The 124,017-nt window shown below is 40.9% G+C and overlaps 1 long non-coding RNA gene across 2 annotated transcripts; it reads left to right on the forward strand.

The window, feature by feature from the left end:
- Window positions 1–49,651: 49,651 nt before the first annotated feature.
- Window positions 49,652–114,591, forward strand: LOC132534764 (uncharacterized). 2 transcript variants are annotated; one of them, XR_009546477.1, is made up of 3 exons: window positions 49,652–49,751; window positions 62,709–62,840; window positions 114,002–114,591. It is a non-coding gene; the product is annotated as an uncharacterized LOC132534764 (long non-coding RNA). The 2 variants fall into 2 exon arrangements; XR_009546478.1 differs by lacking the exon at window positions 114,002–114,591 and adding an exon at window positions 82,216–83,299.
- The last annotated feature ends 9,426 nt before the right edge of the window (window positions 114,592–124,017 follow it).

The following is a 124,017-nucleotide window of genomic DNA, read 5'->3' on the forward strand; positions in this document are numbered from 1 at the left end:
TTAAGAGGTGACTGTAAATTATGGGGAAAATCTGAAAGTCAACAGACCTTTCCTGGCCTGAAGAGCCCAGGAAAAGAAAATAGACAGGCATTCCATAGATCACACCTTTCCTTTACAATCTTCTTTTTCTTCTTCCTTTTTTTTTTTGCCTCCAGGGTTATTGCTGGGTCTCAGTGCCTGCACTACAAATCCATTGCTCCTGGAGGCTACTTTTCCCATTTTGTTGCCCTTGTTGTTATGCTTGTTGTAGTTGTTATTGTTGCCCTAGCTGTTGTTGTTGTTGGATAGGACAGAGAGAAATGGAGGGTGGGGGGAGACAGAGAGGAGGAGAGAAAGATAGACACCTGCAGACCTGCTTCACCACCCGTGAAGTGACCTCCTGCAGGTGGGGAGCCGGGGGCTCGAACCGGGATCCTTACGCTGGCCCTTGTGCTTTGTGCCAAGTACGCTTAACCCGCTGTGCTACCACCCGACTCCCTCCTTTACAATCTTCTAATGTGAATATTTGTCTCTTTCTACTGTAAAGAGTCAGGCTTGAGAAAACTGTTCATATTCCTGAATCAGACCCTGGCACCCTATTTCGGAATCCATGGCTCAGACAGCCCTAGAACCAGCCTGTTTATCTCTTAGGGAACAGAGTGCCTTCTCCAGGCCATTAGACCCAGGCAGCCTATCAATATCTCAAGATATAGCCGTAGAAAGATAAGCTAATCTTGAGAAAACAATCAATAAACATGCCTGAATTCAAAAGGCTTCACCTGGCTGGCATGTTGCCTTTTCCCACAGTCAAGAGAGTAATCTGTTTTGCCACTCCTAAGTGACCTGTTCATATATTTTGTTTCCTTTTCTGGCCAAGCTGGGACCTCACATGTGTATAATCCCACCTCTCTAGGGCTGACTTTTTCAATTCAGGTAGAGCGAGGGACACACAGCAAGAGGGAGAGAAACCACACCATGGGGGGGGGGGGTTCTCCCATGACCTGGGCACTGCCGATAGGGCGCAGTTTCCTGACCCAGGGCCCATGGGTGTGACAAGGCACATGTCTGGATGAGCTAGCTCTCAACCTCTGTACATGTGTTTATTTATTAGATAGACACAGAGAGAACTAAGAAGGGAAGGAGAGACAGAGAGGAAGAGAGACAGAGAGACACGTGCAGCCAGTTTCATCACTCCTGAAGCGTAACCCCTGCAGGTGGGGGCCAGGCGCTAGAGCCCAGGTCCTTGTGCGCTGTGATGTGTGCACTCAACCAGGTGTGCCACTGCCTGGCCATCATTTGTTTTTTTTTAATGAGACACTATAAATACATTTTTTTTTCTCATTTAACTCTAAAGCCTTTTAAGTTTTTTTAGGATAGGATTTGAGAGCCCACCCCTTTAGTCTGGAAGATGATTTTACAGATGCTTTGGAAATTAGAGCATTTCACTGACTATAAAAGATGGTGGTAAGTGACAGAGTGACTTCTGGAAGAGGAAAGAAAATTCTAGACGGAGACATCCATTTTTAAATCTCAGCAAAGATATGAATAACAGGGACAACAGGGGCTCAGCTCAATGATGGAACATATATTTTCTCAAGTATGAGGCCCAGCATATAACACTTAGCAACCCAACCCTATTTCAAAGCAAAATAAATCAAGTTTCAGAAGGACACAATTCTGAACACTGATCATACAAACATGTCAATGATAAGAGAATGTGTTGATATTCCCCTCTAGTTATTCTTTTTGGTAAAAATTACTTTTTAATTCTATTTATTTATTGGATAGAGACAGCCAGACATTGAGAGGGAAGGAGGAGACAGAGACACCTGCAGCCCTGCTTCACCACTTGCAAAGCTTTCCCCCTACCATTGGGGGTCGGGGGCTAGAACGTGGGTCTTTGTGCACTGTAACATGTGTGCTCCACCAGTTCCGTTCAGAATCCCCCACCCCCACCCCGTAAGGTGTGTAAGCTACAAGATGCAAGGAAGATAAAACTTCAATGCTTTGGCGCAGCTCTGTGCAAACAAAAACAGCCCATGCGATCCAGCTTCCACACTCATTTCTTTCCATCACACCCCAGGGCAATGAATAAAGAGTTTAGCCACTCACAGGAAGATTTCTGCACAGGCCTTGGCAAAAGTCAAGCCAATTAAAGTTCAGAGATGATGTGCATTTTTCAGCTTTTAGAAAGCACTAGTGTTCGAAGTCTCAAAACCTGCAGCTGGTCCTATTCTGCAAATGTGTGTTTCTGCTGAGACTTGGCTCCGCGCCAAGAACATGCGTAGATAAAACCAAAGGCCTGGGCACCGTCATCTCTTCAAATCAGTTCAAAGGCCTGAAGGGACATCTAATTTGTGCTGTATTTATGTTGAGTTAAAATGACCTGGTCTAAAGGGCCCTGTGGCTTCCTCGCAGGAGACACTTTGCAAGGATTAATAAGTCAAAAATAAATAAATACAAACTAAAAAAAATATAGCTCTCTCCTTTTTGTGCTTTGTTTCAAATTGAATTTTCAGCAGATAAATAACAGAGGTTTGCGGGATCACTGTCTTCAAGACAAAGAGAAGTGCTGGTAAGGGAAGGCAGAAGATAGGCTGCATTTATGAATCCCATTCCCCCAAGCCTAAAGACATGCTTTTGTTAGTGTTGTCACCAGGGCTTTCCTAGTCTGCATCAATTGTTTTTGAGGCAGAAAAAGACAGCTTGAGAGAAGAAAAGACACCACAGCGTTGAAGCTTCTTGACTTGAACATGGGACAAAGCCACAGCACTTTGCCCAAGTTAAAAGCATTAAGAACAAAAGAAAAGTTGATGGAGTTAATAAAACTCTTGTGGCCTTAGAAGACCTGAGTATTTGTGTTAGCAGATCAGTTGACATAAATAACTTGAACCAAGTTTCCTTGAGAGTAAGCTTGAGAGGAGCCAGGTGGTGGCGCACCTGGTTGAGCACACATGTTATAATGCTCAAGGACCCCAATTCAAGCCCTGGTCCCCACCTGCAAGGGGAAAGCTTTGCAAGTTGTGAAGCACTGTTGCAGATGTCTCTCTGTCTTTCTTCCTCCCTATTGCCCTGTTCACTCTCAATTTCTAGTTGTCTCTGTCCAATAAATAAAAGGAATAAAATATTAAAGAGAGAGAGAATAAGCTGGAGACTCAATGCTAGACTGTCTAGGAGTGAGTGATGTCTAGTTCTGTCCCTAATGTTTAGAAGACCTTGACCTAGATATTCTACCTCTCTTTCTCAAAGCCATCCCTGGCCAACCAGGACCCTGTAGGACCTGCTTGAATTCCATAATCTATAGATTCAAGGTGCAGTCTGAGAGGAATCACTCAGCCAAAGTTGGCTCTTCATGGTTACAAAGACAAGTTCATTCTCAGTAACGTCAGAATCTTAAACCACATTCTTATTTATTTATCATTTGATTGAGGAGATGCTGTCTTCTAAGACCATGTTGTGTCTGGGGCAATGTTTTATATCTCTTCAAACTATACACCGGCATACCTGCCCCTCTGAATGTGTCCAGTGTGTGCGTTCTCCACTTCAGCCCGGCCCGCCTCTCTGCCTCCCTTAGTCACTCACCCTGTGTTCATAGCCCAGGGCTTACCTCTGAGTCACCCCGAATTTCTCCTTGCAGTGTAGGTGAGGAAGCTAAGGCTCCATGTTTGGGAAAAACACAGCAATTAGAGAACTAGCTTGCTCCCTATTATTTGTGTGAGTTCTCTTTCAAAGACACTAATCAGAGAAGGCAAGGTATTCAGGGGAACACATCACCATACTCATAAGCCTTGGAGTCTGGTTTGTCATGATACAGGGAACAGAATTTCAGAATTCTTTGTTTGGGGGTAAGTCACACTCCATGGGACTAGAGGTAGAACTGATGCTGTGGAATCCTTCCCTACCTCTGCGAGAGTGTAACCACACATGTGGGAGGCCTTGATTCCACACCATATTTTTGACTAAACACTGAATCCTTGATTTACAGTCAGTTCAGGGTTTGTTGAGATTTATTTTATTATCTCTTGCTGCTAGTTTTGAATGTACTTTCTTTTTAAAAATTTTTAAAAGGCTTGTTATTTATTTATTGGATAGAGACAGTCAGAAATCAAGAGGAAGGGGGAGTCAAAGAGAAAGAGAAACCAAGAGACACCTGCAGCACTGCCTCATCACCTGCAAAGCTTTCCCACTGCAGGTGAGGGCTAGGGGCTGGAACCCAGGTCTTGCACGTTGTAATGTGTGCTCAACCAGCTGTGCTACCACCCGGCCCCAAATCTTTTTTCTTCATAATGTATAAGTTGATCTTTGAATGTTGTGTGATGTATTTATTAAATGAGAGAGAAAGAGGGTGGGGAGGAAGAGCAAATAAGCATAGCTCAGAGTTTCTTCACATGTGGTGCCAGCATACCTGGTAAGGTACACTTCCTACCTGCAGAGTACCTCCCCATCACTGAGCACTGGATTTCTTTGCAACATCACAGACATGAATGAGGACTCAATGTCATGGGCACAGACTTCTGAAAAACTCTAATCACACTTTATCCTCTTTTACACAAAGTACATTTTTATTGTAAAGATAACTTGATTTTCTCTGATTTGCGTTTAGATCACAAAGGAATTAGCCAAGAAGAAGACAGGCGCCGGCAATACCAGCAGAGAGCATCAGGTTAGTATCTGGATGAGAGAGATGGAGAGAGACAGAAGCACTGCCCATCTCTGATTGATGGTAGTGCTGAGTAGTAGGATAATTCTTCACAGACTGGGTGCCGGTAGCCAACCCCCTCTTGTCTCCCATCCTCCCGTATCTCCAAACTCAGTGGCAGTCACCTAACTCAAGTTGGACGTGCTAAGATCGACCCAGTCTGGAAAAGAGAAATTTCCCATGAGTGGTCATCCCACTTCCGGTTATTTTGTCCATCTCCAAAACTCTCTCCCTTTACACTGTCTGAACTGGAAGACACTTTGAAGAGGGTTAAACCGGGAACAGCTGCTGGCTATGATAACATCACCCCAGAACACATTCTTAACCTGGGCCCCGCGGCAAAGAAGTGGCTCGCTTCATTCCTGTCCCACATCGTGGAATCTGAGTCTATGCCCAAAGTTTGGCATCGTGCGAAGATTATAGCAGTTTTGAAACCAAAGAAAGACCCAACATTGGCCGCCAGCTATAGACCAATTTCTCTCCTCTCTGTGTGTTACAAACTCCTTGAGAGGCTGCTTCTGTCACGTATTTCTCCTCTTACAGAGAAATTCCTATCACCCGCCCAAGCTGGTTTCCGCCCAGGAAGATGTACCTGCGAACAAGCCCTGGCCCTCTCAACTTACATTGAAAATGGATTCCAGAAGAATTTAAAGACGGGTGCTGTCTTTGTTGATCTCACAGCAGCCTATGACACGGTATGGCACCATGGTCTCCTAGTCAAGATCTCAAGATGCCTGCCTCCATGAGTGGCCAACACTATATAATTTCTTCTCCAAAACAGAAGTTTCCAGGTACATCTGGGTGACAAATCTAGCAGATGGAGACTTGTCTCAAGTGGCCTCCCCCAGGGCTCTGTTCTGGCTCCTACGCTATTTAATATTTACATCAATGACCTCCCAGAAACTTCTTCAAGGAAGTTCATCTACGCCGATGACATCTGCTGTGCAACTCAGGCATCCAAGTTTGACATCCTCGAGGAAACACTCACAAAAGACATGTCTCTGATATCTGATGACTGTAAAAAATGGCGACTAATCCCTAGCACTGCAAAAAACGGTATCGTCTGTTTTCCATCTACACCATGCCTCGGCCTCGCGTGAGCTTAATGTGCAGCTTGGCGATACGAGAATCCGGCATGAAGCCCAGCCAGTCTATCTTGGCGTTACTCTCCATCGCACCCTGTCATTTCACGACCATCTCATAAAAACTGCAGCAAAGGTGGGCGCGAGGAATCACATCATTGCAAGACTGGCCAGCTCCTCATGGGGCGCGAGCGCTTCCACACTAGGATCATCCTCTCTGGCATGATGCTATTCCACTGCAGAATACTGTGCCCCAGGATGGTTCCGTAGCCCCCATGTCCACTTGGTCGATTCCAAATCATATTCCTCCATGAGGATCATTTCTGGAACCATCCATTCCACCCCAGTCCCATGGTTGCCAGTCCTTAGCAACATCGCCCCGCCAGATATTCGTCGGGATGCGGCATCATCTAAGTTCATTTCCCATGTCTACGCTCGACCGGACCTGTCAATATACGCGGAGATTTTCGCCCACCCTGTCCAACGCTTGACGTCTCGTCACCCAATCTGGTCCCCTACGCCTACACTGAACTTCTCTGTTCCAGACTCTTGGAACAGAGTTGGCAGTCAGCCGAGATAAAGAACAAACACCTCATCACAGACCCCTGCGAGCGTCAACCCGGCTTTGACCTAGCACATTATGATCGGGCCCTCCTCCATCGCTATCGAACAGGCCATGGCCGGTGCGCCGCTATGTTCCATCGCTGGGGAGCCAGAGACGACCCGAACTGCCCCTGCGGCTCCAGACAGACTGTGACCCACATAGTCAACGACTGCCACCTCTCCAGATTCAAAGGAGGTCTCGAAACTTGACATCAGGCTCAACCTGATGCTGTTGACTGGCTACGGAAGAAGGGCAAAGGCTAGAAGAAGAAGAAGGATAATTCTATTAGAATTAAAGTTGGGGGAAAGGGGCCAGGTGGTAGACACCCGGTTAAGAGCACATGTTATCATGGGCAAGGTCCTGGGTTTGCACCAGTGGTGAAGTAGGTCTGCAGGTGTCTTTCTCTCTACTCCCCCTGCCTTGTCAATTTCTCTCTTCTCACATAAAATTAAAAAATATAAATAAATAAATAAAGGGAAAAAAATGACTCCTAGGAGTAGTGGATTCACACCAAGCCTCAGATACTGCTAGTGGAAAAAAAAATGTAAGAGGTATAAAGATTCATAAAACCTACTAATTTGACTGATTTGATTGGTTCGTAAATCATAATATAAAAAAATAAGATAAGTTATGTAATGTTTCTATATAAGAAGATGGGGTTGGTTCCTCTTCAGCAGTATTCCTTTTAAAGACAGAAGAAATAGAATATTAATTTGAATTCCATCTGTTTATAGGAATATATTGCACATTCATATTGCTATCAGACTTATAAATCTGGAGCTCCAGTGGCGCAATCGGTTAGCGCGCGGTACTTATACAGACTTATAAAGTTACCTGGGTGCCAATGTAGAAAACAGTGAAAAAAATCAACTTTGCTCAATTTATTGTCCTTGCCCTAAAATGCTGAGGATAAACCTGAGAAAAGTTTTGGAGTTGTCTTTATAATTAGTTACTAGCTAATCACCATTGAAAATGGTAGCCTTAGAACTGGAAAAGCAGAAGCAAATGTCAATTCTCAGTAGAAAAGTGATTTGTGGGGAGTGGGGCAGTGGCTCAGCGGGTTAAGTGCACGTGGCGCAAAGCTCAAGGACCGGCAAGAGGATTCCAGTTCGAGCCCCTGGCTCCCCACCTGCAGGGGAGTCGCTTCCCAGGCGGTGAAGCAGGTCTGCAGGTGTCTATCTTTCTCTCCCCCCTCTCTGTCTTCCCCTCCTCTCTCCATTTCTCGCTGTCCTATCCAACAACAACGACATCAATAACCATAACAATGTTAAACAACAAGGACAACAAAAGGGAAAATAAATAAATAAATATAAAAATTTTATTTGTTTCTGTTAATATCATTATCTCTAGCAAGGCTTAAGCAGCCTAAAAACTGAATGCCCTTGTAAATTACTCCGGAGTTCAATGGTGACACACAATTACTATTTAACAAGGACAATATAAGTGTGCAACAAAGAAATAAACAGAAAGAGAAGTAAAGCTGTTGATCACACAAAGATACCATTAGACTGAGAGGCTTAATACCCTGTGCAGCATGGCAGCAAAGTTGATTCCCACAACCTTCTTCAAGGAAAGAACAACCAGTCATAAATAGCTCCTCGACCCGTAGCCAATCAAATACTTTTCCTTGCCTAGTGAGGGACTGGCTGGATACATTCAAAGTTTTGATGGAAAAGCCCCCCACCCAAACTCTGTCCAGTCAGCTTGTCACTCACCTTGGAAGGTCTGATGAGATTCCCACTTAGAGAGCAGTTAAAGGAATCTGCTGCCTTCAAGCAAGAAACATTACTGAGACTTAGACAAGAGGAAAACAGGGGATGATCTAACAGCAGGGAAAACCGTAAGCAAGCCTTTGAACTCAGACTGCAAGGCTGAGGCGACCACGTGGTGTGAGGGCGCTGGGTTGCAGGAAATCCAGTGGACTTTGTTGGAGGGACACTGGTACTCTGGCGGTGGGGGTGATGTAGTAACAGATTGCAATGCGGTATGGAATCGTAGTTCTAAATCTCGCCATCAGGCAGTGGCACACCTTGTAGAGCAATGGGTAAGTACGTGCAGGGGCCTGGGTTCAAATCCCACCCCATTCCAACCTGCAGCAGGAAAGCATCATGAGTGGTGAAGTGCTGTGGGTGTCTCGCTTTCTCTCTCTCCCTCTCTCCTCTTCTCGCTTTCTATTTCTTTCTGTGTCTATCAGAAAAGAAAGAGGGCGGGAGTCGAGCGGTAGCTCAGCGGGTTAAGCGCAGGTGGCACAAAGCTCAAGGACCAGCGTAAGGATCCCGGTTCGAGGCCCCGGCTCCCTACCTGCAGGAGAGTCGCTTCACAGGCGGTGAAGCAGGTCTGCAGGTGTCTGTCTTTCTCTCCTCCTCTCTGTCTTCCCCTCCTCTCTCCATTTCTCTCAGTCCTATCCAACAACAATGACATCAATAACAACAATGATAATAACCACCACAACAATAAAACAAGGGCAACAAAAGGGAATAAATAAATAAATATTTTTTAAAAATTCAAAAAAAGAAAGAGGGGGGAAATGACCACTGGGAGGAGTGGGATCTTTGTACTGGCACCCAGCTCCAGTGATAATCCTAGAATAATCCTAGTGGTAAAATAAATAAATAAATAAATGAATAAATAACCATTTATTGCCTTGGAACTCAGGCTAATGTTACCTCAAAAGCAAATAAAACTTACCTCCCTCTCTTACTTTGATTCTGCTTCTCTAGAATGGCTTTGCACCCGTCCATGGGTTTGCAGAGTGCTCATACCCACTTCTGGACTGATGATGCCTAATTCCTACTTATGTGCACTCAGATGCAATCATCACCTTCTTGGTCTGCCTCAGTTTATGTCTTCATCTGTTGCCGCCAGCGTTCTCTTAATTTTTTTTTTTTTATTTTTTATGGGGCTCAATGCCTGCGCAAGGGCCCACCACTCCAAACAGCCATTTGTTCCTTTTCTTTTTTTTAAGAAACAGAGTGAAGATGAGAGAGAAGGGGGAGACAGAAAGAGACACCTGCAGCCCTGTTTCATTCATCTCGTGATGTTTCCCATGCAGAGGTGAGATGTGGGGCTTAAACCCAGGACCTCACCTATGGAACCTTGAACGTTATCAGGTAGGCCACCACCCAGCCCCCTCAGTGCATCTTAACAGAACCAAAATAAACTCTTGGAACTGTAATGGCAAAGAAATGATATCCATTAGGAGCCCCATGCCCCTGAGTTTAGTGACATTATTTGTTTCCAATCAGTGCTGACACTAGGCTGAACTAGGCAGAATGAATCCTTTCTTCCTGGGCTCCATACTCCTCCCATCCTTCCTTCACCTCCCCAGTTTCTTTCTCTTAGTCAACACGTAGATGTTGGAAAGGGTCAGGGATTTTGGACTTTGCTCAATTTCTTTTTCCCTTACTTCCTCACCTGCATTGGCTAATCTATCTCCTTACATCCAACCACCTCAAGTCTGATCCATGGTTTCCCCTGGGTTCTTTATAAACCCAAACCTGTTCAGAACCCTTCTCAAAGCGCTGGGATGCTTATTACTACTCTTGGAAACAGGAAATAGTTCTTAAAGGGTCTCAAAGACTTCTTACTAGCTGGTTTTCCCTCTAGGATCCTTTTTGTTGTTGTTGCTCCTTCTTTGGCCTAGCGGTGAAGTATCATGTGTCTCCCTTACTTTGATTGCTTAAGCTCACTCCTTGCCGCAAGGCCTTGGAACACTATTGTCCTTGACCAGAATAATCTCCCATACATTTTCAGTATATTATTTCTCTGTTTATTATTCAGATACCAGTTGATACAGCACATCCTCAGGGAAGATTTGTCCCCACCCTAAATTATTTAAGACTCCTCCTACCTTATTTTTCTCTCAGTATACTTAAGACTTGACATGCACTATTTATGTAAGCATGTTCATTTACCTCTTTCTTTCTTTAGACTTGATTATTTTATTTTTTTTATTTACTGGATAGAAACAGACAGAAATTGAGAGAGGAGAGGGAGTGAGAGAGGGCGAGAAACAGAGAGACACATACAACTCTAGGTCACCACTCGTGAAGCTTTCCCCTTCAGGTGAGGGCCAGTGGCTTGAACCCAGGTCCTAGTGCACTGTAATGTGTACACTCAACCAGCTGGGCCACCACCTGGCCCCCTGCCTCTCTCTTTCTACACTAAGATCATTGCTTAACCATTTCACAGTCTCCCTCACTGATATGAATTAAGACCTTCACAGGTGAGAAAGATATAACTGTTAAATGGAGATTGGCTAACTGAATAGAGGGGATAATAAACTTCTATCTTGGGGGTCGGGTGGTGGTGCAGTGGGTTAAGCGCATGTGGCGCAAAGCTCAAGGACTGGCGTAAGGATCCTGGTTCGAGCCCCCAGCTCCCCACCTGCAGGGGAGTCGCTTCACAGGTGGTAAAGCAGGTATGCAGGTGTCTATCTTTCTCTCCCCCTCTCTATCTTCCCCTCCTCTCTCCATTTCTCTCTGTCCTATCCAACAACGAACAACATCAACAATGGCAATAATAGTAACCACAACAGGCTACAACAACAAGGGTAACAAAAGGGGGAAAAATGGCCTCCAGGAGCGGTGGATTCATGGTGCAGGCACTGAGCCCAGCAATAACCCTGGAGGAAAAATAAATAAATAAATAAATAATCTTTAAATCACACAATAACTATTCAGGAAAAAAAATAAATTCTTCTCCTTCTTCCTTTTTTTTTTTTTTTTCCAGAGCACTGATCAGCTCTGGTTTATGGTGGTGCAAGGGACTAAATCTGGGATTTTGGAGCCTCAGGCATAAGCATGCTATTTCTCCCCACAAAATAAATAAACTCTTTATTTTTATTTTCCCCTGACAAACTTATGTAACTGGCCTGTGTAGAAGATTTGTCTTTGATCACAAGGAGTCATGTGGAACTGACTGTGGAACTGTGCCTGTAACCACCACACTTCTGTACGCGGCCTGTTCCTGGGCCAGCATCTCTGTAGGGTTTCAGCAGGGGTAATGAAGAAACTGGATCATTTTCATGTTAAGATAATCTTGCTCTGGGGATCCAAGTTAGAGGCTCTAGGGCTCAAGAGAGCTGATCCTAAATTTGATGGGGGATGGAGGGGTGCGAAGGAGGAGGCTCTGTTGGTTGATGACGCCCATCACCATGCCCAGGGATGCTGGGACATGAGCACCTCCTGCACATTTGACTTGGAAGTTAGTCAATGGCCCCTTCTCAGCAGAGCTTTGCTTTGGCTTACCTGAAAATCTACTTTTCTTGCCTTGCCCCAATTGCTTCAGAATTATTGTTAGATTGTTTTAGATAAATGTGAGCACATAGGATAAAACTCAGAGTCTCACCAGACATACAAGGGGGGGGGGACAGTTTTATTATTAATTCCAGCTATAAAAATCTCTCTCAGTAAAATACACATTTTCTTCTCTCTAGAAATGTTATAAAACAGAGTAGAAGGTTGTTTTTTGATGCAAGACAGGAGTTTAGTTATGAATTTTAAATCACTTTTTCATGGCATATAATAAATCTAGGAAGAGAAAAGCAACTGCTTTGAATAAAATATTTGCCATTTCTTCTATTCTTTAATACACTGCTTAATTTTTAGGGCATTTTCATAAATACATAAAACATGTACTTCAAAATGCAAAATTATTGGAGGACCTATTTCTCTTCCCATGATTTATGATGCACCTACAATTAGCTTTATTCAAATACACCATGGCCTCTCCTACCACCTCTCCAGTGCCACTGCTAAGGACAGATCTCATACCTACTGACTTCCTGTTCCTGTGTGTGTGCGTTTTCCTATAGGTCAGTAAGAACTAGCTTGACTAGATTGTGAGTTATTTCCTACTTCAGGAATGAGTGCTTCTCTTTTCCTTTCTCTCTTGTTTATGCTTCTTCTTCAACTTCTTGTCCACATAATATGAGAAACTCCCAGGGAGAAAGTAGTTCCAGAGAGAACGTAGTTACCTGGAAATACTGAGTCGGACACCCTGGGCAATACTGTCTCCTATGTATTTCTCTCCATGGCTATGTCACCCACAGGTAGGAGGCCACTGACATGAATATGGATAGTAGCTAGAGGCCTGTCTGTGCAGAAATGAGTCCTTGAGGGAAGCCTCTCTTCTTCTGGTCTTTAGGAAGGTTTGTGTTTATTTATTTTTACTCTCTCTCTCTCTCATTTGTTTTTTGCTTCTGCTTTTATCTGCTGGGCTTCATTGCTTCAATAAACTTTTTCATCCATGAAGAGAGACTGAGACAGAAAGAAACTCGAATAAGGAACCTTCCTTCACTGCAGTGTGGCTCAGGCCCAAGCCTGGATTGCACCCATCTCAAAGCAGATGCACTACCCAGATGAGCTGTTTGGCCACCCTCAGAAGATGTGTGTTTATTATTTGCATTTCAAATATGTTAAAACTATGACCTATTCCATATATAATAGTTTTACACCTGTAAGCACTGTTTGACTAGATTCATCGCCTATGTATGAATCTCACAGTTATGATACAACACTTTGACTCTTCATTTTAGAATTGCTTTGCCAAATGATAGAAAACCTGGAAATGGTTATTTTAGTCACAAATGAAAATATACGAAAATGTGGGCAGGGCATTAGAAGTAGTGGTGCAAGGCTTGATGGTAGTACGGAAGGCAGAAAAACCCATGGCATATTTTAGATTCAAATATAGGACAAACCAGACCATTCTAATTTGGAGACTAAGTGTGTGCTCTGTTTTGCTGCTATTACTGCAGATAGTTGTCAGAGAAGTGGAATAAAAATTGTGACTACAGGTTGATGAAAAATAATGCAGTCGTTAAAGTTTGAGCTATGTGCTTCATTAAGTTGAAATTTACATGTTTTGTGTTGAAAATGGAACAAGAAATGATTCTGTAGTTTCTAGGGAAAATCTAGCAAAAAAAATGAGGAAAATATGACTAAATAACAAAAAAAAAAGAGATAGTTATAACCCAGAAATTACAACCTATGATGTATCTTAGGAGAATACACTCATTCTTTGTTCTAGCTGGTAGAAATAGGATCAGAGGAGGGAAATGACATGGGAGTGAGGAGTTTATGCATTGGAATTGGTTACCTTAGCAACTCATAAGACCCTGGCCCTGTTTCTGAGCCCTGGTCAGTGACCATTCAGATAAAAGCATGTCTTGTAGTCTTTGATGAGATGGGACATTTGGCTATTTAACAATTCAGTCCATTCCAAATCTAGGGCTGTAATATTTTTCCCAACTTTTTTTTATAGTAGATGAAGAAATTGTGAGGGAAGGAAAAGTTAGGGCGGGGGAGAGAGAGAGAGGGAGAGAGAGATCTGAATATCTGTTTCACAGCCTGTAAAGCAACCCCCCTGCAGGTGGTGAATCGGGACTTGGGATCCTTCCACACATCTTCATGCTTGCTTCTATGTACACTTCTGTTGTATGCTTTACATTGGGTTGTTCTAGCGCTCCCCCGCCAAGAAAATTGGATCAGTCCTGCTAATTTCATGGGCCTGCTTGGCCCTGCCCCAAAGAACCCCAGGAGGGTTCCAGAGTTCCAGAGTTCGAGGGTTGGAAAGTTGCAGAGTGAGAGTGCTTGGCGCCATCGCGGGGGTAAGAGGCAACAGAGTTCTGTTTGGTGATTAGTTTGGTTTAGTTTATGAATCGTTGTTCCTGAATAAAGAAATACAGCTTCCCTGCCCAGCCGTTGTCTCCGCGTCTCTGTTACCCGCCCGTGAAGCCAGCCCGGCCAGCTGGAGCCTCCGAATTTTAACAACACACTTCCATAGAAGTGTGCCATCGCCCAGCCTCTCGGTGATTTCTTCCTGAAGATTCACTCAACATGAGTTAGTGTCGTCATTTTGTTTTATTTTACTTTGTTAAAATATTTTTATTTATTTATTATTGGATAGAGACAGAGAGAAATAGAAAGGGGAGGGGTAGATAGAGAGGGAGAGAGACAGAGAGACACCTGTAGCCCTGCCTCACCATTCGTGAAGCTTTCCTCCTGCAGGTGGAGACTGGCGGCTTGAACCTGGGTCCTTGTGCTCAACCGGGTGTGCCACCGCCTGGCCCCCTGTCAGCATTTTATATGCAGTCCTAATTAACATTCTAGACTGGAAAAAGCTGCCATTGAACCTATGAATGGTAACATATGCTCTGACTTCTCCTTCATAAGGACTAGGAGCCCAGAATCATTGTGGAAAATATAGAGACATGAGTCATTTGAGACAGGCAGAGAGTTGTGTAATAGAAGGTTCCAGAGAGGACTGGGTGGGTCTAGTAACACTGATGAGCAGAAGGCCTCCAAGAAGTTGGATACCATTTCTTAAGACACTACACAAACTAGTAAACACAGAAAATTGGAGACTTCTTTAGTTCTTTCAAACAACCAGAGAATCTAAAATGACAAAGTCTCAAAGTAGAGAGTGAGGAGAGAGGGAGAGGGAGAGGGAGAGGGAGACGGAGAGGGAGAGGGAGAGGGAGAGGGAGAGGGAGAGGGAGAGGGAGAGGAGAGAGGGAGAGGGAGAGGGAGAGGGAGAGGAGAGAGGGAGAGGGAGAGGGAGAGGGAGAGGGAGAGGGAGAGGGAGAGGGAGAGGGGAGGGAGGGGGAGAAGGAGAGGGAGAGGGAGAGGGAGAGGGAGAGAGAGAGGGAGAGGGAGAGGGAGAGGGAGAGGGAGAGGGAGAGGGGAGGGAGGGGGAGGGGAGGGAGAGGGAGAGGGAGAGGGAGAGGGAGAGGAGAGAGGGAGAGGGAGAGGGAGAGGGGAGGGAGGGGGAGGGGAGGGAGAGGGAGAGGGAGAGGGAGAGGGAGAGGAGAGAGGGAGAGGGAGAGGGAGAGGGAGAGGGAGAGGGAGAGGGGAGGGAGGGGGAGAAGGAGAGGGAGAGGGAGAGGGAGAGGGAGAGAGAGAGGGAGAGGGAGAGGGAGAGGGGAGGGAGGGGGAGGGGAGGGAGAGGGAGAGGGAGAGGGAGAGGGAGAGGAGAGAGGGAGAGGGAGAGGGAGAGGGGAGGGAGGGGGAGGGGAGGGAGAGGGAGAGGGAGAGGGAGAGGAGAGAGGGAGAGGGAGAGGGAGAGGGAGAGGGAGAGGGAGAGGGAGAGGGAGAGGGAGAGGGAGAGGGAGAGGGAGAGGGAGAGGGAGAGGGAGAGGGAGAGGGAGAGGAGATGGGAGGGAGAGTACTACTTCCCAGCTCTGACCTATAGTGAGGCAGGGAATCGAACATAGGACCTGAAGGGCTTGAGGCATGCTGGTCTAGTGTGCTACCACTGTTACAGCTCCCTCATCTTGAATTTCTCTTCTTAACTACAGTTAGGAAGGGTCTTTTTTAAAAGAGCATTTATTTTTTTAAACCTTATTTTATTTTGATAGAACACAGAGAAATTGAGATGAGGAAGATAGCGAAGAAAAGAGACAGAGAGACACCTGCAGATCTGTTTTACTGCTCTTGATGCTTTTCCCCTCCAGGTGGAGACTAGGGGCTTGACCCCAGGTACTTGTGCATGATAATACATGCACTTAACCAGGTACACCACCTCCTGGCCCCAAGGGAGAGGCTTTTGCTTAAATATCAAAGGAGAAATGTCAATTCAACATGTGCTTCAGTAGTGAGTGACATTGAACTGCTTGGCCAAAAACTCACCAAAAGGACTTCATGTTTTCAATATCCCAAACCTTTTCCAACTCACACCTCCCTTCCTTTTATGATGATATTCTCAGAAGCTTGGCTTTCTTCAGAAATGATAGGAATAGGCTTGCCTTCTCTTTTAAATGAAGACTTATATTTATACTATTTGCTCTAAGGTATTTGTTTGAATTATTGAAAAGGTCCCCTGTAGAGAGGGGGAAACATTGGAGCATGATTCAGTAGAGCCTGCCCTTTGAGCTAACAAGGGTAGGAGTCTCCTTAACTCGAGTGGGCTGCTCAGACAGAAAAACAAAAGTTCAATTATTCCTGTCTTCTAATTAAAACCAGCTGATTGTGTCTGAATGAAAACTTGATTTCAGAGGAAATGTGTTCCTAATGGATGTTGCCTACGACAACCGTTTCTTTGATGGCGACAAAAGTCTCTTTAGAATCCCAAGTAACCTCTTTGTTGGGTTTGGCGCTCTCAGGTAGATGCTATCTGTCATCTTGAAGGTCCCTAGATAGTTTATTTCATGCCTATTTCAGAGATGGCAGTGCCATCTGACTTTTTGCTAATGATCATTTAGTCATCCTCTGGATGGGAAATACCAGAAAATTACAAAACCAGATCCCATTGCTTAGCAGTGATTTTGCAACTGCGCATTACCCACTAAATTGCCTTTCTTTTCAAAGCTGAACAAAGTGATCTGAAAATTACATTTCGGTGCTTGTCTTTTTTTTTGGTTTTTGTGAGGAGGAAAAGTGTACCCCATATAAGAATTGGCCAACTAGCATTACTTATTGAGTGACAGTCATTCTAAAAAGTGTTTGATTTTAAGTAGGAATATTTTTATTGTTAGTTTCTATTCATTACTCTTTAGATACATTTTCCAAAAGTTTAATTGGGGCGTGCTTTTTTAATACACTAAAATTGAGATTATTTTAATTTCTTGTTCTTAAATCTTAATGTTTATGTATATTTCTAACCATCCCTTAGCTTTTGTGACCTTCTGAATATATTTTCACTTATTACATGTTTTATTTAATTCATAATGTAAAGGGAAAAAGGGAATATACTAAACCACTCAACCCTTTCTCAATTGCAGGGGGGGGGTTTTGTATGTGATTCATTGAAAAGATTGCATATTCTAGTTAATCTGATGAATGAAATAGTGACAACACAATAAAGTTCTCAATCATCCATTTTTCCAGCCCCGTAAATCAATTTACATATAGATTTGCCTCTTATTACATCATGAAAAAAAAGTTCCACTTTAAAGTTTCACCTAGTAAATCCTTTTCTATAGAATATGATTTTGGGCAGTAGCAGGTGGCGCGAAGTGCAAGGACCAGCAGGAGGATCTCTGGTTCGAGCCCCCGGATCCCCACCTGCAGGGGGGTCACTTCACAGGCGGTGAAGCAGGTCTGCAGGTGTCTGTCTTTCTCTCCTTTCTCTGTCTTTCCTTCCTCTCTCCATTTCTCTCTGTCCTACCCAACGCCATCAATAACAACATCAATAATAACTACAACAATAAAACAAGGGCAACAAAAAGTGAATAAATAAATATTTTTAAAAATTAAAAAACCCAAAAGAATGTGAATTTTATTTAATCATAACAATTAAAAGTAAGTTACAAAGAGACAGAAGTATTGGAAAGATTACTGGAATGTTTCTCACTTGTATTAACAAAAAAAGTTAAATAAAGAGAGACCTCTCTGAAGTGTATTAGAATATAGCTTCTTTTCATTCTTAACAAACCCTACAAATGATTATGGAGGGGAAAAGATGAAGCAATAACAGTTCAGGCTACTTTCTACTTGGCAGTCAGTGCTCTAAATGTCTTCTTTTTTTTTTGCCAGGGTTATTGCTGGGGCTCAGTGCTTGCACCATAAATCCACTGCTCCTGGAGGCCATTTTCCCCCTTTGGTTGCCCGTGTTGTTGTAACCTTATGGTTATTATTATTGTTGTTGATGTCATTTGTTGTTGGAGAGGACAGAGAGAAATGGAGAGAGGAGGGGAAGACAGAGAGGGGGAGAGAAAGACAGACACCTGCAGACCTGCCTCACCGCCTATGAAGCGACTCCCCTGCAGGTGGGGACCCAGGCGCTCGAACCAGGATCCTTAAGGTTCTTGTACTTTGCGCCACGTGCGTTTAACCCGCTGCGCTATTGCCCTATTCCCTCTAAATGTCTTCTTCTTTTTTTTTTTAATTATTTATTTAAGAAAGGAGACATTAACAAAATCATAGGATGGGGGGGTACAACTTCACACAATTCCCGCCACCCAATCTCCGTATCCCATCCCCTCCCCAATAGCTTTCCCATTCTCTATCCCTCTGGGAGCATGGACCCAGGGTCATTGTGGATTGCAGAAGGTAGAAGGTCTGGCTTCTGTAACTGCTTCCCCGCTGAACATGGGCATTGACTGGTCGGTCCATACTCCCAGTCTGCCTCTCTCTTTCCCTAGTAGGGTGGCACCATCTCTGGGGAAGCAGAGCTCCAGGACACATTGGTGGGGTCTTCAGTCCAGGGAAGCCTGGCCGGCATCCTGATGGCATCTATACATCAATTCATTTAACCATAGGTCACAGAAGGGGCTTTTACAAGAGATGAACACTTTTATTTTTTAAGATTTTATTTATTTATTACTGAGAAACACATAGGAGGAGAAAGAATTAGACATCACTCTGGTACATGTGCCGCTGGGGATTAAACTCAGGACCTCATGCTTGAGAGTCCAGTGCTTTATCCACTGTGCCACCTCCCGGACCACAAGATGAACTTTTGGCTACTCTGTTTAATAAATTACATCTTTGCATTTATTTAATTGAAATTATCATATTGTGCAAATAAATGAGGGTCATCGTGAAAATAAAAAAGAATGTGATATTGTTCTCAAATAATCTATTGTTCTTGAAAGAATGCATGGTAAGTAAAGAGGTAGTTTAAAATGAAAAATAGTTATTAGGATCAAAGATTTTAAATTGATTTGATGTGTAAATAGATGTTTACTTGTATTGTTTCAATGAAAGATACGAGAAAGATACAGAAACCTGCAAATCCATCTTATAATTACATAGTCCATTATATTTATATATTTATTTCAGATACATCATGAGCAATAGGAAAAGAACAGGAAACTGTATCTAGAAGTTACTCAGATTTTATCTAACTTGAAAACTGAATTTTAAGACACTGTGACTATATTCTGTATATATTTTCTAAACAATTAGCATTTAGTTTTTTTAAAAAAAAATCAGTCAATTTACTTGTGATAGAAGTGAAAGGTATAGAAAATGTCAAATTTGGGGACTGGGCCCTCATTTACTGGGTGTATGGTGATATGTGTGATAAGCACACATATCACCATACACAAGGACCTGGGTTCAAGTCCTCATTCCCCATCTGCAGGGGAAAACTTATAAGCAGTGAAGCACTGCTGCAGATGTCTGTCTTTCTCCCTCTCTATCCCCAGCTATCTCAATTTCTCTCTGTCCTAGTAAATAAAATAAAGGAGAATGAGAGAGAGAAAGAAAGAAAGAAAGAAAGAAAGAAAGAAAGAAAGAAAGAAAGAAAGAAAAGGTCAGGTTTTTTTTTTTTTTTTTTTTTTTTGCCTCCATGGTTATTACTGGGGCTGTGCCAGCACTAGGAATACATTGCTCCTGGTGACCATTTATTCCATTTTATTGGATAGGACAGAAAGAAATTGAGAGGGGAGGGAAGATAGACAGCGAGAGAGAAAGATATCTGCACACCTGTTTCACAGCTGTGAAGCATCCCCCATGCAGGTAGGGAGCCAGGGGTTCGAACCTTGATGCTTGTTTGAGTCCTTGCAAATAGTACTCTGTGCACTTAACTGGGTACACCATTACCTGGCTCCCAAAAGTATCAAATTTTGAATAGATCCTTGCATATGACCTTAAGAAGTGTAAGTATATTTTTAATTAATGTGGTACTATATAATACCATTGGTGAAAAGAAATACAGTGGTAAATGAAAAGTTTCAGGAAAAAGATTTTATTATCTTCTAATAATATATTTATCCCATAGTCCATATTAATAATTAGCATTTGATTATGTATTTCAAATTACCTTGGAATAAAATAAACTCTACTTTAACAAGAACTGAATCTCAAAATGCTATTTTTTAAATCATCTTAAAAGTTTATTGGGGGTAGTTAATTCTTTGGAGAAGAGTTACTTTTTTAAAAATTTCTTTAGTGGGGAATTAATGTTTTACATTCGACAGTAAATACAATAGTTTGTAGATGCATAACATTTCCCAGTTTTCCATATAACAATACAACCCCCACTAGGTCCTCTGAATCCTTCTTGGACCTGTATTCTCTCCCCCCACCCCCAACCCACCCCAGAGTCTTTTAGTTTGGTGCAATACGCCAATTCCAGTTTAGGTTCTGCTTGTATTTTCTCTTCTGACCTTGTTTTTTAACTTCTGCCTGAGAGTGAGATCATCCCATATTCATCCTTCTGTTTCTGACTTATTTCACTCAACAGGAATTTTTCAAGATCTATCCAAGATCGGCTGAAAATGGTGAAGTCACCATTTATTTATAGCTGAGTAGTATTCCATTGTGTATATAGACCACACCTTGCTCAGCCACTCATCTGTTGTTGGGCACCTGGGTTGCTTCCAGGTTTTATGAATTGCAGGATCATAGGTCCATTTCTAGCCTTCTGAGAGTTCTCCAGACTGTTCTCCACAGAGGTTGGACCAATTGACATTCCCACCAGCAGTGCAGGAGGGTTCCTTTGACCCCACAACCTCTCCAGCACTTGCTGCTGTTACCTTTTCTGATGTCTGACATTCTCACAGGAGTGAAGTGGTATCTCACTGTTGTCTTGATTTGCATTTCTCTGACAATCAGAGACTTGGAGCATTTTTTAAATGTGTTTCTCGGCCTTTTGGATCTCTTCTGTGGTGAATATTCTGTCCATGTCCTCTCCCCATTTTTGGATGGGGTTATTTGTTTTCTTGTTGTTGAGTTTGGCAAGCTCTTTATATATTTTGGTTATTAGCCTCTTGTCTGATGTATGGCATGTAAAAATCTTCTCCCATTCTGTAAGGGGTCTCTTGATTTGGGTAGTGTTTTCTTTTGCTGTGCAGAAGCTTTTTAATTTGATGTAGTCACATAGGTTTATGTTTGCCTTAGTCTTCTATGTAATTGGATTCGTTTCTTTGAAGATGTTTTTAAAATTTATGTGGAAAAGAGTTCTGCCAATATTTCCCTCTAAGTATCTGATAGTTTCTGGCCTAACATCCAAGTCCTTGATCCACTTGGAATTTGCTTTTGTATTTGGTGAAATATAATGGTTCAGTTGCATTCTTCTGCAGGTTTCAACTCATTTTTTCTAACACCATTTGTTAAGGAGACTGTGCTTTCCCCATTTAGTAGTCTGGGCCCCTTTGTCAAAGATATCCATAGGTGTGGGGGCTTACTTCTGGGCTCTCAATTCTATTCCACTGCTCAGTGTGTCTGTTCATATTCCAGTACCAAGCAGTTTTGATGACAATGGCCCTATAAGATAACTTGAGATCTGGGAGTGTGATGCCTCCAGTTTTGTTCTTTCTTCTCAAGATTGTTTTGGAAATTCTAGGTCATTTTAGTTCAGCCTCAGTATATTCTAACAACTACCTAAGTCACTTCCGGTCATCATAGTTAAATGAATCCAGTGATGAATAATATTAATTAATCTATTCATAATATAATTTATTATGAATAGATTATCTAAATCTTTTCTCTTGTCTGGAGTGTTCTCCAGTCTAAAGTAGATTCAGTTAATAGGGAACACCCATGCCTATTATATATACATATTATATATACATAACCTTTTTAATGTGTATATCTGTAGGTTCTTTAATGTGTATATCTGACATAAGCCACTGACAAGTGGACTTGTTTCCATTTGATGCACAAGTGTCCAAACTCGTTTCTGCCAGTTTCTAAATACTCTTTCCTTTACCCATATGTTTGCCATTACTTTTCTTTCACAGATCTTACATACAGTGCATTCCTATCAATATTTCACTGTAGCTTCTCACAGGAAGACCTTGCATTCCAGCTCCATTAGCTATATTCTTCTTCAATTTCTCATCAACCAAAATGAACAGGTCATCTCCTTAATTTCCACATGGCTATTACTATCTCAGGCCTTTCCTCTTGGCCTCCAGAATCACACGCTGTCTACTTAGACATTTCAAAACTATTTGGCCAAAGACAAATACAGTCATCTCCCCCTTAAGTCCTTGTGTTTTCTGTTTTCTCTTCAGAGGGTCTGATTTGTACAATTTAGCCCTGGGATGATACAGGTCTTTTTTAAGAAAATACCATTCTTCTAATGGCATACATCAAAAAGGACAGCAGCAACAAATGCTGGAGAGGCTGTGGGGACAGAGGAACCCTTTTGCATTGCTGGTGGGAATGTAAATTGGTACAGCCTCTGTGGAGAGCAGTCTGGAAAACTCTCAGAAGGCTAGACATGGACCTTCCATATGATCCAGTAATTCCTCTCCTGGGGTTATACCCCAAGGACTCCATAACACCCAACCAAAAAGAGGTGTGTACTCCTATGTTCATAGCAGCACAATTCATAATAGCTAAAACCTGGAAGCAAGCCAGGTGTATAACAACAGATGAGTGGCTGAGAAAGCTGTGGTATATATACACAATGGAATACTATGCAGCTATCAAGAACAATGAACCCACCTTCTCTGACCCATTTTGGACAGAGCTAGAAGGAATTATGTTAAGTGAGCTAAGTCAGAAAGATAAAGATGAGTATGGGATGATCCCACTCATCAACAGAAGTTGAGGAAGAAGATCTGAAAGGGAAACTAAAAGCAGGACCTGACCAAATTGTAAGTAGGGCACCAAAGTAAAAACCCAGTGGTGAGGGGTAGACATGCAGCTTCCTGGGACAGTGAGGGGTGGGAGTGGGTGGGAGGGATGGGTCACAGTCTTTTGGTGGTAGGAATGGTGTTTATGTACACTCCTAGTAAAATGTAGTCATATAAATCAGTAGTTAATTAATATGAGAGGGGGAAAATTAATTGTATGTCTCAAAGTTTTTTAAAACACAGACTGAGTCTTTTTAATATATAGGCTGTGTATTTGATATGCAGACTCTCTCAAAAGCCTAGACCAAGTAGATCAGAAGCAACCAATAGCACAGCTATATATAAGATACTGGGTACTGTACAGTAAACCCTAACAAAAGGACTTTTCAAAGTTAACCCAATTACCAAATAATGTGATGATAACATTAACTATCAATTGTCTTTTTGAACCCTAAGACAGCAGGAACCTCACATCTCCACTATAGAGCCTCTACTTCCCCCAGTCCTGGAACCCTTGGATAGGGCCCACTTTCCCATATGCCTCTCCCAATCCATATCAAATAATATCACATCTGCTGATCACAACCTAATCAATGCAACGATTGCCACCCCAACATGCTTCACTTCAGACTGTGTCCAGAGACTTCACGTGTGGAATGACAACCCTTCAGCTTCATTACTCGGGTGAGACCTTTCCTTTCACAGTATACTCTAATTTCATCTCAGGTGGTTCACTTTCTAACGAAGCCCCAAAACCTAGATATACACCAGTTTCTGTGAGAGAGAGCATATGTTCATATGTATCCATAAACTACTGCACAATATATACCTGAAAGCAGAAGTACACTAGAGTTTGCAGTGAGTACCCCCCTAACACTTCCTCTCCACTATTCCAAGCTTTGGGTCCATGATTGCTCAACAATTTGTTTGGCTTTGTATGTTAACTCTCTTTTCAGTCACCAGGTTCCAGATGCCATCAGGATGCCGGCCAGGCTTCCCTGGACTGAAGACCCCACCAATGTGTCCTGGAGCTCCGCTTCCCCAGAAACCCACCCTACTAGGGAAAGAGAGAGGCAGACAGGGAGTATGGATTGACCAGTCAACGTCCATGTTCAGCGGGGAAGCAATTACAGAAGCCAGACCTTCCACCTTCTGCAACCCACAATGCCCCTGGGTCCATACTCCCAGAGGGGTAGAGAATGGGAAAGCTGTCAGGGGAGGGGGTGGGATATGGAGATTAGGTGGTGGGAACTGTGGAGTTGTACTCCTCCTGCCCAATGGTTTTGTTAATTTATCCTTTCTTAAATAAAGAAAGAAAGAAAGAAAAAAAATATTCTTCTTGGAGTTGAATTTTTTTTCTTATTAATTTATTTTGTTGCTAGAGTATCCCTGGGTCTTGGCACCTGCATTATAATTCCATATCATTCCTAGCAGCAACATATGTGTGTGTGTGTGTGTGTGTGTGTGTGTGTGTGTGTGTGTGTGTGTGTGTGTATTGTGAACAAATACTGATAGAGCATGAGAGAGAGTGGAAGGGAGAGAAGGAAAGACAGAGAGAAGGACAGACACCTGCAGCACTGCTCCAGCACTCGTGAAACACCCTCACTATAGTTGGGGACCTGAGGTTTGACCTCAGAGCCTCAAGCATGGGGATATATTCAGTTTACCAGGTATACCAACACCAAGTCCCTGGATTAGAACTTTCTTCTCTTTCTTTCTTTCTTTCTTTCTCCCTCCCTCCCCCCCTTCCTTTTTTTCTTCCACTTTCTCTCTGCCTATATGGTTATTGCTGGGGCTTGATGCCAGCAATGAGAGTCCAGCGTTTCCGGGGTCTTTTTTTAATTCCATGTTATTCTATAGGACAGAGAGGGAGAAGTGGAGAAAGAAAGGGAGAGAGAAAGACAGCTGCAGATATGCTTCACCGCTTGTGAAATGTCTCTCCTGCATATGAGAACCAGGGGATCGAACCTACCTGGCTCTTTGTGCAAATCCTTGCACAAAGCACTAAGTGTGCTCAACTGGGTGTGGTACTGCTGGCCCACTGTTTAGTATTCTTCCTTAAGGATAATCTCTTCTTTCCCATCCCTCCTTCCTTGCTTCCCTCCTTTTCCTCCTCCTTCCCCTCTTATTTTTCATTTTCTTTCACTGGTATAGAAGGTTTGTCTCTTAAGTAGATAAGCAAATTCAAGAAATTAAACCAAGATCAAGACTAGAAAAACAGGAGCTGTGGCATTGTTCCATTCCTCAGCAAGATTGTAATGTATTGAGAGTGGAAGGCAAATTAGGACAACCAACAGAAATGTTAGGAGCATCCTCTGAGGAAAGTCCCCAAGTTTCTGTATGGCAGGATATATTGGGGGAAGTTTCCCAGAGCAGGTATCATTCGGATAAGCTTGTAAGTTAATACAGGTTTTTTTTACAGAAGAAACAGATTTTCCTGATGGAGCTGGTGAGTACAATGGCTTACAGCCCAAGTCTATATCCGTACATGTCATATACACTGCTTTTACGGGCTGACTCAGAATTGTAAATTCTGTCTAAGGGTATGAGTGATGTTTTGATGGACGCTAGTGTTTTAAAAGGATTCACTTGACAGTATTAGCTTAATAGAACCTGAGGATGAGGAGACTAGTCAGAATACTTATATTCAAGGAGATGAGGGTGAAGGATGTCTGTTTTGGGATAAAAGGCCAGAGAGTCAGACTTTTGAACTTGGTCATTATGCAGTATCCATCACAACTCAACTCCCTGAAACAGACACTCACAGTATATCACCAAACAAGCTTGCCTGTGTTCTGACTGTTTTGTTTTACAAACCAACAGGAGGGCTGGATTTTGCTTTGGGCCCTTAGCTAAATGAATGACAATGAAAGTCTACACTGGACTGACAATAGTGACAATAGGAAGGAAGAAGTTTGCCACTAGTGAAAGTAACACAGAAATGGACTTCACAGTCAGTTTCTTCATCAGCTCACCACCTGTAAGCCTTGAAGACAGAAAAGGCAGCAAAGAAGATATGAGCAGTTGAGCCCGGTCACTGAGATAATACTCATAGCAGGCATGACAGAACTGTACGGAACATTGGGAGTGAAGGTAATTCTTGGCTGAGCAGCTAGAAGAGGGTGTGGCAGGACAGCTGGCTAGCTGTATAAGCCATGAAGGACACCCAAAATGCCAAAGTCCTAAAGCACTTGGCAATGAGATTTCATAAATTTGCCCCCATTTTTCGATATTTGCGTCATGAATAATAACGAGGAATCTGAGCTGTCTGAATACTGGGGTTTGCCCACTATGGCTTTCTTAGGTCTCAATATAAAACACATTGCATTTTGCATCCACTCTTATGGGGGGAGGATATCACCCAAAATATGCTTTTAGGAAAAAAAATTAATCTTTATTTGTTGGATAGAAACAGTCAGAGATTGAGAAGGAAGGGGATGATAGAGAGGGAGAGAGACAGAGAGACACCTGCAGCCCTGCTTCACCACTTGTGAAGCTTTCCCCCTGCAGGTTGGGACCAGGGGCTCGAACCTGGGTCCTTGTGCACTGTGACATGTGTGCTCAACCAGGTGCGTCATCACCTGGCCCCATAAAAAATTATTTTTAGTAAGTGTTTACTTCTTGCTATAAATAACTCTACCGTTTTTGCAGTGTCAGGATGCGGCATCATCTAAGTTCATTTCCCACGTCTACGCTCGACCGGACCTGCCAATATACGCGGAGATCTTCGCCCACCCTGTCCAACGCTTGACGTCTCGTCACCCAATCTGGTCCCCTACGCCTACACTGAACTTCTCTGTTCCAGACTCTTGGAAACAGAGTTGGCAGTCAGCTGAGGTCAAGAACAAACGCCTCATCACAGACCCCTGCGAGCGTCAACCCGGCTTTGACCTAGCACGTTATGATCGGGCCCTCCTCCATCGCTATCGAACAGGCCATGGCCAGTGCGCCGCTATGTTCCATCGCCGGGGAGCCAGAGACGACCCGAACTGCCCCTGCGGCTACAGACAGACTATGACCCACATAGTCAACGACTGCCACCTCTCCAGATTCAAAGGAGGTCTCGAAACTTGACATCAGGCTCAACCTGACGCTGTTGACTGGCTATGGAAGAAGGGCAAACGCTAGAAGAAGAAGAAGAACTCTACGATACACATTGTTTGGCAATATGACCTCATTTTTTTTTTCTTTCATCAGACATCAAGAGGATTTAACTTTGATTTTAAGCAGTGAAATTGAAATGAGATTAACTATAAACCCTTTTTCCCCACTTCTTTTCCGGAGCAGGCAAATGGTACTGTGCATTTCTATTAGAGGCAGACTTGTCAGGTGGAAGGAAAGAAAGAATAAAGTAAGCCAGCAATGGAAGGGGACAGGCTTCTTCACCAAGTCTGCTTCTTGGAAAGGAGAAAGAAAAAAAAATCACTGAAGATCTAGGAATGAATTATTCAAGACCAGACTGAAACTAGTCAGTGACATTGAAATAGAGCTCAATACACACAAAGTCTGTTTGGGGGATTTTAACTTCTACTTCTTGGATTTCTGTAAAATGTCCTTGTTAAAAATGAGAACCAGAAAGTCTTTGCTTTTAAAATACCACTTTATTAAAAGGAGTTAGCAAACACTGCTATAATTTTTTTTTCCTGCTAGTTGGAAAAGTTCCTACAGTCACAGACTTTGCTTCTAACTAGAGCATCTCACACCTGAGACTCAGGTGCTCAGGACAGTCCAACATTCCCCATGTCTTACCTTCCTCTACCACTATTTGATTCCATTTCTAGTACCATTTCCCAAAGATCTGTTTGGACTCTGGAAATAATACAGGTGTCCTCTCTGAATAGTTCTTTTATCTTAAGTGTGAGGTAACTAACCCCTTCAGACAGGTCTATTTTAAACAACCTATGGAAATGTGTTCTCTCTGGGTTATTATTACTATTACCATGTATTTATTGTTGGATAGAGATTGAGAGGGGAGGAGATAGATAAATAGATAGGTAGGTAGGTAGATGCCTATAGCCCTGCTTCACTACTCATGAAGCTTTCTCCTGCAGGTGAAGGGACCAGGGCTTGAATCCATGTCCTTGCACACTGTAATATGTGTGTGCTTAACCAGGGGCACCACCACCTGGCTCCTGGATTATTATTATTTTTTTAAAGAAAAAGTGTCAAAAAACTATTAACTGTGTATCTAAAAAATCTTCCCCTAGAGGCTAGAAATGGACCTACCCTATGACCCTGCAATTCCTCTCCTGGGGATATATCCTAAGGAACCCAACACATCCATCCAAAAAGATCTGTGTACACATATGTTCTTAGCAGCACAATTTGTAATAGCCAAAACCTGGAAACAACCCAGGTGTCCAACAACAGATGAGTGGCTGAGCAAGTTGTGGTCTATATACAGAATGGAATACTACTCAGCTGTAAAAAATGGTGACTTCACCGTTTTCAGCCGATCTTGGATGGACCTTGAAAAAATCATGTTGAGTGAAATAAGTCAGAAACAGAAGGATGAATATGGGATGATCTCACTCTCAGGCAGAAGTTGAAAAACAAGATCAGAAATGAAAACGCAAGTAGAACTTGAAATGGAATTGGCGTATTGCACCAAAGTAAAAGACTCTGGGGTGGGTGGGTGGGGAGAATACAGGTCCATGAAGGATGATAAATGACATAGTGGGGGTTGTATTGTTAAATGGGAAACTGGGGAATGTTATGCATGTACAAACTATTGTATTTACTGTTGAATGTAAAGCATTAATTCCTCAATAAGGAAATAAATTTTTAAAAAAATCTTCCCCTAGGCCTAACCCACCATTTTAATCATGCCTACCTCTTCTGTTGCTTTGTTTTACTACAGAAAATAAAATTAATCACTTGTCAAATGTGGTGTGTTGGTAGATTATAACTTGATTGGTTCTATAAACAGATCTAGGTGCATCTGATTCATACTAATTTCACTAAGAAAAACTGTAAAATGGAGAAAGTTATCACTGGAGATGATGCCCTGTGAGCCAGCAACAGAAAGATGGGCATTCTAGTCTACCAGGCTTTTCATATAAGTGACTGAAATCTCTTCTCTGTTGTACTAAACTTTGATGACATTTTTTTAGGATATTTGAATTGCCTTTTCTTAAATTTTTTCAGTACCATCTTGTCTGTTCACATCATCTGAGAAGGCATCCAGATATGACAGGCATAAAGGAAATTTATGATGGTAAACATCTGTGAAGGTTAAAGGCAGAGGACTCATGACTGGTGGAAAGACGCTTTGTAACGTCCTCCCTAGGGAAGAAGAGAGGAGAGAAATGACGGCACTGGGGAGACTTCATGTTGTAGAGGAGCTTTGAGAAGCGGGACGGAGTGCCGCTGGGAATGGCTGTTCATTAAATGAAGAGCTGTACCGGGCAGCCCACCATCAGTACCCTCGAGATGCTTAGTCTTTCACAGCACCCTGGAGGAAGGATAGCCTTATCCTGGGTGCCCTGGGCAATCTGAATGTGCCCCATTTGGAGACTTGCTAAAACAGTGGATCCTCCTCCTCCGGAAGAAAGAGCAGAGTAGGGTAGCCTCAAACAGGACTCTCACAACCAGGTGATTAGATCAGACATACATATGTCCCTGGATTCATCTATGGCCTGGGGGGAGGGAGTGTTGTTCCATAGGCAGAAGGGGCTGAAGAAGACAAAGAAAATAAGAAAGCTAGACATTCAAACCTGGTAGGAAATAAGCACAAAAGATACAAATCACAAAAATCATACGCTGGGTGCAATGTAGAGATGCACTCTAGAATATTTCCTGTTTCAAAGAGAAATTTGAAGATGAAAAACAGAATTGCATTGCAAGTATACGTTCATGTTTCTAAAAGACTGGGTAGGAATAGTCACTCTACAGAGTGGGAAATAATAGTGTGAAACGTGTATTAGGTTGATGTTTTTGTCCCTTCATGCCATTCCACAGTGTGTCTGACCTTTATTATTATTATTATTATTATTATTATTATTATTATTATTTTGTCTTTCTTCCCACCCAGGTTTTAGCTGGGGGTCAGTTTCTGCATGATAATTCCATGGCTCCTGTAGCAGTTTGTTATTTATTCGCTTATGTACTTATTTATTTCTAGTAATGATAGAAGTAGGGAGAGAACAGAGACGCTTGCAGGGGGGGCCAGGAGCCTGCACTCAGGCCCTAGAGCATGGCACTGTGCTCCTGCTACTGACCCCAGGTCTCCTTCCTTAAGCCTTATCAAGAATTATGCCTCATGGGGCAGCTCTTCAGAATGAAAGAATGCAGCTTATCGTGAAAATTAACAAGACATAAAGAATCGAATGATTAGAAAGAGCAAGAAAGTGTAAAAGTGAAAAAGATTTTGAGTACTTTACATGGAAAAAACTATATACATATTGGGAGCAAATATTGCACCCAAACTAAACTTTTAGATCTAAATGACTTTTCCTACAATAAGCTAAAATAGGATACAGTGGACTGAATGCTCATCACAGGAAAGCCAAGAGAGAAATCAAAGTAGCTCTGGGAAGATCTTTGGGGAATGGAGCACACCTCCACTGAGCTACCCCCAGCCCCCTTGTGGGTAGTGCTTGTAAACACTGCTGAGCAATGACAGTGGGTAGACAGGGAGTAAGATCCAGACTGAAAATACCTGGCCTAGGTTACATCATCATTGTATTTTCAGAGAACCTCTCATTATATCTAAAGTAACTGCACCCTTGGTGGCAGTAAATACTTGAGTAGCAGTGGTGGCCAGAGAGAGAGTGGTGGTAATATCTCTAGGAGAGTGTTTGTGGATACCCAGACTGTGAAGGACGCCCTTGCCAACCTTAGTGGAAAAGACACATCCTAGAGGTCCCCACTGTGCATTGCTGAGCCTGGATAGGACACCCTCCTTCACACACACACACCGCCGCCCCCCTCCCCCCCCCAGCAAGGATGGAGCCATTTGTTTCTCTATTCAGAGGTGGAATTACAACCACAGGAGCAAGGACAGTAATGGTGAAGAGTCAGAGGTGGAATCGCCATTCCCTGGCACCATCTTGAGGTCTGGCCAGGCCTGAGCCTTGTAGGTCCAGTGGTACAACAGCAACTCAAGACATAGGCTGGCCAGGTGTGTGGACAGTGAAATCTCACCCAGCACTCATAGGAATCCTGGGAAGACAGGCATTCTTTATCAGGCACTGGGCTTGGTGGAGCTATATAAGTGGTGGAATTCATAGAATTTATAGACTCCATGGTGGAGATGAAAGGCTAGTTTGATCTGTTGTAAAAGAGACCAATTGTTTAGTACAAAAAATTCTGTAAACTGTTATCATCTAGAGAGCTGCCTGTGGCGCTAGTTTTTCGTTCTTTAAGTTCAGGAAATATTTGCTTGTTAATCCTCCAACTGAGACCCTCCAAATCCCTTCTCTTCGGCCCAAGGGTGGAGAAGAGTAAGTCATTTTGCAAAAGGACAAACACCTTGCTTCAGCTCCTTCTCTTTTCCTTTGATGATGAACCTTAGTTGGACATTATCTATACCATCTGCAAACTCGCAGACTGGCGAGGCCTGTGATATAAAGCTCTGAACCTCTGCTTTATTTGCAGAAACTTTACTGTGCTTATTACATTTGTAGAAGAGAATCAAGTCCTCCTAGGCAGGAGACAGCATGCTAGTTTTGCAAAAATTCCATGTCTGAGGCTCACAGGTTTTAAATTCAATCCTCAACAATAGCACAAGCCAGAGGTGCATGGCACTTTGGTTAAAATAAAAATAAATAAGATTTTTAAAAGAAACCTATGTCTCTAGGAGCAATTCCCAAATATCATGATGTTAGTTATTAACATTGAAGTGTAAGAACTCAAATGAGGATTTTTGGTTAAGAGAGGTTTTTTTTTTTTTAGAAACAAGATTATTTTTAACGTTATTAGATTTTTAAAGTTTATTTTATTAGTTAATTAATAATGACCAACAAGATGTGGGATAAGAGGGGTACAATTCCATATATTTTCCACCACCAGAGATCTATATCGCCTCCCCTCCATTAGAAGTTTCCCTATTCTTTTTTTAAATATTTATTTATTTATTCCATTTTGTTACCCTTGTTTTTTTTATTGTTGAGTTATCGTTGTTGTTATTGATGTCATCATTGTTGGATAGGACAGAGAGAAATGGACAGAGGAGGGGAAGACAGAGGGAGACCTGCTTCACCGCTTGTGAAGGGATTCCCAGGCAGGTGGGGAGCCGGGGGCTGGAACCTGGATCCTTATGCCGGTCCTTGCGCTTTGCGCCACCTGTGCTTAACCCGCTGCACTACCGCCTGACTCCAGAAGTTTCCCTATTCTTTAAGCCTCTGGGAATATGAGCCAAAGACAGGCGAGAGGTCTGACACATGCCTTTTTGATCTGCCTTAACCCACAGTTGGGCTATAGCCCAACTCCCCTGTTAAAAGTTTTAAACCCGGAGTGTTTCTTACTACTTAGAGGAAAACAAGGTTCAGTTTCCAAGAACATAGAAGAAAGCTAGTTTTAAAATTAGCAGTTTCCTAGTTGAGAGCTTAATTTTGTTTGCTTTTTTTTTTTATTAAAAAGTTTATTTATTTATTTATTTATTTATTGGCTAGAGACACCCAGAAATTGAGAGGGAAGGAAAAATGACAAGGAAGAGAGACAGAGAGAGACACCTGCAGACCTGCTTTGTCACTTGTGAAGCTTTCTCCCTGCGGGTGGGAACCAGGGACTTGAACCTGGATCCTTGAGTATTGTAACATGTGCACCCAACCAGGCATGCCACCACTGGTCCATAAGAACTTCGTTTTTAAGAAGAGTGGAAAGAAAGTCTTAAGAAGGGAGGGAGGAAGGTCAGAGCCAGGGGCAAGTGAGAATATATGAACAAAAAAGGAAACAGAAACTAACTACCACGAAGTTTGAAGTTTTATCAGTGCTTGAATGAATGAGTGGAAGGTAAGAAGAGAGAAGAACCCTGGGAGTAGAACATCCTAGGTGTCCAGGTAACCACATCAAGTCTTTGTGTGTTTCTCAAGCATTTCCCTGTTTTTGAAGTTCAACTTTCTGTTCATTGAATATATATGCCCTGTGATTTCTAAAGTCTGTATACTATATTAGTACAACTTTTCCACCTATGTTGGCTGTGAGTCTTAATTTGCAAGACACAATATGACATTAGAATATAATTACAAGTGCAAAGAATCAATGAATTCAAGAGAAAAAGTCTGTCTATAGTTTCTAAACATTCGGTGCACCTAGTTGTGTCCTTTGGTTGTCAGTACAGTCTTCTAGTATTGTATTACCTAAGAGCTAAAGTTCTTGTGATTTTTAGAAACACTGGTTATATTTCTTGAAACTATTACAATTAAAATGAAAGCATTACTGAATAAAATAAAACAAAGAGCACAAAAAATAAAAAAAAAAACCAAAGACATGTTAAGCATCACTCTCTGAAATCATCACGATTAAAAGAATGCTGTTCAAAACAGTGAAATGGTCATAGGGGTGGGATTATATTCAAGCCTTGTTCACTACTCAGTTCTCTCTCTCTCTCTCTCTCACACACACACACACACACACATTTTTTATTCTTCAGTACAGCTCAAAGTCTTCTCATTTTTGTAATAGTGAAGCTATATTGTTATGTAAGGGGGGTGAGAAAAGCAAGCACATTCATTGAACAAGATAGTACATTTACATTTTCAGCAGACTTTAGTTGAGGCATTTTTCTCTCCTTTTGCCCCTTCTTATTCTGAGAATACCATCCATTGTTCATTGCCAAGACAGAGAACACCACAAAATACTTAAAACTGAAATTCTTTGTTATATTTTTTTCCTTTCAAAATTTTCCTGAGTTATCTAGCTATCGGTTTCTGTTTAACTTTTTCTGCATGGTATCAAGCTCAAAATGAATGCAAACCAAAGCTCTTGTTATAATGTTTTAATTTAAATTTTGTTAAAATCTCATTAAAATTTTTATATAGACAACCAGCTTCTCGAGAAGTGGCTGCAGTTTTAACCAGCAGTTGTAAAAAAAAAAAAAAAAAAGTTTAAAAATAAAACCATGGCTGCCAGAGGGCTTCACATTTGGGAATTGGACTTTGCCTCAAGGCTCCTGGCATGAGGAGTACAGTTTCCACATTCCTAGCACCATAATGCTAATTCCACATTGCTCCTTCTCACTGGGTCACCACCGTATGTGTATTAAATTGCATCCTCTCTCTGAGTTCCTGTGTGCTTAGACATTTCTCCCTCCCAGAATTCTATATGCATTCCTCATCCAGTATTAGTGTTCATGATCGCAGTCATTTCATGAGGAAAAATTCTCTTTATATTGTTGTTACAGGGAGACCACATGTGCCCCAGCCTATCAGGGGACTCCTGCGTATATTATGAGTATAGCAATCACTAATTCGAGGCCATTACCACTAACGGGCTGCCACGGAACATAACAATGAATAGAATGAAAATAGGGTTTTGTTGCCTTAAATTAGAGACAGTGGAAAACACTCAAGAAAGAAACCTCTGTGATGACTACTTGCCACCCACCTCCAATCACTCTTTCTCCTTCCTGGTCCAGCCTTCTGGTGGCCTCAGCTCAGCTCGCTACAATATTTCCTCCAGTTTTTCCTCCATGCTGTTGCTTCATTCTCAGTCTTTCCCAGTTCTTTTGTTTCCAGGTATTTATGACCCAAAGGCTAAGGTCAGAATCCAGGTCATTTCCTGTCCAATCATGTCCCTTCTTTTGGTGGGTCTTTGTTGCTTGGTGCCAGGAATTCTAGGAAATGTAGCTTTTCTATACCAAGTTATACACCTTAATTCTTGTGTGCTTTTGCTTTGTTATACGAGAACTGCAAAACTCTAGTTTGTGTGGTGCTGGAAACTGAGCCTGGGACCTGGGAGCCTATTTCCACAGCCCCACACCTGAATTCTTTAGGATCATGAAGCAAAAAAGGTTAACAGCCTACCAGCGACCCAAAACACTATTACTTTGCTGACTAGGGAAACCTCAGTCTGACATACTCTAAATGATGTTGGGGCAGATGATTTATTTTTTATTTCTTATCTTTTAATTTTTTGTATTTTCTCTATTTATTGGATAGAGATAGCCAGCAATCGAGAGGAAGGGATGACAGAGAGGCAGAGAGACACCTGCAACACCGCCTCACCACTCAAAAAGCTTTCCCCCTGCAAGTGGGAACTCAAAACCGGGTCCTTTCACAACCAGGTGAGAGACAATTTACAAGACATTCTATGAAAGAAGTCATTAATGTAAAGTACTAGCTGTAAATTAAAGACCACAACATCATATACTGAATTTAGACTTTTCCATAAGTGATTTACAGTGTAAGAGAGTGAATACGTGAGAAGCGACTGAACTTTGACACTAATTCTTTATAGATTAGAGAGCGATTTTTTTTGTGTGATATTGAAGTTTAAACATTCAACAATTTTAATTTGCTTTACATATGTGAAAATAAATGTCTTGACTTAAATGATCTGCCTTTGTTTCTTTTTGTCTCCAGGGTTATTACTGGTGCCTGTACCATAAATCCACCGCTCCTGGAGGCTACTTTTTTCCCTTTGTTGCCCTTGTTGTTTTATCATTGTTGTGGTTATTATTATTGTTGCTATTGATGTTGTTGTTGGATAGGACAGAGAGAAATGGAGAGAGGAGGGGAAGACAGAGAGGGGGAGAGAAAGACAGACACCTGCAGACCTGCTTCACCGCCTGTGAAGTGACCCCCCTGCAGGTGGGGAGCTGCGGGCTGGAACCAGGATCCTTATGCCGGTCTTTGCAGCATTGGACACAGAGGGTGGGGGAGATTGCATAATGATTATGCAAAGGGGCACTTAGGCCTGAGGTTTCAAAATTCGAGATGAATCCCTGACAACACCATAAATCAGAGTTGAGCAGTGCTCTTGTAAAAACAAAAAATAAAAAATAAATAAAAAATAAAGGAAGGAAGGAAGGGAATGGGAAAGAAAAGAAAGCACAGCACCAGTACGTCCCCAGTGTGGCAGGGGCCAGGCTGGAACTGGGTCACATGCACAACAAAGCAGGCCTGATTCTGGGGGAGCTACTGCAACCCCAGGTGACTGATATTGGACAATAAAACAATTATTCAGATTTTGTTAATGTTAATGGACTTTCATTGCTCTGGGTCAATCTTTCAGAAGAGAAGAGAGACTGGAAGACACCTTATCACCCAAGATTCCCCTCCTGTTGTGGGATCTGGGCCAGGGTTCAAACCTGGGTCACAAGCCACCCTTCCATGTGAGTTCTCATAACTTAAGGTCCAGTTCTTCAGAGGCCTTGGGTTTCTCAGCTCTAGTCTGTGGTGGTGCTAAGAATTGAACCTATGGCCTCTAGTGCCTCAGGCATGAAAGTCTTTTGCATAACCATTATGTTAACCCCCCCACCCACCAATTATTCAGATTTTTTAAGAATGCTAAAGGCAGGAAAGATAGCATAATGGTTACGCAAAGAGACTCTTTTGCTTGAGGCTCCAAAGTCTCAATACCCGCCCCCCCAACCCCCTCCACCACTATAGACCAGAGGAGGGGAGTAAAGCGGCAGTTTCTGACTGGTCCTCAAGGTGACTCTACAAAGCAAATACTTGCCAACAGTTTGTGCCAGCCAGAAAGCTGAAGCAGAGTAATCATTGCCAGGTAAGATGAAAAACAAGGGTCTTCGCCCTCGAGTATTGGAAACAATTTTTAGATGCTCTCTACTCCTGTGTTTCTTATTTGTTTTAGATCAACGTCATGGAGGAAGTATTGATTTACAAGACTCCTGTCACCTCTCAGCACCTTGTCATCTTCCTCTCACATAGGAGGCTGGACCCTACTCCCTCTCAGCCCTCTATGGCATCCCCCATTTAGACTCCTTGGATGTGATACTGTAGATGAGGACCAGTTAAAGTTGTGCCCTGAGTTTCGCCTTTCATAAAACAAATTCTTTTTTTTTTTTAAACTTTTTAAAAAAAATTTTTAAATTTATTTAGTTTATTTATTCCCTTTTGTTGCCCTTGTTGTTTTATTGTTATAGTTATTATTGTTGTTGTCGTTGTTGGATAGGACAGAGAGAAATGGAGAGAGGAGGGGAAGACAGAGAGGAGGAGAGAAAGACAGACACCTGCAGACCTGCTTCACCACCTGTGAAGCGACTCCCCTGCAGGTGGGGAGCTGGGGTTCGAACCGGGATCCTTACGCCGGTCCTTGTGCTTTGCGCCACCTGCGCTTAACCCGCTGCGCTACAGCCCGACTCCCCATAAAACAAATTCTTTATGAAAGGAAACCACCAGCCTGAAACTTATATACCCACTAGAACTTGCACGTCTCTTTCTCAGCACAATATCTATTTGGCTTACCTACTTTCTGATCTACTAAGTCAGCCAAGTGAAATTCCTCTGGTGTGTGTGTGTGTGTTTATAAAAATTCTCTATGTATACTGCTTACAACTAGCTCAAGTGGAATATATTTTAAGAAATGCTTTTGATGATTATAATGATGAAATAATAATACAAAAGCAATGGAATTAACCTTAATTATGTTTTAGAAAATCAAAATTAGTTTAGATAAAAATAATTGGAGTAATAAAGGCATTTTTAATATTTATTTATTTATTTATTTATTCCCTTTTGTTGCCCTTGTTTTATTATTGTAGTTATTATTATTGTTGTTGTTGATGTCCTCATCGTTGCTGGATAGGGCAGAGAGAAATGGAGAGAGGAGGGGAAGACAGAGAGGGGGAGAGAAAGACAGACACCTGCAGACCTGCTTCACCACCTGTGAAGTGACTTCCCTGCAGGTGGGGAGCTGGGGGCTCAAACCAGGATCCTTAGGCTGGTCGCTGCACTTTGTGTTACCTTTGTTTAACTCGCTGCACTACTGCCGACTCCCTAAGAAAAGCATTTCTAAATACAATGTTTTATAGACTCTTAGATGCACGTTGACATAGGATAAATGAACCCACTTACTTCTCAGAGAATTCCCTATAAAAAATAAAGTATACATTTTCATATACAAATAAAAATAAACAGAAGATGGATGATATCATCTCTATACTACTGCCCAGACTTCTAAACTTATGTGTGTGTGTGGGAGGGGTGTGTAGTAAAAGTCAACATACAAGAATTGTAGGAAGTGAAAAAAAAACTTTCCTCAATATTTAACTCTTCTGAGAATGTATATTACATAGACTGCATGCATCTGTTTATGCACTATTTTGTTTGTTTGCTTATTTATTCTTTGTCATTCTTTTCCTCCATCAGGAGAGGTAGTTTCCAGCTGCATATTCTATTTTGTAACCTGTCTTGAAGCATCAAAATCAGTACTAAGAGGCTCAATATTATTATTATTTTCAATTTAGTCAAACAGCATCCTCTGACCTTCTTCTTCTTCTAGCCTTTGCCCTTCTCCGTAGCCAGTCAACAGCGTCAGATTGAGCCTGATGTCAAGTTTCGAGACCTCCTTTGAATCTGGAGAGGTGGCAGTCGTTGACTATGTGGGTCACAGTCTGTCTGGAGCCGCAGGGGCAGTTCGGGTCGTCTCTGGCTCCCCAGCGATGGAACATAGCGGCGCACCGGCCATGGCCTGTTCGATAGCGATGGAGGAGGGCCCGATCATAACATGCTAGGTCAAAGCCGGGTTGACGCTCGCAGGGGTCTGTGATGAGTGTTTGTTCTTGACCTCAGCTGACTGCCAGCTCTGTTTCCAAGAGTCTGGAACAGAGAAGTTCAGTGTAGGCGTAGGGGACCAGATTGGGTGACGAGACGTCAAGCGTTGGACAGGGTGGGAGAAGATCTCCGCGTATATTGGCAGGTCCGGTCGAGCGTAGACGTGGGAAATGAACTTAGATGATGCCGCATCCCGACGAATATCTGGCGGGGCGACGTTGCTAAGAACTGGCAGCCATGGGACCAGGGTGGAACGGATGGTTCCAGAAATGATCCTCATGGAGGAATATGATTTGGAATCGACCAAGTGGACATGGGGGCTACGGAACCATCCTGGGGCACAGTATTCTGCAGTGGAATAGCATCATGCCAGAGAGGATGATCTTAGTGTGGAAGCGCTTGCACCCCATGAGGAGCTGGCCAGTCTTGCAATGATGTGATTCCTCGCGCCCACCTTTGCTGCAGTTTTTATGAGATGTTCGTGAAATGACAGAGTGCGATCGAGAGTAACGCCAAGATAGACTGGCTGGGCTTCATGCCGGATTCTCGTATCGCCAAGCTGCACATTAAGCTCACGCGAGGCCGAGGCATGGTGTAGATGGAAAACAGACGATACCGTTTTTTGCAGTGCTAGGGATTAGTCGCCATTTTTTACAGTCATCAGATATCAGAGACATGTCTTTCGTGAGTGTTTCCTCGAGGATGTCGAACTTGGATGCCTGAGTTGCACAGCAGATGTCATCGGCGTAGATGAACTTCCTTGAAGAAGTTTCTGGGAGGTCATTGATGCAAATATTAAATAGCGTAGGAGCCAGAACAGAGCCCTGGGGGAGGCCACTTGAGACAAGTCTCCATCTGCTAGACTTGTCACCCAGATGCACCCGGAATCTTCTGCTTTGGAGAAGAAACGATATAGTGTTGGCCACCCATGGAGGCAGGCATCCTGAGATCTTGACCAGAAGACCACGGTGCCAGACCGTGTCATAGGCTGCTGTGAGAGCAACAAAGACAGCACCCGTCTTTAAATTCTTCTGGAATCCATTTTCAATGTAAGTTGAGAGGGCCAGGGCTTGTTCGCAGGTACATCTTCCTGGGCGGAAACCAGCCTGGGCAGGTGATAGGAATTTCTCTGTAAGATGAGAAATACGTGACAGAAGCAGCCTCTCAAGGAGTCTGTAACACACAGAGAGGAGAGAAATTGGTCTATAGCTGGCGGCCAGTGTTGGGTCTTTCTTTGGTTTCAAAACCGCTATAATCTTCGCATGACGCCAAACTTTGGGCATAGACTCAGATTCCAAGATGTGGGACAGGAATGAAGCAAGCCTACTGAAATAGGAATCATCCGAAAGTGAGTTGCACTTCTTTCCTTGGGTGCACTGTCCGGGAGCTTTCTGCGTGATGACGTTTATGCTCCACGTTTTTCTTCCTGATCCTGTACCATGTACTAATGGGCTTCCTCCATGACCATAAAAGCAGTTTTAATGAGGTCAGTTCACCCAGATGGGGCATGTAGAGTGTAAATGGAGGCAATGTAATCCCTGCATTCACAGAGATGTGCAGAGTGATTCAGTAGTAGACATCTGGGAAGGCTCTGAAAATAAGAGTCTCCAGTTGACCTGGGGACCAGGGGGACTACAGTCATCTTCTCAGCCACCTGACTCTTAACTTGTCCACACTGTGTGAGTTAAGGAAATACACAAGCTGGTTTATGTTGACAGGCAGGCAAATGGCACTACTCAGTTTAAGGACACAAAGTGAGTGAGTGAGTGAGTGAGTGAGTGAGTGAGTGAGTGAGTGAGTGAGTGCTAAGGACTTCTCTGAAGAACTGAGAATAATGGAAGTCAACTGCTTACTTTCTTGGCAGAGTTACAGACTTTCTCTGCCACATGAAGTCAGGAGGGACTAATTTAGTTAGCACAGCTTCCCAAAGCCCCACTGTCTGCTGCAGGATGATCTCAACCCTTTAGGGCGTGGGTCTACTCCATTAGAGCAGGGTGCAGGAGAAAACAGACATCAGAGTAGCAGACTCAGGAGGGACTGGCCCAGAGGCAGAAGTCATTGCTCCATAGACTGTGTGGAATTTTCATGTCCTTTAGAGAAGACAGAAACCTTCAGACCTGTGGACTGTATGAGATTAGGTTTTACGAGGCCTGCTGCTAAACTGAAGTGGGCATGTGAAATTCTGCACTTGGCTCAAGGCATATCACTGGAGATTCAATCCACCATGAACCCTCCTTCCTGTACTGAAAACACTTGAAAATTTTACCAGTGTTTTTTTTAAAGTGGGGGTGGGTTGGGGGGTGGGGAGAAGGTGCTAGCGCACCTGGTTAAGTGCTCACATTATAGTGCAGAAGGACCCGGGTTCAAGCCCCTGGCCCCCACCTGCAGCGGGAAAGCTTCACAAGTGGTGAAGCAGGGCTGTAGGTGTCTCTGTCTCTCTCTCTCTTTCTCTCTATCTCCATCCAATAATAAATAAATAAAATATTTAAAAAAATGAAAGCATTCTAAAAACTTTTTTTATTCTTTTTTTTTTCTTGCCTCCAGGGTTTTCTCTGGTGCTCAGTGTTGGCACTACAAATCCACTACTCCTGGAGGCCATTTTTTCCATTGGGTAGGATAGAGAGAAATTGAGAGAGGAGGGGAGGACAGAGAGGGAGAGAGGAAGTTAGTCACCTGCTGATTTGCTTCACTACTTGTGTAGTGACTCCCTGCAGGTGGGGAGCTGGGACTGGAACCGGGATCCTTTAGCGGGTCTTTGCACTCATAGTATGTGTGCTTAACCTGGTAAACTACTGCCCAGCCCCCTGCCACCTCTTTTCTTTCATTACCCATCATACGTCCTAAGACAACATCCGAGCGTTTTATCTGAACGGGTGACAGGCTCAAACCTGCAAGTTCTATCAAAAGCCAAAGATTTTTGAACTGGTGATACTGATTGGGAGTGGTTCATGTGAGGATTTCTCCTGGGTCTCAATCCTGAGGAATAATGAGAAAAGGAGTGATACAGAGACACGTTTTGCTGTGCTATCCTTTGCTACAAACTCAGGCCAATGGGATGTTTCACTCTTAGTGTAGAACTTCCCACACTGTTTTAATGAAAGAACCAGAGATGTAGCCCCATGCACAACGGAGAAGCTATTCTTGTAATGGAATGCCAACTCTTCTCCAGAATGGAACTGGAGGAGACACAGGACAACCTGATCACTGCAGAGTCAGTTGGAGGCAGTACATGCTCGGGAGAGTTATAACTGCCATGAGCTGTAGGATTCCCCTCACTAGAACACTGGCGTATGTAGTGTACGTCGTGCTAGCACACACCTTTACATATTCCTACTTTTTTTTTTTTTTGCCTCTGGGGCTATTGCTGGGGCTTGGTGCCTGCACTATGAATCCATGGCTCCTGGAGGCTATTGTTTTTTCCTTTTGTTGCCCTTGTTGTTTATTCTTGTGGTTGTTGTTAACGCTGTTGTTGTTGGATAGGACAGAGAGAAATCAAGAGAGGAGGAGAAGACAGAGAGGGGGAGAGACAAACAACAGCTGAAGAACTGCTCTACCACTTGTGAAGCGACACCTACAGAAGGGGAGCTGGGTGTTGTCCGGGAAGTGGCAGTGGATAAAGGTTTGGACTCTCAAGCATGAGATCCCAAGTTCAATCCCTGGCAGCACATGTACCAGAGTGATGTCTGTTCTTTCTCTCTCTCCTGTCATTCTCATGAATCAATAAATAAAACTTTACCAAAAAAATAATAAAACCTTTAAAAAAAAAGGAGGGAGTCGGGTGATAGCACAGCAGGTTAATCTCAGGTGGCACAAAGTGCAAGAATCCCCGGTTCGAGCCCCCAGTTCCCCCCCACCTGCAGGGGAGTCGCTTCACAGGCGGTGAAGCAGGTCTGCAGGTGTCTGTCTTTCTCTCCTCCTCTCTGTCTTCCCCTCCCCTCTCCATTTCTCTCTGTCCTATCCAACAACAATGAGTGCAATGACAACAATAATAATAACTACAAGAAAAAAAACAAGGGCAACAAAATCGAATAAATAAATAAATATTAAAAAAAAAGGAGGGGAGCCGGGGGGCTCGGACCAGGATCCTTGGCACTGGTCCTTGTGCTTCACACCGTGTGTGCTTAACCCAGTGCCCTGTTCCCATACTCACACATTCTAAGGCAAGCTCTTTATATTTCATGTTTGTGATAAGTGCACACAAATAAACTATCCATAATGAACTATTACATACATGCCTACCATCTGAATTTAAAAATTAGAAGGATGCTAATCACTTAAAAACAGAGAGTCCCATGTAGGGTCATTTGATAAGATGTGTGGCTTCCTGATGGCTCCCCATGCCCACCAGAATGTTCATCAGGCATAAATGTAGGGCACACAGTCAGGAGCAGGAAGGGCTCTGTGCTCTGAACACTGGAATCTATACTGTCTTCAACCCTCTTTTTTTTTTAAAGATTTTATTTATTTATTCATGAAGATAGGACGAGAGAGAGGAAGAACCAGACATCACTCTGGTACATGTGCTGCCGGGGATTGAATTCAGGACCCCATGCTTGAGAGTCCAATGCTTCATCCACGGCGCCACCTCCCGGACCACAAGTCCTCACCCCTCTTTTTAGTGCACCAACAAAAAGTATTAGCATAAGGGATGTGGGAGACATCCATGTTCTAGCCATGCTTTGGCATGCCTGAAGTGTAGATGTCCCCAGCCTAGCCCCTGGCAGTACCAGCACCATCATATAGAGCTGCACAGTACTGTAACCTCTCTCTCTCTCTCTCTCTCTCTCTCTCTCTCTCTCCATGTCTCCCTCTATCTCTGCCCCTTCCCTCTTCCTCATAGAAAGAAATTAATCTCTACATACTAGAAACAATTAAGGTCTAAACATTTGGAATATATATATATATATATATATTTTTTTTTTTTTGCCTCCAGGGTTATTGCTGGGACTCAGTGCCTACACTATGAATTCACTGCTCCTGTGGCCATTTTTTTTTTTAAATATAAGACAGAAGAAATTGATAGGGGAAGGGAGATAGAGATGGGGAGAGAAAGATAGACACCTGTAGACCTGCTTCACCATTTATGAAGGGACCCCCCCCTGCAGGTGGGGAGCCGAGGGCTTGAACCAGGATCCTTGAGCCTGTCCTTGTGCTTGGCACTATGTATGCTTAACCCAGTGGTGTGCCACTTCCCAGCCCCCTCAAATAATTTCTTATTGATGTACTCAGAGAAAAAGAAGATATTTAAGGCATAAAACAAAATAATTGCTCAGTGTGTTCTGAGGAACTGTTGGGAAAATGTGTTTAAGTTCATCGTAGTGTGTACACATACAAAAACTTATCAAATGATTGAAATGTTGGAAGATAACATCAAAGGAATCACATAGTTAGATAATAGAAAATTTAACAAGAAATATTTGAGAGGTTTTTTTTTTCTTTTCAAAATAGGGGATCATTATTCTGTCATCGGAGAGCAACATTTCTAAAACTGAACATCAGACAAGGAGAAGTGCAAAGGCTCCAAAGCGAAGTCCCCAGCACTGTTGGTGTCTCCTAGGTTCTGGGAATCACCTGGGCCCCGGTATCACCTGCATGAAGAGTATCGCAGTGTCTTACTTGAAAGCTGGCATGAGATAAAGTGTGGACTCTTGAGTTTCCAGGGAGGGAGAAACCATAGGTCACATGAGCAAGGCCAGGAATTAGTGCATCAGAGAGCCCAGTGCCAGCGCAGGCAACACAGAGAAATTAAAACCAACACTCTCAGAGTCCAGAGGAAAATGGCCTCCAAAATGGAATCATCTATTTAATTAAGCTATCAATCAAATATGCAAGCAGGAAAAAAAAGGGGGGGTATTCTTACCAGACATGCATGGTCTCAAAAATGGTCTCATTCCTTCTCTTTTCAGAAGAACTGCTGGTTCATTTAATCTACCTGGGTGAAGAGGTTAAAAAAAAAAATCAAAGTATGAAAGAGGCTACGGGATTCAGTACTGGGAACTTTCAGCAACTCAAGGAAAGAGCCAGTCTTCCTAAAGTGCAAGTTAAGAAAATACCTAATGTGCTCAAAGGCATTAGCGGGAATTGGCACTAACAGAAAAGGCTACAGAGGACACTGGCTTAAATTCTGAGAGAGCTAAACACGTTTAAGAGGATTTTCCTGAAAGCCGGAAGACTGTGTGAAGGGAAACTCCACTAGGAAGCGTAACTGGGGGTAAGCTGTGACCAGCCTTCACACTTACACACAGCCTGCGTGAATCCTGAACATTCAATCAACACAGCCGTCAACCGCAGATGAGAAGAGGCCTGTCTGTGTGCGAGAGTGCAGACACGGATGGTATTCTGTTCTGAAGCATGGGAAGCCAGCTCTCCATTTTCAAAGGAGGAAGTCAACAGATGCTGGCTGAAAAAAATATCATAATAAGATCTCAAAGTCGCAGCATAAGCATTTTATTGATAGATCTGAAGATAAATGCCTGGAGACAGGGGAGAAAGAATGGGATGAAGGCGTGTGGCTGCGATCACTCTTCATAGACTTGATATAGTCATCTGTTGACAGGGTGCTAAAAATAAAAACGGAAGGAAAAGAATGGCTCTTCCTTGCTACTTGGTTTCACTGAACCATAGTAAGTTACGTCCAAGCAATCTTACTTACTGATAAGCCATCCTGTTTAAACAAATGCTTGAACTTTCCAGGAAGTCTACTAACTGCCTATTATTATTATTTAATGCAGTTGCACATCAACAGCAATTTTAGACAACTGTATTTATTTCATATTTGGGTTTTTTTTGTCTTTGGCAGGATATTAAAATGGAAACTAATGTAACGTGGTGTTTGGGGAAATGTGGATGACGGCACTTTGCTTATTGGTAATTGAAAACAACAACTATCTCCACTCCAAATTCACCCCTCAGAAAAGAAATTTTTTTGCTTAAATACATGATTATGCCTTTTCAGAATGTCAGGGAGCTCCATGAAGCCATTTTTATGAAGATTCGGCTTCTCAAGTGCAGGGACTGCTTTGTTTGAATTTGATTGTATGGTTCCAGGCAGGGTCTAATAAGCATTATTGTTGGTTTATAGCTTTTCCTGGTTTGGGATTTTAAAAGAATGTATACCGAAAATATAATAGATTGCAATGCAGTTAAAAAAAAACAAGTAATTTTTTATTTTTTTCTTTTATTTTGGGATTAATGTTTTACAGTCGCCAGTAAATACAATATTTGTACATACATAACATTTCTCGTTTTCCACATAACAGTACAACCCCCACTAGGTCCTCTGTCATCATTTTCCAGGACCTGTACTCTCTCCCATCCCCTACCCACCTCAGTGTCTTTTATTTTGGTGCAACACACCAACCCCAGCAACTGCTCTTAAGAGAATCCATATACAGCTATACTTTCAATGGGTATGTTCCCCATGCTGAGAGATTTCATATTCCAGTAACTGCTCTGATAGCCACCCAACAGCAAGAGTAGCCCAGATGAAGAGAAAAGGTCAGAGCACAGAAGCTAGAGAGTCAAAGCAATCTGATTTCACATTGTTTCACTCTGTAGCCACTAGGTACTGGCTAGAAAAATGGTTTAATCTCCCTCAAACTTCATTTTATTTTCTTATGACTAAGAGATGAAAATGTATTTGGATTCAATGGAAGAATGTTCCTGGCATGGGGTACTCACTACCCAGTGTCAACAAGGTGAAGCAAGCATATGCATCTATGTTTCGGATTAAAAAAAAAACCAAATAAGACAACATGACACAAAACAAACAAACAAAAAGCCACCGGAAGAGAGTGTGATCTGACCAGTAGGACTGCTCATACTGGGATAAAAGGAGCCAGTCCTGAGCGTGAAAGGAGATAAACACTCTTAGCAGCAAGTGTCCATGGGGAGTTCTGGGCAGTGGCTGGGGCAGGAACATTGTCTGACACTTGCTTTATAACCTTTTCCAGTTTTAATGAGGTACAATGGACAAAATCATAAGATGTTTCAAGTGTACATTGTAATGACTTGATATAGGTGAACACAGGAAAAGGAACTCCTTGATTGAGTCAGCTGACACATTACTTCACATACTTATACACACACACACACACACACACACACACACACACACACACTCGCACGCACTTAGTGCATTCAGTTGTACTGTCTTAGCAAATGCATGTTTCACAGTCCAGTAATGTCAACACTATGTGTTGGGTTGCCAGGAATGGAGAGTAGTAAGAAGCGCAGAGTGAACTCTCAGGAACGGCCCACCTAAAGCATGTGGCTGTACGTGACTGGCCCAGGCTGTGCGAGCCTCCCACCTTGGGCACCTCGTAATGATCCTGGGTCCACACTCCCAGAGGGATGAAGACTAGGAAAGTTTCCAGTGGAGGGGATGTGATATGAAACTCTGGTGGTTAAGAAATGCGTGGAATTTTACCCCTTTTAACCTATGTTGTTGATATTCTCTATTTTTTATTTTATAAATATATTAAAAAATTTAAAATAAAGCAAGAGACTTACACTACTTAAAAAAGAAAAAAAGGAAGTCCCAGATGAAGCTTCTGTGTTGAAGGCACCCACAGTGGGTCTTAGTGGCTCAGGGGGTGCAGACAAGATTCTATTTCAATCCTGTCATATGTTTCCCTCAGATTACAGTCCTTTTAGGACCGAGGGTGTGTACCATTTCACCAGCTTATCCCTGTTTACCCCTCACTGCACCCCCAGGCCTTAGAAGCCACTGCTGCTTGCTGTCTTGGGAAAGCTTAAATGGAGGGGAGTGTTCTTGACAGAGGTAGGCCAGGCATTGAAAGAGAAAGGAAGAACTGGCAGAGGACTTGGATGGTGCAGGCTGACTTGTCTAGGTATCCTACACAGAGGTGCTGACATGCTGTGACCAGCATTTAAAGGTGAGAAAGAAGAGGCCCCAGTGACGTACAGTAGCTGCAGAATGGCTTTTCCTGCAGAGAAAACAGGTGCACCCAAGCCACAAACTGAAGTTTGCAGAGAGCTTTAGAGACATTTCAGAGGTAGACCCAGCATCTGTCACACTAGCATCAGGCTCCTGAGGGGAAGAACTTTGAAGAAGGCTTTCAGGTAAAAGATGGGTTGCATTGGATCGACCTTATCGTGGTGCATCCCGTGCGTACCCATTCATTGGGGAAACTGATGATCCTTCCTAGCCGACTGAATCCACATGGATCCCAGTCACTTTCAAAGCCAGCAACAAGCAGCTCCTGACAGCTTTGCTGTTGACTGGCTACGGAAGAAGAGCAAACGCTAGAAGAAGATAAAAGATGGCAGACCAGATGGGAGCACACCCAACTGAGCAAACACATTACCATAGGCAAGGACTTGGGTTCAAGCCCTCTTTCCCTGTCTGAAATGGGGAATGCTTAAGGAGTGGTAAAGTAGTTAGCCTCTCGAGCCAATAAAATAAAGATAAATAAAATATAAGGTAGGAGCTGGAAATACCGGCACTGTATCCTTAGCATGTTGTCTCTGCAGAAGCTCCTGAACTCTGGTCCTCAGGGAGAGCGACTGAATCATCAGGCACTGAGAAAGCTCCCTCCTCTCACCATACAGGGCAGAGGAGCAAAGTAAGCAACTGTCCTCAAACCTTCATCTGGTTGTTAGGTCAATACTTCTTGAGTCATGGAGTTGGCTTTTAGAAACTTGGAGGAAGCAATGGTCAGTGCGGAGAGGTGTGGAGAGATTGGAGTGGAGTAAGAAGAAAGAGGCTCAGGACAATGGGCATGTTACCATGGATAACGTGCATGGAGTCAAGATAACAGAAGAACATGACAAGATCTCAAGTGTGAGGGGAGGGAAGTCATGTGATTTAATTCGCACCAATTAAAAACACATGGTAGCGGGAGACAGGCGATAATGCAGCGGGTTAAGCACAGGTGGCACAAAGCGCAAGGACCAGCATAAGGATCTCAGTTCGAGCCCCCGGCTCCCCACCTGCAGGGGAGTTGCTTCACAGGTGGTGAAGCAGGTCTGCAGGTGTCTAGCTTTCTCTCTCCCTCTCTGTCTTCTCCTCTCTCCATTTCTCTCTGTCCTATCCAACAACAACGATCACAATAATAACTACAACAATAAAAAAGGAAAACAAAAGAATAAATCAATAAATATAAAAAAATAACAAAAAACCACATGGTAGCTAGTGTTTTGGAGTCCTTGCTATGGAGTAGGAGCCATTTCAGATGCTAGAAAAAGGCAAGGAAAAAAATTACCTGAAAACTCAATGAAATACAACTGGGATTTCTTCAGAAACTCCCTAAGGCACAGCCATCAAGTTGCAGATGCTACTATGATTCTATCCTAACTTTCCTGGGCAGAAGACCTCATCAATGTGACCAGAACCTCACCTTTCCAGAGCCCTGCCCCACTACCGAAAGATAAAAACAGGCTGGGGGTGGTGGTGGTGGTTAAGGATCGACCTGCTAACGCCCTTGCCCAGAAATTACGGAAGCCAGAACTCCTTCTTTCTGCACCCCATAAAGATCTTTGGTCCATACTCCCAAAGGAGGAGAAATGTTAAGGAAAGAGGGCTCTGCACCCTAATTCCATCAAGATCCTAAGGGAGAAGAGGGAAATAAAGGAAAGACACTTGGAAGCAGTAAGAGGTGTAGGTTTAATGTAGAAAGGAAGAGAAGGCAGGACTATAGAAAAAATGGGCATAAAACATATATACTTACAGAAATAATAGCCCATGATGGTGATCTTGGGAGAACTGCTATAGTTTCCAATGGAGGGGCAGGGACATGAGCTTCAGTGGTGGGAAAGGTGGAGCATTATACCCCTGGTGTCTTGTAATTTTATAAACCAATATTAAATCACTTAAAAAAAAAAACAACAAGATCACGCTTGGTGTGAGCACCCAGAGGTACACACAGGGAGTCGCTAGGTGAAGCTCTAGCATCTTTAGGTAAATTCACCTTTTCTGTAAAACTAACCAGGAAGGAGCTCAGAGAAAGAGTGAGTTCCATGTGGAAGTGATTTGGCTCTGAATTAATATGGACCAGGTGGCATCACTTTGCCACAGACTAGACTAGGAAATAACCGTAAGAAGTACTGAGGTTGGAAGAATGACTAAGAGTTTTCTGGAGGTGGACTTCCGTAAGCAGGGTTATGGAGCAGCAGCTGTGTTTCTCTTCTCTCCTCTCCCGAGTCAACTAGGAATACCCTGGACTGCAACAAGACAGGACTAGAAAGAATTCAGGAAGCCACCAAATCACTGGTGAGTGCAAACATGTGTGGCTCCTCGTGGACAGAGAGGAGCCTAGGGAGAGATTAAGTGGCTGATAACAGTCCAGCAGTTTACCAGTTGAGACACCATCTCCAGTCTGTTTGACCAACAAAAAGACAACTGAAGGGAGGAGAGGACTCCCCTAAGACTCACCAAATGCAACTGTGAGTCTCCATTGCTACAGCTCTCAGAATCTGGAGCAGCCCTCAGACTCTGGGGTGGGTGGGGCGGGGGGAGAATACAGGTCCAAAAAGGATGACAGAGAGCCAAGTGGGCGTTGCATTGTTATATGGAAAGCTGGGAAATGTTATGCATGTACGAACTACTGTATTTATTGTGGAATGTAAAACATTAATTCCTCAATAAAGAAACTAAACAGAAAAAAGAAGTACTGAGGTTGGTCGATACCAAGAACTGAGGAAATTGTCCATAGAAGATAGTGTTTTGTGGAATGAAGAGATTAACAGTCTAGGCGATGTGACTCAAAGTCTACAGCCAAGAAACTCAAGAACTAAAGGAACTGGGGACAGATAGGATTGTTTCGTTGTCCAGATCAGTCTTGAGTTTTGTTTGTTTTTGACTTGTTTTTATTTTGTGTTTCCAGGCAAGTCCACCACTCTCCATGGCGATTTTCCCCCTTTTTCCTTTGAGAGAGGGTGAGACATAGAGAAAAGGGGAGAGAAAGACAGAGGAAAGGAGAAAGACCTGAGGCATTGCTCCACCACTCATGAATCTTTTCCCCTGTGAGTGAGGACCAAAGGTTTGAACCTAGGGCTCTGGCTTTGGCATGGTAACAGGTACACCCCGCCACTTGTCTGAGGAGACAAGACCCCTGCCCTTCAATCCAAACCAGTTTTTAATCCTGTAATCTACTGACTGAACTGATGTCCAGGTTTCTCAAATGGAGGAACTTGCCACACTGAAGTGTTAATGAGTATGTAGAAATACCTCCAGCTTTGCCACATATTCAGATACTTTGGGAAAAACAATAATCCGACATTTGGAAGATATCGTTAGAGTCTGAGTTGGCACTGATACCTGGAGACGCTAAGTGACACTGTGGACTCTACCTTACTCATGGGAGGTAGGTTCCCAAGTGGAAACCCAGCTTACAGGAAGACACCCTATTCCAGTTGTCCTGCCCTGGGGCTCTGGAGCAAAGCCACCCTGCTCCTATTTGCGGGCTTTTCTGCCAGTAGTTCTTGGAATGTTCCCAGGATGGGATGAGTTGGAGTAGTAGGTGGTGAGTAGCCCTGCAAGGAGGGCTGTGCTGCTCTCCGAGTTGTGCTGGTCCTCTGCTGTAGCTGCAGTGCAGCATCGCCATTAACTCCTAACTCCCCCAAGGTGATGCTGCTAGGAGGTAAGACTTTGGAAGATGATGAGGTCAGGAGGAGAGAGCCATCATAAATGAGACTAGTACTCTTAATGATGAGACTCCAAAGAGCTCCTTGTTTCCTCCTCCTGGAACAGATTTGGGAAAAGGGGGCTGAGTGGTGGTGTATCTGGTAGGTTGCACACAGTATCCATGCACAGAGACTGGGTTGGAGGCCCTTATTTCCACCTAAACAGGGAAGCTTCACAAATGGTGGAGTAGTGCTGCGTGCCTCTTTCCTACCTTCTGTCGGTCTGTCATTCTGTCTGTCTTTCTTCCTCCTCTCTCCCTCTTTTTCTCTATGCCTCCGTTAAAGAAAAAAAAAAAGGTTTCAGGGAACAGTGGAGTCATCATTCAGGTACTGAGCCACAGTGATGACTCTGGTGACAAAATAGAATAAAATAATGAAGAAATGCAATGTTATAAAAGGATACAAGGAAAAGTATACAACTAGGATTGCCACCCAATTCTGCAGGGCTTTTTATTTCAAATTTCACTCTCCAGAACTCTGATAAATAGGTTTATGTTGCTTATCAGCCGCCTCGTAGGGGATATTTTGTTACGACGCCCAAGTGGACTAATGCGCCCTCCAAGGGATAAAATCAGATGGACCTAGATGGTCATTCATTCTAAGACAGGAAATGCAGCTCTGAGATTGATCAGGAAAAATAGACATAGCTAAGATATGGGAGCCCCAAGAAATGCACCATCTTTTAGTTTCCCTTTCTGTTCTTCTTTCTCAAATTTGTTTATGATGTTTCCTTTTTATAAATAAAAAAAATAGGCCTGCTAACTATCTATAAAATAGAGACCCCCCAGCTCTTCATCTGAACTATTCCAGCCTTTAGGTTCATGATTAGTCAACAATTTGTTTGGCTCTATATATTAACTCTTTTTTTTCAACCACCAGGATTCAGATGCTAACCTGATGCCAACCAGATTTCTCTAGGCAGGCAACCCCACAATGTGTCCTGGAGCTCTGCTTCCCCAGAGCCCTGCCTACTAGGGAAAGAGAGAGGCAGGCTGGGAGTATGGATCAACCTCTCAATGCCCAGGTTCAGCGGGGAAGCAATTACAGAAGCCAGACCTCCCACCTTCTGCATCCCACAATGACCCTGGGTTCATACTCCCAGAGGGGTAAAGAATAGGAAAGCTGTCAGGGGAGGGGATGGGATACGGAGTTCTGGTGATGGGAATTATGTGGATTTGTACCCCTTTTATCCTATGGTTTTTGTTAGTGTTTCCTTTTCATAAATAAAAATTTTTAAAAATCAGAAAAAAAAAAGAAACCCACCATCATGACAGCAGGAAGGATGAAGATTCTGTTTTTCTTTTTAATTTCTTTATTGGGGGATTAATGTTTGACATTCAACAGTAAATACAATAGCTTTTTCATGCATAACATTTCTCAGTTTTCCATATAACAATACAACCTCCACTAGGTCCTCTGTCATCCTTTCTGGATCTGTATTCCTCCCACCCGCCCTCCCACCCCAGAGTCATTTACTTTCGTGTAATATGTCAATTCCAGTTCAGGTTCTACTTGTGTTTCACTTCTGATCTTGTTTTTCAACTTCTGCCTGAGAGTGAGATCATCCCATATTCATCCTTCTGTTTCTGACTTACTTAAAGATTTTTTTAAGCTCCATCCAAGATGGGCTGAAAATGGTGAAGTGACCATTTTTTATAGCTGAGTAATATATATATATATATATGTATATATATATATATATATCCACAACTCACTCAGCCACTCATTTGTTGTTGGACATCTGGGTTGCTTCCAGGTTTTGGCTATTACGGATTGTGCTGCCAAGAACGTATGTGTACACAGATCTTTTTGGATGGGTGTGTTGGGTTCCTTAGGATATATCACCAGGAGAGGAATTGCAGGATCATAGTGCAGGTCCATTTCTAGCCTTCTGAGAGTTCTCCAGACTGTTCTCCACAGAGTTTGGACCAATTGACATTCCCACCAGCGGTGCAGGAGGGTTTCTTTGACCCCACACCCTCTCCAGCACTTGCTGCTGTTACCTTTTCTGATGTATGACATTCTCACAGGAGTGAAGTGGTATCTCACTGTTGTCTTGATTTGCATTTCTCTGACAATCAGAGACTTGGAGCATTTTTTTTTATGTGTTTCTTGGCCTTTTGGATCTCTTCTGTGGTGAATATTCTGTCCATGTCCTCTCCCCATTTTTGGATGGGGTTATTTCTTTTCTTATTGTTGAGTTTGGCAAGCTCTCTCTCTCTCTATATATATATATTTTTTATTTTTATTTTTTTTATTAGCCTCTTGTCTGATGTATGGCATGTAAAGATCTTCTTCCATTCTGTGAGTGGTCTCAACCTTTGGGGGCTTTTAGCTGGACTCTTGTCCTGGTTCATTTCTCCAATATTTCTTCTTATTGGTTTAACCAGTCTATCTAATATGTTATGAGGTTCCTCTTTCAGTATGTTTGAAATTACTGATCACTCTTGCCTGGATCGACTTGTGTCTAAGTGAGGTACTTAAAGAGTTCACAGTTGTGGAAATCAGCAGTTGTTTCAATATTATTTCAATCCCTGACTTGGAGCACAGAGGCTGTTAAAAGCCTCTTTTGTTATTTGTCTTCCCTATAGGCTATGGGAGCCTGAGGGCTTTTAAACTAAATGTATGCTTCTTAGATTAATCACTCACTCCTGACCAAGAGATAACACAGTGTGGGGGAGAGATAGCACAGTGGTTATACAATGAGACTCACACACCTCAAAGAACCAAAGCTCCAGGCTCAATTCAGCTTCTCTACTAAGCCTGGCAGCACTGCTGGGCCCTGTGAGTGTCTAAACAAGTCCTGTTTATAGTCTGTAGGTTCTGAGGCAATTATTCACCATGTTCTCATCAGGACAACGATGGGGAAGGTTCCTACTATACAGCCCCAGTGCTAGGCCACCGAGGTGTAGCTCTTCTCCTGAGTTTCCAGATCGGATCTCTGTTCCTAGGTATCAGCACAGGGCCTCTCCCTGCTGCTCCAGCATCTGAGAGTCTGTTAGAGTCTACTCAGAATTCAGTCTCCAAAATTACATGGCTTTCAACTTATGAGGAAAGTCTGTGCTTACCTAATAAATGTAAACTACACTTAACTAGCAAAAATCTCCTTTTGAGAAATTGCAAGGTTTTCCACTTGGATCTCACAATATATATGTAATTAAATTTATTAGAACTTTTCAGCTGTGTTTGGTGACATTTTTACTTCTGAGTCTATGTGTGCTGAGAAAATAATAGTAAAACTGTCTTTCCCTTTGCTTGATAGACAAAGACAGTTGCTTTTAGCCACTATATGCATGAATTTCTTCCAGTATAGAATACTGAAAAGATTGACGGAGAATGTTGGCATATAGGCTACCCCCCAAATCTCTTAATTATTGGTAGGTGGTAATTTCTTTACAGAAATGAGTATTTCCCTTTAAACAACCTCCAAAATGTGGGATTTCAATGATGTAAAAATCAAGTTGGTTGCAATATACTTAATATCAGAATCTCTGTAAGCTTCGGTCAATGTGTCATTTTAAACTTTAATTTTCTTATTAATTTATTATTTTCACTAAAAAAATTAATTTCAGACTCTTAGAGTTAACAAGTCTACAATATTCTAGCTACCCATGTGTTCTGCATACCTGGAGGGAAAATCACCTATTTTTCAAAAGCACTTTCATCCTTATGGTGCATATTTCTATAAACCTGATTATACATCATTGTGACAGGGAAAGCAAAGCAGATATTTTCTCAAATAATAGTTATTTGCCATTAGGTGGTTACTATAAAGGGACCTAACACAGTATTTGAGCTCTCTTGCATATTTTAAACATGGTAGTCCACTAAATGTTGATGTCTTTCAGATGCATAGCACTGGCTCTCTTAAGAAACCCTGGTATACAAAAACAAAATAAAAAATAAACCCATGGGATTATATAAAATTGAAAAGTTTCTGCACAGCAAAAGAAACCTTCACCTAAACAAAAAGGTTTCTTAAAGAATGGGAGATAATCTTTATCTGCTATACATCAAACAACATGGTAATCACCAAAATATGGAAAGAGCTCACCAAACTCAGCAGCAACAACAATAACAAAAAGAATGACCTCCTCCAAAAGTGGGGTGAGGACTCACTAAGGAAGAGATCTACAAGTCCAGTAAACAAGTCCATAATGGCAGAGGACCTGGTGGGGGTTGTATCGCCATGTGGAAAACTGGGAAATATTGTGCATGTACAAAGTGTTGTATTTACTGTTGACTGTAAAACATTAATCTCTCAATAAAGAAATTTAAAAAAAATGTTCCAAGTCATTCATTGTCAGAGAAATGCAAGTTAAGACAATAATGAGATACCACTTAACCCCAGTAAGAATGTCACACATCAGAAAGGACAACAACAACAAATGCTGGAGAGGGTGTGGGGACAAAGGAACCCTCCTGAACTGCTGGTGGGATGTCAGTTGGTCCGACCTCTGTGGAGAACAGTCTGGAGAACTCTCAGAAGGCTAGACATGGACCTACCCTATGACCCTGCAATTCCTCTCCTGGGAATAGATCCTAAGGAACCCAACACACCCATCCAAAAATACTTGTGTATACCTATGCTCATAGCATCACAATTTGTAATAGCCAAAATCTGGAAGCAACCCAGGTGTCCAACAACAGATGAGTGGCTAATAAAATTGTGGTATGTTTACACAATGGAATATGACTCAGCTATTAAAAATAATGAATTGAGCTTCTTCTCTTCACCTGGGACAAAACTTGAAGGAATCATGTGAAGTGAGTTAAACCAGAAAGAAAAGGATGAAAATGTAATGACCCCAGTCATGGATAGAGGTTGAAAAACAAAGAACAAGGAGGGAAACACAAAACATAACTTGGACAGAGTTTGGTGTGTTGCATATAAGGCTTTGGAGAATGGGGGAGTTTTCATGTCCAGGGGTGCGGATGAGGACGCAGACCTTTTGTGGTGAGAGCAGTGTGTAAACAAAGAAGAAGGGCACGTGGCACAAAGCACAAGGAGCGGGGATAAGGATCCTGGTTCAAGCCCCTGGTTCCCCACCTGCAGGGGAATCGCTTCACAGGCGGTGAAGCAGGTCTGCAGGTGTCTAGCTTTCTCTCCTCCTCTCTGTCTTCCCCTCCTCTCTCCATTTCTCTCTGTCCTATCCAACAACGACAACATCAATAACAACAACAATAATAACGATAACAATAAAAAACAAGGGCGACAAAAGGGAAAATAAATAAATATATAAAAAAACAAAGGAGGAGGAGGAGGCAGGGGAAGAGGAGAAGTAGAAGAAGAAGGAGAAAGAAGATGGAGAAGAAGGAGTAGAAGAAGAGGAGGAGGTGGAGGAGGAGAAGGAGAAAGAAGATGGAGAAGAAGGAGTAGAAGAAGAAGAGAAGGGGGAGGAGGAGAAGAAGAAGGAGAAAGAAGAAGAAGGAGAAGAAGAAAAAGGAGAGGAGGAGGAGGAGTAGGAGGAGGAGGATGAAGAGGAGGAAGGAGAAAAGAAGCCACAGTATGAAAAATGTCACTGAGTTTGTGCATTTGTTCCCATTTGGTGTCTGAGCATTTGTTCCCGCCCTGGAGACAACTAGCCACTGTTCCTCTGTTTTCAGAGAAGAATCTGAACTATCTCAGCAACCTAATTGGCCTTCTAATAACCACTACCCTTCTCAGCTTTTGGACCTGTCTATTTCTAGCTAAACTTCCTAAAGTATGTGTCCAAGCTTTTAATGATTCCTTGTGCTTAGTACATGAGGATAAAATTCTTTGCTTGGCATTCAAGAATCCCTCTAAACTATCCTCGGATCTCATGTCTCCAGACTCATTTAATATCGTTGTTTTTTTTTTTTTTTTAATGCAAAAGGCAAGTGAAGTCAGAGGCCCCCGTTTTTTTTAACACCCTCCACACCTAGCCAGAACCATTACTCTCATTACATCTGAGGGAATTTCATGAGCAAACCCATGTCATGGGATTAAACCAGATGCTTAACATTTTGCTTTTTTGAAAAGACTATGACCAAAATTCATGTAATGTATTAGGACATAGCAACCTCAGAACCAACTCCTTTTCTTCCAGGAATTCAGATTCCTGATTAAGGGTGGCTTGGTGGAGATGGAGTGTCTCACACTTTCCCAAGGGAAATGTGTGAATTTGAGCATGTCTATTTCAGAATAATCATTATCTAAATTTAAAATACAAGTCACCATGAAAATTCGACATTCTATGGGTGAATTTTTTATTTGTAACCTTGTTGAGAAAAAGAAGAGTCTACTGTACAAGTTCCAAAGAAAAAGAGACCTAGTTTCCAAATGATTGAAATAAAGTCATTTTTTTCATTCTTACTTGTGATTAACAGTGGGTTATAATACTGTAAGATCATAGATTTCCACAGCACACCCACCAAAAACATTCTGTGTCCCCAGCCTCCTACCTCTGAAAGATAACTACCACTGTAGTTCTCACAAGTCTGAGAGAAAAAGTTGGCTTGCTTCTGTTTTTTTTTTTTTTTTAATTTATTGTATCAGTTCTCTAGATTCCACACAGGAATGAGACCATCTGGTAGTTGTCTGTCATCTCTTATTTCACTAAGTATAATGGCCTTAAAAGACTATTTTGAATACAATCTCTTTTTTCCCCCCAAAATAGAAAACATTTTGAATTTTCAATGACATCTGTACTCAGAGGACTATATATTAATCCGGTGGTAATCTTCTCCAGTATTTTTGCTATGAATGGGTATGACAGAAACAAATGGGAGGCCAGTTTCACATCCTGGTAAGCAGAGATAACGCAACTTCCTTTTAGAATACTCATGGGTCTTGGGGCCAGGCAGTGATGCAGCTGGTTGAATGCACACACTACAATGCTCAAGGACCTAGGTTCAAGCCCCTGGTCCCCCCTGCAATGGGTAAGCAGTGCTGCAAGTGTCTTCCCTTTCTCTAACTCCCCCTTTCTCTCAATTTCTTCTTCTTTCTTTTTCTTTTTCTTTTTCTTTTGCCTCCAGGATTACCACTGGGGCTCGGTGCCTGTACTATGAATGGACTGCTCCTGGAGGTTATTTTTCCCCTTTTGTTGCTCTTGTCGTTTATTGTTATTGTTATGCTGTCCTTGTTGTTGGATAGGATAGAAATCGAGAGAGGAACGGAAGACAGGGGGAGAGAAAGATAGACACCTGCAGACCTGCTTCACTGATTGCGAAGCAAGCCACCACCACCCCCCACCCCTGCCCGCAGAGAGGGAGCCTGGGGCTTGAACTGGAACCCTTACATTAGTCCTTGTGCTTTGCACCGTGTGTGTTTAACCTGCTGTGCTACCACCCAACCCCTCAATTTCGTCTATACTCACAGTTCTTCATGAAACCTTATTACCGTCTGTTCTGATGGCCACTCAGCACTTGTCAGCATTCGATGACCCCTCACAAAATTAAATGGTTTGTCCACCTATTCATTCACCATACATGTTCCAATCCCATTTTAATACAAGCCTCTGACGATGCTGAAAAGAATAAGGGGAACTCTTCACAGAAAGATTTTTTTTTATATTTATTTTATTTATTTATTCCCTTTTGTTGCCCTTGTTGTTTTATTGTTGTAGTTATTATTGTTGTTGCCGTTGTTGGATAGGACAGAGAGAAATGGAGAGAGGAGGGGAAGACAGAGAGGAGGAGAGAAAGATAGACACCTGCAGACCTGCTTCACCACCTGTGAAGCGACTCCCCTGCAGGTGGGGAGCCGGGGTTCGAACCGGGATCCTTATGCTGGTCCTTGTGATTTGCGCCACCTGCGCTTCACAGAAAGATTCTTAAGGGGAACTCTTCACAGAAAGATTCTAGAAGTGAACACATCTGACAGATAAATATTTATCAGTTCAGTATGGTGCCTGAAATGAGGAGAGCAATGCCGGGTCTACCACTACCACAAATATGGTAGAAGGAAACTCTAGCGGCACAGAAACATCAGGATCATTTCAAGGAGACAACATGTGTGTGTGTGTGTGTGTGTGTGTGTGTGTGTGTGTGTGTTTGTGTGTGTGTGTGTGTGTGTGTGTGTGTGTGAGACTAGCCCTGCCTGATAAAAACAATGAAGAGGTTAAAGGACTATAAAATATACCTACCATAAAATGAAGTTAATTAGGCAGTTACTGGAGACTCATGCAAGGACCCAGACACTCGAACAGATTATAGCATAACAGGGAGGAACTCAGAGAAAGGTAGTGATTCCAGTATTGAACCAAAGGCAGATATCATAGTATGCATTTATTCAGCACAAATTTACATGGAATATATATAAAACTATCTTCAGCAATAAGATTTAGGGAAAGGGACAGTCTTACTTAAATGCAGAATTAAGGATAAGGCAACTAGATTTTTCAATGTCGCAAAACTATTTGGAAAGGTCTCAAAAAAAATATGAGAACTGGTGTTGACCTATAGGAGTGATTGATAACTAGTGGCATGGATTCAACTGAGCTAGGAAATTGTGAGTTTGTTTTTTTTTTTAACTCAACTTTAAAATAAAACTACATTCCCCCCCCATGTCACTTAGTTTTTCTAGTGTCGGATGGAGCTTAAAGAAATCTTGTTAAGTGAAATAAGTCAGAAAGAAAAGGATGAATATGGGATGATCTCACTCTCAGGCAGAAGTTGAAAAACAAGATCAGAAGAGAAAACACAAGTAGAACTTGAACTGGAATTGGCATATTGCACCAAAGTAAAAGACTCTGGGGTGGGTGGGTGGGAAGAGTACAGATCCAAGAATGATGACAGAGGACCTAGTGGGGGTTGTACTGTTATATGGAAAACTGGGAAATGTTATGCAAGTACAAACTATTGTATTAACTGTTGAATGTAAAACATTACTTCCCCAATAAAGAAATTTAAAAAAAAAAAAAGGAAAGGAAACCAGAATCTTCTTCCTTCCTGCTGTCATGATGGTGGGTTTCTTTTTTTTTTTTTTTGCATGCCTATATTTGTATCCACACATGTTCCCTGGCTGTCTCACCCATGTATATATGGACACATATGTCTAGATTTGCTTATGTCTGTAATTTTTCTAAGTTTTATTATCTTTATTTATTGGATAGAGACAGCCAGAAATTGAGAAGAAAGGGGGACGGGGGGGGGGGGGGAAGGAGACAGAGACACAGTTACAGCCCTGCTTTGCTACTTGTGAAGCTTTCCCCCTGCAGATGGGGACCAGGGACTTGAACCCAGATCCTTGTGTACTGGAATGTGAGCACTTAACCAGGTGCACCACCATCCAGCCCCTATGTATATACTTTTATTGCTTTAAATTATTATGTAGCCAACAAATGCATATTGTAGTACATCACACTAGTACATGCGGAATAATTTACAGAGCGTCTTTACATTTTATTTGTGAGCATGTTTAATAAGCACTAGAGTTGGAGGAAAATAAGTCTTTGGATCACTAGTCCAGGGCAGTTTCAACTTGGCTCCATTTGCTCTCACCCAGCTGCGTGTTAAATTTATTTCTTTTTAGCAGGGTATGGTTAATGAATATTAACCAAAGGATACTTTTATTTATTTTTAAAGGAAGCTCGAATGCCCGTAGTAATTAAAAAGATCCATTCTGTAGCCTCACACATGGTCATGCTCATTACTCTTTCCATCATCTTTGAAACATCATATTTGAAATAATATTTCCATCATATTTGAAACAATTTTCTGGGACCTCTTTAAAATGTGTCTTTGTTATGATTTTTACACACTGGAATGAGATGCACATGTATTAAGTGGTTTCTTAACAAATCTTAAAAAGTCAAGATTTGTGGGAGGAGGCACCTAGGTGATACAACGTTTATAGCTGAACATTCTCACTCCGCCCCTGCAAGCAGTCGGAGTATTTCATGCAAACACAATCTGAAAACCACATATGCCAAATATATCAAAATAATGACTGACTAACAGCTGGACAATAGACTTGAATTGATCAAGCCAAGACAGTCTTGCTGTCGTCCTGTTGTGGCCATTTGCTTTCAGATTCATTTACTTTTTAACGTGTTCATTCATTCATTTCCGACAGAGACAGGGACAAAGAGCACAGCTTCAGTTGCTTCTGCAGGGCTGGGGCTCCAGCTCAAGATATCATGTGACACAGGCAGGTCTCCTGCTCTGGTGCTGAGGCAAGGGTCTTCCCTGCTGCCCCTTCCAGATTCAGAGGTTCTCCAAACACTGCCTCTATTTATTTTTTCAATTGATTTTCTTAGTTATACTTTCATTCTTTACTAGTACTCTTCTTAGCTTTTTTTTTTTTGAGTGATTTAATATTGATTTACAAAATTACAAGATAACAAGGCTTTAATTCCACACTGTTCCCATCACCAGAGTTCTGTGTCCCCAGTCCCTCCATTGGAAGCTCCAGCAGTTCTCCCAAGTTTGCAGAGAGGGGTTAAGTATTATTTCTACAACTATCTGTCTAGATATGTAAACATTTCCCCATTTTCCCCCCATGGTCCCATCTTCTCTTCCTTTCCAAGTTATACCTGTAGCTATTACTACTCCTGAGTGTCCTTTCTTCTTTCCTCTTCTCTCTCCCGGTCTTGATGGAGTTGCAGTTCAGAGCTCTCTTCTCCGCTTCCCCTAACATTTCTCTCCCCCTCTGGGAGTATGGGCCAAAACTCTTTACAGGGTGCAGGAGGTGGGAGTCCTAGCTTCTGTTACTGCTTCTCTGCTGGATATGGGTGTTGGCAGGTCAATCCACACCCCCAGCCTCAAACAGTGCCTCTAAAACCAACGTAGTAAAAATCCTGCCAACCTACCCTTAGTACCCATTTTATTCTTCTTTCTCTATTTCTGCCTCCCCCCCCCCCCTTTTAGAAAGAAGTTGAAAGGGCAAGGGGAACTAAAGAGGGGTAGAAAGATCCTTGCAGCACTGCTTCACCGCTCTTGAACCTTCCTTCCTGCAGGCAGGAACCTTGAGCTTGAACTCTAGTCCTGGCTCATAGTAACACACGTTATCAACTGAGTGTGTAAATGCTCATTCCCTTTCTGGCTCTTTCTCTCTCTGTCACTTTTATAAAATACTTTAGCTTCTGATGTCAACCTATTTCCACAGAGCCCCCTTATTTGCACTTAAGATGTCCTTGTCCCTCCTCTTTGAAAAAGTCACAACTATTTGTTTCCTCGACCTTGTCACCAGTACATCGAAGGAATGAGATGAGTCTGGTATTTTACCAGTGATGAGAACGATTTTAAGGTGTGCATTTAATTGCCTGGTGTTTGCTTTTCCTACTGCTTCATTGTGTTACATGGCCTTTTATATTTGCCTTCACTTTATTATTAATGTGTTTTTATTCGTTTCTGAACAGCAGGGATAAAGTAATAATGCCTGCTTAATTTCTTGGGTCCATATCCTAGTACAGCCCTGGTGTATTAAGATGATGAAGATGCCTTCTTTTGATTATTTGGATATATTGCCATGTTTTTGTAACATTCAGAGAAGTTTGAAAGAAAAAAAAATCATTTATAGAGGTGATGCAGTTCTCATTTATTGAAAAGAAAGTATCATTTTGTTTATTTCACCTGCCAGGCGCAACTTATGTGAAGCTACGTTCCAGGTGGCGCTAAACTTTACACTGAAGATGATTTAGACTTTCCGCAGACTCAAGACACCAAGGGTCACAGACATTTCCAGCAGTCCAGATCACAGTCTTCCTCATAGGTGAGTAGTTCCTAATGGTGACTTTTGTTAACAGGCCTTAAGATGAGATTCACCTTTTAAAAACTTCTAGTGTCTCATTTTCCTGCATTTTTGTTTTACCCTCATTCTTCTTTACTTATATTGACTATGCAAATCAGAGATCATACCCAAATCATTTTTAATCAAGTATAATTATTAATCCAATGATTCCTACTACTCCAAGACACCTAAGAAATGTATAGACAAAAGAAGTACCATAAAGTGTAGAAAAATGTCTTTACTAACTATAGTTACTCATGAAAACTAAAATGGAGATACGGTTATGTTTTGACAGTTTATCAATGTTAATCATGTCCACAAGGCCACTGTTGAAAATGCCTTTTCATATTTCTGAAACATATTCAATACAAGCATAGGACGTTGTACATTTTTAAAATCCACTCACTGGGTGGGGGAGGTAGACTGATGGTTATGCAAACAGACTCTCAAGCCTGAGACTCCAGACTCCCAGATTCAATCCCCCACACCACCATAAGGCAGAGCTTAGCAGTACTCTAGTAAAAAAAAGAAGAAAGAAAGAAAGAAAGAAAGAAAGAAAGAAAGAAAGAAAGAAAGAAAGAAAGAGTAAAAATTAAAAAGCTGCTTATTATTTATAAGGGCTTATTTGTTTCTTTTAACAGAAAATAGTCATTATACTCATGTCACTGCATACTTTTGATACAGTGCTTTCGTTTTTATTTCAGGAACTCCATATCTGGAATGACTAGTTAGCTCCTAGAATAGCCTGTTTACTTTCTGTATATAATTCCTACATTATTTTATTATAATTCACTTCCAGAATGCTTCAGACATATTAGTCCAATTTCTTGCCTTTCATAAAGTTCAAAGTATTGCAATTTCACCTAAAGAACCCAATAGCACATAATACTTCCTACATTGATTCAGGTCAATGCCCAATGATTTTCAACTTCACACACAAAATGAAGCAAATGTAAATGTGACAGTAATCTTTAAGTCTGTGTTCTATAAAATCAGCATTATTATTTTTCCATTTCTGTCTTCCTATAGGATATTTTTCTGGCATATAGAGGTTATTAATAAGAGAGTTTTCAAATATACTGTAGAGGACCTATATACAAAGATGACATTATTATTGAGTAATTATTCTAAAATGAAAAATCTTAAAATGTGGTTTGAATGTTATCTCACTACATTTTTCTTTAGCTTATTAAACTTTGTACTTTAACAAATCTTATATGTACTACTAATTTCCTCAATTTTAATATTTCTAACATAAGACACTGTAATTAACTCCTATTCCTGATATAAGAGGAAAGAATAAAAATAGTAAAGTCTTAATTTCATACAAATATTTTTGGCTTCTTTCTAGAGACAATTCACACCATTTTGGGATTAAAATAACCTGCATTAAAATACCATACTTTCCTTTAGGAATGTGAAATCATAATTATAATGAGAAAACTTTTCTTTTTTGAGGGGAGAGAGCTTATAAACAAGGTAATTTTTAAAGTTGTTTATTTATAAAATGGAAACACTGAGAAGACCATAGGATAATAGGGGTACAATTCCACACAATTCCCACCACCAGAACTCCGTATCTCCTCCCCTCCCCTAATAGCTTTCCTATTCTTTAACCCTCTGGGAGTGTGGATTCAGAGAAATTTATTTCTCGCAGTTTTGAAAGTCCAAGAACAAGGCTCTAGAAGGTTTGACATGTTGTGAGTGCGTCTTGTGACAGCTACGTTTTTCTGTGAAGCTTCAATAGCGGGACGGTGAAGGGTTTTTATGCATTCTGTTATGGTTTATTTATTTTAAAATCTGTTATGGTTTATTTATTTTAAAATATATATATTTGTCCATTTGAGAAAGGTAGAGGGTAACCAGAGCACAGTTTAGTGCTGGTGGTGGGACCTGAAACCCTGGCTAGTAAGCAGCAAGGTTATTTGAGCTGAAGAGGGAAAATGCTATGTGATTCAGGGAAGTAGTTGCTGAGAAAAGAAGGGGAAGCCAAGAGAAAAGGTTTCTAACTCAGTTAAATGTTTTAGTTGGTTACAGAATTAATATGAGCTTCTAACTGGCTTTATTAAACACAGTGATTCATTGTTTGAATCCGCCAAGTCTGTTTCACTAGATAGCTTCCTAATCCTTAATACGTGTGTTTAAAATTGGTTCAGGCCCAGGGGCCTCTGCCCCTTATTTTAAAAGGGACATCGTTAAGAAAAATGCACCTGCTAAAAGTCTGGAGCACAGCAGTGGGACTTATATGAGGGATCTGAACATGCACAGCATTAAGACAGTTAAAGTTTCTACAAAGCCGTCAATCAAGTGTGAAGTAGTAAGTTCAATCATATATAAAAATAAGGTTTCCTCTGTTTTCATTGGGAAAAATATAAAGAAACAAATAGTAGAATACTAAGCACTAGTTTTTTTTTAAAATATAAGTTACAATTAAGTTATTGTCACAAATTCATGTTGTCCGATCTAAATCTCTATGACAAGGAAAATAATTATTCAACATTATCCTTATCTAATCAGACTTCATTGCTACAAATATTTGTTTCAAATATGACAACATTAGTGATGATGTCTTTATTTATATGTAACATTTTAGATTAATCTGAGGTGTATGGCTTGTAGCAGGCTAATATTACTCTTAAATAAACTATTGATTTTAATGAACTAGGAGCTTCACAGGGGCATGAAGTCTGTTCAACTTTTTTTTTTTTTTACAGTTATAGTTCTAACATTCAACACTGTCAAAATCTAAGAAGACATTTGTCAGAACATGAAATAGATTAATGCATTGATGGAATCGAACATGAATCTTTACTCTTATTTACTAATTAAGGATTTAAAAATCATGTGATTATTTGAAATCCTTATTTTGACATATTACTTAGACATCATTTGAAAAAGAGAAACGCTGAAATCAACAATCAACTTAAATAAGACAGAAAATACACTATAATTCCAAAGACTCAGTGTTCAAGTCAGCATAGACCAACCTCAAGGGACAAAAAAAGTCCTTTCTAAACATATATAATTAAAGAAGGTTTAGAGAGGAGCTCTCATTTTCCATGGAAATAAATCCCACAAAATTGCAGCTGTCCTGTTATAGCTGATACCACAGACTCTCTAGCGGGGACTCACTTTATGGTGAGCTTTCTACAGAGGTTTAGTCTCAACTTTAAAATGCCACTTTTGCCCTGGAGTTACCTTTAAGGTTACACATGACAAACCGGGAAGTATTCTTTAACTTTTTGTATTTAAAATCTTTGTTCTCTTTTTGGACAAAGGCCCTACAAACATACCAGTGAAATAGGAAATTAGCCTCTGTTGATTAACCAACTCATTTCTGAATTAAACAGTTCAAGTTACATTGTAAGTTTAAATTGGGAATGGCTAAGAATCAAGCTAGGAGACCATAGGGAATTTCCAGTCATCTGTTTTTCAAAAATACAGATTAAAACTTTTAGTGATCCTAATTTATTCTGTCTTTTCTTTTAAATTATCTTTATTTAATAGAGATAGCCAAGAATATGGAAGGAAGAAGGAGCTAGAGAGACACCTGCAGCCCTGATTCACCAGGCAAAGCTTTCTTTCTGCAGGTTGCCACTGGGGTCTTGAACCCGGATCCTTGCACATTGTAAGATGTGCACTCAACCAGGTGTGCCACCACCAGCCCCGCTAACTGCATCTGGATGCCTTGTGGAATCCTGACAGTCCATCGGACACCCTCCAAGTCAGATTCCTCTCTGCTTCCTGATTGCTCCATAATTCTTCCAAGATGAAAGTACTAAGTGAGGCTATAAATAATTGCTTTATATAAACAGCCTAAAATGACTTCATCAAAGGAGTATTATTAAGAATGGACATCTGGGGCGAGGGTCTATCTATTCCTTTACACAAGGAATTTGGAAAACCTTTGCAATTGTTTCTTCCTGCAAATAAGTGAGCCATGCAGAAACAAAAATCAATCCCAGAACTATTAAGAACACAGGCTATTTAGGGACTAAAAACGGTCCAACCCAATTTCATCACTTACATTTTTCATGAGTTTTGGTTCCATGTGAGCTCCATCTCTTTTGTCAAATGAATTCCAAATTGAAGCATAAAAGTTCAATGCTACTGGATAAGTCAATAAAATATGCCACAGACTGACTACTAAGCTACTTCAAAAATATAATGGCAAGGCATCCAAAGAGATGTATTCATCACAATATTACTATTATCTGCTTTGGCCTTCACAGGGTTTCAATGCTCTGAGCCAACATTTTCAGATAGAGAGAGGGAGGAAGTTCCCATACCTCTATGGTGGGCATTGGGCTTGAACCTGGGTTGTGTGCATGACAAAGCAGGTGCACTTGCTTTTCTTTCTGTTTTTTATTAGTGATTTAATATTGATTTACAAAATTACATGCCAACAGGGGTATAATTCCATACCATTCCTACCACCAGAGTTCTGAATTCCCAACCCCTCTATTGTAAGTTACACTGTTTTCTTAAAGTTGCCGATACGGGTTAAGTAGTATTTCTACAACCAATCTGTCTTTATCTGTCTTTAACGGCCTCATCCCCTTTTAAAGTCCGATCTTCTCTTCCTTTCTAAGCTACATATAACCCTACATCCAAATGTCCCTCTCTTTTTCCTCTTCTCTCTCTGGGTCCTGATGGAATTGAAGTTCAGAGCTCTCTTATTCTCTTCTTCCTATCATTTCTCCTCCACTGAAAGTATGGGTAAAGATTATTTTGGGGATGCAGAAAGGTAGGAGGTCTGGCTTCTGTAATTGCTTCTCCACTGGACATGGACACTGACGGGTCGATTCACACCCCCAGGCAGACGCACTTTTCAGGTGACCCCTTTTCCCAGTTGTCGGATTAGGACTTTAACCTCCCAAGTGACCACTAAGAGGCTTAACATACACCCACAGGTATATGCATATATGTTAATTGAGCTTCATGAATTCTGAATACACAGTGAATATGAGTCGGATACTTTTATCTAGATACATGATACTCCCAGACTAAAGTGAAGTCTTAAAAATAACTTCAGTCTTTGAGTCTCATACATCTATTTTAAAATGATTATAGTTTTGATTGGGAATCAAAAATAAGCATATATGTGTACACCCCCATTGTGCCGCTGTGATTGACCAGAAGCAGAAGTCAGGAATAAATTGAAGTGCCTTAAGAATATCAGGGGAGGGGATGGGATACATAGATCTGGTGGTGGGAATTGTGTGGAGTTGTACCCCTCTTATCCTATGTTTTTTTTTTTCAATGTTTCCTTTTTATAAATAAAATAAAATAGAAAAGAATAGTCCATGTTAGATTCTCTGACAGTGTTTTTTTTTTTTTTTTTTTTGGTGAAGAACCATTCATTTCTGAGTCTACTAATATCTTAGACAATACCCCAATGTCTTACCAGTGGATTTAAGGGATATCTCAGTGTGAAAATGAGCAAGGTGTTATATGCAGCAACATTATAACAATGAAAAGTTAAAGACTATCTTCAGAGTAAATAAAGTAATTGCCTATTTTTTTCTTCACGGATGACTTTAAATTGGAAGTTAAACTATCCCACAAAAGTAGGAGATGCACCCAGCCACTTGTTTCAAATATCAAAATCAATTAATTAGAGACAGTTATTGATCTGTATTTCCTTTCCTGTTGCCGAAAGCATAGACAAAGCTATTTTCTTCTTATATGTTTTCCAGATTTTGAAATGCTATTTCTTGTAAACAAACTCTACAGAAAACTGAATAAATTAACTTAACATATGCAGAGGTAGCTATTAAACACAGTTTAGGTTTCAGTTTGCTTGCTGAATATTACACATTGCACTGAACAATTAGCACTAACAGATAAGGATATCATAGAACAGTTAATTCATCTATGGTTTGCACACAACCTTTGAAACAAGTACTGTAAATCCTTTACTCTTCTGTCACTCATTCTTGTACATAAATTCACATACCAGACTTTCAAAGCTCCAATCTCCACATGTACAGATAACACAGTCTCTTAACAGATGCTAGCTGAGCATCTATTCTGCACCAGTCTCTTACCAGTTACCCAAGAAGAGCTCAGGACTTCAAAGACCATAGCGTACAGAGTTGGGGGGAAGCCATATACACACAGTTTGGCAATACAATTCTCTGAAACTGTAAAGACATCAGCCAACCATCTCCAAGGATATCAAGCATTAAAAGAATATGATAAGCCAGAAAGCCTTGAATTTCCTGTGTTGTAAATGTTGCCATCATGGCATTACCTTGTAAGGGTGAATTCTAACCTGATCAGCTGTGGGCTTACTTTGTCACATATATTGATTAATTCAGTGAAAAACAAAGACAACATCAAGCAATTCAAATGTGTTCCTCATAACTCAATCCTTGCTGCAGAGAAATCACTTCAGACCCGCCATATGGCGTTAAAATGATTGTGATAAAGCACCGGTATTTGAAGCATATTAAACACTAGAAGATGCATATCTTTTTAGTCAGTGCTTTGGGGGAAATAGGCATTTTTTTTTCATTTCTCTGTATAGTCCCAATTATGTTTAGAACTTGGTTCAACTTGTTCTCTTGATGATTGAATCTAAAATTACAAAAAGGAGATGAGATTCCTTAGGAGGAGAGGTTTTCATTCATCCTCTGGTCTCCTGCTGGTTCTGATGTCTTTAATATTAACATTCTTTTCACTATCTTCCTGCCAAATAACACTGCAAACAGTTCTGTTTACTATCTGCTACTTCTAGCACACTTAAACGTTCCTTATTGTCTAAAACAAAACTTTTTCATTTCAAAGTTTTGTTTTATTGCTTTAGTTTGCTAGCTAACTTAGAAGTCTATAGTTTATTCAATGATTTATTCATATATATGAGAAAGAGGGAGAGGGAGAGGGAGAGGGAGAGGGGAAGAGGGAGAGGAAGAGAGGGAGAGGGAGAGAGAGAGGGAGAGGGACAGAGAGAGGGAGAGAGAGAGAGAGGGAGAGGGACAGAGAGAGGGAGAGAGAGAGAGAGAGAGAGAGGGAGGGAGAGGGAGAGGGAGATAGATAGATAGATAGATAGATAGATAGATAGATAGATAGATAGAACGAACCAGAGTATTACTCTGGCACATCTAATGTTTGAAATTAAGCTCAAGACCTCAAGCTGAGAGTCTGACACTTTATCCTTGGTGCTACCTTCATTTCCACTGCATGGTTTGGTCAAACTGTGAACATTTCTTAGTAAAAAAAAAAAAAAAATCACTATTGATCAAAGAATATGAGAAGGCCAGTATGTCATAGAATAGAATTGTCAGTAAGGAGACACGCAGAGTTTGCAAACCCAGGTTTGGGCATCAAGCAGCTGAATAAGTTTTAATAGACCTCTCAAATGAAGTCTTACATATGCTTCAGTTACACAATATTTTATGTCTGTATAGTTTGGGAGGGATATGATCTGATATATGGAAAAGATCTTTTATTTATCCATTTTTTAAGACTCACTCTTTGTTTGCTATGTCCATGAAAGGAAAACATAACTATGAGCAGCTAAATTGAGAGACCCAGAGACCATATGTGTGATTTGTAGTTATCAATAAGCCTTCCGGAAACTGATGTCCCGGGAAATCACTTGTCACATTGTTGCCGGGAAATTCCTCCTTCATAAAGTCCATGGTGAGCAGAGATCTTGTTTTCCTCTCTGGCTGTGGCTTCTACCTACTCAGCTGTCCTTTAAGGAGGGAGCTGCCCTCCCATTCTCACCATCTTACCTTTGCTTGAGTCCTCCTGGCCTAGAGATGAACTGCTGGAGGGGAGTGGCTTGAAAGAGTCAGGCCCACCTGCAAAGGTGGCATTCTTTATGCTCCTTCCTGGTGTGGGTGCTCTCAAGTCAGATTGGCTCTTGTCCAAAACAAAACAAAAAAGCAGCAGTCAAAACAGCTGGTACTGATTATGCTGGTTTCAGTGGGACTAGACTGCAAGTGTCTAAGAAGCAAACTGGATCTCTCATCTAACCAACTTATATCTGGCTTGAAGTCAGTGATTATGCTCAGTTAACCGCCCCCCCCACTGCCCCGCTCTGATCTAAGATAGCTTCAGGAATGAAATTTCTCCACCCTCACGACAAAAACGTGTCCTTATTTTTGTGTGTTTTAAGAACTTAAATGGAATAATGCCCAATTGCAAATACATACGAGTGATCTTGTGCTCAGGGACACATTTGAGAACCCAGATGTAAGACTGTAAACAAATACTTGTGACTGGTAATGTTGTTGTTGTTATTATTATTATTATTATTATTATTATTATTATTTGAGGCTAGAGTAAGGATATGGAACTTTATAAAAGCAGTTTTATGGCACTGAATATTAAGAAACGTATATCAAGCAATATTTTTTATCATAAAAACTGTGAACAATAGAACTTCTTTCAGTTTCACTTATGGAAAGGAAGGAAAAATCAGCATATATTGTATGTTAATTCATTATAAATATCTGTCTTCAGGACACATAGAATAACAACATATTCTTACATTTATTATTTATAAAGCTGTCTCAGTTATAAGCTGTTTAAATTACAACAATTTCTGAAAGTCCCTAGAACCAAGACACAAATGTTGAAATATTAAATAGGATTTGGACAGAAAAAATTCCAGTTCATCATTTTAGTACAAGTTCTAAATTTAGCAAGACATGCTGACTTTAATAGGTTCTACTCTGAAAAGTAAACTCTTGAATTTACTTTAGGGAAAAAAAATACATTTCTTTCCATCCACACAAGCACTTCACAAGTCACAAAGAGGATTTTGTAACTAGGCAACCAAGGTCAGCAAGACTATGACCAAGGTTTGGAGAATCAACTGAACACACACACCAGGAAGAGAATGCTCAAGTCGCAAAGATGGGAATTAATGTCGTCCCTTGAAAAAAATTTACTCCATAACTCTATGCAGGCCAGTTATACTCTAAAAAAAAAAAAAAAATCTGACCAACCTGTACCAGAGACCCATTCATACAGTTATATTTTATTCAAAAAGTATTTTGTTATAAATATACCCTGATAAGTGCAGAAACTGGAAAGCAAACAAATAAGCCTCAAAACCCTTACACAGTCATTTTTCTAACACGGGTGATTCCACTCACATAGCAGATGAACACTTGATCTGCTCAGGCAAAAATACAAGCTCATAAAGGATAAATTTGCTAACACCCATAGTGGAGAATGCTAAGATAGATGAAATGTTTTCCAGAGATCTCATGAACATTTCCAAGTCATCGAAATTGATGCTGGTGCGTTTTTCCATTGACATAGATCAATACCAAAAAATTATAGAGCCTATCAGAATTTTAAAAGGTACACATAGGTCTAAAATCAAATGCTAGCATTGATTTTAATTTGATTGTCGAGTTTTTAGTTTCAGATACTCAGTAATTGCCCTAGACTTGTATTCTTAAATAATTATGTCAGAATAATACACTGAGTGTTCTAATCATCTAAACAGTTAATTTGTGGGGTGGTTTCTGGGCTAAAAAGTCACGTGAAGATCTTTAGGCCTTGTGTGTGATTTCCAAGATCTCCTAAGTCTCTGGAGAATAGATCTAGTGGGCATCTTGGAGGCATTTGTTGCTTATTCTGTTTGTTTACTTCTCCTCCATTTTTCCCAAAGACAAATTCTATCTGTGAAAAAAAAAAAAAGATAACTAGGCACTGCCTTCTCAGGAAAAGCTTTTAGGTTACCCTGCTTGAATCTAAATAACATTCAGCTTTATGACATCAGATCTAAATTCTTCTAATGTGGACTGAACGCCATGTTAGCAATATGCACCAGGTCAGGGAGACACAGCCGAGAGGGCGAGGAACTGGAGAGGGTGCAGCCTGTCCTCGTGGATTCAGACATTCAGATTGATTACAGATGTGGAAAAGGCACAGGCAAGCACTTGTACCATGCATCCACCTCCTCCAATTCTCCCTTCCCACTCCTATTTTTGTCTAGTACACATCTAACTGGGACTTGATGAGGCCATAATTAAGGGGAGTCTTGTTGGCTTAAAAAGAAAGCTGTTGTCCACAGTGATGCCCTGTTCACTGGGCCTTCAGGTTGTTATCTCAGCATGGGCGCCTGACCTGCAGTTCCAGGCATAGTCACACAACTCCCCATGTGAGGCTGGGAAAACACATTTGCAGTCCTGTCCACTACTTGGTGAAATCATACAGTGCTTGGCTCAGCAGTGGTGATGAACTTATAGCCTTTTCCTTTTAGAGGACCCACAGGGAGTAGTCTGACAGTATATGAGCATTTGTGAATTTATCCCTCAGTAGAAAGAACAGTAGAGAAATAAGGTTCAGTGATTCCGGCTCTGGATCACCGGGTATGCAGGCAGTCACCACAGAGTGCATTACACACTTGATACTAGTCAGATTATTTCCTTGTATAAGGCTGGTGTGATGCAAAGCTGGATACTGAATATGAACTATTTACCTGTCTGTTCCCAATCTCCCATCTACCTATTTTATTGGTCATCTACATGTTTGTGTAAATTTTATTATATAAATGGATACCCAACATAATCTTTTTAATATTTAATTTTTACTTTTTTAACTTCTTTATTGGGGGATTAATGTTTTGCATTCGACAGTAAATACAATAATTTGTACATGCATAACGTTTCCCAGTTTTCCATATAACACTACGACCCCCACTAGGTCCTCTGAATCCTTCTTGGACCTGTATTCTCCCCACCCACCCACCCCAGAGTCTTTTACTTTTATGCAATATGCCAATTCCAGTTCAGTTTCTACTTGTGTTTTCTCTTCTGATCTTGTTTTTCAACTTCTGCCTGAGAGTAAGATCACCCCATATTCATCTTTCTGTTTCTGACTTATTTCACTTAACATGAATTTTTCAAGGTCCATCCAAAATCAGCTGAAAATGGTGAAGTCACCATTTTTTTATAGCTGATATATATATATATATATATATATATATATATATATACCACAAGTTGTGAGCAAGTTGAGCTGAGCAAGTTGTGGTATATATATATACCACAACTTGCTCAGCCACTCATCTGTTGTTGGACACCTGGGTTGCTTCCAGTTTTGGCTATTTCAAATTGCGCTGCTGTGAAGATAGGTGTACACAGATCTTTTTGGATGTGTGTGTTGTGTTCCTTAGGATATATCATAATCATAATGGTTTTCTTTTGCACTTAATACCAAGTCTTTGTAAGAATTATATTACATCCTAGAAGATTAACTATTTAGTTAAAGATTTCTTTAAAGTTAAGGTGAAGTAAAACAAAGAGTGCAGCAGATTTTCCAAATAGATAATTCCAAATAAGTCGTTTATCAATAACATCAGAAAATGAATGGATCTTCCTAATATAAGTCCAAGTGTATCCAAACATTTTTAGAAAATATCTTTTTTAAATGTTTTATTTCACAGTCTTCTTTTGAACAAGTGAAAAATATTGAATACAATTCTGGATGAGAATTGTTAGTTGGAAAAATGACTAATAAAAGGATTTCTTTCAACTTGAGAATTATGTAACATATGCTCTCTAAACTTGTCTATAGTATCTATTGAAATTTATTTTCTTGTGAAAATAAATGTGTTTCAATACAGATTTTCCATATGGTCTTCATGCATTTCTAATTTTCACAATAAATAACATCTGTGAACCAGATGGAATTAAGAAAAGATGTCCAGTTACTTCCTGTGTTGCTCAAAAAAAAAAGTAACCCTAATTCACTTTAACCTCAAAACAACACAATTATATTATCTGCAGATCACATTTTCCACATTTGCTACTAGAACACAATGGTTTCCACATTAATTGCCTTTTTCAATTGATTCTGTCTTAGTTTTGAAGAAGCAATGTCTTTTTAAAAACCTGCCTACCCAAAGTTAGAAGACTTCCATGAGAATATTGTAATAAACTATCTGCATTTTGACTACAAATCTAATTCTCTTTCCAATATTTTATTAGTACCCTGGCAGACAAATAATATACAGATAGGCTGACATACTTGCACACATTGTATTAGGCATTGATTTACTTCAGAAGTTATTCCCCAAACTTCTAAAACTCTACAAGCTATGTACAAGCAAAGCATAAGCAGGAAATTTATATTCAGGTCCAGTTACACTGGAAAGGAGATTTTGTATTAATAAACTGACTCACACATTTAATACTGGCTCCTGTTTGCCTTCTAGCAATAAGTAAAGCCAATGGGCAACAGGAACAGAATCCCACTGAGCGGAAACATTGTGAGAGAGGGCCGGCACAGACAACAGGATGCTGGGCACTGTCATCCTAAAGGTACTATTTATGAGTCATCTTGGATTTGCAAAGGAAGAAAAGTGAGGGAAAAGTGTGAAGAAAAATGCTTCTGTGACATCTGGGACTCCTTATTTTCAGTAAAGATGTATAATGCTGAGTGTGTGCCAATCACCCTTTTCCCATAATCCAGCAAAGATGGCAGCTGCAGAACTAGCGATAACTAGCTCTACAGGTGGAGTTTTCATTCAGTTCTGTGTCCTGAGAACTTAAAAGAATCTTTGAAACCCAGTCGGAAGACAAAACAAATCTGATAAATGTTAGGAGGAATGAAAGAATTCCTTTCATTAGTGCCATCAATAACTACTTGTCAATATGACCTATATCCTATTAGTAAAAAATAGAGTAAGGAATAAACTTAAGTGATGGAAATAAACCTTTGTCAGAAATGCTTGCTGATTTTGTCTTACATTATGTATGATCTGGTTATATCTAATCACTCTGAGAACACTAAATAGTAGTAAAGGTTTCATTTAATTTATTTATGAATTACACTGGAGCTGGTCTATTTCTCCCATAATGCTTTCTATTTTATTAGTATTGCCAATATATTTAGAACTGGAGAAATTTCATAATGAATTTTTTTAAGTTTTTTAAATTAAATTTTATTACCTTTATTTATTGGATAGCCAGAAATTTAGAGGAAGAGGGATATGTGTTTGTATATGAATATGAATATATATATATAGAGAGAGAGAGAAAGAGTGAGTGAGAGAGAGAGAGAGGAAGAGTGAGTGAGAGAGAGAGAGAGAGAGAGAGAGAGGAAGAATGAGTGAGAGAGAGAGAGAGAGGAAGAGTGAGTGAGAGAGAGAGAGAGGAAGAGTGAGTGAGAGAGAGAGAGAGAGAGAGGAAGAGTGAGTGAGAGAGAGAGAGAGAGGAAGAGTGAGTGAGAGAGAGAGAGAGAGGAAGAGTGAGTGAGAGAGAGAGAGAGAGAGGAAGAGTGAGTGAGAGAGAGAGAGAGGAAGAGTGAGTGAGAGAGAGAGAGAGAGGAAGAGTGAGTGAGAGAGAGAGAGAGAGAGGAAGAGTGAGTGAGAGAGAGAGAGAGGAAGAGTGAGTGAGAGAGAGAGAGAGAGGAAGAGTGAGTGAGAGAGAGAGAGGAAGAGTGAGAGAGAGAGAGAGAGGAAGAGTGAGTGAGAGAGAGAGGAAGAGTGAGTGAGAGAGAGAGAGAGAGAGGAAGAGTGAGTGAGAGAGAGAGAGAGAGAGGAAGAGTGAGTGAGTGAGAGAGAGAGAGAGAGAGAGGAAGAGTGAGTGAGAGAGAGAGAGAGAGGAAGAGTAAGAGAGAGAGAGAGAAAAGACCTGCAGCCTTGCACCACTTGTGAAGCTTCCCCACCTGAAGGTGGGGACCGGGGACTTGAAACTGGGTCCTTGTGTAATGCCACATGTGCGCTCAACCAGGTGTGCCACCACCCTGCCCCCGGAATGCATTTGAATGTTAGTATTAATCTATATGTAAATTAGTATGTAGTTTGTAAATAAAAAAAATAGAAGCTATGTAACAAGTAATTGCACCAAAGACTTTACAAAGATAAAATGTCATGTAGCTGAACCTGCTTTAGTATTTTTATTGTTTTTGTTCAATATATTGAAATAAGCCAAATATTTGTCTTGAAATCTAATACAAATTTTTACATCATTGTGGAAAAAATGGATAACTTTTACAGAGTGCTTAGGGTATTTTCACGGAGAAAATATCAAATCAGTTAAACATTATCCTCAGCGACATTGTAGAATATGCATTCTATGTGGAATGATAAACTTAAGTTTATCATGATTTTGGAGTAGCATGGGTATGTATATTACAAGAGTGGTAGAATACATATTTACATATCTATCTATCTATCTGTCGTCTATCTATCATCTGACGATCTACCACTGAGCCTAGTATCTGTCGATTTATTTTGATAGTACAGATAATATAATTATATATATAAATATATATATATATGCTGTTTTCTTTATAGAGACTTTGTTTAGACTAGAAAAAAAGTACGCAACATAGTACTCTATACAGAGTAAACAATAGTCAATATTTTCCCTTAACTTCTTATGTTTTTTTCTCTCACAGATTTCATTAAAAGTAAATTCTGTTCCAACAACACTTGGCATTTTGGTTCCCACTTTCCCTAGAGTGGTACATGAACACACTTTCACACGTGAATGTACAATCATGCATACTAGATATACTGTCACCAGCAGACAAATATGAGAAGTAAGAAAAGGTCCTGTTTAGATTCTAAAATATATTCATGCCCTCATCTGTGAATTCAAAATCATGATTTCAAGAATAATTTCACTGTGGTTAATATCTGTGTCCAGTGATTATAGTAAAAATACTAATAAACAAAACAAACAAACAAAAAACTAGGAGACTAGGCGGTGGCCCACCGGTTTAAACACACATGTTGGGAAATTGTGCAGATGTGATTGAGTTAGGCAGGACTCACAAACCACCATATTTCCATGCCAGTATTATTATTTACATATCAGTCTTCTGCCTTGTTTTATAAATGACTCCACCACCACCACGTTATCCCCTCAAGGTATTGCTAATTCCTGTCAGCCAGCTAAAATTACAGCACCAGCAACTAAGGAAGTTCCCAGAATGCCTTTTTCTTTTCTCCACCCTCTTCCCCAGGCAATCCGTCCCTACTTGCCACTTCCGTTTTTAACCTATAAAACCCGCTGCTGTTTCTGGTGTCTCTCTCTCCCCCACCCCTCTCTCTCTCACTTTCCGACCTGGAGAAGGGCTGGTGTGCATAGCACAGGTGGCCATTGTGGTTTGGAACCACATGGCCTAATCCGCTGTGCTCACACTGGACTCTGGTGCACTGCATCAATAAAGAATTGTATTAGCATGCTGCCACAGTCCCTGGATCCTCTCTCCCACCCAACACTAGCCTGGCACACACATAGTACATACAAAGACCAAGGGCCCATTCAAGCATCCAGGTTCAAGTCCCTGGTTCCCCACCTACAGGGGGAGACACTTCACAAGCAGTGAAGCAAGTCTGCAGGTATCTTTCTCTATCCCTCTCTATCTCCTCTTCCCCCTCAGTTTCTCTCTATTCTACCAAATAAATAAATAAATAAATAAATGGCAAGAGGAGCAGTGGATTCATAGTGCAGGCACCGAGCCCCAGTGAGAACCATGGAGGCCATAAAATATAAAATAAAATAAATTAACTAATTTCAATGGGATACTACCCTGCCTTTAAAAGTGGACATTGCATCTTTTGCAACAAAATGAATGAAACTGGAAGTGATTGTACTAAGGGAAATAAGAAGCGAAAAACACTTGTCAGGTAATTTCAGTCAAAGTAGCTTACAAAAAAATAATTAGACTGGGGAGTCGGGCTGTAGCGCAGCGGGTTAAGCGCAGGTGGCGCAAAGCACAAGGACTGGCATAAGGATCCTGGTTCCAACCCCGGCTCCCCACCTGCAGGGGAGTCGCTTCACAGGCGGTGAAGCAGGTCTGCAGGTGTCTATCTTTCTCTCCTCCTCTCTGTCTTCCCCTCCTCTCTCCATTTCTCTCTGTCCTATCCAACAACGACAACAACAATAATAACTACAACAATAAAACAACAAGGGCAACAAAAGGGAATAAATAAAATAAATATAAAAAAAAGAAAAAAAATAATTAGACTGAATTAGACTCTGAAGGGAATGGTGCTATTGGGAGAAGGGGCAGGTCATAAGTAGAGAATTCAACTAGGTGATTTGTCACTAGGATTTTGGTGGTGAGTGTGTTGAATCTTATATACACATACATGTGGTGTGTTTGGGGGTATATAACTAGAATATTATAATACTGTGAAGAAATTATAAATCAATATAAAAACGAATGTAACTATTCTAATAGGTTATTTCTAGCAGTCATTATTTCTAATTGTCATAGGGTACAGAACACACGCATAACTGGGTCTTTCTTGAAAAGCTGTGCATCAGAATGAGTCCCATTTGCTTATTCTTTCTTTAGTTTCTTTGTCCTCAGAGTCAAATCTCCAAATACATCTTTGGTGTTAAGATCCAGAAGTGTTTGCCTTGTTTTACTTTGCATGATTTTATAGTTTCAGACCTAATATCTATGTTCATCACCCACTTTGAGCTAATCTTGGCAGAGAGATGCTTTTGCTCATATGTCAGAAATAGAGAACTGTCGCCAATGAACTAAAAAAAAAAAAAGAGGAACTGAACTGTTTCTTGAACTTTGAGAATATGTTGGTTATGAAGGTGGGGGTGGCCACAGAACTTTGGTAGAGGGTGTAGTATTTTACACACACCATGTGCAGGTTTGAAGTTGAACTCCGGAGGAAATCTTATAATTTCATAAAACACTGTTGAATCCCTAATATAGTTGAAAAAGAAAAGCAATTCATTCTTCCACATCTTGAAACCTAGGTACAAAGTGACCTAAATATGGAAAGATTTCTTTGAAGTCACACAATTGTTACTATGTGTGCTCTGGTATCGTGATAGACATTTTCTTTTCAGATATAATCACAAGTCTTCTCATCAATTCTTTCCATCCCTAAGTGAAAAATGAAGACCATCTGTATAACATCCAACTGCACAGTTTGTAACATTGTGAATGTTCACCCTTTTCTTTGCACTATTTTTGCATGAGGAGGTTTGGTTTTTCCAGAGTGTTTTGGCAAAACAGTACTAACCAACTGTCTGCCTCTTACAGTGTGATTGCTTCCAGAAGTGGAGAGATGTGATTTCACTTCCTGTCTTTTTCTTTTTTTTTTCAACCTGCTTTTTAAAATGTGAGTGATTCAATTCAGCATGTGGTTGTCCTGAGAACAAATTGAATGTTTAAGATCAGATTCCCTCCCCCTGCCAAGAAAAAAAAAAAAGCCCTCCCTTAATGCTCCTTCCAGTTCACAGAGGATGTGATAGCTATACTTCACTTTTTTTTTTCATGCCACATTAAAATATTTGCAACATTAGTTTTTGCTTATTGCAGTTCCCAGTATATTAAGACTTTGCATGGCGCAATTTCTAATACAAGGTTTTCCAACTGTAACAACAAGAACAATGCAGCAGTTGACCCATCACCCCCTCCTTTTTTTTTTTAAACTTTAAACATAAACTAGCCTTGGACTTAATAAATAGGCATATGGTTTTGATTTGTTCAAATCTGTCTCTGCTTGCTAAGGAATGCAAATCAAGAATCTGCAAATATTTTTCTTAAAGGGCTAGAGTTACTATCTCAAGCTTGTGGGAGCTCTGGACTGAGACACAAGCAGACAAATCGTTGCAGTTAAGATGTGAATGAAGATGTGTGGCTGTTTCCCTGTAAAAGTTCATTTCCAACATTGGGTGCCATTGTAGACTGCAGATGTAGCTGATCATCCAGCTTTCTTGGATACAAGGAGACTATCAGGTTGACCTTCAGAATCTTTATGTAAAGTTTAAAGTGGGTGGCCAAGAGAGAAACCATACCTGGCCTCAGGCAGAAAGAGAGTATCTGTCCCTCTCTCTGTCTGTCTCACTATCTGAATGAATGTTTGTTCAACACTTTATCTTCTTTTTTAGATCCCATCTTTTCTAGTACTGTTGCTAGTCCAATGATTTTAAATTTGTCATTTTCCTCTTTGTTTCTCTTGTGATCACTTACATGATTTTTTTTTTTCTATTTTTGCTCCCAGCATTATTGCTGGGACTCAGTGCCTACACCACAAATACACTGTTCCTGGAGGCCCTCCCCCCATTTTTATTGGATAGGAGAGAAAGAAATTGAGAGAGGAGGGGAGGTAGAGAGGGAGAGAGAGAGAGACAGACACCTATAGGCCTGCTTCATCGCTTGTGAAGTGACCCCCTGCAGGTGGGGAGCCAGGGGTTGAACCAGGATCCTTGTGCATCCTTGCACTTTGTGTTATGTGAGCTTAACCCGGCGCTCCACCACCCAACCCCCTGAAATGTTTCTTTAAAACTAATTTCACTGGTCAAATCCATGGATTGTGGGGACTGCTGGTATCTGATCTTCTCTCCGGCTCACTTGGGAAGTTGAAACAAATACCATCAATTGGATAGGTGGCTTAAATAACAGCAGCAATAATAAAAGGTCTTTTCTTGACTGGAAGATAAGCTGCCTTTTGACTCTACTCTAACATGTTAGAGAGACCGGTCTGGGGGCCTTTTGTCTATTACCATGCAATAATCTCGTCAAGGGGTTGCTTTGTCATGGATTCTTCCAGACCTAACTATTGTTCTATCATTCCATCTCTGATGCCACCGCATTGGAAGTTAGGCTTACTGCATATGGAAATTAGCCATATTAGCTTTCCACCCATAACACCCAACTTCAGTCTTACACTTTCTTCTGGGCATCTCTGTCAAGAGACAGACTATTAAAACCCAGTGTTTTTAATGCTGGTACTGCCACCAGTCAGAGCTGAATGGTGTTCTCTGGCCTCTCATATAAAAAATAAATGTGACATGGATCAAATCTCATACTTTAAAATTTTCATTTAACTTAAAGTTTCCAAGAGTTACAACATATGGCTGCCATGAAGTGTCCTTAGTAAAATGGATAATGTCTACAATGTATTCCTAGCATGTCAGGCATTTCCTGTTTCTCCTTCCTGACCATTCACAGTTACACACTTGTTTGCTAGATTTCATAAATTTGATCTAAATGTGCTCCTCAATGCTACAGATTCCTTTTGTAAACATTCTTTTTCAGATTAATCTAAGCCTTTATCACAAATCCTGTTCACCCATCACACTTTTCTTAGTTCATAAATCACCTGCATTGCCTTGAGATGAGATGTGATGGGCTTCTCATGAAAATTTTCACCAATGTACAAGGGATCAGCACCTCTCAATTTCAATGATAATCTGTTCCGTCTTGACTTGACTCAAACAAGCATGGCTTCCTCCGTTCAGTGCCCAGATTCTGCTTTCTGTATCTGAATTTTTCTCTTTTGGAAAGATTTCCAAAAATACTGACTTTGGTCCACATGCAGGGTTGGATACCAAAGTGCCACAGTTGGGACCCTCAGACAGTCTGGCAGCATAGGATTTTTTTTTCTTGATGCTAGGTTCCAGAACTCTCTCCTTGCTGCTGAATGAAGATAAATCTTGGTAAAGCTCCCTGTTGGATGTGGCAGCAATTGTGCCAACTTCTGTTCCTGAATGAGTACATGAACTTGGCTCCTCCTTCTACCATTATGTGAACAAGAAGAAAATAATCCCACTGGATCTGAGCACTATAGAATTTTGGAGTCCATTTGTGATAAATGTTTATTTAACTAGGTGCTATTTCCGTTCCACCTTCAATTCCCTTTTGTATTTGCAATTACCTTCCATTTTATGAGTTTTCACCAACAGATATCTAACAAGCTCTGACCTACATTTTTTCACTTTCTTCGATGTTTTCCACTGACTAATCTCTATGTTTTTCAGGTCTTCTAAATACTGACCTATCATCACCCAGAAGTAGTCTCGTGTGCCAGCAAAAACTGTTCCTTTGAGATAGAAAACATTTAAAAGTCAAAATCTACTGCATACCTTTTTTGTCTGGGAGTGGGTGTCTCTTTTTCTGATTGCTGAGTAGATTTTTTTTTTTTTCCTACCTGATTTTGACATCTTCTAAATGATTCCTAAGCATTTATGTACTTCTGGAAGCATTTTGACTATTTTCAGAGAAACTGTTAATACACTTCCTGGTTTCACACATTGATTTCTGAATAGGAATTAGGAATCGGTATTCACCTTTGGTTTCTTCATGTCTTCTCTGAAATGTGGCATTTTTCTTTTTTTAAAATATTTTATTTACTTGTTAATGAGAAAGATAGAAGAGAGAGAAAGAACCCCATATCCCTCCGATACACGTGCTGCTAGGGATTGAACTCAGGACCTTGTGCTGGAAAGTTCAATGCTGTATCTACCGCATCATCTCCAAGACCGCATGTAATGCTTTTCTTATTTTGAATTTTCTGTTTCCCTGCTCTCTAATTTTTTGACATTGGGTTCTGGATCTTCTTTCAGATTCTTTGTTTAAATTAAGAGGTTTCTTGGCTTTTCTGTTCCTGGTTTCTATTTACAACTCTGGACACAGTATCATTATATAGAACCTCATCACTAGAAAGGATTTTTTTCCTTCTGTAATACCCTCTGCTATCTTTCTCCCATTCCAACGTCAATATGTCCTTTAATAAAAAATACAAAACAGAAAACTCTCATAGCCCTTTGTGAGTTCTTCCATTTTTTCCTCAATTATTTGATATTCTTTTGTTTAATTAGACCTATCTTTCTCTAATGATTATTTATCTACACATTGCTAATTTCCAACTGTGAAAGTTTTTTACAATTAAGATTTTTGTAGTTAGTATGACTGACTACATAAAGAAAGTATATAGAAACATGTGTGTATACATAGCCTGTTTAAAATATGATGTTATTTTATGATCTAATGTGCATTTTTCAAAACTCCCATTTTGGAGACAAGAAGCATTTCAAACCAGTGTCAAGATAGACCCAGATAGTTCACTTTAACTGCAACTTCCTGTGTATGGAGATAATTCATGTAAAAAATATCACTTGTGAGTCTAGCACTTATAGTCAGATCAAAGAGGGGGATTCATCTTTCAAACAGCCGTGGACTCTATTCTCATATTGTATCCGGGGAGATGGTTCAAAGGCAATTTCTTTGCAGTCCACTCAGTTCAAAATGACATTTGCCTGCTCTGACCTCTAAAACTCTCCACATTTGACAGCTGCAGGGACTTTTGTACCTGCCACACTTTCCTCCTCCTCCTCCTGCCTCACAGAATTCTAGCCACATGTCCTCAGTAGCCCAAGCTGTGACATCCAGAGTTTCAAAGAGTGAGCCTTGCTGTGTGCTGGGACACTGGCGGCAAATGGCCTCTTCACCGCTGACCCCTCCTGCTGCACAATGTTGGGATGAGAATTCTGATGTGAAGACCAGGGCCCGGGTCCAGGCTGCTCTCCAGATGGGGTCACAGATCCTTGGTGCTATGCGCAGGTCTTAGGAGTAACAATGTAGAACAGTCTGGAAGGCAAGATGGGCAACATACTTGAGTGAGTCTGTAGTGGAGCTACTTAGTTCTGCAGGCATGGCAGCTATTTTGAGGAGTCAGTATTCACCTTGAAGGGAAAGGCACATGTCAATGGGAACTGGGGGGGAAGGGGCTGTCCAAAGGGAGGTTTGAGAAAAGGAATAAACAGTTTACTGGGCCCTGCATATTCACTGATCCATATTCCTTACAAAGATTACTAAAAATTCTATTTTTAAGAATTGTTGAACATTTTAAAGTATTTTAGAAAATGGGCATTTTCTCCCCTTTATTGGGGGTATGAATGGTCTACGGTCGATAGTAAAAATACAGTAGTTTGTACATATGTAACATTTCTCATTTTCCACATAACATTATAACTGCCCCCCCCCCCCCCCGCCCAGGTCCTCCTCTTCTCCATGCCCCAACCCAGAGTCTTTTACTTTAGTGCAATAACCAAACCTAGGCCAAGTTCTGCTTTGTGTTTCCCTTGGGCATTGGTTTTCGTCAACAGAATCCAACATGGGTAAAGACCTACTCAATATTCCTTTTCTTTATTGCCTTTTTTTTTTTTTACCAGTAGGATTATTGCTGGGGATGAGTACCTTCATAACTGTTTCTGGAGGCCTTTTTTTTTTTTTTCCTTTTGATAGAGGGTGAGAGACAGAGAGGGAAGGAGTACAGGCAGTACAGAGCTGACCCACTGCTTGTGAGGCATCCCCTCATGCAGGTGCTTCCATGTGGTGGCCGGGGACTGAACCCGGGGGCCTCTCACATGGTAGCATGTTATCATCCAGCAGGAGAGCTGCTACCAGTCCCCCAACATTACTCTCTCTCCTTTATATTCATATCAGCTTTATTATTTTCATCACTTGACTCGGGTAGGATGGGTTTCCAAGGCTGCTATCACAGCTGTACACTTTCCAGCTCCCCAGGATAGGTGTCAGCCCTCCACAGCCTTCACCAACTTGGCATTTTCCACCACCATAGGACAGTGGGTTCCCACCCCTCTCTCCCCCAGACTCTTTGGATGTGCTGCAGTGGCCCACAGCTCTAATTAGAGTTTTACCCAGTGGTTTTCTCTTTGTGTCTTATGTCCCACCTTTGAGTGAGATCTAAGAGATGGTGAAAAAGAAAGCTTTTCCACTGTTGTGGGAGTATAAACTGGTTCAGCCCTGTGGGAAACAGTCTGGAGACTCCTCAAAGTACTGAAAATGGACCTAGCACAGGATCTGACAGTTCCTCTCCAAGGTTTCTGTCCAGAGTCCATAATGTTATTTTCCTTTCTTTTCAAAAAAGTTTAAAAAGTCGGAAAGTTTCCAATGGATGGTATGGGATATGGCACCCTGGTGGTAGGAATTTTATGAATTGTACCCATCTTATCTCACCATCTTGCCCATCATTATTAAATCACTAATAATAAAAAAATAAGGTGAAAAATAAGAAAACACAAAGCAGAATTTGAACTGGGTTTAGTGTATTGCACTGAAATAATGACTTTGGGGTGGTGGTGGTGGTGGTGGTGGTGGTGGTGGTGGTGGTGGTGGTGGTGGTGGTGGGAGGGTTCAGGTCCTGAAACATGGTGGTAGAAGGGACCTAAAGGGAGTTGAATTATTATGTGGAAAACTGAGAAATGTTACACACATGCAAACTACTCTAATCTACTGTTGACTGTAAACCATTAACCCCCTTCCCCATCAAGAAAACAAAATGCCACAGACCTGCATTGTAACCATTTTCTGGGTCTAGAGCAAGATGTCTAGACTGGTAAAGTATCCCTTAATATTTTCTGAAGCTGGGCTACCTATGGGGTGGGTGTTTTTCACGAGATTTTTTTTTTTTTTAATTTTTCATTGTAACTCAGCTTGCAACGAAGTTTTTGTTAAGTTAACTTTCTCAACTAAGTTAAGCATTAAATCATTCCACCTACCTGCTGGGCTTGCTAAGGCCGCCATCAGTAGAGCCGGGTGAAGGACCCCACCTCCGGCTTTCTTTCACTTCCGTGCCTCCCTTTCTCTCTTTCGCCTTTTGTTATTTTCTGTTCTAAGTTCTCCCTTCTCATCCTGAGACACACATGAAGAGTCGTCTTAGGACAAAGGATCTGTTGCACAGGACTCTGGATACCTAGCACATGTGTCTTCCCACTTTGGGAGTTAAGTATAACTGCATGGAGAATTGAACAGTTTGTTTCAGAATGAATTTCAACACAGTAGATTCAAAATCATTTCCCTAAACCCTGTATTTGTATTATTCTATCAGATTAGTAAATACTTGGTGAGAGAAACCCCCCCCCCCCACACACACACTTTGTTTATTTTACTTCTGGTTAAAATAGAAAGACTTCCATTTTAAGGCAGTGCTGCAAATAAAAGTCGCCTGCTAAGAGGAGGACCAAAAGCAAAGCAAACCAAAAACAATCCAAATCACCTTTCAAAACCCATTCATCACAGGCTTGAAGGTACTGAAATAGTTTTCTATTCCTGTCCCCTGCAGGCACGGGGTTTATCAGAAGTGGTCCTTGTTCCTGTTAGATGAAGCAAGATTATACTGAAAGCTGCTGATCTGTTTTCAGTCGAATTGTTACAATCCTTGAGAGAAATTGCTTAGAGTAATAGAATTTTAGCAGATGCGAATCTGTTACTAGCTGGGAAGATTTCTTATGGCCATGGAGACTTGACAAGGCAAACTTGCAATTTTGATCTTGGTCTATGAAATTAGGACAGAGAAGACAGGAATTACACTGGGGGGAGTTTTATTCTTTTTTAAACAGAAACACAAACCCTTGCGAATTGCACCATCTCATTTTTTTTTCTCTCTAGATAGGTCCCAGAGAACAGTTATTACTAAACCTGGCAATGAACTTCACGTGCGTGTCACTTCACAGAAATACCTTCCTCTTCCCTGGTGAATCCGAATGATGAAAGGGTAATAGGTATCTGCGTTATTCTCTTTGGTGAAAGCTTTATCCTGTGGGATTCAATTAACAACTTGAGGTTTGGCTGAGAACATTAAATTGGCCAAGATCAACTTAGAATATTGGATTGGGGTCACCAACTTAAAAGTAATTCATGTCTGCGTAGAATGTAGGAATTTATTTATTTATTTTTTTTTACCTAAGTCGAAATAATTGTATATTCAACTGAAACAGTGGTAGGCAAGGTAAAATTTTGTGAGTCACAGAGAGCATTTGGCCATAAATGAGGCAGTGTGTGACTTACAAGGAGATCATCACGAAAAATAAGGGGGAGAGGGAGTTCATGGCCTTGGTTCATATCTAGAAAAAGCAGAATTGTATATATATATATATATATGAAAATACAACAGACTACGTATCTTGTAAACAGATTATTTTTTTCTTCTCACGGTTCTAGCAGGTGGAATTCTGAGGTTGTGGTACCTGTCTGGTGGGGTGAGGGGCCACGTAAGGCTCTAGGACGGCAACATGTGTCCTCGCTTGAGCTAAGGAGTTAGTGAGCTAAATCTCTCTCTGTGTGTGGAGAGGCCATTCCAAGGGCACTAAGCCCACTCATGGGGACTCTCTTTTCATGGCCTCATCATCTCCCAAAGGTCCCAAACCCCAGTGCTCTCACTGAGTATTGGGATTTCAGTATATAAATTTGGAGGACAGATTCAGACCACACCACAGTAATAACAGTGCAACGAGGTGACTCACAGAGCGCAGAGGTTCTGTGTGGGTGGTGCGACATACTTTGCATCTATTTCTCAAAATCTTTTATTTATTTATTTATTTATTTGAGAAATTGAGAGGGGAGGGGGATGTAGAGAGGGAGAAAGAGGGGCCAGGGGGTGGCACACCAGGTTGAGCACAGGTTACAGTGCACAAGGAACCGGGTTCTAGTCCCCATCCCCACCTGCTGGGGGGGGGGAGTTTGCAAGTGGCTAAGTGGTGCTGCAGGTGTCTTCTCCCTTTCTACCACCCTCTTCCACCTCTATTTCTGGCTACCTCTAGCCAATAAATACATAAAGATAATTTAAAAAATTAAAGAAAAAAGAGAAGGAGAGAGATAGGAAGACGCCTAGAGCCTTACTTCACTACTTGTGAAGCTTTCCCCCTGCAGGTGGAGACCAGGGGCTTGAACCTGGTTCCTTGCGCACCGTAACATGTGATCAAATTACCTGGCAGTGCAACTTCCATCTAATCCTCTCACCAAAACCAGACTTTGCAGCTTGTGAGGCAATGTAATGAGTACACTGTAAAGCATTAACCCCTTCAATATAGTAATAATAATAATAATAATAATGATAATGATAATATAATCATATTAAAACAAGGAACAATACAAAAAGAAATTTACAATTTCTTGAGGATTTCTAAGCTAGTGAAAGCTTCAAGGCCAGAGATCCACAGTCGACCCAAGTGTACAGTGTGTGGCTATTTCTCTTTGTCCTCATTCCCTGTGATGACTGGCTGCTTGCCCGCCTCACTCACTGATGAAGCCAGCGGCTGACCACTTCTCATCGGCAGCTGTGCGGAACTCTCAGTTTCTCCTTTAACCTTTTTTGTTTTTTAAATGATTCACTGGCTATATGGTCTCTCAGATGTTATTGCCATGTGTAGCTACATTGGAGTTGTGTGAATATTGCTGATATCATAACCAAGGTCGATATTAAATGAAGGCTTTAGAGGCCCATGTGATTGTCAGCAAGCGCACACTTGTGACACATTTCTACGTTTACGAAGCTATAGTTGCGGTAAATAGAACTTCCTACTCCTCAAAGAGGCACCGAGGTATGCCTGAAATAGTAATCCTTGGAGAATTTACAGTTTTGCTTCGTTACTTTGTAACTTAGGAAGAAAATATTAGCCCTCTATGTGCCAATTTGCTTTCTTGTAAATTGAGAAAAATATTAACTCCCTCCTTCATTGTTGTCAGTATAGGAATGATTTTAATTGACTTATCTGTTGCTGTGTCTATCACAGGATTCACTATATAATAGGCTTGCAGGAAATATAATTTCCCTGTGCAGTGTTAGTTTGTATTCTACATACAGGTAAGGGCAGGTGTGTATTAGGGACTCAGCAAAAAACAACCCTGCATTGTTATCAGTGTCACCATACAATAGAAGATCCTATTGTTTGTGACGAGCCTCTGTCCTTCTGTGGATTATCTTGATTTGAAGTCATCATTTACACCAACCAGAAAGATGATGGTTTTATAAATACAAGGTTTCAGTATTGAGCTTCAGCTATATTGAGGAGAGTAAAATGGCTTTTATCCCAGTAGTCTAAGGAAAATATCATGAGGAGGAAAAAAGGGTTAATGGCTTTAAAGGAGTTTTTTTTGGGAGGAGGGGGCCCTAAGAACAAAGTTTAATTTTTTTTAAATGTAGTAGTTTATACATGAGTAACTCTTCTCAGTTTTCCACATGACAATTAAACCCACCCCTCCCCACCTCAGGTCCTCCTCTGCCATCGTGTTTCAGGACCTGAAAACTCCCCCCACCCCAGAGTCCTTTACTTTGGTGCAATACACCAGCTCCAGTCCAAGTTCTGCTTAGTGTTTTTCTCTTCTGATCTTGTTTTTCAACTTCTGCCTATGAGTGAGATCATCCCATATTCATCCTTCTCTTTCTGGCTGATCTCACTTCACATGATTCCTTCAAGCTGCATGCAAGATGAGGTGAAGAAGGTGAAGTCACCATTTTTTTTTTTTTTTTAAATATTTATTTAATTTATTTTATTCCCTTTTGTTGCCCTTGTTGTTTTATTGTTGTAGTTATTATTGTTGTTGGATAGGACAGAGAGAAATGGAGAGAGGAGGGGAAGACAGAGAGGAGGAGAGAAAGATAGACACCTGCAGACCTGCTTCACCGCCTGTGAAGCGACTCCCCTGCAGGTGGGGAGCCGGGGTTCGAACCGGGATCCTTATGCCGGTCCTTGTGCTTTGCGCCACCTGCGCTTAACCCGCTGCGCTACAGCCCGACTCCCCTAAGTCACCATTTTTAATAGCTGAGTAGTATTCCATTGTATATGTAGACCATAACTTGCTCAGCCACTCATCTGTTGTTGGACACCTGGGTTGCTTCCGGGTTTTGGCTACTACAAATTGTGCTTCTATGAACATAGGTGTACACAAAACTTTCTGGATGGGTGTGTTTGGTTCCTTAGGATATATCCCCAGGAGAGAGTTGCAGGGCCATAGGATAAGTCTACTTGGAGCCTTCTGAGAGTTCTCCAGGCTGCTTTCCACAGAGGTTGGTCATATTGACATTCCCACCAGCAGTGCAGGAGGGTCCGTTGTCCCCACAACCTCTTCAGTGTTTGTTGCTGCTATCTTTTCTGATATGTGACATTCTCTCAGGAGTGAAGTGGTATCTTGTTGTTGTCTTTATTTAACATTTCTCTGACAATCATTGACTTGGAGCTTTTTTTTTTTTTCATATGTTTATTGGCCTTCTGGATCTCTTCTCTGGTGAATATTCTGTTCATATCAAAAGGAGGATTTTAACTAGGAACTGTCTCATGCTCTGAGTCCCATCCACCCTACCTCCCACTTTTGCTGTCAGGAACTGGGACAGGCAAATGTTTGTGCCACCCTTGAAATAAAGAGGGGACATCTTCTAGGGGACCAAGAGTAGGGCTGGATCTGTGTTCCCCAGGACTCTCTAAGAGACAAGCTCAGAGGTCACAAACACAGGAGGGAAGACATGAAACCTGCTTGGGAAGGTGATACACATTGCAAGATTTTGCTACAGAAATAAAAAAAAAAGATGAGTATACATCTCTGAGTGGGTTTACTCTTGAAAGTCATCTTCAAAAGTATCATCTTTAGTTGAAAAACAAGATCATTAAAGAAAACACAAGTAGAACCTGAACTGGGATCGGCGTATTGCACCAAAGTAAAAGACTCTGGAGTGGTGCGGGGGGGGGGGGGGGGGGTTGCAGAGTACAGGTCCAGAAAGTATGACAGAGGACCTAGTGGGGGTTGTATTCTTATATGGAAAACTGGGAAATTTGATTGTATTTACTGTCAAATGTAAAACATTAATTCCCCAATAAAGAAATTTTTAAAAAGTATCATCTTTGAGCAGATTAAAGACAGCCCACCAGAAGGGTCAAAATACATTATGCAGAGCTGGTCAAATTCCCACAAGCCCAACGCAAAGGCAGGGAATGGCCAATGGCCACCCACAAGGAAACTTTAGACCAGAGGGACCAGGCAGGGGCACACCCATTTGAGCGCACACCTGCCCCTGTCCTCACCTGCAGGGGTGAAGATTTGCAAGTGGTGAAGCAGTGCTGCAGGTGTTTCTCCACTTCCCTCCATCTCTATCTCCTCTTTGCCTCTCAATTTCTCTCTGCCTCTAGTAAATAGATAAAAAATAAGTTTTTAAAAAGAAAAATATGCATATATGTTACATATATAAAGGAAGCTGTAGACCGAATGTCCCCAGGCCAGAGGATCTGTGAAGACACATTGCCTGTCCAGGGCAGAGTCGCTTCATGTTGTTACTTCCGTTCCTCAGTTTATGCAGACACAGCAGGTGGAATGGCTCAAGGAGAGGGGGCCTAGCTCTTTATGATGCTGTGCAGAAACTGGCTTCAGTTCTGCTTCCTTTTGCACAGCAGACCTCCACGTCAAAATATACTAATGGAGAGCTCACTTATGTTAGTTTGGGTGAGGCACAGGTGATTTTGAAGTGTAGAAATGGCCACTGTTGTTACATCACAGTGAAGTTAAGCACTTTTCTTTTTTTTTTTTTTAGAACTTTAAACAAAATTTTGTAAAATATTTATTTTCCCTTTTGTTGCCCTTATTGTTTTATTGTTGTAGTTATTATTGTTATTGATGTCGTTGTAGTTGGATAAGACAGAGACAAATGGAGAGAGATGGGGAAGATAGAGAGGGGGAGAGAAAGACAGATACCTGCAGACCTCCTTCACCGCCTGTGAAGCGACTCCCCTGCAGGTGGGAAGCCGGATGCCTTGGGCTTGAACCAGGATCCTTATGCTGGTCTTGGCGATTTGCGCCATGTGCACTTAACCCGCTGAGCTACCGCCCTACTCCCCAGTTAAGTACTTTTCAATGCATTCTCTTATGAAAATTTGTAAAGGTCAAGCCCCAGATTTAAAAATAGGAAGAGCAGGGGTGGGGGTGGCAGAAGATGGCACAGCCAGGAGAGTGAGCATGCGGCAGTACAAAAGGACTCGGGTCCGAGCCCCTGGTAGTGCAGTAGTACTGTAGATGTCTCTGTCCTCCTCTCCTCTCAACTTCTGTCTCTATCCCAAATAAATAAATATATAAATAAAGAAAAGAAAAAATAATTAAAAAGAAGAAGGGCAATAGGTACCAGACAAAGGACTAAAACAACGAGATCTATCTCCTTTTCAAGTGCTCTGATAATCCATTTTCTCTTCTAGAAGTATTTATTTATTTTTGGATAGAGACAGAGAGAAATTGAGAGGGGAGGAGGAGATGGAGAGGGAGAGAGACATCTATAACACTGCTTCACTGCTTATAATAAGCTTTCCCCCTGCAAGTGAGGGCCAGGGGGTTGAACCTGGGTCCCTGTGCACTGTGAAATGCTCTCTACTAGGCTTGCTACCTCCCGGCTCTTTCATTTGCTCTTTATGGTTATCTTAGCACAAACATTGAATCAAGAGGAACATACCGGTCTGATTAGTTACTAACTTTTGCTCTCATTTGAATTATACAAAGTGTCATATACAAGTTGATAGAACAAGGCTCATATTCTCAATGGTGTATTTCCCTTTCAATTTCTTCTAAACAGAAAACAATCATGGGCCCAGGGAGATATCTCACCTGGTAGAGAAATGTACCCTGTAGTGCTCATGACTCATGTTCAAGCCATAACACTACCTAGAAGTGATCACAGTAAGCTGATCAGGACAGAAGAAATCACACATGCACAAAGCTCCAACACTGCAAAAAAAAAAATTTTTTTTTTATAAAACTCGTTTTTGAAATACGTAGTTTTAGATTGACTATTTTTTACTGGAAATTGTTCAAAGCAAAGAGAGTCAGACCATACCCTCCAATGTACTAAAGTATTAAAGCATGAGAGCAGAATAGAGATACAAAGTATAAAAGCTGAGGACCAGCCTGTCATTTTCCCCTGCAGAATGATAACATGCTTACATTCATTCAGACATAAGCTATGTAAACAGATGTTTGACACGGAAAAGGAATCCCTGAATTGTTGAATTGTTCTGGTACTACTGGGCTCAAGCAGACACTTGAGGGCTTAGAGGGAATATAGAGAGACCAACAAATCCAGCCGCTCTTTGAGCTCAACCAAATTCAACAGGCACAGCTTTATGCCTTTGCCCTTGAGACAGCTTGAATTCAATAGCTATTTGCAGAGTTATGTGCGGGCGAGACACAAATGAATGTGCTATGTAAAGCAGGGTTTCGGATCACATATTGGTCTTGCAGACATTTATTTCAGTTTTTACAAGGCTTTATTTCTTCCTGACGTGTTGTTTTAGCTCGTTAAGAAGAATATGGCCCTCTAAAAATATGATCAACTTTCTTCTCCATAAGGACAACATAAACATTGTTAACCTAGACTGTCACATTCTTTGGAAAGTAATATTGACCAAAAGAGGATATTGTATCCACAGCCCTGATCCTTTCTCTGCTTAATGCCCCCCCCCCCTCCAACTGGCCAGTGATCGGAGGTGTTGCTGTAATTCCAGCCCTTACCGCAAGCATTCCCCAAGGGATGAGGTAATTGTAATTGCATGTGTCACAGGGGAAGAAAAAGTGTTTCCATTTCTTCTTATAGGACACCCCCCCCCCAACATGGACTTTATACTTTGAAAGAAATTTGGGTGTAAGTTGTAGTCCAAACACACAAAATTGTGAAAATGCAGCTTTGAACAACATTCAGGCACTGTATTAGCAGATTTTTTTTTTCTCTAGAGAATGTAAAATAACCAATGTCACTGCAATTGTCACACTTCCTTGGTAGATTACAAGCGGGGGGGGGGGGTGTTCTACTACCATTCTGTGGTTCTTTTGTCTTTCATCTGGGGCTGAAGAATGAAATCAATCTTGAAGCCAGACACTCACACTGTTCCCCAGAGGGGTAATATTTGCTCGTGTGTGTGTGCGTGTGCGTGTGCGTGTGCGTGTGCGTGTGCGTGTGCGTGTGTGTGTGTGTGAGAGAGAGAGAGAGAGAGAGAGAGAGAGTAAATTCACTGCTCTCCCTGGATGACATTTTCATTCAGATAATGAGAGAGTGGGAGGGACCCCACAGCACTAAAGCATAACATGACCTGTGCCCTACCCAGTGAGCAATCTCTCTGCATGTGGAATAACATTTCTTCAATAAATGTCCCTTTCTCAACTGGAGGTGACGATCCTTAGAGAAAGAAGCAAAGAGATGAAAGACAGCTTCCAGATGGCTTCACTCACATGTAGTGGGATCCAAAGATCTGATTTACCTGACCTTGCCAAAAGAAAAAAAAATCCAAACAAAGCAGAAGCAAGTGAACTGCAAGACTTGTGAGAAGTCTGGTGGTTCTCTTTGGGTGGAGAGAGGGTGGCGGCACAGGGCTTTGGTGGTAAGTGTGGTATGGTACTGCACACTATAGTCTTACGATCTTGTAAAATATGATAAATAACACATAAAAGTTTAAAAAAGAAAAAAAAACTTCCTCTCTCTGCATCTCTGTCTTACCTGACTTCGGTTGTCTCAGTCATTTGTGTAAATTTTTTTTTTTTTTTTTTTGGTGGTCAAGGCTTTAGATAGAACTTTATACCTATATAATTACAATCCTCTGATGGTCCTGGAAGACTGATTTTTTTTGCCTGCTATTAATTTTACTGTTAAATGGAGAGAAAGAATATCAGAAGGAGGAGACAGCAGGACACTGATCCTTCCTAAAGGTTCCCATGTGCATGATGCTCTAAGTAGCGGCTGGGGGGCTAGAACCCAGATCCTCAAGCACGGTGAGGTCTGTACTTTACCAGGTAAACTATCTCCTGGCCCCTGCAAAGTCTCTACAACTGTTAAAGTGGGAAGAATTGCCTTAACTCTTCATACTGCCTTTTTGAGAAGTTTCAATATACCTGATGCTCCTCTAATGTCTGTCTCCTCTGGGAAGTCGAGCTTTGCTATCTCCATTTGTCAACTTTTGTTTATTAAATAATATTTTTATTAGTGACTTAATAATGATTGTGGTATAAGAGGGTACAATTCCCACCACCAGAGCTACATGTCCCATCCCCTCCACTGGAAGCTTCCCTATTCTGTATCCCTCTGGGAGTATGGATCAAAGATCTTTATGGAGTGCAGAAAGTAGGAGTTCTGGCTTCTATAATTAGTTATCTGCTGGACATGAGCATTGACAGGTGGATCCATACCCCCAGCCTGTTTCTATCTTTCACTAGTGGGGCAGGGCTCTGTAGAGGTGTGATTCTAGGACACATAGGTAAGGTCATTTGCTGAGGGAAGTCAGGTTGACATCATGGTAGCGCCTGTAATTACGTGGTAGAAAAGCTTTAAGATATAAAGCAGAACAATTTGTTGCACAGGATCTTGGGCTGAATATGGGCCCTGGATCAGATCAATGGGGTTTACTACTTTTTCCATAATTGGGAACTACTCTGTTCCCTGATCCAGATTTCTGGTGCTAGTTCCAACTTTGACACCATCTCCCCAGACAATACCTTTAGCCCACCTGCATGTTCGCTGTTGGGCTCAGGCAAAAATTAGTAAAGTCATGGAACTCTTGGAATATACCTAAAATAGACTTTCTAACTTTTTCCAAAATGGAGACCTCAAATCTCACCTGCTATTGTCTTACCTTTAGATTCCTGGTTATTAAACAATTTTCTTTGCTTTATCTCTTGATGCTTTTTCAGCCACCAAGTTGCAGATGCTACCATGGCACCAACCTGACTTCCCTGAGAAGATGGCTTCACCAATGTATCTTAGACTCCACCTCTTCAGAGCCCTGCCCCACTAGGGAAAGACAGAGACAGGCTCAGAGCGTGGGTAGACCTGCTAATGCTCACGTTCAGTGGGGACGCAATGACAGAAGCCAGACCGTCCACCTTCTGCACCCCATAATGATCCTGGGTCCATGCTCTCAGAGTGATAAAGAACAGGAAAGCTTGGAGGGGATGGGATATGGAACTCTAGTGGTGGGAATTATGTGTGATTTTACCCATCATTTTACTCATCCTGTGATCTTGTTGATCATTATTAAGTCAATAAAAAAATTTAAAAAATAGTCAGGAACCTAAAGGTAGAAGTATAGCCAATGAAATTAGAATTTTCATATTGGAAGGGGCTAGGAAATCTATTTTAGGTACATTCCAAGGGGCCCATGACTTTACTAATATTTGACTAAGTCCAATAGCTAAAATGCACATGGGCTAGGAGTCTTATTTAGGAAGATAGTTGCAGAGTTGAGGATAGGACTAGAAAGCTAGATAAAGGCAGAGTGAAGCCTCCAAATACAAGAAAAGTATATAACACCATCAACTGGAAAGCCCATAGATCAGACCCAGGGTCCATGTTTTTCATATTTAGCACAGGAGCCTGTGTGACCTCTGCATCCCTGTCACTCTGAGCTCATACTCCATGGTCACAGCTGGAACATTCTAGGCTGTACTCATCTCAGGACCCGTCTTCCTGGAGTGGCAGAGTATGCTGACCCAGCCTCCTTCTGGAAAGTGGAGCAATTTCTACCACTGTTGGTCTATATTGAGGGCAAAATCCTATAGAGGCCCACAAGAGGGTTTATGGTGTTGTTCCTGATGGAGATGACCAGTGATGGTGAAAATAGGGATCTGTTAGAGGGCTAGGCTCATAATATCTATATGGAATCCAAAGATTTCCTGACTAGGGCCCTAGATGATGGGGTGGCCTGGTAGTGACCAAAAGGACCATCATAGAAGGGTGCTGGTCTCTTGCCCTTATCCAGCTCTTATAGACCTTACTCTATCTGACACAGTTAGACTTAGAGTGATTGAGGGAAGTGAAATAGGGAGTAGGTGAGGAGGGTATCTAGTTCTAAGTAGAAAATATTTGTAAATACCTTATGGTGTCTTTTTCAGGTCTTTCTACTGGCTTGCTGCACTTGTTGAGTCACTGCAGACTATTGAACACTTTTACTTCAAGATCTTTATTCCCCCCCCCCAACTTATGGATACATGCACACATAGGCCCTATCTCATTGACTCTGGTCTAAATCTAGGTTCTGTAACTTTATTAGGAACTCAGCTAATTAAGAATAATGAACCAACCTTCTTTGACGCATCTTGTATAAAACTAGAAGGAATTATGTTAAGTGAGATAAGTCAAAGAGAGAAAGATGAGTATGGGATGATCCCACTCAAACAGAAGTTGAGAAAGGGGGAGCCAGGCGGTAGCGCAGCGGGTTAAGCACACATGGCACAAAGCACAAGAACTGGAATAAGGATCCCAGTTCAAGCCCCGGGCTCCCCACCTGCAAGGGCGTCGCTTCACAGGCGGTGAAGCAGGTCTGCAGGTGTCTCCTCTCTCCATTTCTCTTTCCTATCCAATTATGATGACACTAATAACAACAATAACTACTACAACAATAAAAAGACAACAAGGGCAACAAAAGGGAAAATAAATAAAAATTTTTTAAAAAAGAAGTTCTAAAAAAATTTTTAAAAAGAAAGTTGAGAAAGAAGAACAGAAAAGGAAACACAAGCAGAATTTGACTGAGTTTGGAGTAAAGCACCAAAGGAAAAAAGAAAAAGAAAGAAAGAATGAAAGAAAGAAAGAAAGAAAGAAAGAAAGAAAGAAAGAAAGAAAGAAAGAAAGAAAGAAAGAAAGAAAAAGCCTTGGGGAAGGGTACAATTTCAGCTCCATGGTAGTGAGGTGGGGGTAAGGGCACAGACATTTGGTGGCTGGAATGGTGTTAATATATTCTCCTACTAACCTATAGTCTTATAGGTCACTATTTAATCAATATGAGAGGGAAAATAGACGGATGTCTTGAGCTTTTTACTGCATAGATTTCAGCTCTGAGCATACACTCCTTCAATCTCAACACTTAAGGTTTCAGATTAGTGACCTGATTGAATTTTAACATTGGGTTTAAATTGTTAATGCATTTCTAATAATAGGTTTTTTGAAATATTAAATCACATATAATTTAGACCAAGGAGGCCAGATATAACTGGTCTTTTCAGCATACAAGATAAAGTTATTTGTAATAGCATTAAATGACGCAAGTCAGGCCTTATATAATACAGCAAATGTTAACCATGGGATTTTCAAAGCAAATCAAGTTCCCAAATACCTTTGCTATAAGAATAATTATATATTGTCAACCTTTATTTCAGGGTGATTACTTAACTCCTGCTGGTTTTGGGGTCAGTGCAAGGCTCTCATCCACCTGGCCAAGACTGTCTAAGGTGATGAGCCACTTAAAGCACTTCTGAGTGGTTTTTTAGGTCAGCATCATTCTTGTTCAAGTACCAAGATTGCAGACTTTCCAGCCCTCAGCTGTCATATTTTTTTCTGACAGTGAATAACTCATTCCATTAACCTCTTCCTTCATACTTCTAATTCTTTTGGGACTCAAATACCCAAATGTTTGTTGCTTCTGTCAATAATAGTTCTAGTATCCAATTACTGAGTAAGTCATTCAGAGAGGCTGGGCAGGATTAGAAGCAGGTGCAGTAGGGGGTGTTCCAACTTGTCTGGCAATCGTCCTCAAGATGGAAATGACGTCATGCTTCCAGGCACCGGTGGGAGATATTTCTCCTTCTTGTCCTCACTTCCCTTGTTCATACTCTAGGAAATATAAGTACTATGCATAATTACCCACCTTATTAATTACCTGACATTGTAAATCTAAGATTCTGTATGCAGATTGGCAGGAAAGAAAATAGCAGAGCTGGGTGGTGGCACACCCACTAGAGCAAACACCTTATCGTGCACAAGGACCCAGGTTCAAGCCCCTGGCCTCCATCTATAAGGGGAAAGCTTCACAAGTGTTGAAGCAGTGCTGTGGGTGTTTTTCTCACTCTGTCTCTAACTCTCCCTTGTCTTTAAATTTCTCTCTGTCTCTGTCCAAAATAATAAATTTGAATAATATATTTTTTAAAAGAAAGGAAATTATAAATGTATTTATTTTCCCCTTTTGAAACTTTTTTTATTATTATGTTTATACACATTGTGGTTTATTATTCTAAATGCTGACCAATATAATCTTTACCCGTGATATTCTTGTTTTGCAAATCTGAAAATGTGTGAAAATTAATTTTTAAGGAAATATTTCCCATTTAGGGGGGCAGGTTGCAGCCCTAAAGCTTAACTTAAAAAAATGTTTATGTCCACTTTTAGGGCCAGTGAGGTAGCTCACCCTGGAAGGGGTCTGCTTTTACTTATGCCTAACCTGGGGGTCCCACTTAGCTCTCAGTGTTGTAATGCATTCCCATCCTCTCTGTCTCTCTATCTCTGTCCTGCCTGTCTCTTGGTCTCTGTCTCTCTCTTCCTGAAAAAGGTAGGCCAGGACACGTGAAGACTCAGACAAAAATGATAATAGGAATAGGAAGAATAATAAGAATAATAATAAATGATAATATTACATCTTTAATACTTGCAATGTATATTTAGATTCATCTTACCAAAGGGCAGATACAGAAGTGCCATGAGACCCTTCAGTATCAAAACATAAGCTGCAAACACTTAAAGCCAAAGATGATGTCGTATTTCTGAAATCTTCAGAGTTCTGCCAGGTATCTTTGATTATCAGAGAAGAGAGGGAGCCCCGGGAACAGTGAGGGGCCACGCACTGCCTCTGTGGTAAGAGCCTGGCTCTGAGAAGTCCAGATGTGATGGTGATGGACACAGTCCTTGTTGAGACCCAGTATCCTGTGATCACACACATGTGGAAAAAAGGCTCAACATGTGGTTTTTGTGTCCTGCCACACACCTCTTCCTCCCATCATATGTCATGAATGGGATTAGGGCTGGAGGGGTTGGGGGCTGGGGGGCTGTGCTAAAGGTGGGAGAGACCAAAGGGGGTGTCAGGAGCAGGCATGCACAGGCCTCTCTGGGTGAGAGCGGCCCATCAGTATCCCATTTAGTCCCCGGTGACAGGGCTGGGGCCTTTGATCCTCTGTGTCTCATGTGTTCCTGGGCTGCTCTGACACCTGGCCCCTTTGGGTCAGATCTGAAAATGCAGCTCACTGCCTTCCTCCCCTCAGCTGCCATATGGCTTTGTGGAAACTGACCTAAAAGAAGCAGGAGAGGCGGGAAATAAAACGACCAGCAGATTAAATTGATTTATTTTCTGCATTAAGAGCTGGGGGTGGAGTCCTTCCAGAAACAGAAAACCCTACTCTGAGCAGGAGTCCAGGCTGCTCATATGACAGCTCTTGTGTACTTAAAAAAAAAGTTTTAATAACATGTGGCAGAAAATAGAAGGCCCATTGTTTTGCCTAACTACTGTATCCAATTTGAATGAAACAGAAATTTCAAGCTTAAGTAAACTGCCCAGTTTGCTAGTGCACTTGAAGTTTTCCTTGGACAAGATCCTTCAGAACTTTAAAGTATAGGTTGAACACCAGCCTTCTGGAAGTTTATCCAACTCTAAAACTTTGGCAAATAATTCTAGGCTGTAAATCACTCTCTCCTCATATTTTCACATTAAAGCTTCTTAATTTAGGCAGTTCCAGAATGCTTCTAAATTGCTTTAAAAGCCTGGTAAGACTATATCTGAATTTTGGCTTTAGAAATAACACTTTGTCAGGCTGTAAAGCTCTGACAAGAATGCTGAAAAGCAAACTGATGAAGGAAATATGTCTGAAAAGACAATTAGAGCCCTGAATCACATCTTATCAGTTGAAACATTTTAATTTAAAGACAAGGGTTTCTGAGCTCTAAAATATTCTCCATAGAATATCTTTTTTTCATGCGGCTAGTTAAATGTAAGTAAAACTAAGGACACAAGTATATGAAAGTGAAAAAGATTTTGTTGAAATTTTGCCTTTGTTTTCTATTTCTTTCACTTTTTTGATCAAGACAGAGAGAGAGGGAGGGAGGAAGAGAGAGAGATAGAGAAAAAGAGAGAAGAGAGAGAGAGAGAGAGAGAGAGAGAGGGAGAGAGAGAACATGCCCAAAGCTTCCTACAGTGTAGTGGGGCCCAGACTCAAACCTGGGTAGCAAAATAACACACGATCCAAGCGAGCTATTTCACCAGCCCACGGGCTTATTTTATTAATTTGGTTCTCATATGGGGTATTTTCTTCTTCTTCTTTTTCTTTATTTTAACATTATTTTTACCAGAGCACTGCTCAGCTCTAGTTTATGGTAATACAGGGGATTAAACCTGGGACTTTGGAGCCTCAGGCATGAGAGTTTCTTTGCATAACCATTATGCTATCTATCCCCACCCATGGGATATTTTCTAAGAGGCTCTTGTGTGTGTGTGTATATATATATATATATATATATATATATAAGATTTTTGAACCTCCACTTTAAGTATAGGCTTGAAATGTGTTAAGTCTAACTGAGTTCATGGGAGAAAGTAATATGTAATACCTAGGGTGCTTCTTACTTAATTTATTAAGAACAAAATCAAAAGTCATAATAATAATAATAATGAAACTTTCCAAGTAAAAGAAAAAGCGAAGAGTTCATACTGCATGGAGCTGGACTTGTGCAGTTATCTTGGTCAGTGTTACAAACTAGTGAATTTTCTGTTACTACCTCAGGGTTTTCTGCAATCATGTGAAGGAACATAGCCTTGTATTTAAGAGAAGTCTTGCTAGAAAACATAGAAGTTAGACAGATTAAACATGGTTTCTCTGAAAGATTTTTAGATATCTAGAATAAAGTGCTTCAGGCTGCCAAGAAAGAGCCTCATCTGTGTGATGCCCTGGGTTCAAGCCCCAGCACCACACAGAAGAACCACGATTTAAGGGAAGCTCCACTAACGGTAGAATGGTCTCTCCATTGCTCCGTCTTTTTCTTTTACAGAGAGAAAGATGTATATGGAAGTATGCATATACATGTTCATATACTAGATAAACTTTTGACAACAGTATACTTACTGTTGCTTCAAGAGCGTCTGTATTCTTCTTCCTGTGTGTCTTTTAAGACTCTCTTGGCATTTTGTAGAAATCATTTGCATTATTTCTAACAGTATTTCGTTTTAAAATTAAATTATTCATGAGAAAGGAAATCGAGGAGACAGAGCATCATGGTCTGGGTTCCGGTAGGTTTGGAATAGAGTATCAATGAGCATCAATGAGCATGGGACTATGAGCAAGGGGAGTTCTGTACTTTTGAATGGATTTGACAGTATTTACAGATCTAAAAGGCTTAGCTAAGATGTCTACTAACATGCTACACACACACACACACCACCACCACCACCACCACCACCACCACCACCACCACCACCACCACCACCACCACCACCATCCTTTTAACAATTCAGGTACCGATATAAATATTTAGAAGAGAAGTGTTTTGAAAAGGAAACTAAGCACAAATGAAACCGTCTCCCCTGATGTTTCTGCCTAAAGTCAGATTGATTTTTATTAAGACCACATGGCATGCAACCCTGTGGCTGGGAGACATGAAATCTGAGAAGGGGCTGGACCACTTGAAGGAAAAATACAGGGGTGGTCTTGAAAAGAGAATCACTCTCAGAAATCATACATATATTTGAAAGAATCTTCAGGTTTGAAAAAGCTAATTCCTATTCACAGTTCTTTGTGCCTCTGGTTTTTGTCGACATTACTCTGTGGTCCCGTCCTGTCAGTGTACTGAGTCCTGAGCTGTGTCCCCCAGAACCACAAAGAAGTAAGAGTTTTTCTGAAGCAAGAGTCTGGGAATACAGCCTCCTGCAGAGGGGAGGATGTTTAATGCTCCCGGTCTGGTCTCCAAGCTCAGCGACTCTGACTGTGTTTGTCCAGCCCTTCATGCGGTCTTCCCGGAGCTGCTTCTCACATCACTGCATCGTCTGTGGACAATGGGCTGTGTCTGTATGAGTCAGAACGTCTTCACTGTTGCATGGTGCTTTTTGAGCTTTTGTGACTTTTCTGCTTATTCTCCACTGTGGCCAGAAAAGGAAAGAAGACAATGCGTGTTTCCACAGCTCAAATGTGAATATTTCCTCTTGTGCCAGTCCTCCTCTGTTCTTGAGAATTTCTGGAGTTTTGAAACTCTGTTTCCATTTTACAGCGATATAATCTTTCTGGCTTACTTATTTCACTATGCTTTTTGTCCCCCTGAATATTATTTTAAAAATCTAGTTTTCAGTGGAACCATTATGACGGAAATAACTCCCATATGAAAATTTGTAATTATCTGTGGAAGATTTTAAAAGTTTTAGAAAAATATCTGGTTTTGCATATCTTGGTTTTTGAGTTTATATTTGACTATCTGGTGACCATTTTGAAACCATTTAGTGCTTCTTCTCTTCATCTATATCATTTGTTTCCAAAAGCATTTGATTTCCATCACCACAAATCTCTATATTGATATTATCATAGATAAGATGACCCTAAGAAATATTGATTAATCTTCTGTTTGCCAGAACACTCCTTAATAGCATCCTTCATTTAGGGTTAAAAAGAGAGAGAGTGTGTGTGTGTGTGTTAAGGAAAGTTGGTGCATGAGGGGGTATTGACTTCAAGGACGCTGCAGCATGTTGACCTGTTCTGACTGTCTCCATGAGGACATGTGAGCTCCTTCATATTCGGGAAGCAGAAGCTGAGTCTTAGCAGAGAACTGGCATGATACACAGTTGCTTTCCAAAACAAGCTAGACATTGAGTGTCACTGTAGAACTGGAGATTTATCAGTGGAGTCTAAGCTTCACCTTCACTGCATTGAGTACAGCATGTGCTACCATGAATCATCTCTGAAAGCTAGGAAAATAACAACAGAACTATTTGGGGAAAAAATCCAGATAGTAAGAGTCACTTTCTTTATTTCTCATCTCTCCATGGGAATATTGTATTAGAAAAGGTAAATATTTGTAGTAGGTCAGTATTTAATTCAGAGGAATCACATGTGATTAAAAAAAAAAACATTCTGGAAAGAGGAAAACTACTCAAGGGGGTGGGGCGGTGGCACACTGGATAAGCGCACATACATAGTATGGCGAACCATTCAAGGATCCTGGTTCGAACTCCCAGCTCCCCACCTATGGCAGGAAGCTTCACAAGCTCTGAAAGCAGGGCTGTAGGTGTCTATCTTTCATTCCCCCTCTTACTCTCCTCTCCCCTCTCACATTCTGTCCTATCCAATAAAATGAAAAAATGGCCACCAGGAGCACAGGCACTCAGCCCCATCAATAAACACTGGAGGCAAAAAAAAAAAAAAAAAAGAAAGAAAAAAAAAAGAAAGGAAGGAAGGAAAGGAGAAAGAAAGAAAGAGAGAGAGAGAGAGAGAGAGAGAGAGAGAGAGAGAGAGAAGAAGCGTACTCAGAATTGAGAGGCAGTGGTCCTTCCCAGAATCCTCCAGGAGGAACTAGCTGCACTATAAGGTTCGGACAAGTTTAAGGAGGTCACCTGCAATTGTAGCCACATGCAACTGAGATGAACTTTGCTATTAGAACTCTTGTCTCCAATTATACCTGTGAAACAGGAAACAATTAAACAATTAATTAGTTTTCATTTTCATAAAACTACTTAGTAATAATGTAAATTTGAGCATGCAAATCCTTTCTGAGCCTGAAATCCTACCTCTGTTTAATGGGGTTAGTGTATAAGCTGATAGGGCAGCTGCAATATTTTAGAATAATTCCACACATTCTAAAACATATTTATGTGATATATTAGGCATTTTTAGTGATAAAATATAGTCGATATAAACATATTTCCTATTTGTGAGTATGAGACTTCAGTCTGCCAGGAATTGTGCTAAATGTTCCATCCCTGGGAACTCATCTAATATTTTTGTTAGCCCCTGAGGCAAACTTAAATGAAGTAATTATCCCCATTTTCAGTATGCTGAGTTTTAGGCTTATAGATACTACTTTGACTGCAATGGTACACAATTGAAGGTAAAATTAGGATTCTCTGACCCAAGAGTTACCAACAATTAGAGTAAATGCTTTCCATATCAACATCCATCTTTATCTGTTAACTATAAACTCAATTACCACACTGGCATGGTTTTAGTAGTGATATAAAATAATATGCTTTACAAATTTTTGCTGGTTCATTCTAAATCAGATATGGGCTTTGCATTCCTCTACTTACTGGATCACACTGGTCAACTGACATTTCAGCATCTAAATCTACTTGCCTAATAAGGAGGATGGCAAGATAAATGAGTTGATCATACAGTATTTTGGTCAACTGAGGATTTGGATTACCAAATTCTTGTCTTTCTTTGAAAGACATAAATGTAGGGGGAGGCAGATAACATAATGGTTATGCCAAGAGACTCTCATGACTGAGGGTCCAAAGTCCTAAATTCAATCCCCCCGTACCACCATAAACCAGAGCTCAGCAGTGCTCTATGATCTGATCAAGACAATGGCAGAATGGGATTTGAGAAGCTGCTAAATTCCTGACTCTATAGAGTTTGGAAGTCAAGATTTTGACTGAGATTTTCAGAGACTTTCTCAGAAACTTAGATCTGCTCAGAGGAGCATTAGGGACAGAGATTCCAGAAGTCCTGGAGTAGGAGAACTCAATAAAACAGCTATTGGAACCATGTGAGGGTCACAGATGCACTGCTGGAAAAGAAAGTCTTTGAAACTCCCCCCAATTTTTTTTTTTCATTTTGGCTCAGGATAGTTCTTGATGTCGAAATGTGGATTGACAACACAAATTCTTGCTCCTCAGAGTGAATTGGTAATATTGGCAGGAGATGTCCATGGTTGACCTTGAAAAGCCTTTTATTTCACTGTTTCATTAATTCCACAATTGTTTATAAATAAGGAAGAAGATAAAAATCTCATCCTCTCTCCTTTTGAGCTAATCAAGTATTAGACGTTAATCAATAAGGTTTATTGTTGATGCTCAGATTTGAAAGAAACACAGCAATTTTTTTTGTCTCCAATACACACAGACTATACAGTAAACCAAGAAATTGTATGAAAATGATATTAATTTTTTATCTCTTGATATGCTTTATATGACTAAGCTTGTTCTGTGAGAGACTATCGTTTTTTTACATTTATTTATTTATTTTTCCTTTTGTTGCCCTTGTTGTTGTTATGGCTGTCATTGTTGGATAGGTCAGAGAGAAATGGAGAGAGGAGGGGAAGACAGGGGGGGGGAGAAAGACAGACACCTGCAGATCTGCTTCACCACTTGTGAAGCGACTCCCCTGCAGGTGGGGGGGAGCTGGGCGCTCGAACCGGGATCCTTATAATGGTCCTTTTGCTTTGTGCCACCTGTGCTTAACCCGCTGAGCTACACCTGACTCCCTATGAGAGACTATCTTGCACTCATCTTCAGAAGAAGATTTCATAAACAATTTTTGACATATGTAATTTTAAAATTATATTTATTAACAGATACAGAAGAGGATTAAGAAAGATGGGAGAACTGAGGGAAAGAGAGAGACACACACACCTTCAGCACTGCCTTCCCACTCATGAAGCTTCCACACTGCTGGTGGGGACCTGAGGCTGGGGTGGAGCTTGAAGCCAGGTCCTTGCACACACCAACATGTGCACTCAACCACGTGAGCCACCACCCAGCCCCAGATTTTAATATTTAAACAAACAACTCTTTTGAATACTAAAAACAAGTTTTTGATTTTTCTTAGCTTACTTGGACATTTTTTTTAAATCCTTATTTAAATAATTTAAACATTTCATTTCTATTCTTGATTGTAGACTTAGATGATTGGTTTCTGGATTTATGAAATAGAAAGTGGTAAGGTAAAGCAAAATCTGTTATTATACTCACATAGAATTGTAAATGTGTATTAATGATATTCTAAATGATTATATTGAGATCATCCACATTTGATCGAATATGAACTTTTAATTACAAATGTTACTATTTGATTTCCATAAATGCATAAGACTTTGAAGAAAAGCAGGAGTCATATAAAGGATATGTCCTTCATCATGTAGATGCAAAATGATACGCAGTGGCTTTATGGTATTTGCATATGAGGTATCAGCAAACACAAACGTGTAACAACTAGTGCATGAGTGTTGATAGTACGTCTGAAAATTATGCTTTGGTTAATAAACTAATACCTTGGCTATTTTGGAAATGGTTTAACTGTTATGATTTTTTGTTTGTCTATTTGTCCGGATATTTGAATTTTCTGACTAATTTCTATATTGCCAGCTTTCTTTGGGAAGATACTTTTTGTATAATCCAGCTCACTAGCCTGCTACAGTATATCACAATTTGTGACAAAACAGATTCTTAATAGGTGCTTATTCTGTAATTCTCATGCTCTTAGATTATTGATCAGCTTTATAAATTTGTGAAACTTTTAGAAATATATTTTTTCTCATCTCTTAGTATAGGCAGAAAATTGGGATTTCTGGGTGAACATTACATAAGTGTAAACTTGAGTGGTGATGAAGATGTTAATCCCTAAATATAGTAAATACAATTATGATTTTTTTAGAAAGTTTTTCAAAATTTTTCAATATTTTTTATTATATTTATTTATTTATTTGATAGAGAAAGCCAGAAATTGAAGGGAAGGGAAAAGTAGAGAGAGAGAGAAAGGGACAGAGAGACACCTGCAATACTGCTTCACCACTCATGAAGTGTTTCCCCTGCAAATGAGGACTGAGGACTTGAACCCAGGTCTTTGGGAATTGTAACACATACACTCAACTCGGTGTACCACCACTGGGCCCCAGTTTTTCCAAATTGATATAGCACAGTAGAAATATGTCATTGAGGGAGTCGGGCTGTAGCGCAGCAGGTTAAGCGCAGGTGGCGCAAAGCACAAAGACAGGCATAAGGATCCCGGTTCGAGCCCCGGCTTCCCACCTGCAGGGGAGTCGCTTCACAGGTGGTGAAGCAGGTCTGCAGGTGTCTGTCTTTCTCTCCTCCTCTCTGTCTTCCCCTCCTCTCTCCATTTCTCTCTGTCCTATCCAACAACAATAACAACTACAAAAATAAAACAACAAGGGCAACAAAAGGGAATAAATAAATAAAATAAAATAAAAAGAAATATGTCATTGAATTTGACACAAAACACATATGCTTTAAGGAGACTTCATTTCATAACATGCCTATGGCCTTTGAACTGGACGTGGGCTCATTCATGAGCAGTCACTTTTTAAAGTGAATCCTGGGTAATTTGGCAGACTTGTTTGTTGTCATTGTCATCTGAAAGTATGTGCTCTCAGATCTTTCTCAACGCAATCTCAAGACGGCTTTTTGTTTGTTTAGCTTATTTATTTTTATTGGGGGAAGTTAATAGTTTACAGTACAATGGTTAGCACATGGGTATAATTTATCATCTCACCAAGACAGGTGTCTGCAAAGTACCCTCACCCAGAGATAAGGTCCATCATCAGGTACTGGGACCTGAAAGTCCTTCCTTCCTTCCTTCCTTCCTTCCTTCCTTCCTTCCTTCCTTCCTTCCTTCCTTCCTACCTTCCTTCCTTCCTTCCTTCCTTCTTCTCCCTCTCCTCCTTCCCCAGAGTACTTTGCTTTGGTGCAACTCATCAAACTCAATCCAAGTTTGACTTTATGTTTCCCCTTTCTGTTCATATTTCATAAATTCTTCCCAAGAATAAGATCATCCTATATTCATCCTTTCCGTTCTGGCTGATCTCACTTAACATGATTCCTTCAAGCTCCATCCAAGATGAGGTGAAGATAGTGACTTCATCAGTGTTAATAACTGAGTAGTATTCCTTGTGTATATAGACCACAACTTATTCAGCCTCTTATCTGCTATTGAACACTTATGTTGCTTCCAAGTTTGAGTTTTTACAAATTGTGCACCTATGCACATAGGTATACAGAGATCTCTTTAGTTTTTTTTTTTTTATTCCTTAGGATATATCCCTAGGAGAGGAATTGAAGGGTAATAAGTTAAATCCATTTGTAGCCTTCTGAGTATTCTTCGGACTGCTCTCCACAGGGGTTGGATCAATATATAAGCCCTCCAGCACTATAAAAGAGTTCATTTACCCCTGTGACCGCCAGCATTTGTTCTAACTATCCTTACTGATAATGACATTCTCACAAGAGTTAAGTGATGTCTCACTGTTGTCTTTATTTGCATTTCTCTGATCACCATCGACTTGGGGCTTTTGGATATCCTCTTTGGTGAATATCCTGTCCATATCCTCTCCTGATTTTTGATTTTTTTTTTTTTTGCTGCTGGCCATGAGCTTTTTGTCTGACGTATAGCATAGAAAGATCTCCTCCCATTCTATGAGGATTCTCTCTATTTGGGTGTTGGTTTCTTTTGCTGTGCAGAAACTTTTAAATTTGATGTAGTCTCATTGGTTTATTATTATTTTTCCCTTGAACATGGATTTGTGGCACTGAAGGTGTATTTACAATTTAGATCAAAAAGAGTTCTGCCAGTGTTTTCCTCCAAATGCTTGATGGTTTCTGGCTTAACATCCAAATCCTTGATACATATGGAGTTTAAGTGTTTGTGTGGTGAGACGAAGTGTTTCAGTTTCATTCCTTTACATATATCAACTCGCTTTTCCCAACACCACTTGTGGAAGAGACTTTCCTTTCCTCAATTAATATTTAGGGGCTCCTTGTCAAAAGTTGATGTTCAGAGGTGTGGGGGCTTACTTCTGGGCTCTCTGTTCTATTCCACGGGGCACTGTGTTTATTTTTGTTCCAATACCAGGCTGTTTTTGATTCTAGTAGCCTTAAGAAGTTCCTGGAATCTTTAAAGAATATAGTAAGGTGGCAGATTGCACAATTAATATCCAAAATTAGTGGCTTCCCTCTATCCAAATAATAAGTTAGAAGAAGGAGAAATTCAGAAACTGATCCCATTATTATAACAGTAAAAATAATAAAATGTCTAGGCCCTTTGGAATAGACCTAAAATAGACTTCTTAGCTTTTTCCAAAATGGAGGCCCCAAGTCTCATCTGCTATAGTCTTAGCTTTAGGTTCCTGATTATTAAACGATTTGCTATGATTTGTATCTTAATGCTTTTTCAGTTACCAAGTTGCAGATGCTACCATGACTCTACCTGACTTTACTGGATAGTTGACTTCACCAATGTACCGTGGACCCAAACTCTTCAGACCCCTGTCCCACTAGGGAAAGGTAGAGACAGGCTGGGGGTATGGATCAATCTGCCAATGCCCATGTCCAGCAGAATTACAGAAGCCTGACCTCTCACCTTCTTCAACCCACAGTGATCCTGAGTCCATGCTCCCAGAGGGATAAAGAACAGGAAAGCTTCTCATGGAGGGGATGGGATATGGGACTCTGGTGGTGGGAATTGTGTAGAACTGTACCTCTCTTATCCTACTGTCTTGTCAATCATTACTAAATCAATAATAATAAAAGAGAATAGAACAAAAGCTACAATGTTTACCTGGAATCAGAACGTAACTTGAATTGCCACAGCAATCCTGAGGAAAATAATCAAGACCTGTATTTTCTCACACATAAGACACAGTCTTTATTCAGTCATTATCAAATTTAAGGAAATAAATCAAATAAATTGCATGTTGTTCCTCTAAAATATTATCAAGTTTTTTGCAACAGAAGTCCTAGCTTATAGTCATACAGAAATAGCATGCCACATAAAGACAACTTTTGTGCTCCTTTCTTTAACTGTTATCACAGATATACTAGACGATTCAATTAAAGAAAACCAAATAATATACTATCATTTTTATTTAACAAACATAACTATTAAAATATTTGGAAGATAAATGAAAAATTTGTGTTTCATAATTAAAATATAAAATTAAAAATAGAATTTAGTGAACTTCCATTAGTATAAGGAAGAAAATGATACTCCTTACCAATTAAGCTTATAGCGGTTGCAATCTAATTCTGGAGGCATTTTGGAGTAAATACTGAACTCGGGCCAAGCTGAACTGATCAATGCACATTAAATAAAATCTATAGCATAAACTAGCCTTAGGATATATACAAGAGAGAACCAATTACCCTGCAAGTGCAGTGATAGAAAGAGAAGGGGGTGGGCGGTAGCACAGGGGCTTAAGCGCACATAGCACAAAACACAAGGACCGGGTTCGAGATCCCGGTTCGAGACCCCGGCTGCACCCCTGCAGGGGAGTTGCTTCACAGGCGGTGAAGCAGGTCTGCAGGTGTCTATCTTTCTCTCCCCCTCTATGTCTCCCTTCCTCTCTCCATTTTTCTCTATCCTATCCAACAACAACATCAATGGCAATAACAACAATAATAACGACAACAACAAGGGCAACAAAAACAGGAAAAAATGACCTCCAGGAGCAGTGGATTCGTAGTGCAGGCACCGAGCCACAGCAAAATAACCCTGGAGGCAAAAAAAGAAAGAAAAGAAAAAGAAAAAAAGAGAGAGAAATAGAACTGAAGATATAATTATTTCCTTGATTTGCAAGATCAAATATTTTTTTTAAATATTATCTTTATTTATTGGATAGAGACAGCCAGAAATTGAGAGTGAAGGAGGAGATAGAAATAGAGAGAGAGAGACAGCGACATCTGCAGTCCTGCTTCACCACTTGCAAAGCTTTCTCCCCTCAAACCCAGGTCCTGGAGCAGTGTAACATGTGCACTCAACCTGGTGCGCCAGCACCCAGTCCCTGCAAGATCAATTCATACAGAACTAACACTATGTCCTACAGAAGGAAGGACAGGTACTCATCTATCACTGGGGGTGATAACACCAGGTTGGGGGAGTGCCTGCGTTTGAGATGGCTCTATTGAGTGGATATCGTGGGTAGGAGCATTCTATCTGCCTACAGGCTGTAGGTAAATGATCAGCTTCATTAGCTGTGCTTTTTGGCATGGCCATCCCTGCAACCATGGGTCAGAAGGGAACAATGTTGGCAGTGAGAACAATCTAGAGATAATTTCAGGAGAGTCTCCATACTGACGTCATTACAGACAGCATGACTGTTCAGCATTCAAGGTATTTACTTCAAACTATAGGAGGGAAATAAGTCTCTTAAGTAGGTGGAAAAGGTATACCAAACATCTCCCCTCTTCCACTAACTGTTACTATAGATGCAAGAAAAACACACCTGTGAAGTCATTTTTCAAGAAAGGGGAAAGTTCTGGGAGGCAGGAAGGCAAACTCTATATACCGGTAAAAAAAGATTCATGCAAGGAAGGTGACACTTGACCTTAGAGAAGAAACCAAAGGGATGCGCATTGGCAAAATCTCACTCTCTGTGTCTGCATTCTCCCTTTGAATAAGCCTTTTTCTTTCGCTTTAGAGAACTTTAGCATATGCTAACAATTCTTAGAGAATATTAATATGTCTGTTGCTCTATTACCTTCGATTTTTGCCATTAGAATCTTATACGCCAATTTCAGTGATGCCTGGATAATCATTTTACTGCTATTTTATGATTCTCAGAGTAGTCATTTATTCACATACCCACCAATTTATTCCATAAATTACGAACCCTCTTAGTGGACAGGACAGTATGCCAGGCATCCTGGAGCCAAGAAAGCTAAAGGATCTACAGTCTCAATTTTCAATGAGCTTCCAAACAATAGAGGCACAACAGCTACAGGCAGAATATCTATAGCACGGGATGGTAAGATTGTGAAGACGAATGGCTCACTGTAAACATGTGAGATCAAGTAGGAGCTGCAGGAACGTGATATTTAAACTTTCCTTTGAAAATGGAAATAAAGTTTAACAGAGAGAGGGGGAAAAAAGAAGCCAGTCAGATGAAAGAAATGCCAAAGTGAAAACATAAAAGTGTGTAATGCATATTTGTAGGGCGTATGTGTGTGTGTAGATGAACTAAAATCTAGTTGCACCAAGAAGAAAAAAAGAGGCAGACAAAGCTGAAATGGGGTCTCTCTCCCGACCAGGATACAATGCACTTTTGTCTCAAGGCCCTGAGCTCTCACTCTGCAGTGTAGCCAACAAAGTGCTGTGAAAGTTGAGAAGACATCCAAGATAAAGCCACTTCTCTGACGTTAGAATGGAGGATGGGTCCTGTGGTGCTGGTTGTGGCTACAGGGAGAACAGGGTCTCTAAAAAAAGTCTTAGCCGGAGAAATGATGTTGAGTGAGAGTAGTTACACTGGATATAGAAAGCAGAAGAATGATGAGAGGAATAGTGTGGAAATGGGGTTGATCTGTCTCAGAGACTAGAAGGAAATAGGAGTGGTAAGGCTGAAAAGCCAAGTTTGCATGGAATACACAGGCTTGGGTTCCAATCGTGTCTGGTGTAGAATTGTAAACTAACCTTAATTGTAAGCCGAGTAGAATAAACATTTAAGTAGAGGAAAGCCAGAACATGACATAAGATTAGAAGGGTTAATTTTCAAGGTCTAAGTATCCTTTGTCAGCTGAGTGACATCAGTTATCAAAAGTCGTTTGAGCCCCGGCTCCCCACCTGCAGGGGAGTCGCTTCACAGGTGGTGAAGCAGGTCTGCAGGTGTCTGTCTTTCTCTCCCCCTCTGTCTTCCACTCCTCTCTCCATTTGTCTCTGTCCTATCCAACAATGACAACAACAATAATAACTACAACAATAAAACAACAAGGGCAACAAAAGGGAATAAATAAATAATAAAAAATACTAAAAAAAAAAAAAAAGAGGTCAAAAATCAAATAAGGTGAAACTCCAACAAAAAGTTGTGAGGTTCTAGTCTCATAAAGTTTGACCCATGAGGTCTAGGTTGCAACATGAGTTCTGTGTTTAAAAAAATGCTGTTCCAAAAAAAAAAATGCTCTTTTCCAAAGTGGGACTGCCAACATACTGGGAGTCAAGATGGCTCTATGAAGACAACATCTACACTGACTTCTCCTCAAGAAGTCTCTTCAGATCCTGCCATCTCTGAATGGAAGCAGTATTTCTAGGCCAGTAGGAGAGAAGCTACAGAGGATGGGACAAAGAAATCATGGTGGAAAATCATAACCCATTTGTGAAATGGAAAAAGGGTGCTGGAAAGGACAAAGAAGAGCCGAGTGCCATCAAGCTGCAGATGCTACTATGATTCCATTCTGAATTCTCTGAGCAGGCAGCCTCACCAACGTGTCCCGGAACCTCACCTCTCCAGAACTCCTGCCCCAATAGGGAAGAATAGAAAAAGTCCGAGGGTATGGATCGACCTGCCAATGCCCATGTCCAGCAGAGAAGCGATTACAAGAGCCAAAACTTCCACCTTCCACACACTCAAAAAAGGTTTGGCCCATCCCCCCAAGGGGAGTGGGAGAAATGTTAGGGAGGATGACCAGAGGATTCTGAGCTCCAATTCCATCAGGACCCAGAGAGAGAAGAGGAAAAAAAGAAGGGCATTTGGAAGTAGCAATAGGTGGAGTTATGACTTAGAAAGGAAGAGAAGGCAGGAGCATAGAATAAATGGGTATATATATATATGTATAGTTATTTTGTTACAGAAATAATAGCAAACTCATATCTGTGACCTTGGGAGAATCACTGCAGTTTCCATTGGAGGGGATGGGGACACAGAATTCTCATGGTGGGTGGGAAAGTTGTGGAATTGTACCCCTGTTATCTCATTAATTTTGTAAATAGATATTAAATCATTAATACAATTTAGAAATACTATCCTAAAAGTCAACCTGATCCAGAGGTTATAGATCTATGTAAGAGATGATTCATAAAGTGATTACAAAGTCGGGGTGTGTAGACTTTGCCCTCCTCCTCAGCCACTCATGGGAAGGGCAGAGATTGTGACAATTCATCCTCATCTTGGAATCCAGTCAGAAAGTAACTGTAAGCTCCAGGAAGGGACCAGAGGGCTCCTTCCCCATGTGCCATCATACTTAGAGCCCTGGTTCCTGCAGGTGGCGAGCCCAGTAGAAAGGCAGCTTTGCCGTGGGGTGTTTCCCTGCTAAAGAACACAGGACAACAACAGTTTGCAGGTCCTTTTGGAGGGAGCCCAAGACTCCTCCCCCAAACCAACTAGCAGTTCTTTTATACTTTAAAATCACAAAAGGAGATGTCTGGGTTTGGGGCTGAATAGAGCTTTAGAGAACACAGGCAGAGTAAAGAAATTAAGGAAGCAAGGAAATTAAGCAAATGATTATTCCTCATTTCATCAAATGAAGACGAAAAGAGTTACTCAAATAATCAAAATTATAGCTAACTAAAGGGGAGGGCTGAGCAGTTGGACTGGGCTTTACACTTTTTTTAATGGCCTTTAAATCACTAATTAGGAGTAAATTTAGTCATCTTCAGAAGTCAATTAAATAAATAGAGTAATTATCTACTCAATATAACATGCACTGAGTGGACACAGAACAAAACCAAAATTAAGAGTTGAGAAAGTGGGTTGTAAGAAAGTGATGACCCTGTGTACCGGTTGTTCCATGATTAAGTTTGGCATGATTTACTTTAAAATCTATTTTTTAATTATCTTTATTAATTTATTGGATAGAGACAGCCATAAGTTGAGAGGAAGGGTGAGACAGTGCGTGAGAGAGACAGAGAGACACCTGCAGCACTGCTTCACCACTTGCAAAGCTTTCCCCTTGCAGGTGGGGACTGAGGGCTTGAACCCTGGTCCTTGCTCATTGTAATATGTGCATTCAACCAGGTGTCAACCAGGTGTGCCACCACCTGGCCCTATTTTTTTTAAATCTTTATTTATATATTTTTGCTGTTGCCAGAGCTTCATGTCTGAGACTCTTCTTTTTGCTTGTTTTTCAGGAAGAGAGACAGTGAGAGAGACAGGAAGTACTATAGCAGGGAACGCTTTCCAGTGTTGGCCACAGGCTGACAAATCAGGCATTTTCCTGCCTGAGCTGTCTGGCCAGGCCAAAGCATCTATGTTTTAAGAAGCTTGTCAGTTTACTTAAGACATAATGCTTGCTTTCTAATATACTTACTATTCCACGAGAAGAGTGAAACATAACCCAGGAAAGGAAAAAAAGTCAAACAGAAGGGAGAGAACTGCCAATAATATTTACCTCTTGAACCTGAGGTGCGAATGATATTTACTGCTTGACCTTGAAATTGAAAGCACAGCTGTTTAATCAGGGTGCACTGATGGCTTTTGTGTCTGTGTATCTGCTTCTGTTTACTTAAAATATTTACACTTAAATATTTCATCTCCTGGGAAGTGACTACTTTTTGTAACTTCATACATGAGTAAATCAGCACTTTACATATTTTTACATTTCTCTTGAGTGTGTACAACTCTTAATCTAGACCGCTCATTGTAGCACAGTACCTCAGTAAAACACTAAAATGCTGATTAAGAGGGTGAAGAGAATTTTGCGTGCTTGGAGTGAAGGTGTTTCCAGCACATATAACTAGCACAGTCGTGAATCCTGGCCAGGTAAGAAAATCTTCATTGTCACTCAGAAAGCAGTGATGTGACGAAACATAACATAGTCCATGGGAACGGAGGCACCATGGGGGAGGGATCTCCAAATTCTCATTAATTTTTTTTTTCAATTTGAATGCAAAGACAATATAACCTGGAACAACAATTTAGTAGCCAAAATGACTACATTTCAAAGAGTTATTTATCTTAAATGTGCTAAACAGTTTCACCTGAGAGGCCCAGAGAGAAATATCGGAGCACCGTTCTAGTACAGAACACATGACACCAGGGATGGACTGTGTATGTGAGTTCTGTATTCTACCTGCTGACTTATTCTTGCTTCCTCCAACTGGCCACATTTTTAAAAGGTCAGTGCTAAGAAGGTGAGGCATAGAAATTCTCTGGCCCTGCTGGCAGAACTGAAAACCCTCACAGTCACAGTGTGAAACGGTTTTGCATTATACACTGATGCTAGGTTTCTATCCAACAGAAGCACACATGTACATAAATTTAGTAAATATGTACAAATGGCCATTGATCATTCTGTCCAGGGCATCGTCTGTGGGTTTCTAACCAGACATGGCAGGAAGTAAAATTAAGTTAGGCTGCTTGCAGCCACTTGAAAAAAAAAAAAGAACTAACCAGGGCCCTAGCCCTGCTCAGCTCTGGCTTATGGTGGTGTGGGGGATTGAACTTGGGACTTGAAAACCTAGAGTAGGAGAGCCTCTTTGCATAACCATTATGCATACCTCGCCTTAAAATCTCAAGATTTCATTTCTGTCAAGCTCAACAATAGTAATAAAATCTCATACCAAACACAAGGTAGTGAGTAGGCACTAGGCACATATGGTGTGGTGGTTAGATCATGCACAGTCATACATGCAAGTGAGCAAGGGGATGATGCCCACCATAAATATCAGGGTACCCGACTTGCAGTGAGTAGTGGTAGGGAAGTTCAATCACTGAGAAAAGGAACTGAGGGCTCTGGGGTTTATGGTGGTGTTAGATTTCTGAACTTTGTGCTGTATGATTTCTCTTCCTCTGAGATAATGGTGTAATCATAGCTTATAATTGGAGCAGAACATATAAGATGGTTTGAAGCACTGAATAAGTTTATATTTATTCCATGGTTGAAGAGTTTTTGGCATAGGGGAATCCAAATATGTGTTTAATAAATGTTTACTCATTTTGTGCATGTATGATTAGAGTCCACGATTTACTAAAATATGACACATCCCCAAGAACTCTCTATTAATATGAAACCATGAACTCCAAGGCTTGAAAAATTAACCCATACATTATTTCATAAGAATTATTTTTCCAACCTTGGAAAAATATATATATTACATATACTTACATTTGGAAGACAGAGAAACACATGATTCCACAGACAACAATTTGACTTTTGGCAATAAATGTCTTCTTTGTTTTCACATGGAATTACTGTTGTTTCACCCTGATATTTTTTGTGTGCTGTGCAGATTCTTTTTATTATGACAACCATGTTTATCACTGGGTCTCAGTACCTGCACAACTCCACTGCTCCTGGTGGCCATTTTTTTTTCTTCCCTCTAGATGGAGGTGGAGAACAGAGAGATAGAGGGAGAGTCAGAGAGAGAAGAGATTCTGCAGCACTGCTCGCTGCCCTGAGCCTTCCCCCTGCACAGCGCCCCCCTGTGGTTGTCCAGGACTCCTTGCTGGTCTATGTGCTCTCCCAGGGGAGACACCTGCCTGCCCCCACCAGGGTTCTGTGCCCTGTAACTGGGGGTGCCATTTCGTAATCTCTTTTACTACCAAGTGAATTGGTTATACAAATCATAAATCAAAACACATTATATCTGTACCTGCATTCCAGTGGAGCGTAAGTGTATGCCCTAGAGTTTTAGCAAGATTTTGTAAACCTGGGCTCTTATATGTATGAAAAGTGTGTCTTAAAGGGTAGCTTTTAGCTTTGTTTGATGTCATTTCTCCTAATAATTGTTCTGTGACAGCTCAGATACGCCTTTCAACGTAGTTCTCAGACCAGGCACGTTAGTGAGGTTGCTACTGTCACAATTACAGAGGAAATGAAAAAGAAGTCATGTGCAATTCTCCTATAGGCCTCAGGAAGGGACTGCCCTTGATGTTTGAAGCGTGTATTCAAATCAAAACAGCAAAAATGGAATTCACTATGCTAAGCATGTTTTTTGAACTGTCTGCCAGTGTAGCTACATAAATCAGTCTGGGCCACAGGCAGAAGATAGAAAGAAATTTAACTTTAGATATAAAAGGAAGCAATCTAAAGGCAGGGAAGCATTTTAATTAAATGAAAAATGTGAATGAAAGCAGCAACATTGTTCTGTATGGATTCTCAGCTCTCTCAGAAGCATCATACCTGAGATGATAATGAGATCCCTGAATTTAGCAGAGCTCGCCAGCATGAGAACGTTCCTCAGCTGGTCTGCAGGGATGAATTTATGCTATAAACGGAATTATAATCGTGTTATGGCTACGAGGCAAGGCTCTGAGTCATGTACTTTTTTCTTTTAAAACTTTTATAATTGAATAGATGTGAATGAAAGGAAAACAAAAGGAATAGGTAAAACAAAAAACCAAAAACCACTGATTACATCCAAGAAGAATCCTTATTGATTAATTTGATCACTTTGCTCTGGGCACAAGCTTTTTGCTTTGTTATTAGATTCTCTAGAATGATATGAGTGAAAATTTAAAATTAACATTATAGAATTAGATGATATGACTTTACAGTACTAATTGTTCGAAATTATTATTATGTATCTTCCTAGAGAATTCCACTTTTTAACTTATGTATAAATTTCAGATTTATTAACATACAGGTCAAAATACTGATTTTCAGGAGAGTTAGGTGGAATAATAAGTGCATTTATATTTTTAAATACACTTAAAAGCCATTCACTTCTACCAATTAGAACAAGTCTAAGCAAAGCACTTCAAAATTCTATATAATATTGAGAGAGTAAAGTGATAGACTAAGAAGGTATTAGAGACACGGGAGAGAAAAGAGGATAAAAAATCTAGGATGATATGGAGAAAAATAAAAATGACTGGCCTAATATGGCAGATTATGTTATAATTACAGAGTATTAGAGTTCCTTCCGCATTTTATTAGAGATACAGTGAGACCCTGCTGTGTCATCCATAATGTTCTACTTGTTTGTGTCTTTCTGGACTTTGTGTCATGCAGACTTGCCAGCACAACACTTCCCCAGTTTGGTGGGGACAGGGCTCCACGCTGGGCCACGTGTATAACAGAGCAGGCGCACTGATCAGGGCGGCTATCTGCTGATTCAAGGCATGTTCATTTTTTAATTCTTTCCCCCTTCTCATTAGATTGGGAAATGTATCTTCCTCAAACTTGCACCTTCTTTCTTATGGCATTATCATTTTTTTCTATTTATTTTTTGTATTTTCCAGTTCCCTTGCAGGTGGGGAGTTGGAGGCTGGAACTGAGATCCTTACATTGGTCCTTGCGCTTTGTGCCACGTGCGCTTAACCCACTGTGCTACCGCCGGACACCCACATATTTTTTTTTCTTTACTGAGACTTTCTATTTACATTTTTTCAAGATCTATACAAGGGCTGATTTGAGCATTTTGACGATAGTTTAACAATTCAACTATACTGTACATATATGTAACAAAAGAATTTTAAAAAATTCTTAACAAAATATATTAAAGTGTCCTGGGAGGAATGGCCGAGCTTTGGATTTGTGAGTGTGAGGTCCTGACCTTGATCTCTGGCTCCTCATGTGCTCCTCTGGCCTCTGTCTCTCTATCTCTGTCTCTCCTATGGCTCCACATCACTTCCTGTTTCTATCTTATGAAATAAATAAAATATATTTATTTATTTATTTACTTTTGCCACCAAGGGTAGTGCTGGGACCAGGTGCTGGCACACCGCTACCAGAAGACATTTGTTCCTTTCTCCCTACTTTTAATAGATAGGACATAGAGAAATTGAGAGGCGTGGGGAGGTAAAGGAGGAAATAGAAACATCTGCAGACATCTGCAGACACCTGCTTCATTGCTTATAACCACCCCCCATAGGCTCCTTGCAAAGGTAATTTATATGCTTAACTGGGTACACCACTGCCTGCCCCCCAAAATAAACTTTTAAAAATAAATGCAAAGCCATAAATTCTCATATGGAAGTCAATGTTTTGCACAATGCTATGAAAGCAACTTAAAGACCTGTTGGGTGGTCTCAGCAAAAGAGTAGAGATGAATAAGGATAGAGTCACTGACCTTGAAAACTGATAAAACAATTTCACCATTTGTTGGAACAGAGAAAATGACCAGGTAGGAAATGAAGAACACCTCAGGAATCCTGGGAATTACAGAACCCACCACTTACAGCCTTAGGGTGTCAGAGGAGAAATCAGACTAAGAGGAGTTGGAGACTCTGAACAAATAGTGGTAATAATCACCCCAAGTTTGATAAAGAGAACAAACCTATTTTTCAAGAGGCTCAGAAAAACCCCGAGTAGGCTAACTCCCCCACTTCATATCAAACTGTATCACAACTAAACTTCTAAAAAAGAGAACATTTTGTGGCACGGGAGGTAGCTCAGTGGACAAAGCATTGGACTCCCAAGCATGAAGTCCTGAGTTCAGTCCCTGGCAGCACATGTACCAGATTGATGCTTGCTTCTTTTTCTCTCTCTCTCCTCCTCACTTTTTCATAAATCAATCAGTCAATAAATCAATAAATAAAAAGGGAACACTTCAATGCACTCTGCAAAAGCACAGCATTGTCCACAGGAGAATGGCAGTTTGAAAAAGAATAGATTTCTCATCTAAAACTTAGGCAAGTGGCATCACACATTTTAAGTGTTGCAAGGAATGAAGTGTAAAGTGCAGTTCTTCTATCCAGTGAAATTATTTTCTAGGAAGGAAATTGAAGTAAATGGTAATTATTCAATGAAGGGAATCAGTTATGAAATGAAGAACTGTACAGAATCGGGGCTGGAGAGATAGCCCGACTAGTACACCACGTGCCTTCCCTTGCGCAGAGATCCAAATCCCAGCACCACATGGGAGGTGCTAGGCCACTGGCAGAAGCACAGGTGCCTCTTCCCATTTCTGTCTCTCCATCTGGATGCAGAAAGATCCAGAGGTTGTGAAACAGTACATGTGTGAGGTACACGAATTGGGAAGAAGACGAAGAAATTTTACAGATGACAGTCTCGACAACAGGCTTAATTTACGGAACAGCATGATCCATGTAAATGGAGAGTGAGAGGAAGAGAAACAAACAGAAAAAGGAAATAAGAGACAGAAACTCTACTGGAGAGGTGAGGATTTGTTTGTTGTTTTTTCTGTCCAGGGACGGAAAGACACTTCTGGCATCATTCATAGGCCATACAAAATAATCAAATTAAAAATTAGAACTTAATGTTGCTATGAAAATGTAAACTTGACTGATTGAATTCCAAGCCTTGTCTGCAATCACCTTGACAGGGTGGGATTGAATGATTTTGCAGACCCTCTATGCTCCAGGGGCTGAACCTTCCCCACCCCAGACCTATGTTGCAGCTATTATATTTTAATTGGAATTGATTTAAATATACCAACTGAAAGATACCTACATGGTGAAGAAATACATGCCTGACACAACAGTGTGCTATTGACAAAATCATACCTTCCACTTCAATAGCTTTTGTAGTAAAAGAAAATACAAAAGACAGGAACACTTGCCAACTCATTGTATGAAGTATTGCCCAGATTCTTAAACCAGACATGGTAGAAAGCAAAGTTACAGAACAGTATTCCTTATAAACCTAGTCATAAAAATCTCCAACAAAACATTAGCAAATTGAATCAAGTTTAAGAACAACACAACATGACTTGATGGAGTTTGTTCCAGTTAGAAGACACTAGTTCAGCATAAAACTTACAACACAAGATTGTCAATATCAGTTAGCCTATTAACTGCCTGAGAAAGGGAAAAAAAATCACACAATCATATTGATTACAGGAAAATAAGCTTTACTGAATTTTTTGTTCTTCAACTGTTTTTTTTTTTTTTTATGGAGCAAAGGAAATTCAGAAATTGGGAAGGACATTTTGTTTGAACAGTGGTACAAATATGAGAGAGAAGTCACTGAGTCACCAGCAGATGGTTTCTATTAAATTTTCTCAAAACACACACTCAGAGGATTGACCAAAGAGTTCAGGTATCTGGATTTTATTAAGGCATTCTTTATTTTTTTTTAAAAGCAAAATCACTGTATTTTAAGACTACCTCATATATTAATTCAATAATATTCATTCAAACTTATATTGTGTCCTAGGTGTTGCATTGTGTTCTCCAATGTAGATGAACAGATCACCCTATTCTTTTACCTGTGACTTTAAAAAAAACTTCATCAAAACAAGGTTATTACTGGGGCTTAGTGCCAGCACTATGAATCCATCTCTTTTTGACAGTCATTTTTTTTCTGTTTTTTTTTTTTTAAACTTGAGAGCTCGAGAGAATTTGAGAGAGTTGGGTGAGATAGATAGGGAGAGAAAAGGACAGATACCCACGGTCCTGCTTCACTGCTAGAGAAGCTTCCCCCTGAAGATCGGGTGTGGAGACCCTAGCATGGTCCTTGCGGTAGTAACTCAACCCAGTGCTCCAAACAGGGTATCATTGGGCCCCTGAGACTCTTTTCACTTATACAAGAGGGATGTGGGTGGTAGTATTCCAAAGATTCAATATATAAAGCAGGTCACAGAGTAAGAATGTTGAAATCACACTTGCTTATAAATGACCCTCCTATTTTTGTGAGAACCATGACCTAGTAGTAAGTGTGGGCTGAGATTCTGATTATCTTCCTTCAAGGGAGAGAAAACAAAACGGTAGAGTATTCCCATTGCTGGCCAAGCCAAGAGCAAATAGTAAGTTAGCCTTTGCTTTGGATCACAAATTGCAAAACAATCTAAATGGTCTAATGTTAAGAATAACAATGATGGTCTAGCAAAAGGAGTCACAGGAGGTGCCAAGATAACTCCCAAGGTGACTTCATCATTCGGTCAGGCGTATCAGAGTTCTCCAGAGAAGCAGAACCGTGAAGGGAGTATGCTCACTAGAGTGTGAAGACAGCTAAGTAAGGACGTTGGAGGCAGGTTGATGCTCTCACTCCTTGGCTTCTACGCTCCAGCCTTGGGGAAGCTGTCCCTCTCCATCCAGGAAGCCTCAGGCTTTGGGTCTGAAGGTCCTCACTTGATTGGTGAAGTTCATTCAGGTCACCTGGGGTAATTTTATTATGATGATTTCTGTCCCAACAAAGTCAAATGAGTACAGGCATGGCTGTATCTACAAAATGTATCATTGCATACTTGAAATTACTTTTCTACCATAAGTCAAGGGGCTTACTTTTCTTTCTTTTTTTAAAAATAATATTTGTTTATTCCCTTTTGTTGCCCTAGTTGTTTTATTGTTGTTATAGTTATTATTGTT

The sequence above is a fragment of the Erinaceus europaeus genome, chromosome 19 (assembly GCF_950295315.1).
Source record: "Erinaceus europaeus chromosome 19, mEriEur2.1, whole genome shotgun sequence".
Classification (NCBI taxonomy): Eukaryota; Metazoa; Chordata; class Mammalia; order Eulipotyphla; family Erinaceidae; genus Erinaceus; species Erinaceus europaeus.